The sequence below is a fragment of the Mesoplodon mirus genome, assembly GCF_964341445.2.
Source record: "Mesoplodon mirus genome assembly, chromosome: 3".
In the NCBI taxonomy this organism is placed as follows: Eukaryota; Metazoa; Chordata; class Mammalia; order Artiodactyla; family Ziphiidae; genus Mesoplodon; species Mesoplodon mirus.
This window is the reverse complement of record NC_138978.1, coordinates 25,223,009-25,358,164: the sequence shown is the minus strand read 5'-3', so window position 1 is coordinate 25,358,164 and position 135,156 is coordinate 25,223,009. Positions and strand designations below refer to the sequence as shown.

Genomic DNA, 135,156 nt, shown 5'->3' with positions numbered 1-135,156 from the left:
CTGGTTCCTTCAACATATACTTACTGAATACTGTGCCAGGCACCATGCTAGGAAGTAGGGGGTCCAGCCCTCACAGAGATTACAGTTTAGTGGGGGAAACAAAAATAAATAAGTAAACAATTAAACAGAAATACAGGGAAATAAAAGGGAGAGGGGAGAGAGGAACTGATGGGGGTGGAGAAGAGGAGACCCCTCTGAGGGCTTGGAGTAGTCAGAGAAGGTCTCTCAAAGGGAAGGACAATGGAGCTGAGGACGGAGGGATAAAAATAAAATGGCTATTGGAAGGGCTGGAACAAAGTATAAGGGCAGAGGAATCAAGTGCAAAGGCCCAGAGGTAGGAAGGGGCCTGGGGAATTCAAAGAAATGAAGGGATATCAGTGTGGCTGAAGTGTGGTAAGCAAGATGAAAGATGATAATGAACTGAGGATTTGGGATGGGCCAAAGCACACAGGTCTTATGTACAGCTCATGCTAAAGGCTGTATTCTATTCTAAGGCCATTGGGAAGCTATTAGCTCCACACTTTATTCTCCACACAACAGGGAAAGAGATGACTGGATTTACATTTTAAAATGATCATTCCAGGAAAACTGGTATAGACTCTTCAACAAGACATGGTCATGGGAAAAAAAGTGGGAATGAGGGGAGACTGGTCCAAGTTAAAAGAGGCTTAAGAGACACAGTTATCAAATGTAATGCATGAAACATGATTATATCCTGGATACAAAACACATTTTGAGGGCAAGACAGGGGGAAACTTTTGAATATGGACTAGATATTAGATGATATTAAAAATACATTATTAATTTTTTATATAATAATGATGGTACTGGGGTTATGAAGGAAAATATCCTTGTTTTTTATTTTTTAGAGATGCATACTGAAAATGTTTTGGGGTAAAATGTTATGAGATCTGAAACTGTCGTTTTTTTTTTAAATTTTTTTGGCCGCAAGGCATGTGGGAGCTTAGTTCCCCAACCAGGGGTCAAACCCGCACCCCGTGAAGTGGAAGCACGGAGTCTTAACCACTGGACCACCAGGGAAGTCCCTGAAACTGTCTTTAAAAATAGCAAAAGAAAAAAGAGAAAGCAAATATGGCAAAATGACAGAAACTGAAATCTAGATGACAGAAATGGAGTGTTCATTATATTAGTATCTAGTTTATGTTTGAATATTTTTAATACTAAAACAATTTTTAAAAAAAGACTACTAGCTGTTGTGTGAGAAGAGAAAGATGATCAAAAGTGGAAGCAATGAAAAAAAAAAGTGGAAGCAATGTAATAAGTACAGGGTTACTAACATAGTTCAGGCAAAGGATGATAAACCAGGGTGTGGTACTGCAGGTTGAGAAAAGACTTATTTAATACATATTTTGGAAGTAAAATGAATAGGATTAGAAATGGACTACATGTGGGGGTAAAGTAAAAAATGGACATTGACTCCTGAATGCATGGCTCAAGCAACTGGTGAATGACAGTGGCACTTACTGAGATGGGAAAGACTGAAGGAGGCGCAGCTTGAGGAGTGAAAATTAACAACCCTATTTTGTTCACAGTAAGTTACTAAATGGATGATCTGAATTAAAGTCTAAACTCTTGCACTAAACATTGTATGACATCCTGAAAATCATTACCCCCTCTGGGTCTTGAGTTTTCTCATCTGGGAAATTTACTTCACTTCTATTTCCTGATCTATAAAATGGAGCTAGTTAACAGTATCATAGAATTACCATATGATCCATTAATCTCACTTCTGGATATTTATCTGAGAGAATTCAAAGCAGGATCTTGAGGAGATATTTGCACATCCATGTTCACTGAGCATTATCCACGATAACCAAGAGGTGGAAGCGACCCAAATGTCTGACAGATGAATGGATAAAGAAAATGTGGTACATACATACAATGGGACATTATTCAGCCTTTAAAAGGAGATCCTGTCACATGCTACAATATGGGTTAACATCGAGGACATTATACTAAGTGAAATCAGCCAGTGATAAAACGACAAATACTGTAATGATTCCACTCATATGAGGTTATCTAAAGTAGTCAAAATTAGAAACAGAAAGTAGAAAGGTTGTTGCCAAGGGCTGCAGGGAGGGGAAAGGAGGAATTAGTGTTTAATGGGAATAGAATTTCAATTCTGAAAGATGAAAAAGTTCTAGAGATCGGCTATACAACAATGTGAAGTACTTAACACTACTGAACTGTATGCTTAAAAATGTTTAATATGGTAAATTTAATGTTATGTATTTGTGACCATAATTAAGGGTAAATTGAAAAAAAAAAAAGGTGCCAGAAATTATGCAGGCTGCCTTTGTAGAACAGCGTCTCATCTCCGCGGAAGCTGAACAGAAAACAGGAAAATAAGTTCCCTGATTCACTCACCCTGCAGCAGGTACTCCATCATGTTAATGGTGCCCCCGGTGACAGGCATCATGGTGACTGGAGGTGCCTCCATGTTACCTGTTTAAGTTGAAAACGACAGAACTGGACTCGGAGTCCCCCGTCAAGTAAAGCACAGGATACACCTGGAGAAGAGTTATACTTGTTAATACATCAGAGAGGTGGAGAGACACCAGATCTGCTTGGGTCATTGGCCTTGACATGAAAAGATTCATTCATCCATCCATTCAAAACTTTTTTGAGTAACTGCTATAGGCCAGTTTCAGGAACTGATGATACAGAAATACACAAAGGAGGCCTGATCATGGAGTTACAGCATAATCTTTTAGTCTCAAGGTCTAAAATCTCTAACCGTTTTCTGTGCAATAACTAAGTCTCTCACCCTGGAACTCAATGTCTTCCTTCTAAAACGGGGCCAACGATATTTAACCCCCAAGGCTTTGTTGCTCAGACGACAAAATGGACCTGCAATAATAGACGGATTGAAAGGTGACTTAAAGAATCTTGTCTACCCTTCAATTTATAGATTAGGATATTGAGACTTGGGGAGGAGCCCAAGGACACACAGTAGGTCGGTGGCAGAACCTAGACCAGACTAAAATCTATGCGTTCCACCTCTCTGAATCAAACGCCTTTTAAAGCTGGCCAGGCGGAAGTTCTTTTAATTGATGGTTTAGGTCCTCTTAAGCCAGCGTCAACGCGTGCCCACTTACACCAAAAACACACCTCAGCGCGCGTTCTAGCCTCTTCTCGCAAAGCGAGTAATTGTATCCACCCGAGCACCTCTGAGCTTTTTAGCGACAATTAGCCCCCAGCCCTAAACTTGAAGACCCCGGGAGAGGGCGAGACTTCCCTTTTCTCTTCCCACTTCCGGCAAAAAGCTTTCGTCGCTCAAACCTCTAACACCACCACTCCGCGACGTAAGGGTGCCGAGAGGGCATAAAAATCCCCTCTGCTGTCCGGCAAGCAGAAGCGCATGCGCAAACTGCGATGCTTCGGAGAAGCTGGCGGTTTTCTTTCGAACGTTCGTCTGGGAGTTACAGGGAGCCTTGACGTCATAGGCCGTCCTCCAGGAAAATATTTATTTTTTTCTGGTGTGACGACCTGGAGATGTCCAGGAAATCTCTTGAACTGACAGGGGGAAAAGAGAGCTTGGGGAAGAGTGCTGCAGAAAAAGAGAAGAGATTGTTGTGAAACAAAACTTCTTTTGGTTGGGTACGTGAAGATAAAAAGGAAAGACAGCTTTTACTGCTTAGCAAACTGTTCTGAACAATTGGGGGGCTCAGTAATACATTTAGTATTTGTTCACTGTTCTGTGTTTATTTTACCTCAATTTAAAAATATTGGGAGGTAAGTAAATTCAATGAATATTTATTGAACGCTGCTTATGTTCAAGCACATAAAATGCAGGCAAAGAGTGAGCTAGAGTGAGGTGATTGAGGCACTCTCCTGGAGCGAAAAAATTTAAGGGGGCACCAAAAAACTCAGTAACAAATAAAAAATTTTTAATGCAATATTTTACAAATTTAATGCAAAAAAAAATCCTTAATGAACAAAGTGTCAGAAATTTAAAGTTGATCTTCATAGCAGCCCTATGACCCGAGTATAATTACGGTAATTTTATGGATGGCGAAACTTAGGCAACAAAATGTAAAATAACACCAGAGAGAGTTGAGAGGCTGGGATACAAATTTAAGCCGCTGACTTCAGAACCCATGCTCTTAATTTCTACACTATACAGCCCCTTCTCACTCCAGTTCCCCTGCTGTAACCCACACTACCTCCCACTCATTCACATTTTTGAAAACATTCCTATAACATTTGCCCGAATTATAGCTGGCATTTGAAAAGTAGCATTAAATTAAAAGAATAATAATGGGTAATAAGTGGGCAAACAATATGGTAAAACTTGGACAAGGCTTAGGAGTTATAGGGATGGGTTTCTGTGATAAGGATGTGAGGCCTGGAGCTTAGGATGGAACTCACTTCTGTCTTTTGCCAGTACCCAGCTGTGCAACCTTGGGCAATGCACTTCCCCTCTCTGAGCCTCAGCTTCCTTTTTTATAAAATAGAGTTAAAAATAGTACTTTCTAAGAGGGAGGTTGCAAAAATAAAATGAGATATTTATGAACCACTTAGCATAGTTCCTGGCTTATTGTAGGCAATCAATAAATAGTAGCTACTATTATTCCACTTTATATTTCTCATTTGAGCAAACACATTCTATCTTATTGAATATATTTTGTGCATGTCTCACCTCCCTAGATAGATTATAAACATCTTGAAGGGAGGAATCATGTATTTTCTTTATATATATGTGTATCTTAGCTCAGGCTGCTATAACAAAATATCATAAACAAGGTGACTTATAAACAACAGAAATTTATTCTTCACAGTTCTGGAGGCTGGAAGTCTGAGGTTGGGGTGCCAACATGGTTGGGTTCTGGTGAGAGCCCTTTTTGGGGTTGCCAGGTTGCCAACTTCTTGTATCCTCACATGGTGAAAACCAGAGCAAAGCAAACTCCCTCAGGACTCTTATAAGAGCACAAATCCCATTTACGAGGGCCTTTCCCTCTTGACCTCATCTAACCCTAACCACTTCCAAAGGCCCTACCTCCTAATACTGTCACATTGGGGAGTAGGGTTTCAATGTAAGGATTTGGCAGGGGGACAAAAACATTCTATAACAATGTGTTTTACATGTAGTGGGTGTTCAGAAATTTTGTTGAACACATCACAATAACTACCAATTATTGAACAGTTAATATACACAAATTTATATGTGTGTAAATATGTCAAATACTGCTAAAAGGTAGATATTACCATCTCCACTTTACAGAGGAGGAAAAAGAGGTTCAGAGAGGTAAAGAGACTTGCCCAAAGCCAAATCGCCAGCAAATGGCAGAACTCAGATTCAAATTCAGTTCTTTCATTCAGAAACCTATCTCTTTACCATGCTACCTTCTGAATTCATGGGCTCTTTCTCCAAAGTTAAGTTCCCCAATTATTACAAATAGTGGCATCAAAGGAGGAGAGAAGTCCATACATTGTTTCCTAACCTATCACTAGGCTGGGCTCAAAGGAGTAAGACTAGCTCTTGGCCAGTCTTCATCAGAACTGCAGACCATCAACATGGTTTGGAGCGCACACTCAGCTTTCTAGAATGGCCTGATAGAAATTAAATAGATCTACCCCTGTGTTATCTGCAATGCTAGGATATCAATCTTAGTGTTACAAACTAGTGTTTCCCCAGGAATGGCTGCTTCCTATTTGCATAGCCCTTTGGAAAAGGTATAACTGTTTCTTTTCAACCTAATTGTCTCCAGCATCCTCATAAGTTCATGCTATTCCTCCATTCAGAGTAAAAACCAAAGCCCTCATTATGCCTACACGATCCGCCCTCATCACCTGTTACCTCTCTGACCATCTCCATCTGTGGCTGCCCCCGCCCCATCTACTCTGCTCTTACTAGAACATGTCAAGGATGCTCCCATCTTAATTGTTGTGCAGTCTGCCTGGAGCTCTCCTTTCCACTGAACTGCAGGATTCACTCCCTTGTTTCCTTTTGGTCTCTGTTCAAATCTTTATTAGGGGGGCCTTCCGTGATCATGTATTTCAAATTGTAATCCACTATCTGCCCTGTCTTCCCCCATACCCTGCTGTATTTTTCTTCACAACACATTTGACTAGGTGACACACCGCCTGCTTACCAGTTTACAGCCACGAGCACTTGAAATGTGGCTTGTTCAAACTGAGATAAGCTATCAGTGTAAGATACACACTGGATTTTGAAGACTTACTATGAAAAAAATGTGAAATATCTTGATAATTTTATATATTGATTACAGGTTCAAATGATATTTTGATAGCTAGGGTTTAATAAAATATTATTAAGTTATTATTCAATTTAATTTCACCTGTTTCTCATTATTTTTTAAAATGGGGCTAGTATATGAAAAATTGCATATGTGGCTCACATTACATTCTATTGAACAACACTGCTATGGGATCTAGATTTGAAGGTATGGCTTTAGAGCCAGACAGATCTAGGTTTGAATCCTGGCTACTGCTTATGTGGCCCTAGGCAAGTTATTTAAACTCTTAGGGCTTCGGCAGTGCCTGGCACATACTGTATGTTGTTGGTATGCGATGAATCAGAGTTATCATGAGGAGAATGGTTTAGGAACCGGGAAATATTTAATTTGGAAAAGACTTGGAAGTGTAGAACATAACATCTATCTTAAAGTATATAAAATTATAACAAAGCCAGGGGAAGAGGAGGGGAGAAGAGTAGTTTACATTTATTGAGCATCAGGTGCCAGATACTTTGTACATATTTATCTCATTTAAACCTCACAACAATGGTACTTGAGGGAACAGAAACTAAGTTACTTGCTAATAACTGGTAGAGTCAGGATTAAAACCCAGATTGTCTGCCTCCAGAGATTTTGCTTACAGTCCTAAGCCACTCTGCATCCTAAGAAAAATTTAACTAATTTTGTGTAGTTCCAGAGGACAGGACTAGAAATGCTGGGTAGAAGTCATAGGGAGACAGATTTCGGCTCCATGTAAGGAACAATTGGTCATTGTGATGATGTCTAGTAATGAAAAGGACTGCTTGGATGAGAAGTAAACTCCTTTCCAGTGGAAACATTGAAGCAGAGATTATGGTAGAAAGAATTCTTGCCTGGAGTGGGAGATTGAACTGTTATATCGCCTCAATTCTTGACCACTAGCCACTCTTAAGCCACAGCATTTACTTAAAAACAGAGTTCCAGGCAGTTGAGAAACACCTCTGTATACATGTACATATGTATTATAAGACAAAGCCTGATAAACATGGACACAAAGTACATCTTAGAGTTGAAAAAATATGGTAGTTGAAACTTACAATTTCATAATTCATAGAGACACCTAGCCTTAGTAATTCTTCACCTTTGGATTTTTTTCCTATTATGAAAACCCCAACACAATTATTAATAGTAACCATCATGAGCAAACACCCAATGACATATAATAAATAATACAATTCTGGCTCTTAAGGAGCTGGGTTTGCAGAGAGACATGTAAAACACCCCAGGTTATTTTGTGCCTAGTATTCTTCATTGGCTGCTGACTCAAGGGTTCACCTTCCTACCCCACCCGCATAAGACAGGCAGCATCAGCCATTTCATCCTCTTAATCTCAAGGCGGAGACCTAAGAAAGTCTGTTGCAAAAGGGTAATTGGCCTATTTACTTGCTCCTTTCCACTTAGCCCAGCCAACCCAACCCCAGCCTCTGGTTGACCAGGTGTCGAGGTGCCTCAAGGGGATAGGTTATAATAGTTAATGTATTACACATATCCATAAAAGATTAAAGATTAGCTCTATTTTAGCTGAACTGTAACTGTCTGTTTGGGTTTCTCCCCTCTCAGGTCTGTCTGGGGAAGTCAGTGTTGTTTTCTATCTGAGGATAATTAACCCACTGGGTCTCGAATTTCCTAGACAGAGGCCCTTGAACAGCTCACTTTTAGTGTGGGCTTACTGGGTACCGTACCAGGCTCTGGGGTAAGCACTTTCTGTGAATATGGATCACTCATTTACTCCTCACACCTGCCTTCTGAAGCAGGTGGTGTCCTTCCAGTCTCATAGCTGCGAGAATTGTGAGTCTGCCATGTGGTATCTTTGGAAGTAAAAGGTTTTGTTTCTGGTCCCCTAAGATTCATCATCATTAACCCCTTCTTTAGGTCAGAGGATCATATGCCATCATATACACTATCAACTCAAACCTTTCCTGGGGGAACACTCTGTGTACAGCCCAGAGGAGATAAAGAAGCCCAAGGGAGCTCCATGGAGGAGCAAAAGGGCCTGGGTAAACACACTAGTGCTTAGCATTTAAGATGGGCCTTGGCGTCAGGCTACTTGGGTTAAAATCCTATCACTGTCTAGCCATGTAAGCTTGGGCAACGTACTTTGCCTCTGTGAGGCTCATGTTCTCATTTCTCCAATGGGGAGAAACTAGTACTTCCCTTTAAGGTTGTCATGAGAATGGACTGATACACTTGGCAAATAGCAAGTATCAATAATAATTTTAACTATTCCAATTATGATTGTGGGATTCGGACTCTATTAAACATGGGTTAAAAACAAACAAACATGGGTCATATCTGGACTCAGCTGCATACTGGTGTGTGGCCTTGAGCCAGTCACTTAATTTCTCTGAGTTTGTTTCTTAATCTGTAAAACAGGGAGATGATCCACTTGACAGGATTGCTGTGAAGAGTACAGACGGCACATACAACGTGCTGAGCGTGTAATAAATATTTTCAGACAGTGCCTTCAAATAGTTTGGTTGAGGAGGCAGGGCATAAACATTAAAAAGGGGACAAATGAAAATTTTAAGGAGAATTGGCATGTCTCTATATGGACGTAGCAAGGCAAGCTGTGGCATACAATTTAGTCAATACTTATTACGGGTGTACCGCAAGCCGGGTGGGCATTGTACTGGGCTCTCAGACTATGACTCTGTGCAAGACAACCTAAATCCATACCCCGACAGAGCCTACATTTTAGTGATAGAACATTACATACCATGAAAAATGGTTACAAAAGAAATAATGTGAAAAATACTTACGTTGTCAACTAAAAAAAGGCAGTTACAAAGTCCTACGTGTGATATGATTTTAACTATATAGTCTCCAAAGCATCCGTGCACAGAGGAAAAAAACCAAAACACTCTAATGCTAAGAATAATTGGTTTTGGTTAATGAGACCAGAGATTATTTTTCCCTCCATTTGTCCCTGTTTTCCCAATTTTTGATGAGCGTGTGTTACTTAAAAAGAAAAAAAGCTTTAAACAAACCAAACGTCCATCAATAGGTAAATGGATAAACAAATTGGGATATATTCATACAACACAATAGTATTCAGCAATTAAAAAAAAAGAACAAAGTACTGATAGACAAATCTAAAAACATTCTGAGTGAAAGAAGCCAGACACAAAAGAATATATAATTCGTGATTCCATTTATAAGATATTCTGAAACAGACAAAACTAATCTATAGTGAAATAAATGAGATCTGTGCTTGCCTGGATTAAGGAACAGGAAGGATTGATTGCAAAGAGATACAAGGGAACTTTTTGGAATATGGAAATATTCTATACCTTAACTGTGGTGGCGGTTACTGAGGTGTGTATATTTGTCAAAACGCATCAGGCTGTACATTTAAATGGGTGCATTCGAATTGTATGTATATCTATCACAATAAAATTGATTAAAATAATGAACAAAATTTCGTTTTTCTTCCTGGTTACAAGAGCATTTCCTGCTTATTGTGAGAAGTTCTAATATTTTAGAAAAAAGTTCAAATATTTAGGAAAAAGTTACTTTCTCCATTTTGAGAAATTGGAAAGTCAAAGCAACTCTAACCACAGGGTTTGTACACAGTAAATATTGGTAAATCAAAAAACAGAGTAGGAGAGAGAATTAACCCCATGAGGAAGCAAAGAAGAGTGAATAGAATGTTACACCCAGTAAGAACAACAGAAATCCAGGAGAAGTCCTGCTGGAGGATGAGGCCGTCAGGGGTGACAAGACAGGTGTGTGACCCCTACGACACGCCCCCACAGGTGGGAAGGAAGTGAGAGTGGAGGCCAGAATAGGTGAACTGATAAGGAATTGTGTGTCACTGGCTTTTCTACTTGCTCTTAGGGTTCGGTCTTCCCATTCCCTTGGGGGAAAGAGTGAGACTGTGGCAATGACAAAAATCATAATGGCAGAGAAAAGCTGAGAATAAATGAAGGAGGAAGCGGGCACAGGGTCCTTGGTAATGACCAAGTCAACTAGGGAGCTAATTCCCAAGGACATTGTTGTCCTTCCTGCTTGGCCAGTATCGTTGATTGATTCCCCCATTTGTCCTTCATGAATAGACTTGCATTAGTCAGCAATTACGCACCAAGAACCCATAGAAAGTCCCACCTTGGCATTCTTTGTGGATGCAAAAATGGTGGAAGACTCAGGTCCCAGTCCCCACTAAAATGTGAAAAAGAAAACTAGTAATGACTCCTAATAGTTCACATGTGCACAGCAATGTAAAGGTCACCACATATTTTTCATTCATTTCAGTCCGGTCTCCCACCATCAGGCGTAAGAGGTAAGAGGAGGGGCAGTGTGGCAAAGGAGAAGGAGGCAGACATACCCCACCTAGGCTGAGATGCCAACTCCACTTCCTATAAGCCGATGACCTCAAGCAGTGACATCCTCTCCTGTGGCCACTATGAAGATAAAGAGACATGTATTTGACACACCTAGCACAGTGGTATGTACTGTGACTGGAGCTGGCACTATGGTCATCCCAGTTTTACGGATGTGGACATGGTTCAATGGAAGTCATGAAAAACTTGTAAGCAAGAGCTGAGACTTTTCTGAGAAACCTCCAAGTTGGAAGACTCCTTCACCACTGTTGTCTGCTCTTCCCCCAGAATGGGCTGTTCAGGAAAGAGACCATGCCCAAGGGGTGATTTAGGCAAAGCCCTGCTGACATGAAAGCATAGGATCATAGACTTAAAAGTGATCAACTCCAGGAATTCCCAGTGGTTAGGACTCCGTGCTTTCAGTGCCAGGGCCCAGGTTTGGTCCCTGGTCAGGGAACTAAGATCCTGCAAGCCGAGTGGTGCAGCCAAAACAGAAAAAGGGATCAGCTCCGTCTCCCTGACCCCACAGAATGGATGGGGAAACCGAGGCCCAGTGAGCCCAGTGAGAAGGGACTTGCCTAAACGAGTCAGCATAGAATGTCAATCCCTGAACAGTGGCCAGACTTGACTCTTGGTATTTCCTTCTGAACCCAAGCTCTCTAGTCATACAGATTTGGGGTCAATTCTTTACTTTTATTTTAAATATATATATTTTTTGATGTATATATGTCTTTTTTAAAGTCTTTATTGAATTTGTTACAGTATTGCTTCTGTTTTATGTTTTGGTTTTTTGGCTTCGAGGCATGTGGGATCTTAGCTCCTCAACCAGGGATGGAACCCGCACCCCCTGCAAGGCGAAATCTCACTGACTCGGACCACCAGGGAAGTCCCTGGGGTCTATTCTTTTCTTTTTTTTTTTTTTTTTCAGTACGCGGGCCTCTCACTGTTGTGGCCTCTCCCATTGCGGAGCACAGGCTCCGGATGCGCAGGCTCCGGACACGCAGGCTCCGGACACGCAGGCTCAGCAGCCATGGCTCACGGGCCCAGCCGTTCCGCAGCATGTGGTATCTTCCCAGACCGGGGCACGAACCCATGTCCCCTGCATCGGGAGGCAGGCTCTCAACCACTGCACCACCAGGGAAGCCCCCTGGGGTCTATTCTTGACCCTGCACTAACTAGCTGTGGGTTGTAACATCTCTGATGCTCAGTACCTGCATTTGTAAAATGAAATAATAGCATCTCACTGGTTTGCTATAAATATTAAATTTTATGGTGCATGTCGAGTGCACAATAATTTAAACGTGTACATTTCCCATTTTACAGATGAGGAACTGAGGCTTGTCGAAACTTCCCTTGGTTCAGGATTGTACCTAAGGTCAAAGAGTGAGCCTAGAAGACACTGTAGAAACATCTGGGTGAGGACTGGGGGTGCACAGGGTGAGCCAAGCTCTCCTTGCCCCTGTCAGTGGGAGCCACCCTTCTGTTCAGGAGCTCAAGAAGACACTAGCCACCCATGGTGACCTTCCCTGCCTCTGAGGCCTCGGTGCATAAACAGGTTGTGAAACAACCTGGGCAGTGACTCAGCCCGGGGCCTGTTCTGCTGGTCAGTGCAGACAGGCTGGGGCTGTTTGGTTGAGCCTTGAAAGGACATCGTGTCTGACAAACATGTTGCTTGTCAAAGCCCTGATGACGGTGTCAAGCAGACTGTGAACTCTGGTCCCTGAGACGTCACAGATGACTGAACTGGGGTGCTTGAGTTGTAGACAACATCTCCTGGCTGTTATTCTGGTCTAACAACCACCCAGGGCCAATGTCATGAAGAGAAGAATGTGTTAGAGGCTGGGGAGCCTCTATTTCTCAAAAGGCAGCTTGACATTTTGGCCAGGGTCTGAGCTTTTGGTGTCCACATTGTACAGACCTGAGTTCAGATTCTGACACCATTGCCTATTGTCTTTGTGACCTTGGACAGATGGCTTACCCTCGCTAGGTTTCAATGTCCTTATTCTATGTAATGCCCACCTCACAAAATTGTCTTTTCAAGATAAAAGGTGTAAATTTCCTGAAACATGGAAAACACTCCATAAGTTTTTATTAGGATCCTGCACCCAAATCTGCCTCTTTCTCCACTTCAAACTGAAATTGCCCCTCCGGAGCTAAGGGTTTACACTATAGTGTCACTTTTCCACTCAGCAAGAAGTGGTGAAAAAGCAATCGGTATCGCTCTCACAGATACATGGCCAAGGGCAGTTGTACCATTTCTATTTTATTGATTACTGGATTTATTTCCTACTATTAGAAGAGAAAGAGACACTTTTTTTTTTTTTTTTGCGGTACGCGGGCCTCTCACTGTTGTGGCCTCTCCCATTGCGGAGCACAGGCTCCGGACGCGCAGGCTCAGCGGCCATGGCTCACGGGCCCAGCCGCTCCGCGGCATGTGGGATCTTCCCGGACCGGGGCACGAACCCGTGTCCCCTGCATCGACAGGCGGACTCTCAACCACTGCGCCACCAGGGAAGCCCAGAAAGAGACACTTTTAACCAAGGGGTGTGGTAGGTCGAAAATTGGTCCCCAAAGACATGCAGATCCTAATCTCTGGAACCTGTGAATGTTACCACATATAGCCAAAGAGACTTTGTAGATGTGATTAAGTTAAGGATACTGAGATGGAGAGATTATCCAGGAATGCCTTAAATGTAATCACAACTATCCTTATGACAGGGAGATAGAGGAATATTTGACTGCAAAAGAGGAGTAGGCAACGTGATGACAAAAGCAGAGATTGGAGTGATGTGACAGCAAGTCAAAGAATGCAAGCTGCCCCCAGAAGATGGAAGAGGCAAGGAATGAATTTTTCCCTGGAGCCTCCAAAAGAAATCAGCTCTGCCAAACCTTGATTTTAACCCCATAAGACTCATCATTTCTGACTTCTGGCTCCCAGAACTGTAAAAGAGTACATTTCTGTTGTTTGTAAGTCACTAAATTTGTGGTCATTTGTTACAATTGCAATAGGAACCTAATCCAAGGCTGTGGTTGTCTTACTAATTATAAAAATGAATACGTGTGATATATACCCACACAATGGAATACTATTTGACAATAAAAAGGAACAAAGTATTGACACATGCTACAATGTGGATGAACCTTGAAAACATTATGCTAAGTGAAAGAAGCTGATCACAAAGGACTACATACTGTATGGTTCCATTTATATGAAATAATCAGAATAGGCACGTCTAGAGGGACAGAAATTATATCAGTGGTTGCTTAGGACTGGGAGGATGTGAGGCTTGGGGGGTGATGGCTAAGAGATGATGCAGGGTTTTTTGTGGGGGGAGTAGTGAAAATGTTCTAAAAGTTATTGTGGTGACGACTGCACAACTCTGTGAACATACTGAAAACCATTGAATTGTACACTCGTATGGTATGTGAATTGTATCTCAGTAAAATTGTTCAAAAATGATACTAAGAGCTAACATTTATTGAACTCTTGCCAGACACTGTGCTATAGTTTAAGAGCCTTCTCATTTAATACTGGAATAATAATAATATAATAACTAACCTTGGCACTGGCTACAGGCCAGGCACTATTTTAAAGCATTTTACAGAGATTAACTCCTTTAATCCCCATATCAAATCAATAATTTAGATACTATTATTACCCCAATTTAAGATAAGAAGACTGAGGTACTGAGAGGTTAAATAACTTACCCAAAGTCACACAGCGTGTAAGTGGTAGGATCAGGATTTCATCCCAAGTCAACGGACTCCTGAGCCGGAGATCTTAATGATTTTGTTTGCCTGCAGTCACGCTTGCACCATGGGACTGGCCCCTAGACTGGCTGATTGGATCTAAGGAACTTTCTATTTCCTAGCAGTCCTTTGCGCTGCTCAGCTGCACTTCCTGTATCTTCATAATTGACCCCACTTTTTAGTCTAAAGCTTAGCAGATTTCTGTTACTTACACTCAAAAGGGCCCTGATTCAGAAAAGGGCAAATTCCAACCACACCAGGGCAGAGCAGGGCCTTCCAGTGGACTTGGTGAGCCCAGAGCATGTTTTACTGACCCTGGCACCTGGGGGACCCCAGAAACCATGTGCTGGAGAAAAGACTAACCACTTCAGCCCCTCCCAGGCCAGTAGCTCAGCAGTCTTTGCTGCATGTGTTCCAATATGTAAAGGCCCAGTGAATATTGTTTTTTATTTTTATTTATTTATTTATTTAGCGTATGCAGTCCTCTCACTGTTGTGGCCTCTCCCGTTGCGGAGCACAGGCTCCAGACGTGCAGGCTCAGCGGCCATAGCTCACGGGCCCAGCCACTCCGTGGCATGTGGGATCCTCCCGGACCGGGGCACGAACCCGTGTCCCCTGCATCGGCAGGCAGACTCTTAACCACTGTGCCACCAGGGAAGCCCCGAATATTGTTTTTTAATTAAAAATAACTTGTGGGGTTTTAAAAAAAAGGTACTATTACTAAAGCTCATTTACAGGCAATAGAATATTGTAATTAAAATCCTGGCCTCTGAACTCTGGAAAACAGTTTGGCAGTTTCTTAAAAACTAAGTACACAACCACTATACAACCCAGCAACTGCAAACCTGTGCATTTATCCCAGAGAAATGAAACCTTCTGTTAAGACAGAAACCTGTACATGAATGTTTAGAGCAGCTCTATTGGTAGTAGCTAAAAACTGGAAACAACCCAGATGTCCTTAAGTAGGTGAATAGTTAAACCATGGTGTATCTATGGAATACCACTCAGCTTGGAGTACTACTCAACAGTGAAAGAAAATAAAATATTGATACACACAATGACCTGGATGGACTTCCAGAGAATTATGCTAAGCAGGAAAAGCCGAACTCAAAAAGTTACATTTGGGACTTCCCTGGCAGTCCAGTGGCTAAGACTCCACACTCCCAATGCAGGGGGCATAGGTTCGATCCCTGATTGAGGAACTAAGATCCCGCATGCCACGCGGCCAAAAAAAGGTTACACTTGGTACAATTCATTTGTATAACACTCTTGAAATGACAAAATTATAGAAATGGAGATCAGATTACTAATGCCAGGGGTTAAGGAGGGGATAGAGGCAGGAGGGAACTGTGTGTGGCTATAAAAAGGCAATATGAGGAATCCTTGTGGTGATGGAATATTCTGTGTCTTGACTGTATCAGTGTTGTGATAGTGTTCCTATAGTTTTGCAAAATGTTACTATTGGGAGAAACCAGGTAAGGGGTACATAGGATCTCTTTGTACTGTATCTTAAAACCGCATGTGAGGGAATTCCCTGGTGGTCCTCTTGGCTAAGACTCCGAGCTCCCAATGCAGGGGGCCCGGGTTCAATCCCTGGTCAGGGAACTAGATCCTGCATGCATGCCACAACTAAGAAGTCCACATGCCTGCAACTATGAGCCCGCATGCCACAACTAAAGATCCCGCATGCCACAACTAAAGATCCCGCATGCCACAACTAAGACCTGGTGCAGCCTAAATAAATAAATAAATACTAAAAAAAAAAAAATCCTCGGCCCTATATTCAATCACGTCTCCACCTTTTATCAGCTCTGTCTTAGAGTACGTTACTCTTCCTCTCTGCCCTCAGTTTTTACTCATCTTACAGATATTTTTGTGAGAAACAAATGATATTATGCATATAACATGTTAAGTACAGTACCTGCTACATTGTAAGAACTTAATAAATATTTCCACCACTCTCAACATTTGGATCAATTTCTGTTTTTAGCTCCACAGTTCCAAGCGCTGCATCCAGACATAATGTCTAGCTCCAAAAGATTGTAGTGTAACAAAGAAAGAATTCCTTTAAGTATCTTTTTCTCTCTCTCTCTCTTTTTTTTTTTTCAGTACGCGGGCCTCTCACTGTTGTGGCCTCTCCCATTGCGGAGCACAGGCTCCGGATGCGCAGGCTCCGGACACGCAGGCTCCGGACACGCAGGCTCAGCGGCCATGGCTCACGGGCCCAGCCGCTCCGCGGCATGTGGGATCTTCCCAGACCGGGGCACGAATCCGTGTCCCCTGCATCGGCAGGCGGGCTCTCAACCACTGCGCCACCAGGGAAGCCCCTCTTTCTCTCGTTTTTAAATTTTTAAATAGCAGCTTTATTGAGAGCTTTATTTTAAATTCACCCGTTTAAAATAAACAAGTCAATGGTTTTTAGTATATTCATAGATTTTTGCAACCATCACCACAATCAATTTTAGAATATTTTATCCCCACAAAAGGAAATTTAGCACCTATTAGCCATCACTCACTATTTCCCCCCCCCATATACTCCCCAGTCCCCACCCTAGGCAACAACAAATCTACTTTCTGTCCCTATAGATTTGCCTATTCTGGATGTTTCATGTAAGTGGAATCATAAAAAATGTGGTGTTTTATGACTGACTTCTTTCACTTAGTGTAATGTTTTCAAGGTTCATTCATGTAAAATTTATCAGTACTTTATTCCTTTATATTGCTGAATAATCTTCCATTATATGGATTTTCTTTATCCTTTCATCAGTTGATGGACACTTGGGTTGTTTTGGCTATTATACATAATGCTGCTGGGAACATTTGTCTATAACTTTTTGTGTAGACAGATGTTTTCATCTCTCTTGAGTATATATCAAAAAGTAGAATTGCTGGGTCATATGGTAACTCTGTGTTTTACCTTTTGAGGAATTGCCTGACTCTTTTCCAACATAGCATCATTTTACATTCCTAGCAGCTGTATATGAGGGTTCCAATTCTTCCACGTTCTCCTCTTTTCTTTCTTTCTTTCTTCTTTCTTTCTTTCCTTTCTTTCTTTCCTTCTTTCTTTCTTTTCTTTTCTTTCTTTTTTTTTTATGGTAAGAAACCATTCCCAGAAGTCCTCCAGCAGACTCTCCTTCCTGTCTTATTGGCCAGAACAAGATCAGATACATGGCTGCCCCTAAAACTATCACTAGCATTATCTTGACTGGCTTAGAGTTAAGTCTTCAGCTCAGTTCTGGATGGGGACACATTCCCTAAGAGGTGAATACCTGGACAAACTTGGAGTTCAATGAACAAAGAAGAAAGAAGAAAGAGATTTGGGGTAAGTAACAATATTCTGTTACAATGTCTTTCAGGTCTATTTCTTACAAACTTATGAAAATATTTTAAACAAAACCAAAAAAATGAGATCATATTGTACTATACATACTGTTTTGTAACTTGATTTATCACTTAATGAAACACTGAATATATCTTCTATGATCATACACATTCGTTCATAACATGATTTTAATGGCTGAATGACATTTTAAGTTCTGCAACATACCAAAGCCTTTCTAGTTTGTCTTGGCATGGTTAAAATCGGACTCATAGCAGTATTTAAGTTCTGGCTCAGAGAGAAAGCAATGGATGATGGCAAACTAATTTCTTGGATTCTCTGTCTCTTTAACTCAAGGCAAGAACTCAGGTGCCCTCTTTCCCTGAGAAGAGGGATTGGTAGGCACTCCCTCTCCTTTCCCACACTTGGAATCTCTTTACCCTCTAGGGAGCTTCCTTCAGTAATTGTTACATCGCCTTCTTTTACTTTCTTGCTGGCTGTTTTCCCCTCCCTTTCGTGTCTCTCTAGAGTCTATGTAGACCTCCTGAGAATGACATTTGAGACCTCTTATCATTGTATCAGTCAGAATTCTAGTTGCAAGGGCCAAAAAACCAGCCTCATGTAACTGAAGAGGATTAGGTGAAGACTTCAGGCATCTCTGGATCTAGAGACTCAAAAACATTCATAAAGAATTTCTCTCTCTTTCTCTCTAACTCTACTTCCGCGTCTGTCTGGCTCCCTCTTTCCTTTCCTTTCTCCTAGCCTCCCTTGTGAAACACAGCTCCTTTTTCCCCAAGAGTTCCAACAAATGTGCTGGGGAGGATTCTCATTGACCCAGCTTGGGTTATACGTCCATCTTTGTACCAGTCACAGTTGCGCTCTAATTGGCTAGACCAGACTTCATTGTGTGCCCATGTCTGGAGATATAAAGGTGGGGTTGGGCCTACCAGAACTGTATAGAATCAGAGTAGGATAAGTGAATCTCTAAAGCATAACAGGAGTGTGCAGTTTCCAAAAAGTATAAAGGAGGCTGGGTAGGTAAATGCGGACATCCTTTCCAGGATATTTAGCATGGTATTCAGTTTGTCCCCAACAGTGTGGCCATGGGGGTTGTTTACAACTCAGTATCCAGTCTGATCAGTTGATGCCATGCGCTTCCAGTTTTTAACTATTTTGAACATACCTCTGTCCATTTCCATCAAACAAGTAGTCTTGCCCCAATTTATTAATGTTCTCAGCCAGATCATCTCTTCCTGCTCCCAAAGGCACACATCCTGTGGCCCAACCCAGTAGTTATACATCTCAGGACCTCACTCCGAAGGAAGAGTCTGGCTGTCTACTTTTAAGCTTACTTATCTTCAAAGAACACCAACTCAGTTACCATTTCCTCCAAGAAGCCTTCCTGATTGCCCCCACCTGGAATTGACCTCCGCCCTGCCCTACCCCACCTGAATGCTCTTTATTAGCACTTCTCTTATCGTCTCTTTGCTTGGAATTAGACTTTTACCTGTCTTTACCTCCCTATAAGACTCTAAGCTTCTTGAAGAAAAGGACTGCATCTTATTCATCTTTCTATTTCCTAAAAGTCTGTCACAGCAATCCTCTGCCACTTACTCAGTCCTGTGACATTAGGAAAAGCCCTTCCCCTCTTTGAGTTTTGATTTATTCTTTTGTAAAATAGGGATGATGGTGGTCCTTACCTCCCAGCTTTTTGTGAGACCTGAAACACTCACGCATAACTTACTGAACATATACTATGCGCCATGATGTGCCTTACAAAGTGCAAATACCTCGTGCTAGCAGGTCTGGGACTCAAATGTGCTTTTCTACATCTGCTCTGCTCCTAACCACTATTCCAAACAGCGTCCCATACTGGAGAAAAACAGTGCCTGGCACACAGTAGGAGTACAGTGAACGTTGCTAAATGCTTGGCTGTGTTGAATTGAATCAAATTCTGTTTTGGCCCGGCTTTCCCCTGGACTGTGGTTTGCCCCTCTTCAGTTTATCCTACCTGTGTAATCAGACACGTGACACCTCCCTGGTGGGGGGTGCCCCACTTAATTCCTGCTGATCTGGAATGTGTCTTCCCAGCACTCCTGCAAACTGGGAGGAGCCCATGGGCTGTAAATTCTGGATCTGGGACATCCTAGAGGTCTTTGCACCAGCCCAGACAGCAGCTGGAACTGCAACCGAGGGAGACGCTGCCTGGTGGGGGAGGGGAAATGCGCGCGCCATCTCTTCCTTCCCCCCAGCAGAGGAGTCCAATGTCCAAGGCCTCCGGTGTCCTGTCTTGGACGTATTCCTCACCTTTTGGTTTCTGGGGAATTTGTGGAGATAAAACCACTTCATTGTGAACCTCCTCACTTCGTAGCAACTTTGTGGCTAGATATTTGGGAAAAGGACCACGGGGAATCTGGATCTGCCAAATTCATATTCCTGTTCCTGGAAACATATTTTCCCCAAAGTTATTTGTTTTTCATTTACTGAGCAGTTGATATGTGCCAAGTGTTGAATTGAACACATTATGTACATTATTTAATTAAGGATTTCTCAATCTTGGGACTATTGATTTTTTTTGGATTGGATAATTCTTTGTTGTAAAGGACTGTCCTGTGCATTGTAGGGCAGCATCCCTGGCCTCTATCCACCAGATGCTAGTAGCACCTGCCCACTTGTGACAACTGAAACATGTCTCCAGACTTTGCCAGATGTCCGGGAGGTGGCGGGGGGAGCGGCAAAATCATTCCAGGGTGAGAACCACTGATTTAATGGAACAGACTCCACAATATACTGCAGAGGGGGAAAACAGATTGTAAAACAGACTGTTTACTATGTTGCCATTTTGTTAGCATATTTCGACATAGAAGGAAGATCTAGAAGATAAATTCTACAAAAGAATAACAGTAGTACTCTCTAGGGGTGGAATTTTTAAAAATAAATTAATTTTTTTATTTATTATTTTTGGCTGAGTTGGGTCTTTGTTGCTGGGTGCGGGCTTTCTCTAGTTGTGGCAAGTGGGGGCTACTCTTCACTGTGGTGCACGGGCTTCTCATTGCAGTGCCTTCCCTTGTTGCAGAGCATGGGCTCTAGGCACGCGGGCTTCAGTAGTTGTGGCACGTGGGCTCAGTAGTTGTGTCTCGTGGGCTCTAGAGCGCAGGCTCAGTAGTTGTGGTGCACGGGCTTAGTTGCTCCGTGGCAGGTGGGATCTTCCCCAACCAGGGCTCGAACCTGTGTGCCCTGCATTGGCAGGCAGATTCTTAACCACTGTGCCACCAGGGAAGCCCCAGAAATTTCTTATAAAATTAAATATACAGGGACTTCCCTGGTGGCACAGTGGATAGGACTCCATGCTCCCAATGCAGGGGGCCCGGGTTCAATCCCTGGTCAGGGAACTAGGTCCCATGTGCATTCAGCAACCAAGAGTTTCACATGCCACAACTAAGGAGCCCGCCTGCCACAGCTAAGACATGGTGCAACCAAATAAATAAATAAATAAATAAATAAATAAATAAATAATTTTTTTAAAAAGGCACTGTTCTCTATAGTGGCTGTTACCATTAAAAATAAATGAATAAATAAATATACATTTACCACATGTCCCAATGATTTCATGCCTATGGTTTTACCTAAGAGAAATAAAAATCTATGCCCACACAAATAGAAGCTTTATTCATAATAGCCAAAACTACAAACAACTCAAATATCCATTAACTGGTGAATAGGTAAACAAATTGTGATATATTCATGCAATAATATTATATTTGGCAATGAAAAGGAATAAACTACTGATACACACAACAGCATGATGAATCTCAAAAGCATTATGCTAACTGAAAGAAGCCAGCCACAAAAGCTTACATCATGAATATTTCCTTTTATATGAAATTCTAGAAAAATCACAACTATAGTGGCAAAGCAAAACCAGTGGTTCTTAGGAGATGGGATTGGGGAAAGGGACTGATATTAAAAGAACTCAAGGAACTTTTGAGGGGGGATTAAAATATTCCATATCATGATTTTGGTGATGGTTAGGTGACTGTATACCTTGGTCAAAACTCAATGAGCTGTACATTTAAAATGGGTAAATTTTATTGTATGCAAATTCTACCTCAGTATGGCTCACTGTAAAAGTTTTGATGCTGGGCTTCTCTGGTGGTGCAGTGGTTGAGAGTCCGCCTGCCGATGCAGGGGACATGGGTTCGTGCCCTGGTCCGGGAAGATCCCACATGCCGTGGAGCGGCTGGGCCTGTGAGCCATGGCTGCTGAGCCTGTGCGTCCGGAGCCTGTGCTCCACAATGGGAGAGGCCACAGCAGTGAGAGGCCCGCGTACCGCAAAAAAAAAAAAAAAAAAAAAAGTTTTGATGCCATGACAGACCTATTAGAATGACTAAAATGAAAAAGACCAAATTATACCAAGTGTTAAAGAAGATGTGGAACAACATGTGCTCTTGAACACTGTTGGTGAGAGTGTGAAACAGTACAAACTCTTTAGAAAACAGTTGGGCAGTTTTTTGTGAAGTTAAACATACATTTGTCATACAACCCAGCAATTCCACTTCTAGGTATTTACCCAAGAGGAAGGCAAATATATGTCCACAAAAGGACTTATAACTGAATATTCATAACAGATTAATAAAGTAGCTCCAAACTGAAAATAAGCCAAATGTTCAACTGATAAACAGAGGAACGGCCTGGGGTATATTCATACAATGAAATAGCACTCAGGTATAAAAAGGAATGACCTACCAATATAGAAAACTCATGAATGAACTTTTAAAACATTAGGCTGGGCTTCCCTGGTGGCGCCTGCCGATGCAGGGGACGTGGGTTCGTGCCCCGGTCCGGGAAGATCCCACATGCCGCGGAGTGGCTAGGCCCACGAGCCTGCGCGTCCGGAGCCTGTGCTCCACAACGGGAGAGGCCACAACAGTGAGAGGCCCGCATACCGCAAAAAAAAAAAAAAAAAAAAATTGAACCTGCTGTATAAAAAAATAAATAAAATAAAATTCAAAAATTAAAAAAAACTAAAAAAAAGAGTTGCTGTATTACTAAGCCATAAAAAACAATGAAATAATGCCATTATTCAGCAACATGGATGGACCTAGAAATTATCATACTAAGTGAACACAGTCAGAGAAAGACAAATACCATATGATATCACTTATATGCGGAATCTAAAGTATGACACAAATGAACTTATCTACGAAACAGAAACAGATCCTCAGACATAGAGAACAGACTTGTGGTTGCCAAGGGGGAGGGGGGTGCGAGAGTGATGGACTGGGAGTTTGGGATTAACAGATGCAAACTATTATATATAGAATGGATAAACAACAAGGTCCTGGGACTTTTTTGGTGGCGCAGTGGTTAAGAATCCACCTGCCAATGCAAGGCACAAGGGTTGGAGCCCTGGTCCGAGAAGATCCCTCATGCCGCGGGGCAACTAAGCCCGGGCATCACAACTACTGAGCCTGCGCTCCAGAGCCTGCGAGCCACAACTACTGAGCCTGTGTGCCACGACTACTGAAGCCCGCACGCCTAGAGCCCGTGCTCTGCAACAAGAGAAGCCACAACAGTGAGAAGCCCACGTACCGCAAGGAAGCGTAGCCCCCTCTACGAGGAAGAGTAGTCCCCGCTCGCTGCAACTAGAGAAAGCCCGCGAGTAGCAACGAAGACCCAACGCAGCCAAAATAAATAAATAAATAAATAAATAAATAAATAAATAAATAAATTTATGGAAAAAGAAAACAAGGTCCTACTATATAGCACAGGGAACTATATTCAATATCCTGTGATAAACCGTAAAGGAAAAGAATATGAAAAAGAATGTATACATACATATAGGTATTTATGTATAACTGAATCACTTTGCTGTACAGCAGCAATTAACACAATGTTGTACATCAACTATACTTCAATAAAATAAATATACAAAAGTAAAAAATAACAAAAGAGTTGCTGCCAGTTATGTGGTCATCCCTCCTCTGAGCCCCAATGTTCTGGGAACACCAACTTTTACCTTTTGTTCTCCTATTTGAGAGGTTGTAACTTCTTTCTACAGTTTTTAGTCTCTGGGTTACCTCAGCATCTTTCTTTTTTCACCTTTATTCTCTTTTAGGATATAACTATGTATCTAATTCCCTGTACTAAATCTTATTTAATTTAATTTATTTATTTACCTATTTATTTATTTGGCTGTGCTGGGTGTCAGTTGCGGCATGTGGGACCTTTAGTTGTGGCATGCAGGATCATTTAGTTGTGGCATGTGGGATCTAGTTCCCCAACCAGGGATAGAACCTGGACCCCCTGCATTGGGAGCACAGAGTCTTAGCCACTGGACCACCAGGGAAGTCCCTTAAATCTTATTTTTTTTAAAAAAAGAGTTGCTGTAATTTAGCCCAATAACATGAGCCAGGTATTGTTTCATCATTAACTGTCTTAAATTTAGAGCAGACACTCCTCCTGATGATTTACTCTTTCTTTGTTTGATATAATGATTTTCTTCTTATTCAACAAGAAGAGACCCTGAAACAAAATTTATCATTTCCCTCATTTCTTCCGTTTTTAAAAATAAATTTATTTATTTATTTATTTATATTTTTGGCTGCGTTGGGTCTTTGTTGCTCCACGTGGGCTTTCTCTAGTTGCAGCGAGTGGGGGCTACTCTTCGCTGTGGTGCACGGGCTTCTCGTTGCGGTGGCTTTTCTTTTTGCAGAGTATGCGTTCCAGGCACGCGAGCTTCAGTAGTTGTGGCACTCGGGCTCAGTAGTTGTGGCTCATGGGCTTAGTTGCTCTGCGACATGTGGATCTTCCCAGACCAGGGCTCGAACCCGTGTCCCCTGAATTGGCAGGCAGATTCTTAACCACTGTACAACCAGGGAAGTCCAATTCTTTTTTTTTTTTAATGCCTTTTCTTTAAAAATACTTAAACTAAATTTAAAATATTGCCTTACATGTAAGCCATCATCTCTCAAGAAGCAATTAAGTTATCCATGTATCTCTTGTAACTTTGTAGGCATAGTTTTTAATCAATGTTCAAACTGTCTTCACTAAATGGGCAAATTACGATTATTGCTAATTCTTTTTTTTTTTGCGGTACGCAGGCCTCTCACTGCTGTGGCCTCTCTCGTTGCAGAGCACAGGTTCTGGACATGCAGGCTCAGCGGCCATGGCTCACGGGTCCAGCCGCTCCGTGGCATGTGGGATCTTCCCAGACTGGGGCACGAACCCATGTCCCCTGCATCGGCAGGCGGACTCTCAACCATTGCGCCACCAGGGAAGCCCTATTACTAATTCTTTTTTCCAGTTAGTTGTTGTCAAATTATCTAATGACTACTATATTCATTAACAAATGCCTAGAATGAAATATTGCCCTAAGCCTAGTGAAGTAATACATTTTGTTGCATTTATGTTTTTGTTCTAATTTTTGAATGCAAAACTTTGTGATTTACTAATAAAGAAATGAGTGATTAAGAACAACAATGACAGGGCTTCCCTGGTGGCGCAGTGGTTGAGAGTCTGCCTGCCGACGCAGGGGACACGGGTTCGTGCCCCGGTCTGGGAAGATCCCACATGCCGCGGAGCGGCTGGGCCCGTGAGCCATGGCCCCTGAGCCTGCGCGTCCGGAGCCTGTGCTCCGCAACGGGAGAGGCCACAACAGCGAGAGGCCCACATACCGCAAAAAAAAAAAAAAAAAAAGAACAACAACGACAAACTAACCTGTAGTGACAGAAAGCAGAGAGTAGGTGTCTGAGCGACACAAAATAGGGGATTGGGGGACTCACTGCAAAGCACCACAAGGGAATTTGATTTGGGTGGCAGTTACATAGGTGTGTACTTTTGTCAAAACTCATGGAACTGTGTGCATTTAGAAAGTCTGCATTTTATTGCATGCAACTTATACTTTAATGAGTTTTATTTGAAAGGAAAAATAAAACAGGGTAAAGAAATGCACATTAGAGGAGAACACCAACCTCGAAGGGAAGAAAGTAAAACCCAGAGAGCCTGGAGGGTCCTGCTTTTGTTGGTCTATGACTTTGGCTCTGAGCTTTGTTTCCCTCAAATCTTCCCCAAATCTTACCTATCTTTAAGACCTAGCTGAAATGCTGCCACTTCTAGGAAAGTTCCCTGGCTTCCCCAGCCCACAGTGATTTATCTTTGAAGTCAATATTGATTCTGCATATTAAAACAAAAATCCTCCGTAAACGAGTACAGTGCTTTCAGTTTAAATGCTTTCAGCCCACTATTTCAGCTGATTCTCACCTTAACCACCAGTCAGGGCAAGGATTATTCTACCCATTTTAGAGTTGGGAAGACTAAGGCTTAGGAAGGGAAGTAACTCACCTAAATATTACAGCCTCCAATTCCTAGGCCTCCAATGCTCCTTCCCCATTGGAGGGGTGGGTAGAAAGAGCACAGGTCGAAGAGTCTAGAACTCCTGCTAATTTGCTTGGCAGATTCCTGGGCAATATTAATATTGCTAGACCTCAGCTTCCACGGCTGTAAAATGGGTGAAATCCCTGCCTGCCTATGTCCCAGGTTTGTGGTTAGGATTACCGAAAACAGTCCCTGGTTGGTGAATAAGCGATCAATAAGTATTTAATGCAATCAACACACATAAATTGAGCACTTAACTCTAACACTATGGCAGACAGTGGGGGTACAACAGCGAACAAGGAGACAGGCAAGAAGCAATAAAGATTATGAAAGGTGCTGAAGAGAAAAGTGGTTGAATTAGGTTGAGAAACAGGGATCAGGTCAGAACTCTGACGAGATGATATGGAAGGTGAGGACTGAAGGTTTAGAAAGAGCTAGTCCCCACACAGGTCTGGGAGAGGAGCAGTCTAGGTAGTGGGAATTCTATATTATCTTGCATTTCACAACTCCCATTTCACATATGAGGAAATTGAGGCTATTCATCTGAAAGAATAACATTGACCCAATCCCTGTCTTCCGTTGAAGGGCGGAAGTAAATTAACTAAACAGGTACTCTATGAACATTTTCTCATTTGATCTTGACACTAATAATTTTTGATGGTAATGTTCCCATTTTATAGATGAGGAAATTAAAGAACGTTATCAAAGGTCATATAGGTACTTGGTTCTGTTTACTTACACTCTGCCTCATTCCAGATGGACTTGCACTCAGATGTGAGCCTTGTCTGACTCGTTCCAAAGTCCAAGCTCTCTCCCCGACACCAGATTGACACTGAGAGTCTGAGAGCTGGCTACAGAACTAGCCAGAGCAGAGGCTGAGTCCAAAACTTGGGGAGGCTGTTATTTCTGGAACACCGTTGCCCATATCCAGCACTAGACCAGGCCTCCTGGTGGATACGAACCTATATTTCACACCTATTTTATTTATTCAGCCCCTACCGCATACCAGGTCCTGCTCTGGGCTCTGGAGATAAAGCAGTGACATGTTAGACAAAAATCCTCTGCCTTCATGGGGCTTGTAGTCGAGTGGGGAGATGAGTGAGCCCCACAATGATTATAATATTAGACATAAAAAACGCCTTCGTAAAACAGAGGCGCTAGGTAAGCTTAGGTCAAAGGAGGAAGATGTATACTCAGGGTGGAGGTGGGGAACCAGAGAAACATTTTTGGTTGAGGGGATATTTTTCTTTTTTAATAAATTTCTTTCTTTCTTTCTTTTTGGCTGCATTGAGTCTTCATTGCTGCGTGCAGGCTTTCTCTAGTTGTGGAGAGTGGGAGCCACTCCCTGCCGCGGTGTGAGGGCCTGGCACCACGGTGGCCTCCCAGTGTGGGGTGGAGCCCTCAGCGGTGTGGCACGCGGGCTCAGTAGTTATGGCTCACAGGCTCTAGAGCGCAGGCTCACTAGCCATGGTACACAGGCCCAGCCGCTCCGCGGCACGTGGGATCCTCCCTGACCAGGGCTCCAACTGTGTTGCCTGCATTGGCAGGCAGATTCCCAACCACCGCGCCACCAGGGAAGTCCGGTTGAGGGGATTTTTGAGTCTCCATTCCATCATGTCCATCTGTAAAAGGGAGACAATACTAGGCTCTATAGGGCTGTTGTGAAGATGAAATGATGTCATGCTTGTGAATTACTTAGTGGAGGACCTGGCATGTAGGCAGTCCTAAATTAGTCTTACTACTTTCTTCACTCCTTCTTCTAATAAATGCTATCTATTGCCTTAGTTTGGGCCGCTATAACAAAAATATCTTAGACTGAGTGGCATAAACAACATTTATTTCTCACAGTTCTGGAGGCTGGGAAGTCCAAGATCAAGGTACCAGCCAGTTGGGTTCCTGATGAGAGCCCTCATCCTTGTTATGTCCTCACACAGTGGAGCGAAAGTGAGAGAGAAAACAAGCTCTCTCCTGTCTCTTCTTAAAAGGGCACTAATCCCATCCTGAGGGGTACACACTCATTACCTAATTACCTTCCAAAGGCCCCATCTTCAAATAACATCACACTGAGGATTAGGATTTCAACATATGAATTTGAGAAGGACATGAACATTCAGTCCACAACATCTGTTTTGTAATAAATAAAATCTCCTTTGAAGACTTCCCATTGCTAATAGGATAAAGTCCAGAACTCTTAATATGCCAGATCTGCCCTAGGCTTTCTTCTTACCTCACCCTTCCTCATATTCTCTCTGCTCCCTCTGCCCTGCCAGGCTGCCTTCCTGCTTCGAATTTTCTCCCATGCTGTTTCCTCTGCCAGAAATCTTTTTTGCTCTGCACCCCGTTCTCCCCTCCCATCCTTGCCCGGTCCTCTCTCATCCTTCATGTCCGAGGTATTTCTCTGGGAACAGTTCCTCTACCGCATGCTCTCATGGCTTCCTGTGCTTTTTTTCCCCCTGTCCAGGACTCATCACAAGTATTTGTATGATGTTTGTCTTTAACACTGGATTTTAAAGCCCATGAGGGGGGGCTTCCCTGATGGCGCAGTGGTTGAGAATCTGCCTGCCAATGCAGGGGACACAGGTTCGAGCCCTGGTCTGGGAAGATCCCACATGCCGCGGAGCAACTAGGCCCATGAGCCACAACTACTGAGCCTGCACGTCTGGCGCCTGTGCTCCGCAACAGGAGAGGCTGCGATAGTGAGAGGCCCGCGCACCGCGATGAAGAGTGGCCCCCGCTTGCCATGACTAGAGAAAGCCCTCGCACAGAAACGAAGACCCAACACAGCAAAAACTAAATAAATAAAATACTGAATACATAACTACTTAAAAAAAAAATCCTAGTTTTAAAAAAAAATAAATAAAGTCCACGAGGGCCAGGACTGTATCTGTCTTATTCACTGCTGAACTGCCAGCGTCCGGCAGTGTCTGTGACAAAGTAAACACTTAATAATGTTGGCATGAGCCAAGAAAAGGGGTTTCTCCCTGGAATGTGAGTTTAGAAACTCGGAATTGGGGCAGAAGCTCAAGGCTTTCCTGAACAGGAACCAACATTGCGGTCAGAGGTGATTCAGACGGGAGGGGAAAGAAATTCTTCTGCTATAACCAGCTGAGACATGGTTTTTCTCAGAACCAGGAGCATGACTTAGAGATGGTAAAGCATTCAGGCAGTGACTGTACTTAACCTTCTCCCCCGGGATGGCAAGTGACTTGCCCAAGGTCTCCAACCATGGAAGTGGGGATGGGAGTGAGGACCTTTTCAGCATTGCAGCTGTCGCCTCCAACCTAAGGAAGAGAAAGTCGTGACTGGAAGTTGTAGGACTCCGACACAGGGTGGTGACAAACTATGAAGAGGATCTGAAGGTTCAGGCTTGTGAGACCACAAGCAAGAAATTTCTCCTCTCTGGTCTTTATTTTCACCATCTGTAATGAGTGTCTTAGGATCCTTGGTGGGCAGACTCAGATGGAAATTTGCATATGGGAGGTATATTGGGGATCAGTATCATAGGACAGTGAGAAGCAGGACTGGGCAGAAGTTGGGCTGCAATGCAGCTGCAACCTTGGCCTCACCTGATCATGAAGGGAGCAGTACAGCTGGGACAATCCTTGAGTTGTTTTGAATGGAAGCAAAGGGGTCAGGTCTTTGCATACTCCTCTCCCATCAACCAGTCACTGGAGGCAGACCAGAGTGCCTGGAGGGGCATAACCGTGGGCTTGGTTGCTCCCTTCAACTGGGCAGTTCCCAGAGAGGCAGTCAGCTGAGATCCTTCAGCAACCAACACTCCCAGTGTAGTGGGGGTGTGGGAAGGAATGCGTGCCACAGTCTGGGTTGCACACGACAGAATCTGTTACAGAGGAATGTAGATGAACAGTTTTCTAACTGTTCCATGGAGGCTTCAGGTTCCAAGAAGGTGCTTCAGTGGGTGGGAAACTGCTCTTCTTCGATGTGTTTTAGTTTCTGCAGAAGTCCAACATATTTCTTTGGAAGAAAAGCCTCTGATGATGCTACATTGTAAATACTCTGACAGCACCTCACATCTCTCCTTTGAGGTGCTGATCACAATTATAATTGAAATAATTAGTTGTATAATGATCTAATGTCTGACTCCTTTACTAGATAATAAATCCCAAGAAGGCAGGAGCCTTGCCTGTCTTGTTCACTGCTCTGTATTCAGGGCATTTACATATTAGGAGCACAACATCTGGTGTTAAATGAAAGAATGACCTTGGCATCAGAACAGCAGGGAAGCTGTTAAAGCTGCACATTTCTGAGCTCTACCTCTAAACACTGGTCCTCTAGGAGATTCTAAAGCACCAAAGGTTTGTGAGCCACTTCTCCATTCCACTTGTCCTAAGGCTCTGGTGAATGTTTGAAACCTGATGGAGACTCACTCATCCAGCTCCTGTTTCTACCCACTCTCAGCAGCCCTCAATCCAAGCATGGCTTCAAAAGTCAAACCAACCAAGAATCAAGTCACCAGAAACTTCTACTAACTCCAACCTGGATAGACATGCCCAGGTCCTGGATTGCAGGTTGCAGAAGTCTAAAACAGATTCACTGGATCCAAACTGGAGCCAAGAGTTTTCAATTCCACATGCAAATCAGCTTGAACATGATTTTTAGAAATACAGAATGAGGGCATAGGGAGTTTGGGGACAAAAGTAATGCTCTGGATGGGACTTCCCTGGCAGTCCAGCCGTTAAGACTCTGTGCTTCCACTGCAGGGGGCATGGGTTCAATCCCTGGTTGGAGAACTAAGATCCCGCATCCTGTGCGGCATGGCCAAACAAAACAAAACAAAACAAAAAAAACCTCTGGAGTCAGACTAACAAGGATTCAAATTCTATCTCACTTTCATGATGTTGGGCAGATGTCTGAATACTGAATGGCTCACTAGTTCAAGGTATCTGAACTGTGCTAGGTGCTTTTCATGCATTATTTAATCCACACAACTCTCCTGCGACCCTAAGTATTAATTCTGTTGCATAGGTAAGGAAATTGAGGAGGGAGAATTGAAGTAACTTGCTTACGGTCAAACACTAAATGTCAAAGTTGGAATTTGAATCTGGGTCTGTCTGTTACGTTAGTGTTCCCAAGACTCTCACTTGAGGTTCCTTTTCCACATCTGTAAAATGGGACCACCACTCTTTTCTCACAGGGTTGCTGTGAAGATGGAGAGATTACTTTTGAAAACATCTGGCAACAGTCACTCAGTGATGCTACCTGGAAAAGAAAATGTTTTGCCCTCGTTTTTTTTTTTTTTTTTTTTTTGGCAAACTTGAGGCACAGTGAAATTAATCAACCCTCCCCCTCCCAGGGATAATAAATGACTAAGTCAGGACCAGAATCTAAGTTTTGTACTCCAAGTCTGACTTACTTTCTCTCATACCCTATCAAATGACTCCAGAAGGAAGAATGAGTGTATAGGAACATTGCAAAAATGAAGAAGGGAAAGGGTATAGGAGAGTCAATCAAGGGAGGCTTCCTGGAGGAGACCCAGTTTTCATTTTATGATGGCAGTACTTAGAGGAAGTGGGAAGCCAGCAGGAGAGGTCTTAGCTCTTAGTCATGATGTGGTTTTTCTGATAAGCTTGCTAGAGTTCCTAGTGCCCAGAGAAGCTAAGAAGCTTGACCAAGGTCACACAGCTACTAAATGGCACTGGCACAACTTGGAGTCACATCTAACTCCTTATGCCTGGATCTGTCTCCTTGGTGCTGGGGAGGGAAGGATGAGAAGCAAGTAAGAGTAATGTGATGAGGCAGGAGAAACAAAGGGTCCCCCAGAAATTCTCAAACATCCTCCCTCTGCCACAGGCCAAGGCCTCAGGATCAAGTTGATCAAGTGGAATCCTGGTTCCACCACTGACCACTGATGTGGCCTCAGCAATGTCACTTGACCTCTGAGTCTCAATTCCCTTACAGGATTTTTCTGTGGATTCAGAGAAATGACTCCAAGTAGCCAGCCCGGGGCCAGGCATAGTGAGAAAAATAAGATGGCCATTATTATTCCACAATGCCAGGCCAGCCACAGATGAGTGGCAGGGCTGGACACCCAAGGGACAAAAGTAGACTTTTAGTGCCAACCACTCCCAACCCTGTGGTCGTGGGCACAGTGCTTAACAGGGTAAGGGCTGGCAGGTCAGGTCCATGATGCAATCACAGCTCCCTGCTTATGCCAAGAGGTGAACCATGACCCTTAGGAAATGGAAAAACAGCCCATTAACAAGAAGTACAAAACAAAACCTCAGTGAACTTTTATTTCTCATCATACAGAACTGGTAGCAAAGGTGAAGATTTCTGCACTTGAACACTGAATACTCCTCCCCACCCACCCAGGGACACGTACAGTCATCTTGTCCCCTCTGGAATCCAAACCCCAATGCTGGGGCCTCTTGTCTCCTGCCCAGCTTCATTGCAGGGAGGGCTTTGAGGCCTGAAGGGGGTGCCAGTCGCTTGCCCATGCCTGCACGGGTATGAAATGTGGCACAGTGACCAGGCTCTTCTCCTGCCCCACCCCAGAAAGGAGGGTCAGAAGCAGCAGCAGCTTGGCCCTTGCCTTTCTTCAGTCACCTCCCAACTGGTCAGAGAGGAGGCACATACTGCCGGAGGAAGGGCAAGGGAAGTCATAATTCACAGCTTGTTTGCTACAGAAAGTGCCTGGGATCAGTCCTCGGCTGCTTCTGCCTCCAAGCAATCCACCTAAAATCGAGGAGAAGGGACAGAAATTGGGATGGGGGTAGGGAGGTCCTTGGTAGGTAGCCCGGAGAGACTGACTACAAGGGGAGGGGCTCCCCAGAAGCCCTCGAGATCCTGCAAGAATTGCAGTTGGCTGCTGGCTTCAGAATCTGAGTGAAGGCTCAAATATCTCAGAAACTACCCCTCAGTCTGCAACTGTGGAAATGGAGGTCACCTGGCCAGTGCCAGGACCCACAAAAGAACCCTGGGGTCTCCTGCCTCTCCCCCTGAGCCATGTGCCACCTAAACCACCTAGAAAGGCTTGCTTTTTTGGCAAATGTTTGTGGCAGAGCCATGGGAGATAGCAAAGTGGGATGCCAGCTTCTGCAGGGCAGGTGCAGCTCTGGGGAGGACAGATTTTTCCCTGTCCTCTCAGACACTGACTACGGCTCTAGGGTTGAGGCCCTGAAGAACCTCACCCATAAAAAACTGAAAACAGAGAATGTATAATATAATACTCCCTCCTCTTCTAAAGGCAAAGTGACCAACAGAGAGTCCAGACTCTCTAGAGATAATCTGCTTGTTTGATGTGCTTGGTCTCTCTCCTGGGGCCTCATACCACCAGGTGTGGGAGAAAATGGTAAAAGGGCAAACAAAGGAGGTCAAAGGAACTGAACTAGGACTGGGGCAACCAGGGAACGAGAGGCCTGCAGGCTGCCTGACAGAACAGGCTTTTGGGGAGCCAGATGCACAAACCAGCTGTGACCCTGACTTTCACATTGATGGATGAATGGCAGGTGGGAGGTAATGAAGTCTGAGAATGAGGAAGCAGGAGGAAAGGCAAAGCTGCTTGGAGTGTCAGTCCCTGGAGGTGTTTGCCCCTCTCCCCTGGGGGCCAGGCCAGGGACTTCCCAGGCCAGGAAAGCCAAAGTACTTGTGCTGCCCGGGCCCCTGCCTGCTGGCACACAAGTCTGAGCTCAGCCCATTTTCCTTCCTGTGCCCTTGGCCTCTGGGGGTAGGGGCAGGAAGAAGGGCCTTGGCGCCTGGAGATTTGCTAGTCCTCTTCCAGCTCCCAGGGGCAGAGCTGAGATCCCAGAGTCAGTGCAATGATCCTGTCCATTCCAGTGAGAAGGAGGGTGTGGCTCAGGGGCTGCACATCACACACAGGTCCACCACCAGAATAGGGTGGGTGGGCGTGGGACAGGCAGGCTTAGAGTCTGTCTCCAGACAGAGAAGTCCTTGCAGGGAGAAGGATGCACCCAGGGTCAGCTGCTCCAGGCCCAGGTCCTGCACACGAGTCAGGTCATGTAGCGGGTGATGGCGCGGAGGGCATAGAGCAGGGCGGCTTGCATGCGGGCCTCCAGAAGCAGCAAGTTCACATGGACCTGGGGCACAGAACAAGGGCTTGTTGGCAACTGATGTCACTCCTCGCCATCCCCTTCCCTCCCAGACTGCCACTATCCCTGACCACTCATCCTTCCCCACTCTTTTTTTTTTTTTTTGGGCCATGCTGTGTGGCATGCAGGATCTTAGTTCCCTGACCAGGGATTGAACCTGTGCCCCCTGCATTGGGAGCACAGAGTCTTAACCACCTGACTGTCAGGGAAGTTTCCTACAGAGATGCCTTGACCTTTCCTAAGGCTCTAAGCAACTTGGTGCAAGGACTGTGTTAGAATTTCAAGCACATTTATCCTTATCACGGCTAATCTCTTCATCCCCCAAAACTAAAAACGATAGCTACCCCTGACATCTATTTGGGATCAGAGGTTTACATTCATTTTCTTATTTTATCCTCCCAGCAACCTTGAAAGGCAGGCAGTTTTTATTCCTATTGTAAAGAAAACAAGCTTAGAGAGGCAAAATGACCTGCCCAAGGTCACATGACTACAAGGTAATAGGGTTATGATTTGAACCCAGGTCCTTCTGGCTGCCACTGAGGACCCTGTGAAGCACACTCCTACTTTACAGGTGAGTAAATGGAGTCTGAAACCACACAGTGGAGTAGGACATGAACCCAGGACAATACACCCAGGAGCCCCATCTGGCAGAACAGACTTAGTCTAGGGCACCTCACTGGGTCCCGACCCCTTGCCTCCTCCATGGGCCAGTCTGTCTGCTTCCGTCCTGCTCCTTCCCCAAGAGCCGCACCTTCTCTGAGTGGCGGAAGTGCCTCCAGAAGTGGTTGTACATTCTTCGGGTGGTCTTCTCTGGATAGCAGGCCACTGTCTTGATATAGACCTTGAGGTTCCGCTCCAGGAGCTGGTTCACCTCTCCGTAGTCATAGTCATCATATCTGGTTGGAAAGGCCCCAGTAGCATCACTTACCCTCTGATCCCACAAGTATTTCCTCTCCCCAGTCCCACCCTGCAGAAGGAGGAACAGAGAGTGGCAAGAAAAGGCAGAAGGTAGGAAGCAACTAGAAACTTCGTTCCTCTTAGAAAAATAGTTGATGTCATATATCACAGGCCACTGGACCCGTAGGGGAATGCACAGAGGGTGAGCATGCTGTATTGACCATGTGAACATGTATTCATGGCATCCTCAAAACTACTATACACTACTGTATACAAAACTATTGTATCCAATTTATTGTATTTCATCAGCCTCAATTTTATAGATGAAACTGAGGTTCAGAGAAGTGAAGTCACCTGCCCTAGGTCACACATCTGGGAATGGGATTCACACTCAGCTCTGCCTGACTCCAAGGTCATAGTCACTACTTTACAGCTGAGGCCATGCATGGAAGATGGGGCAGGAGATCAATGCAAATATTTACCCTGGAGAAGGAAGAGGGAAAGAGAAAAAGGAGCTGGTAGTCATTTTACAGATGGGCAAACTAAGGCCTGGGGAAGGCAATTAGCTTGTTCAAAGTCAACGAGCAAGTTGGTGACAAGCTTAGAAGCCACTTTGTCACTCCCTAGTCCAGTGAGCCAGTGAGTCATCACAGATCAGTGAGGATAAGGAAGACTGGTTTAATTTTTCTTTATTTTTTTTTAAGTTAAAAAAAATTTTTTTTTTGGCCACGCCACACAGCACATGGGCCCTTAGTTCCCCGACCAGGGATCGAACCTGTGCCCCCTGCAGTGGAAGCACAGTTTTAACTACTGGACCACCAGGGAAGTCCCAGAAGACCAGTTTTAGACTAGAGGACAGATTTGGTAGACAAAGGTTTAGGAGTGAGGGCCATGTTGGAGAGTGGAGGAGCCTGGACCTGGCAGCTGGGCAGGAACTAGCCTGTGCCACACACACCCTAAGATGCCCGTCCATCCTTGGCCTTCCCTGACTTAGAAACCTGCCAAGGAGGTTGGCCAGAAGGAGGCTGGCCAAGCACAGCTCAACCCACTCAGTGAAATATGATTTACAGCTAGTAACGCACAGAAATGCACATTTTTCTACAAGGAACATGTACCTTTTTAAAACTTTGGGGATTTTTTTTTTTTGGATGCTTGGAATAATAGCTAAACTAGAAAAGCAAGAAAAAAAAATCATGTGTTCTCTAAAATATGCTCTCATTTGATTAAACTGAGTAAAATAAATACAGTAGACAAGAAAGTCTTGTTTTTGTAAAATTATATATGTTTTGGTCATTTGTGCATGGAAAAAAGACAGGAAAGAAATATTTGACAATAATAAGAGCAGGTGGGATTATGGATGATTTTTATTTTCTTCTTTTTGTTATGTTTCCTAAATTTACTAAAAATCTGGCTCTTTACAAACATCAAGCATATCTTTTAAAAAATGAAATAACAATTATAATTTCAACTATACAAAAGCAACTACATAAGAAAGAAAAAAAGCAATGGAGGAAAACATCTCAGAATGTGGATGTGGTTGTGGAGTAGTAGAATTTAGGGAAATTGTTTCTTTCTTTAATTCTTTAAATTTCCCACAACATTATCAGAGTGAGGTTTTTAAAAATAAAAAAAATTGTTCTGTGTATATTTTTGACAAGTAATTTCACATCTAGGGTTTACCTACAAGGACTTAGGCATAGGGCTTCCCTGGTGGCACAGTGGTTAAGAATCCACCTGCCAATGCAGGGGACACGGGTTCAAGCCCTGGTCCGGGAAGATCCCACATGCCGCGGAGCAACTAAGCCCGTGTGTCACAACTACTGAGCCTGAGCTCTAGAGCCTGCGAGCCCCAACCACTTAGCCCACATGCCGCAACTACTGAGCCCGTGCTCCGCAACAAGAGAAGCCACCACAATGAGAAGCCAGCACATCGCAACGAAGAATAGCCCTCACTCGCCACAAGTAGAGAAAGCCCGCATGCAGCAACGAAGACCCAGCCAAAATAAATTAAACGCAGCCCAAATAAATTAAATAAATAAATTAATTAATTTAATAAAAGGACTTAGGTATAAAACTAATCATTGCACATGGTATTTGTCATAGTGAAAAACTGCAAACCACCTAAATATCCAACAATAGGGAAATGGTTGGATAATTACACTTCATCCATAACAACACTACGCAGTGGCTAAAAAGCATGAAAGATGTATTCACATCAACAAGGAAGGTGGTTCACAATAGATTATTAGGTAAAAAAAGCAAGTTGCAGAATATATCAAGTATGATTCCATCAATTAAAAAAAAAACTACTCAAAAAAGATCAGAAAATACTTAGGTAACAGAATGAAAATGTAATTCATCATATACCGCACAGAGACAACCATTATCAAATAACATCTTACGGTACAGCCTTCCACACATTTCCCATGCATGTACACACTTTTAGTTTAAAGAAAAAAAAAAAAGGAACAAAAAGAAGATTCTGGTTGGCAGCGAGCTTTCTTTCCTTTCAATACATTTTGACCATTTTCCCATGGCAATATAAATAAACCATGATTATAATTTTTAATAGCTGCATAATATTTCACTGAATGGATATGTCATTATTTAAAATCCCCTACTGTTGGCATTTCTGTTGTTTATTATGAGAAGAAATGCTACTTGGAATGAAAATACAAATATAACTCTCTCTCTCAATATATATATATATATATATATATATATATATATATATATATATACACATATATATGCACACACACACATACATATACACACACACACACATATATATAAAATCTCCCTAGTTATCTCTGGGGGTCAGATTAAAGAGTTTCAAAAGGTAAGCATGGCTATTATCTTTTATAATCAGCAAAGAAATACATTTGCTTTGAAAAACAATATAGACAGGAAGAAAGGGAAAGAAAAACAAACAGAAAAAGGAAACAATTGTGAGCTCAGATTGAGGGCTTGCAATACACTCATGTCCTGGTCTTGCACTCACCTGATGCCAAAGACGCAGTGGATGTAGTTCCAGATGGCCCTGCGGAGCATGGAGGTATCTACTCCGCTGTGCATGGCAATGGTGTTGTAGGTGAGGCTATAGGCTGCCTGGAACTTCTCATCCAGCAGCTGCCCACCCTCGGGGTAGAGCCGCTGGATCAGTGAATAGCCATGGTCCTCCCAGGTATAATCCTGAGGAATGTGGGAAGGGGTCAGTGAGGAGACTGTTTGGGGCCCAAGGCTAGCTGGAGAGATGCCATCCTCTGGAGCACACCTTGGCTCTCCATAATATGTCTCTCCACCCCCACAGATCTAACCCGCTGCTTGTTCTGGACCTGAGAAGCTGAGGAGGATGCAGCTTGGTGATGACTTCCTGCTTGTGATCAGGATCCCCTGAGCTTAGGGCACAGGTGGGTCCCTTCACATCCAGGGTCTCCCACTTCCCTCGTGGAATCCTGAGGGAGAGAAGGTGCCCAAATCTCTAACTACATAAACCACCCACCCCTGCTTGTTTGTAAAGCAATAGTAAGACCAGTGGGGAGAGCCTACCTGGGCGCGGAAGGTGGGGGGCGCCTGAGTCCCCCGCCGGGTGAAGTCCTCGTATCCGAAAGTGGGGTCTTCCACAAAGCACAGCATGTCTGAGTTTGGAGAGGGCTCCAGGATGTCCGCTGAGGACGTCAGAAAGAGGTCATGGTGAGGCCAAGGCATGGAGCACAGTGGCCTCCACTCCTGATTAATCACCATTAGGGGGCTAGGGAATGCAGAGCAGGGGGCCAGAGAAAGCCCCTCGCCACATCGAGTGGGACCAGGACTTCGGCAGGAGCCAGGCCTGGGGGGGGAGGTAAATCAGGCCTGTGGTGGCTGGGATGTGGCTGCAGAGGTGCAGTGCATGGAGGTACCTGCTTCCCAGCAGAGATGATGTAAGGAGGGGGCGGCCCCTGAACCTGGATGCCTGTGACCCTGTACCTGAGGGGGTCACCAGCAGGCTCTCTGACTTCTCCAGCTCAAAGCGGCTCTCCATCTCCTCCTGGGAGGCCCCCTCATCCCGCAGCAGGCTCTCCTGCAGCTGCCTCATGCGCTCCATCAAAGCTTCCACATCGCGGGCGGCCTCAAAGCCCTGCAGGAGAGACCTGGTGGTGGCCACCTACTCTTCCTCCCTGGGCCCCAGAAACCCCACACGTCTTTCCCACATGCCGGGCCTTCCCAAAGGATCGTAAAAGCCCTGTGCCTCCTCTGTGCCAGCCACTGCACTGGACAGCTCACATGGCCTGTGCTTCCCAAAGTGATGTTTAAGAGCAAGAGAATAGACACGGCTTCTCTGAGCATCAACTTCCCTCACAGGAGAGGGCTTTTTAAAGTATCTGTATTTTAAAAATACAAACAAATAAGCCACTTTATAGAATGAGAGGCAAACTTTGTATTTTTAAAGTTCTAAAAGTCAGTGACTTTAAGCCCACGGGGCTCCATGCCGAGGCCAGTCACATGGTTATTTCATCTCATCTTCACAACCCTTTATGAAGTGCGAGTCTTTATCCTCATTTCCCAGATGAGGAAACTGGGTTCCAAAATCAAATAACTTTTCTAAGGCCTCTCAGTGTGCGATAGGGAGGCAGCTTCAGATAGGGAGGCGCTGTCTTCTACCCAAGGACCAGGGGCCATGCCAGCTTCCTCTCCCACCAAGACTGAAGCCCGTGACTTACCCCAGTGTGGTTCAGTGGGTCCCTGCTGGGGGGTGTGCTCTGCTCACTGGGGGGTGAAGGGGCCTGGGGGCCGGGGCTGCCCTCGGGGTCCCCCTCAGGGAGGATGCCACAGCCGAACACGAAGGAGGCTAGCGAGTGGCAGTGGGTGAGGAGGACCAGGGCCTGGATGAGCTCGGCCAGGGACCAGCTGTGCTCGCCTGTCTTCAGCAAGGCCTGGAGAGAAAAGGAAAGGTCAGACCTGCTCAGTGCCTGCCCTGGGCTGCCTGCCATGCCCCAGCCCGGCCCCCGTGCTCCCTTGGGGACCTGCCTCTCCGCCCACTGCACCTGGATGTGCTCCTTGGTGATGAGCCACGGCCGATGCGCCAGCAGCTTGTTGATCTCGCTGAGCTTGCGCAGCTTCTCAGGGGCACGGTGGAGGCCAAGCAGCCACTCAGGGTCACCGCCAGTCTGCAGAAACTCAGCCATGTGGGAGCCCACCAGGTAGGAACACTGGTGGCGGGCGGCGGCCTGGAGGGGGTGGACAGAGCCCAGATCACCCTCTTCTTTCTGTGCCCTGCTTGGGTGGGTACCCCATGGAGGGAACATCACAAGCCTCACTGTTGCCTGAGAGGCAGGAAACGTAGGTTCTAACCCCAGCTTTGCCACTGGTTTGTTGTCCTCCCTTGGGCAGGTCACCTGACTCCTTCGTGCCTCAGTTTCCCAATCTGCAAAGCAGGCATTGAATATGCCTCTCTTCAAAATCTAAAATTCGATGAATGGTCAGATAAAGCCAGGGCTTTGCTTTATGCTGCCCCTCCTCCTTGTTTGTGGAATCAAGCCCCCAGCAAAGAGATCTGAGGACCGAATCCCCCAATGTGTCCACCCCTACAAAAGTCAGGCTCAGACAGGCTCACCATGATGGCGATGTAGTGGCGCCAGGAATTGGCCAAGGGCCCATCCGTGTGCAGCAGCAGGTAGTGCAGGCGCCAAAAGCTGGTAAAGTAGTCGGGGTGCAGGCCCATCACCACTGCCAGGTTGTCCACCCTCCCGGAGGACATCAGCGCCTCCAGCCCCAGGTGTTGCTCAAGGCTCTCGGCTCCCTCCCGAAGGACCTGCCAAGCAAAGGTGAGGAAGGGATGGCTTCCCCTCCTGCCCTCCCCACCAAAGAGACCGACATATTCATTGCATTCATTGGGATTTTAATAGCAAGGAACTGAAGACAACCACCATGTCCAAAAAAAGGAGAACAGGGGAGGAAAAGATATTTCATTAAATGATTAAACAAATACTTATTAGACACTTTATATAATACTAGTTGATACTTATATAATGCTCGCTAAGTGCCAAGCACTGTTCAAACACTTTACATATATTAACTCATTTAATATTCACAACTATGAAATTAGAGACCTGTTTTCTCCAATTTTAGATAGGAAGCCTCAGGCACAGAGATTAAAGTACAGCTTCTCCTGCTTTCGTAGAGCTTTTGTTCTTTTTTCTTTTTTTTTTTTTTTGGCTGTGCCGGGTAGCTTGCGGGCTCTTAGTTCCCCAACCAGGGATTGAACCCAGGCCCTCGGCAATGAAAGCGTAGGATCCTAACCACTGGACTACCAGGGAATTCCCCACAGAGCTTCTATTCTAATAGTGCAAATCCATGCAGTCATTGGAGGTGGATGCAAAATAGTTCACACTTCCTGAGTGATTTCTCCATGCCAGGTCTGAGTTTGGAGCGTTCCCTGCCTGCATTATCTCACTGATTCTTCCCAGTTACCCTGTGAGGTGAATACTATTATTTTCCCCCACTGACACATGAGGGAATCAAGACCCAGGGAGATTTCATTCTGTGCTCAAGGTTATAGATCTGGTAAATGACAGAACCAGGATTCAATTCCTGATTAACCCCAAAGCCTATTTCTTTCCTTTATTACAGAACAGGAGTGGTTACTTATAAATGAAAAAATAAAAGATAAGAACAATATTTGAGCTTAAAATTCTGGGCTACCAACATAAATAATCAGCGGGTGGTTGTGTGCTTTCCACTTACAAAGGGTGGAAGGAACTGAAGGGTTTAGACGTTTGTTAACAGCTCATTAACTGCTTGGCCTACACATTTAGGAGAGCAAGGAGGACAAGGAACCATTTGTCTTTGTTCACTGAAGGCCAAAGAAAAAGAAGGAAACTATTATTTTTTAATTTGCCTGTTCATGTGTTTTGAAGTTTCCCCCACCACCAGGCACACACTGGAGTGTCAGTTCCATGATGGCAAGGATTTTTGTCTGTCTTGTTCTCTGCTGTATCCCCAGCACCTAGAACAGTGCCTGACACACATTAATCATTCAGTAGATATCTGTTAAATAAATGAATGCATGACCTGACTCAGTAGATGAAAGGTGTCTCTGTTGTATTAAGTGAAAAAATGAAACATAACAACCAAAAAAAACCACACCCAAAACCCAAATAAACAACAACCACAAAACCATGTTATAAACTATGACCTTGGCTCTGTATGAAAAAAAGTCTGGAAAACAGTGGCAAATGGTTAACAGTGATTATCTCTGTGGGATTGGGATTGTAAGAGACTAAAGCTTTCTGAAACATTGGAAATTTAAAAATAATGAACAAAAAAAGAAAAATAAAATAAAAATAATGAACACATATTACTTTTGAAGTCGAAAAAAACTTTAATACATGTACAGTCAAGGATAAGAAGATAAACATGCATAGTTCTATCTTCTTAAGGAAATACAAGTCTTGTTCTGGGAATCACAGTTTGCTCATTACCTAGCTGTGTTATTATCACTTTATCTCTCTGAGCCTGTTTCTTCCCAGCAAGATGGGGTTGATATGCCTGCCTCACAGAGCTGTTTTGTGGATTAAATGGGTCAAGAACCTGAAGGGGTAGTTTCAAACCTGCAATTTCAAGAGACCAGCAAAGCCCCCACACACACTCAATGCCCCATGTCCTTTCTTCCCAGGGACCAACAACAATTCCTAACCCCTTCCAAGCTTACCTCCTCCACTGGAATGAAGGCGCTGGGCCCTCGAGGGCCTCGCCGAGCCCGGCTCTCCCTCTGCTCCTAGAAGGAAACACATCATGGTTAGATGGAGGTAAAAGCGAGGACTAAGAAGATAGTTCTCTCTCCAGTTTTCTCCTCTTATGCGAGGGGTCACACTAAGTTTTTTTTTTTTTTTTAGGCTGCACCATACGAAATCCAGGATCTTAGCTCCTCGATCAGGGATCGAACCCGGGCTCCCTGCATTGGGGGCACAGAGTCTTCACCACTGGACCACCAGAGAAGTCCCCCACACTGAGCTTTTAAAATCACCTTTCTGGCCCACCTTGCATGAAGCAGTCAGGTGGAGATATATACCAGTTTGGTGGGTGAAGAAAGGGTAAAGCGACCAAGAGAGCTTACCCCACAGGCTGAGTTCTTCAGGAACTGGGAAGGGACACAGGAGCCTACTATATAGCCCCAAGGGAAATATACAGCCACTGTGCTGCACATTTCCAGGAGGCCACCTTCTTGGCAGCCCTGGAGAACCTACAGAAGAAGTCCCCTTGTTCGTATCCTGAAGCCAGGTTACCAAGTCCCCTAGATTCCTATGATGCAGCTTCAGCCTCTCTGAAACCCACAGCCTCATCGATGGTCTCCCTGCGTCCACAGCCCCGCCCTCTCCTATCCATCCTCTACCAAGTTAACAGAACTAATGAATAAATAAAACATCCTCCCCCAACCCCACCTCTGGGACCAGGAGCAGATCTAGTGAGTACATGATCCTGGTGGTTTCTAAAGAGGGCAAACTTTCTGTAGCCAGAGTGAACTTTCTCGAGTGCAAATCTCATCACTGGCTTAAAATCCTGCCTCTGCCTCCTGTAGCCTCCCAGGCCATTAGTGGCTCAGGCCCACTGTGCTCACACTGGTCACACCTTTTGCAGAGCTAACTCTGTCTTCCAGGGTCTAAGAATCTTTCTTCTGATCCTCATCTGTGACCCCCCAATTCCCAACGTTTTTGCTTCTGAAAATGTTGCCTTCTAATTGTCTGAGATAGGTCTCCCTAATACCAGATCACATTCTGTGGAGAAAGGAGCCAGGTAATTCACACTAGTCTGCGAATGAAGAAAACAGAGAAAGCAGAGAGGCGTGGAGGGCAGGGCGGTACAACGCTGATGGTAGCAGCTATTCTGACGTGGCTGTATTGGAGCCTCTATGGAAACCACCAGTTTTATTTATCCATTTGTTTTGATACCTGGGAGGGGGCTCTCAGCACTGGCCTTAGAAACAGTTTATCCAAACCAGAGTCATACCCTCACTGGACAGAGACGGTGTCCTCCTAACTCTCCCCATCTCATTCAAATTTAGACTTACTGCTAATCCTCAAGTGTCCAGGGACTAAAGATTATAATTGAACCTTCCTTTTCACGTAGCCAAAAACCTCCTGAGGGAGGCAGAGCTCTGGGGCTCTGAAAGACCACAAAGGAAAGAACAAGGGTCCAAAAGTCCCAGGCATGAGTACCAATTCTGCTGCCACTAACTTGCTGTGTGACTCTGAGAAAGTAACCTAAACTCTCTGGGCCTTAATCTTGGACAAAGAAGGTAGCTGGGCTGACTGCTTAGGCCCCTTTCAGCCCATACTTCTGGGATCTACCAGGCCAGCCTGGTCCAAGTCCAGCATAGAAACCACCAGAGTCCCCAAGCACTTCCGTTTCACCTTCCCTCCTCCCTCACCAAAGAGAAAAAAAAAACCTAACAGCTCTGTCTGGGAGATAAGGATTGCTGACTCCACAAACTGGGCCTCCCCCTCAGGGGACCTAAGGACAGATAGAAAACCACAGCCAGGTGTGGTGGGGAAGGGCAGGAAGGAACTGGGGGAGTTGGGGGGGGTGGGACAGGGAGGGCCCACCAGGGTACTAGCGAGGGACAGCGAACAGCTTTGGGAATCCCTTCCCACTCTAAAATCTGCCCCAGGAGCTGTCAAGGGAAGAAACTGATGCCTGTGGGTCTTTAAATGATAAGTCTGGATCTACCAACATTATCAGCCCTGATGAAGATGATGATGATGATTGTGACGATAGAATACTGTTAAAAGATAGGGGCTCTTGACACAAACTGTCTGGGCTCAAATGACAACTCCACCACCTATTATCTGCTAGCTATGTGAGCCTCAGTTTCCTCACCAAATTACAGGGTAATAGTACCTACTGTCACTGGGTAGTCATGAGGATGTAATGAGGTACTGCCTGTATAGGCCTTAGCTCAGTACCTCTGTCACAGCAAGCACTTAACAAGTCAGAGATCATTAACCTCATTGTTATTTCAAACAAGGGCCTCTCAACCCAAGCTGCACATTTAGAATCCCTTTGAGAAGCTTTTTAAAAAATACCAATGCCAAGGCCCAGCAATTCTAATTTAATTGGGTGCGGCCCAGCATAATTTGCCAGGGAGGGAGTGCCATTGTTTCACACCATTTATTGATCACTTTCTCAATTATAAGGCACTGTGTTAAGTGCTTTCCAGGTGGAACCAGAATTAATCTGTTCACTCAACAAATATATATATATATTTTTTGCGGTACGTGGGCCTCTCACCGTTGTGGCCTCTCCCGTTGTGGAGCACAGGCTCCAGACACGCAGGCTCAGCGGCCATGGCTCACGGGCCCAGCCGCTCCGCGGCATGTGGGATCCTCCCGGACCGGGGCACGAACCCATGTGCCCTGCATCGGCAGGCGGACTCTCAACCACTGCGCCACCAGGGAAGCCCAACAAATATTTTTGATGACTACGTTGCAGGCAGCAAGAGTACAGGAGTGAAAAGACAAAATCTTAGCTTTCCCAGAATTTACGATCTAAAGGAGAAAGACAATCAAACAAATGATGAATAGGATTTCAAATCATAGACTATATAGATGGGTGGGGGAGTGTGTGCAATATGTCAGTCTTAGTAGACAGGGAAAGCCACTGAGGAGACAACCTTTAAGTTGATATCTAAATATCAAATATCTAAATGAGTTGATGGGCCTGTAAAGGGCCTATAAAGATCTAGGGAACCAGCATTCCAGTCAGAGGTAACAGAAAGTGCAAAGCCCTGAAGGCAAGACCAAGTAGATTCTAATCCAGAGCTCCAGTACCCTGAATGCTTCCCCAACCTAGACACCCAAAACTTGAGAGGAAGCAGACAGGGCAGGGGCCCACCACCAAGAGATGACACCTCCAAATCAGCCCTCCCCTACTTCCTGGGGTAGGAAGTCAATAATAATAATGGTGGGTAACAACGCTGATTACCATTGGTGAAGCATTTATTTCATGTGCACGTTAAGGGAGTTCTACTACCAGAGCTCCCATTTTACAGATGGGGAATAAGGTTCAGAGAGGTCAAGTCACTTCCGGTCACTCAGACAGGAAGGAGGTAGCAGAGTTAGGATACAAATCAGATTTCCTCAACTGCAGAAACTTCCTATTCTCTAAACTTCTCAAGGTCTCAGAAGCCCCAAGGCTTTGCCTCTGAGGTTCACCAGGAATGAGAAGCTCCTTCTCCGTCTACATTCCCAGGGGATCCACTGCCCCAGTCACAGCCCTTGTCATCCTGCCTTGTTTCTTACCTTGAGAGCACACATTGGATCTAGTTCTCTGTTGTTATCCCAGAGTTTAGCACAGTGAGTCCAATAAAACTTTCTGCTATGATGAAATATTCTTTATCTGCACTGTCCAATAAATATGGTAGCCCCTAGCCACAGTGGCTGAGCATTTGAAGTATGACTAGTGCAACTAAAAACTGAATTTTTAATTTTAAAAAATCTGATTTATCTAAATTTCAATAGCCACATGTGGCTAAGGGCTACCATATCGGACAGTGCAGGTTCAGCACACCTGATAAAGGCAAGATCCCCACCCTGACTATGCGGATAAAGAAAGGAAAACCAGAGGGGGCGGGTGACCTACCCAAGGCAACACAGCTAGGATGGGGCAGAGGGAAAACCAATGAGTTCCAACTGAGGGGACCCCACAGGGCAGCAGGAACACTGAGGTCAGACAGCCGTCTGGGTGGCCACTCAACGGAGAGGGCTTCAGGCAAGTTGTAAAGAGAGGATAATCACCTCAGAGCTCAGCGTCTGGCTCTTGATTTAAGCGCTCACTAAAAGTTACCTTTCATATCAGCTTTCATATTACCTTTCACTAGCAAACTGGTTGCATCTAATCTTCATCAGTTTGGGGGTGGGGGTGGGGGGTCTCTTCTGCACACAAGGAAAGATTAAGGTTCCAAAGGTTAAGCACCAGCTGACAAGAGGCCAACCTGAGATTTGAATTCAGCTCAGTCTGGCTTGCAAGGGTTCTGTCCACCACCCAGATCAGCCTCTTGGAGTAGCCCCAGCCTTTATTTCTTGGTATCCTATCCAGAGCCTGCAGCCTCCAGGACTCAGCTATGGAGACCTTTGAGGTCACTCTGCCAGCTGGGAAGGGGCAGAGACTCCCCTCCCCGTGGGCTGCTGAACTCAAGATACTTGCCTGGGCTTACACCGGAGAGGGAGACAGAGCCCAAGCAGCCTCTGATCTCCAGCCTCGCAGGGAGGGGTGTGTGAGTGGTGCATATAAACTCACATGCCCACCATGATCTGGCCGATTTCTCACAACCACCTGGAGGGAAATACGTCTTCTTATCCCTTCTTCAGAGACAGCTCACTGAGGTTCTTTTGGAGCTCAGATCTGACTTCAAATCTTGCACAGTTCACAAGGGTCAGCTAAGCCAACAAGGGGCAAATAGTTACGAGCACCTATTAGGTACTAAGAACAGTGCTGGGGATGGGACCTACAGAGTGTTTCTAGTCTAGCAAAGGAGACAGACAAGAAATTCCTGATTACACAACTGTTATACTGTAATTGGGATAATAGCTCCTGCAATGGAGAAGGGGAACAGGAAGCAGGTATGCAGAAGGGAATTATCTGGTGGGGAAGGAAAGACTTCCCTGAGGCAGTGATGTTTCAGGAAGTGATTCTAGACCCCAAGAGGGCTCTGAGAACATACCACCAGTACGAGAGTGAAGCGTCTGAAGGCCTTGACCCGGTGAAAGCATGTGTGGCGAAGTGATGGGAGTTGAGGGGACTGTGCATTCCTTGTTCATACTTGTCCAACTTCCCTTGGGCCTTGGGCACCCGGCTCTGTAAGTTCAGCACCCTACTGTCGTCTAAAGATTCTGCTTAAAACAGACATTTCCCCAAGGTCCTCTTTTCTTCAGAGAGAATATGTAGAAAGGGGTCAGACATCACCAGCTTCCCCCCACCCCCGCCTGCTGTTGACAGCTGGCTTCCATCTAAAGGCCACACCCTCAGAGCCTTCCCAGTCCACCTGGGGCACACTCTTCTCCCCAGATCACTTCCCAGACACTGTCCCAAAGAGGGATGGACCAATTCTCACCTCAGGCAGGAGGGGCGGGCTCGGACACCCCCTTGTGAGACATTCTGGGGAAAGGGAAATATGTGCTGTGGCCACAATCTAAAAATAGCTAGCGTGTTTGATACAGGACGTAGCTGCTATGCTCTAGGCACTGTGCGTTGGCCTTTGCATGTATTCTCAGTTAATTCTCCCAACAGTCCTTTGGAAATATGACCAAATCTCCACAGGAGGAAGTTGCTGATCATAGAAGTGATCATTTGGCCAAGGTCACACAGCAAAGCAAGTAAGTGGGAAGGCTGCCACATGGACCCGGAGCACGCCTGCTCTAGTGCCCAGGTGCCCCAATAAATAAAATTATTTCCATAAAGAAGGAAAAGACAGAATAAGGTAGCTTGGTCAAAGTCACGCAACTGAGAAGTGGCAGGAGCAGTTTTTGTCCCAGCACTTGGGGATCCTAAACCATGACAGGGAAAGGTGACAAGCTAACAGAAAACCGGGGACGCCCGGAAACCAGGCTGCTCAGAGAAGTGCAGCTGTTTTTCCCAGGGTCACAGTTCAGGACTAGCACTTGTCTGACTCCCAACCCCAGTAAGACACTTGCGCCAAGCTCCATGTCTGTAAACTCAAGAAACAAGCAAAACTCTCCGTTGTGTCAAGCACACTTGGAAATCCTAGAGACACTCGAGCCAAAGAATGAGCTATTCTGCTGGGTTAGTGAAGGAAGCCTCTCTATAGCCCCTCCTGGGCCTCAATTTTCTCATCCCGTAAATTGGGGCTACTATTAATGGTATAGCTCATATTTTGCTAGTTTAATCCTGAGGACTCAGCGAAAAGGCAAAGCCGGAGCCTGGCATCCAGTAGGTGCGTAATAAATAAGATGGCCATTGTCCGTGGCGGTGGTAATGGGGGAGGGGGTGTCAGATTGGGTCCAGCCGTATTCCCAGCCTTACTGCAAAGAGAGTCCCTCCAAAACAAACTTCTGGGACGTCAGACCACTTAGTAGGGCACAGCCAAATCGGCGCTTGGCTTCTGGTGTCGCGGCCAGGGTTTTCCCCCTCTCCCCCGTGCTTTGGCCGCGGCGTACCCGGCAGCCCGCCAAGGCCCCGAAGCGCCCACGCCCCCAGTCCAAATCGGGGGTGCAGGTGGGGGCGGGGGACGAGATCGACCTCCGTTGGCCAGCCCCAAGTGCTCCAATCCCCGAGCGGGGGCACTGCAGCGGGTACAGATCCTACCTAGAAACAGTTCCTCTAGCCCCAGCCTAGAGGAAGGGATCTGCGGAAGGGGGCGGGGAGGAGGAGTGGTCGGGCCGCTGCGCCGGGATTTGCCTGGACTTGAAGACTCCCTCGACCAGGGCCCAAACCCAAGATAACGTCGAGAAGGCTCCCCTCTCTTTGGCCAGGAGTCCAAGGGAGCCTTGGAGGGCTCTACAGCCCCGGGGGTAGGGGGAGGAGGCGGAGGGAGCCGAGGCTGCCAGTTGATGCAACCCCACTCCGGCTTGCGCGCTCCACTCCCCCTCCCCGAGCCGGGTGGGGGTTGGCTCACAGACTCAGCTCGCGACAGCCCGAAGCTCGGACGCGGCTCTGGGTTCAAGGGAAGAGTGGCGTCGCTCGACCGCTGCTTACCTCTCCGGCCCCGGGCAGGTAGCCCTTCAGCTCGGCGCGGCACTCGGAGTCCGCAACGATCATGGTGTGCGCCAGGACCCAGCCGCGGCTCGCCGACCGCCCGTGCACCCGAGGGGCTTTCGGACCGACGCGCGCAGGAAGCCGGGACTGCGGGCCGCTGGGGAGGTTCTAGAGCCCCGGGGTGTCTCTCGGGGTTCCAGAATGCTCCGAAAGCCCAGGATCCGGGAACGGCCGCCGCTGCTCTGGACTCCCCGCTCGTCTGGCTTCTGGATGGTGAATGGCCTCGGGAGCCTGGGATTGGCCGCGGCGCAGGGGTTTTCACGGCCGGGAGCGCCTCGGAAGTCCGCAGTGGCCAGGGCTGCTCGCAAACCCAGCGCTCCTCAGCATCCCCACCGCGGAACTGCCAGCGCTCTCCGGGCTCTGACACCAGCAGCTCTGCTCTGCCCGCCGCGGTCCCTGGGGAAGGGCGGGGACACAAAAGCCCCGCGCCGCAGCCAATCAGGTGCCTGTTTCCTGGGGAGGCGGGGCGACACCTCCCTCTGGAGCCTGCGGCTCAGCCAATCGGCACCGGGAAGCGCCCGGGAACTCTGGGAGCTGTAGTCCGCCCCGGACGAATGCTGCAAACTTTTGCAAGAGGGTTTAGTCAGATTGTTGGCAATACCAGACGAGAGTGACATTCCGGAGAGTCATTAAAGCTGCATGACGAAACGGGACTTCACCGGGCTGGGCCAGAGAGCCGGGTGTGAAATCCCTCCCAAGTATGTTCTTCAGCTTTTCAGTTCCTGGAGGGACTGGTTCGGGTTAGGAGAGGTAGTGCTAATTACAGAGCTGACCGCCAGATTTTGGAGATCAGAGCACACAGCCCGGTTCCTCTGGCCTCCGGGAAGGCTCCATCTTAAAATGTACCAGACACAGGGAATCCAGCTTATTTGTGGAGTCTCTGGAAAAGCCTTCATTCATTGAAATGTCCATGGCAACCTCTGGTCTAACCTCAGTCCCTATTGCTGCAGTTTCCCCTCTTCTGCTCCCTTGGGGCCTCCCACCCAGTCTTCCATCCCCCTCTTCTAAAAACTTTGTGACAAGGTATTCTACTGTTTTTTTTTTTTTTTTTCTCACCTCTCTGGCCACTCCTTCTCTGACTCCTCTTTCTCCTCCCCCCTCCTGGAAAGTGGGTGTCCCCCTAGTTACTGTTTTCATCTTTCCTCTCTCCAGGCACACTCTCCCTCCCTGATCTCATCCATTTCCTGGCCTTCAACTCTCCATTTGGAAGTAAGTCACTTCTACCAGCACCTCAGCACCTCAAAGCTGAATTCATCTTCTTCTTTTTCCTTCCCACAGCCTCTTCACAGTTTTTCTTCAGAGCTCCACTTTTTGTTTCAGTTTTAAAGTTACTGTTTACTTGGGACAGAGAATCCTGACAGGAGCGAAAGTGGACTGTATGACCTCCGACATATCCTCTGAGACTTCCTGGGTCTAGGCTTAGGATTCCAAAGACGACCCTCTGACTTGGTCTCCTGCCTCCAGTCTCTTGGGAGAAGTAAATTAATCTCACCCTCTGCTGAGCTCAGGCACTTGGGCTGGGGCTCTACTGTAACACTTATCACAGTCTACCTTGGGTTGTATTTTTCTGTGTACATGTCTTATCTGACCCTTTTGATTATAAGCTTCTTGAGGACAGGGTCCACATCTTAACATCTTTGTCTTCTGCCCTATGCCACCTAGCACAATGTCCTGCCAATAACATGTTCTTGTTGACTAAATCTTCCTTTGAATTGAATTCCCCTCGAAATCACCCCCCACCCCAATATGTCAGATTCAGCTTTTATTTTCAAAATCTACTCTGTAATGTCAATGTTTAGATCAGCTTTACTGGTATTTCATCGGCTACAGAATAAAAGTCAAACCTCTAGATTGGCATTCAACATCTGCCAAGATCTGCCTCAATTTACCTTTCTAGCCCTATCACTGGCCACCTTCATGTTCCTTGTTTGATCTTCAAGCCTTTCTCTGCAAAGCTCTGGCTACTGAACTCCAACCCAGCAATCAATGCCTTTATTGGTAACTGTGGCCTGAATGAAGGCTTCAAAATCCTACTTCCTATAGAAAGTATTGCTTCTTCAGCTCAGCTGAAAATAATCTCTCCCACTGTTCAACTCCTCAACACATTGTTTCTACCTTTTTGTACCACTGGCCTTCAAATTTGATTCAGCCTTATTATGGTGTCTGAATGTCTTACCCCTTCTCTCCAACTAACAATGGAATATGTTATTGACCACTTTTGCAAAGTGAGGAAACTCGAGTTCAGAAAAGTAAAACTTTGTGTCAATGTCATATAATGTCTTCTTTTGACTGCACCAGACTGTGTCAGAACTCCTTTAAGGGAGGAACTGTGTCTCTCTATCCCCCACTAGCATGTAGTGAGTCCTCAGGAAATACTTTTGAATTAATGAATATGAGTTGCTCTCCTTTGTAGAATGACCCTTTATAACCTTCAAGGAAGCGACTAAATCATTCCCAAGGCTTCACTTACAAAGTTAGTGAATTTGTGAAAAGCAAGAGATACTGATATTCTCAATTGGATGAGATTTTGTGACCCAAACTCCTTGGAAGGAAAGCTCAGAAGGGACACAGATACTACCATTTACTGAGCTCCAACAACAGTCCAGGATACATCTGTTATCTCATGTAACTCTCACCACAATCTCATGAAGTAGTCATTATGGCCCCATTTGACAGATGAGGTTACTGAAGCTAAAGAGGTGTGTTGACAAAGTTCAGACAGCTTAGTAATATGTTGAGTAAGGATTCAAACCTAGTCAGGGATGACTCCAAAGCAGAAACTCCACTGCACCACTGATGAGAGAAAGACCTGAATATGTAAGAAGCAGGCTGGCACAAGGAACTGATGCATAAAGCAAATTTCTAATATATTAATTGGGAGAAACATAATTGTCAAGTGGCCTATAATTGATGGGGCAGTACATCCCTCTTTATAGGACAGCCTCCATGAAAAGCCAAATTATCATCTGAAGGTGGCTAGGGCAGTTGGAATCTGAGCAAAAGGAGCCAGTGAAAAGGCGAATCCCTGAACTAACTCCACTCAGAGCAAAACTGCTGGTTAGGGCTCCGGCTTCTTCCCTCTCTCTTTCATTCACTAAATATTTATTGACCACCTAGTGTGTACCAGGCACTGTGCTGGGCTCTGGAAGTCCAGCGGTGAAGCTTTCAGCCCAGGAGGACATGGCCAGGTGACATTGCCTGGGTTTGTTCCTCCCCTCCCCCATGCCTTGTATTTTTGGTTCGGAAAGATCCACCTCCTGTTGCCATACTCTCCACTCTTGCATCAGCTGTGTTGAGGCCACTGATTGGCCAAAGCCCTTTTTATTCCTCAATCACATGCCAGTCCTGAAGATACATCTAGGTTGGACTTGAAATGTTTCTGAGGTTTCTTTAGCTTCAGACCCTCTCGCAGATTTTAACCCTAATGGGATTCTCATCTGTTCTGTATTTATTCTTCCTAAATTAATTTTCTAATCCCCAATTCTGGGATCACTTTACTATAGTAGAATAGTCTTGTACCTAGACCAGATCTGGGGTTATGATTTTTCAGTCCAGATGTAATTTTCTGAGCTCTTATTGTTTTGCCACGCGCTCCCCTCCCATCACAGATTATAATTTCTGCCTTGGGGGAATTTCAGGAAAGAAACCCAACTCCAGCTGGTTTATTTGATAAAACCAAAGCAGACTCAACCTCTGTGGCTCATTCATACATTCATTCATTTAATTACTCATTAAGCAGGCATTTGGCTAGGTGCTGAGGGAGGTTCTTCTGGCTGACAGGTCCTGAGCCGTCAAGCTATACAACCAAAATTGAAACTGTACCCAGGAGTTGTGCATTAGGGGGCACAACAGCCACAGACTCTTGAAAACAGAGCCAACTCTCTCCTAAGAGCACTGCCCAGGAGTCAGGCAACTAGGGTGCTAGGTTTTAGCTACGTGACCCAAAGTGAATTTCTTTTCATCTCTTGGAATCTGTTTCCTCATCTGGAAAACAAAGGAATTGAAATTAGCTCTAACCCTCCAGAGCCACTGTGGAAAGAACTGATGTTGGGCAATACATATAATTCAGGTTCATCGATTGTATCCTGAGGTCAGAAATCTTCAAAAAGCTTTAAAAAATTCACCCCTCTTAATAAATAAAACAAAAAACCCGACGAGCTCCAGTTTGGTTTTGTCGGCTGTGAGCCCTCAGCGCACCCTGCAGGCAGGACTCTGCTATAGCTCAGAACGGGCTGCGGAAAAAGGAAAGGTGGATTTTTCAGTTCACAGAATCGTCAGGTCCTGAAAAGAGGTCAGGCAACAGCTAGGTAAAGATTGTGTGGTTGCTGAGGATTCCCCTGCTGCCACCAGGAACCAGACTCCCCAAGGACCCCCAGCCCGAATACACATCCCCTTGTTTTGGCTTACTCTCATCTTACAGGCAGGAATCCTGGGGGTCTAGAGAGAAGGCATTTGCCCAAGGTTCCCCAGGCAGTTGGCCACAGAGCAGTATTTAGAACCTTGGGGTCCGGGCCCCCAGTCCAGGGCCACCTGCACCACAACAGACCGCGCCAGGAGCCTCACATTTCCAGAAAGAAGTGTTTTTGCTCTGGTGTTTTGCTAACCCTCTTTCCCCCTCTCCTCCAGGCCTAGAGGCTCCAGATATCCCATTCTCAGACAATCACCCTGAGGCCTGTCACTGGAGCAATGCCCCAGGGCCTTGCCACCAACCCGTTCCACCTCTTCCTACCCTCAAAAGCCTTTCGTTACTCGCCCCCCCCCAAAAAAAGTTGTACTTGGAAGCAGGATATCAGAGTTGAAGGGTCCAATTCTTATACTTTATAGCTGTGTGAACCTGGGCAAGTCACTTCACCTCTCTGAACTTGCTTCCTGTTATGTAAAATGGGGCAATAACGTTTACCTTCACAGGGACTATTGTGAGGATGAGAGTTGATACATACAAATCCCTTAAAAAGGTTTGATGCAGATTGTGTTCAGTAAACGGTAATTATCATTTAAATTGTTACTGTTCTTATTTTAAAGTACCTAGCTCAGTGACTGGTTCAAGAAAGGTGGTTACCACCATTAAATTAAAAAATTTGGATCACGAAGCCTGGCATTTAGTGGGGACTGAATAAACGATGGTTAGTAATGTTGCTTTTTTGACCCAAGGGCGCCCAGTATGTTTGCAGCCTGAAAGTCTCTCCTTGGCAAAAGCAGCGGCGCTTACTTCTTTTCGCTCAGCAACAGGCTCCTCTTATGAAAACCACGGCGGCCAATGAGCAGGAAGATGGGCGGGGTTATCTGGCAGCCAATAGCAGCCCGCAGCGGCACTCAGGCTAGGCCCAGGCTGGTTTCCAGGCTGGTTAGGGAAGCTAAACCCCCAGGCTGATTGCTGGGCGGGGGGTGTCTCCAAATTCTCCTCGTTCTGCTTATCAACCGGGCTCTGATCGGTGAGGACTGCGGCGGCCCCGCTCCCGCCCCTCCCTCCGCCCGATACCGCCCCTGTGGGAGGGGGCGCGGACTACCCCATTCGCTTTCCATTTCTTTTTTTCCTCTTTCCTTTTCTTCTTTTAATGAACTTTTGGTTTTAGTTCATGTTTTTCCCTTCCAAATTATGTGACACACATTACTGCAGAAGATTGGAAAACACAGAAAAGTATAAAGATACAAAAGAAATAACCCGAGGGCTTCCCTGGTGGCGCAGTGGTTGAGAGTCCGCCTGCCGATGCAGGGGACACGGGTTCGTGGCCCGTCCGGGAGGATCCCACATTCCGCGGAGCGGCTGAGCCCGTGAGCCATGGCCGCTGAGCCTGCGCGTCCGGAGCCTGTGCTCCGCAACGGGAGAAACCACAACCCGCGTACAGCCCGCGTACAGCAAAAAAAAAAAAAAAAAAAAAAAAAAAAAAAAAAAAAAGAAATAACCCGAAATGATATTCCTCCACCCCTCCTTTTTTTTTTTTTTGACGGTACGCTGTCGTCTCACTGTTGTGGCCTCTCCCGTTGCGGAGCAGAGGCTCCGGACGCGCAAGCTCAGCGGCCATGGCTCACGGGCCCAGCCGCTCCGCAGAATGTGGGATTCTCCCGGACCGGGGCACGAACCCATAGTCCCCTGCATCAGCAGGCGGACTCTCAACCACTGCGCCACCAAGGAAGCCTCAACCCTCCTTTTTAAAAAAATGTTTTTCAGGCTTTCTACCCTAACCTGGTATTACTCCTGTTCTTTGTTCTATTGTAAAAGTGTAAAACTGGAAGCGACCAAAATGCTCATCAAAAAGGACTGGTTAAAGTAATAAACAGATTCGTCCACACAAGGGAACATAATGCAGCAAAGAAGCAGAAGGAGACAGCTCTATGTGCTCTGTTGTAGGTGCTCTACGTGCCCTATTATGGGTGCTCTACGTGAAATGAAAAGGTGTGCTGGATTCTTTTTTTTATAAATATGCTTTAAACTTTTTTTTCTATTTCTTTAATTAATTAATTAATTAATTATTTTGGGGGGGCTGTGTTGGGTCTTTGTTGCTGCACGCGGGCTTTCTCTAGTTGCGGCAGGCGAGCGGGGGCTACTCTTCACTGCGGTGCGCGGGATTCTCATTGCGATGGCTTCTCTTGTTGTAGGAGCACGGGCTCTAGGGGCGCAGGCTTCAGTAGTTGCAGCATGCAGGCTCAGTAGTTGTGGCTTGTGGGCTCTAGAGCGCAGGCTCAGTAGCTGTGGCGCACTGGCTTAGTTGCTCTGCAGCATGTGGGGTCTTCCCGGACCAGGGCACGAACCCGTGTCTCCTGCACTGGCAGGCGGATTCTTAACCAGTGCGCCAGCAGGGAAGCCCAAGTGCGCTGGATTTAAGGTTAGGTTAAAACAAAGAAACAAAAAACCAAGTTGCACAGTGATACATTTAGAATGATATCATAGGTATATTCATGATACACAGAGGCAACAAAAGTCTGGAAGGAGGTGCAGCTTGCAACAAACTGTTAGGGTCCAGCTACCTCTGAGATAAAGGGATAATAGAGAAATTATAAGACTTCATACACTACACTTGTTTAATAATTGTTTAAAAGCCAAGATGTATTACGTTTGTAACTTAAAAAAAAAAGATCCTTTTGAAGAGCGGGGTGTGGTGGGGGAAATTCCTTCGAAATTCTAATCCTACTACCAAGACAGAATCAATGTTAACATGTTGGCTTTTATTTTTTGCGTATATTTATTTATTATATATAATATAGTATATTACTATTATATATTTATTCTTTAACCTATGCTTATATTTACAGTATATAAATTATGTATGGTTGTGTAGCCTGCTTTTTCCACTTACTACATTTTGTGATAATTTTCAAAATATTAAATATTCCTTAATTTTTTTTTTATTTTATTTTTTTGCGGTACGCGGGCCTCTCACTGTTGTGGCCTCTCCCGTTGCGGAGCACAGGTTCCGGACGCGCAGGCTCAGCGGCCATGGCTCATGGGCCTAGCCGCTCCGCGGCATGTGGGATCCTCCCAGACCGGGGCACGAACCCGTGTTCCCTGCATCGGCAGGCGGACTCTCAACCACTGCGCCACCAGGGAAGCCCAATATTCCTTAATTTTTAAAAAATTCATAATAACGTGATTTTACTGATAGGTCTTGTTGTTTTTATTAATTTTTAAAATACATTTATTTATTTACTTAGTTTTGGCTGTGTTGGGTCTTCGTTGCTGTGCGCAGGCTTTCTTTAGTTGCGGGGAGTGGGGGCTACTCTTCCTTGCGGTGCGCCGGCTTCTCATTGTGGTGGCTTCTCTTGTTGCGGAGCACCGGCTCTAGGCACGCGGGCTTCAGTAGTTGTGGCACGTGGGCTCAGTAGTTGTGGCTCACGGGCTCTAGAGCGCAGGCTCAGTAGTTGTGGCACACAGGCTTTGTTGCTCTGTGGGATGTGGGATCTTCCTGGACCAGGTCTTGAACCCGTGTCCCCTGCATTAGCAGGCAGATTCTCAACCACTGCACCACCAGGGAAGTCCCTCTTTTTTTTTTTTTTTAATTGAGGTAAAATTGGTTTATAACATTATGTTTCATGCATACAACATTATAATTTGACTTCTGCATATACCATAGCATGCTCACCACCAAAATTGTAGTTTCCATCTGTCACCATACAGTTGACCCCCTTTACCCATTTGGCCCTTCCCCCACCCTCCTTCCCCTCTGGTAACCACCAATCTGTTCTCTATGTGTTTGTTTTTGTTTTGTTTGTTCATTTATTTTTGTTTTTTAATATTCCACATGTAAATGAAATAATATGGTATTTGTCTTTCTCCGATTTATTTCACTTAGCATAATGCCCTCAGTGTCCACCCATGTTGTTGCAAATAACAAGATTTCTCCTTTTTTTAAGGTATTCCATTGTATATTTATACAACATCTTTATCCATTCATCCATTGATGGGCACTGAGGTTGTTTCCATATCTTAGCTATTGTAAACAATGCTGCAATGAACATAGAGGTGCATATATCTTTTCAAATTAGTGTCCTTAAACATTTCTCTCACGTTGATCACGTTGCGGGGCTTGAGGGATCTGTTTCCTGACCAGGAGTTGAACCTGGGCCATGGCAGTGAAAGTGAGAAGCCCTAACCACTGGACCGCCAAGGAATTCCCCTTAAACATAATTTTTAATGGTTGCAGAAAGTTCATGTGTCATATAATTTGTTCATTAATACCTATTGCTGGACATTTTTTACTACTCTATATCAAAATGAGATAAAACTCTTACATACAAAATATTGCATTATATTCCTGATTAGTTCCCCAGGTTAAATTTCTAGAAGCAAATTCATGAGTCAAAGGCTATGAACAAATACATTTCTCTTGATGCTAATTGTAAAAACTTTTAGAAGTTTATTTCTGTGAATGTTATTGATGCCTTCCTTAGGCCGGGCTGCCATAACAAAATATCAGAGACTGGGTAGCTTAAAAAACCGAAATTAACTTTGTCACAGTTCTGGAGCCTGGAAGTCCAAGATAAGGTGCCAGCATGTTCATGTACTGGGGAGAGCTCTCTTCCTGGCTTGCAAATGGCTGTCTTCTCCCTGTGTCCACAGATGGCAGAGAGTGAGCAAGCAAGCTTTCTGGTGTCTCTTCTTATAAAGGCACTAATCCCATCATGAGGGTCCCACTCTCAGGACCTCATCTAAAATCACAGAATGGGAGAAAATTTTTGCGAATTATATATCTGGTATCCAGAGTATATAAGGAATTCTGGGGGCTTCCCTGGTGGCGCAGTGGTTAAGAATCCGCCTGCCAATGCAGGGGACATGGTTTCGAGCCTTGGTCCGGGAAGATCCCACATGACACAGATCAACTAAGCCTGTGTGCCACAACTACTGCGCCTGCGCTCTAGAGCCCGTGAGCCACAAGTGCTGAAGCCCGTGTGCCACAACTACTGAAGGCTGCGTGCCTAGAGCCTGTGCTCTGCAACAAGAGAAGCCACTGCAATGAGAAGCCCTCGCACCGCAACGAAGAGTAGCCCCCGCTCACCGCAACTAGAGACAGCCCGTGCACAGCAACGGAAGACCCAACGCAGCCAATAAATAAATAAATAAGTAAAATCTATATAAAAAATAAATAAAATAAAGAATTCTGGAAACTGAACAACAAAAAGACAATCCAATTCAAAACAGGCAAAGGACTTGAATGGGTGTTTATTCAAAGAAGATATACAAACAGCCTATTGGCCAATATCATTAGTCATCAGGAAAATGCAAATCAAAACCACAATGAGCTACCACTTTACACACACTAGGATAGCTAGAGTCAAAAAGTCAGATATAAAAAGTGTTAGTGAGGATGTGGAGAAACTGGAACTCTGTACATTGCTGGTGGAGATGCAAAATGCCACTGTGGAAAAACAATTTGGCAGTTCCTCACTAAGTTAAACATAGAATTACCCTATGACCCCAGCAATTTCACTCCTAGATATGTATCCAAAAGAACTGAAAACAGGTGTCCAAACAAATACTCATACAGGAATGTTTTTAGCAGCACTATTCACAACAGCCAAAAGGTGGAAACAAGCCAAATGTCTATCAGTTGATGAATGGATAGTCAAAAGTGTGGTATATCCATACAATGGAATATTATTCTGCCATTTAAAAAATGGAGGGAAGTACTAAAAAATGCTACATGGATGAACCTTGAAAACCTTATTCTAAGTGAAAGAAGCTAGACACAAAGTGTCACATATTGTATGATTCCATTTGCATGTAACATTCAGAACAGGCAAGTCAAGTCTATGGAGACAGAAATCAGACTAGCGGTTGCCAGGGGCTGGATGGAGGGGTAAATGGAGAGTGACAGCTTAATGGGTATGGAATTTCCTTTTGGGTTGATGAAAGTGTCTCAAACTAAATAGAGGCAATGTTTGCACAACACTGTGAATATACTAAATGCCACTGAATTTTACACTTTCAATGGTTAATGATTCATTTTATGTTATGTGAATTTTACCTCAAGTTAATAAAAAGACTGATGAGCAAGGAGGTACCTGTGGCATCTGCTAATTGAGAGGTTGTGTCGGGTGGCACCAACGTGTGAAGTGTTGGCGTACATCTCCTTGTACTTCTTTGTTCCTTTGCCTGCTCTGAAGCTTTTTGTTCCTTTCCAATGTTTCCAATTCCTGAAAGTAGGGTACAAGTGGTTTAGGAGTTTTCTGCTCTAATAAAGGACTGCACCTAAAAAGAAGAGGGAAAGGAGCAAAGGAGGGACAGAGGATGGAAAGAAGGAAGGAGGGAGGAAGGACTAAGAAGTAGGAAACGGTGACTGATTCAGCTTACAAATGGCCAACTCAGCCCTGGGAAGATTCATAGAACTTACCACACTACCTCCGCCTCCCCCATTGCTCCCTCCAGGCTCCAGATAGAAAGGCTGAAGTATTGTCAACTCCCCAGGAACCAAGGGTCTCTCTCAATGCTAGGCTTCTTCGGATGCTGTCACTCAGTCTTTTTTTTTTTTTTTAATTTATTTATTTTTGGCTGCGTTGGGTCTCCGTTGCTGCGCGCGGGCTTTCTCTAGTTGCAGCGAACGGGGGCTACTCTTCGTTGCGGTGCGTGGGCTTCTCACTGCAGTGGCTTCTCTTGTTGCGGAGCACAGGCTCTAGGCACGCGGGCTTCAGTAGTTGTGGCACGCAGGCTCAGTAGTTGTGGCTCATGGGCTTAGTTGCTGTGCGGCATGTGGGATCTTCCTGGACCAGGGATTGAACCCGTGTCCCCTGCATTGGCAGGCGGATTCTTAACCGCTGAGCCACCAGGGAAGTCCCCTAAATATAATTTTTAATGAATACGTTTTAGAAATCTGAAAATGGAATACATAGGATATGCAGCAATGCATATTCAAGAATAGTGGCATAACCCAGGGTTGTCCCCAATTGTCCAGGCAAGCCCCACCACCCCCAACCTGTCCCACAGCGAGGAGGTAGCTAACAGGCAGCGGAACTGCTACACTGGAACTGCAACTCAAGACTGTGGGAGCAGGAGTCCTGAAGTAAAGTCCTTGCTCAGCACAAACCTGGTTGTGTGACCTTGAGAAAGTTATTCACTATTCCCTGCTTCTGTTACTTTGGTTATAAAATTAAGCTAATGGTATGAACCTATTTACCAGAAATATCATGAGATTTAATGAGCAAACAAAGTGCGTAGTTGTTGCTCGCGGGCTCAGTAGTTGTGGCTCACGGGCTTAGTTGCTCCGCGGCACGTGGGCTCTTCCCGGACCAGGGATTGAACCCTTGTCCCCTGCATTGGCAGGCAGATTCTTTTTTTTTTTTTTTTTTGCGGTACGTGGGCCCCTCACTGTTGTGGCTTCTCCCGTTGCGGAGCACAGGCTCCGGATGCGCAGGCTCAGCGGCCATGGCTCACGGGCCTAGCCTCCCCACAGCATGTCGGATACTCCCAGACCGGGGCACGAACCCGTGTCCCTTGCATCGGCAGGTGGACTCTCAACCACTGTGCCACCAGGAAGTCCCAGTTAAAAAATTTTTTTAAATTTAGGTTTTGCCTGGTCTTAGTTGCGGCATGCGGGATGTTCGTTGTGGCATGAGGACTCTTAGTTGCGGGATGCATATGGGATGTGTTCCCCAACCAAGGACTGATCGCAGGCCCCTGCACTGGGAGTGCAGAGTCTTACCCACTGGACCACCAGGAATTCCCATAAAGCTCAGGTAGTCTTAAATTAGGCTGCTCCAAAAATTCATTTAACCTTTTTAAGAATTCAAACTCACGATTCCTCATTTTCACTTTAAAGTTCCAACTTTTTGCTTGTTTGATTCAATCGTCATTAGACTGATTCTTATTTAAAATATAGGACAAGAGCAGATGGTACACTGCTATTGAGGAATCAACTCAGGAACATCATTCCCAATAAGGAAATTATTGATTGTAAGTCATGAAAACACTGTCATCTTCAAACTTACGAGGTTGTGTTGTTTTGTTTTGTTTTTGGCCACGTCACTTACGGGATCTTAGTTCCCCCATCAGGGATCGAACCTGGGCCCATGGCAGTGAAAGCAGGAAGTCCTAACCACTAGACTGCCAGGGAATCCCCAAACTTAAGAGATTTTGTATGCCTTTCTTTGGTCACAAAAATGCGAAATGGAAGATATTACTTGTTCCTCAACCAATTTTTAAACTTTTCAAATTTTGTAGTGTTCTAAAATTAAAAGAAAAAGGTATATGACTTAATATAATCATTTCTTGCACTTCATCTTTGAGGTCATTTTGTTGCTGGCCACTAGAATCTCAGCAGTCATACCTCAAGAGTACCATAAACTTTTCATCAGTAGCATCATGGACAAGTTTTGGAAACAGCCAGTGTCTGGTCTGCAAGGGCAGAGTCAATGACTTATCCAAGCTGTTATCACTCAGTGGCCCTAACGGCTTTTGTGTAATAGGGTCTTACAACAAAAGACTCATCAAAATTCTGGGGCAAATGATCTACTGAACTGGAGAATTGAAAATGTCTTGCCAATGGCCCATAGGTCACTTGAAGTTTTGTTTTTTGTCTGGACGAATTACACAAGTAGTTTGTACAATAATTTAGTTAAACAAGGCCTTAAAGTCTAATTTGAATCAAGAGCATACTCGGCAAAGCAAAATATAACCTAAGAAATAATTCTGATTCTGTGCTGTTAACAGATTTGATGAGGAGTCAAAACACCTGGATGCCAAGGCAACACATGATTTCTAATTCCAGCCTTCTCAACCTGCACAAGGATAATTAGAACAAGGATAACTAGTTCACATAAAGAGCTGTTTACTCCATTTTATAAATGCAAAATGGTGTGATTATTGATGGTGCCTTGAATTACACCTTTTTAAGCAATCACTCCTGTTTTCCAGGCTGCTCTTGACCTTACGCTTTGGATTGAGGTTTATTCCTTAAGAAGCTTTCTCTGAACACCTCTTGACTAGTGTCCAACAGGGAAAGGGGCCTTTCCGTTCTCCATGTCACATTGGTCGCCCCACGTTGCACAGCACTTATCACACTGTGCTTTGTCTCCAAGTTCCCTACTGCTGGTACCCTGTCTGATTCATTTTAGTGGTTCAGTAGTGTATCCCCCTACCCCTCTTCAGATAGAAGGCATTAGACACAGTTCACTGATGACAATTTATTATAATTTGTCGGAAGCACACAGATAGATATTAATTAAACCAGAACTATGTCTGGCTTAATAGAAGTGGGCAATAACAGGTAGCCATGCTATAGGGAACTGTGAACACTTAATCATCATCTTGTTTTAGTTTCTTGATCGACTGCTTGTGCCGCTCAATTTCTTTCTGCAGGTGCTCAATCTCCTTCACGTGATGAGAGATCTCATTTTCATGGTGTTTCTTCAAGGCTGCCAGCTGTTCTTTAGCACGAGCTCTACAAGGACATAGTGGCTCTTGGTTTAATCCCAATCCTTCACCCCAAAGAGACCTCTAAGCATAATCTGAAATACCTAAGGCAAAGAACAGGAGTCCCAATCCCATGGGAGTCTGGCTGGTCATCCTCTTCTACTCTCTCAAGCCCCATCTTAAGAATACTCCACCTTAAGGTGTATCATTTTTAGGAGATGACCAAAATGATTCCATTTTCCTGGTGCTAGTGCCTGAAATTCCACCACTAATGATGGATTCCTTTCAGATTCAGTAGAAAACTCCAGAGAGGTATGACTTAAGTCCCTAACTGGGGGACTTATTAGAGGAACAACCCAGAGGGGGACATTTCCCTTTTGGGGGGAAAAAGAGCAAAAGGTGGGGGTGGGATATACGAAGGGGCATAGTTAAAGGACAAGTATATGTGTCCTATCCCAGTTAATCTAGGGCTTTCTTTACCTGAGAACTGCAAGACCCACTGTAAAGGCCAAAATGAAGGGGGAAAAAAAAAAAAGCGGTCTCTTGCAGTACTTGGCAGTCCAAGTTTAGGTTTCATGAAGGGATGATTCAAATGTTGGCTCGGCCACATATGGGCCTCTGTTTTCCATAACTGTACAATGCAGGAGGCCAATTAGATGGTCTCTAAGGGCTGCACCTTGTTTCTCTGGTATGGCAGGTGCCATGGTGGTAATAAGAGTGAGCAAGAGAGGGTGGAAGAGAAAAGATAGGTCAAGGAGAAGCAGAAGCTAGATTAGTTCCACGCTGCTCTTCACTGTGGATAGAAGTCACTGTAAGATAACTCGAGGTTGGTAAAAAGGATAGGTAGGCCCAGCCCATGCCATACTCCTAAGAGCTGGGCTGGGTGGAGCAGGCCGTCTCAGAGGAGTGGGGGATGGGGTTCCAGCCATGAGCAGCTGCTACATGCTCTACGACCCACTCGCTCAGGCCAGCTGGAGAGGTGGGGTGGGGGGCGTCTAGAAATGGCTGAGAAGGTCTGAGGAGTCAGGGAATCCATCCACGCGGGGCTAGCAAAGCTGAGGCCTGGGGTGATGGGTGGGTGAGGGCCGAGGGAGTCAGGCTCAGGGGGTCTGCATGTATTGGAACCGTCGGATCTAGACACTCTGGGAGGAATCTGGGGGGCGTTTGGCAGGATGCGGGGTGAACTCCACGCGTGGGGATGGTAAGTGATTCAGGAACAGATGAGCCGTGGTTGGCGAGTTCTGAAGACCCGCAGGTGGAAACGGCTTGGGTGTGGAGGCCTTGGGATTCGGCAGCGCACGGGAAGCGCCCTATAGGTGGCGACAGTCGGGTCCTCAAGTGTTGGGTGTAATGGGTTCAGGGGCCGGGAGTTCTACTGGGGGATGGGGAGCCCCAGGACACCAGGGAGGGATGGGTGGGGCGACTGACAGTTGAAGGACTGGAAGGCCGTGAGAGATCTAGGGCTGGATTCGGAGTCCCGTGGGCCTCACCGGAAGTATCGCTCCTCTTCGGCCTGCTCTCTTTTTCCGAAGGCTCCACCGGCGTCCCGGACCGCGCCCGCACTGGAGCCGAGATTGTCTGCCTGCGGAGAGCGACGGGGGTATTGGTAAAGGTGAAGGCGGCAGAGCTGGGATCTGCGCTCAGGGCTGGGGCAACAGGCACCGCCGCCGGCGTACCGATTCCGAGCCGAAGCCCCGGCCCTGCATGGCCCAGACGCTCCACACGCCGAACCGGGTCCGCACCGCCAATGCCGTGGCTGCCATCGCTGTCAGTGCAGCACCCCTCCAGTGACCGAAGGTGCAAGCTCCTTCGCAGGAGCTAACGGCGCTGCAGGCCAGGCCGCCAATCGTTTCGCTGGAGAGGCAGGATGAACCTGGGAGTAGCGAATCACGAGAGGGAGAGGCGGGGTTCCTGTAGTTTGCAGCGAATCCTGACCGAGAGGCGGGCCTATTCTTAGCCAACCCCTAGCAAGGGCTCCAGGGTCAAGGACTGGAGAAAAATAATGGAGGAGATAGGAGAAAAGCCAGAACCGAGGGGCAGAAGCCAAGATTTCGGCTCTCGGATCTATGAGAATTAGGCGTGACGTCCATCCCCACCTCACGATTCCAATCCTAAAGTTGTTATTATTAAGCACCCAAAGGAAGCTTTCCCTTTCCTGGACTACTGGCATCAATAAGATGGGTAATATGGGGGTGGGGGTGGGCGGCTATGTCCAGGATGCCCTGACTTAGTCATTTAGGGTTGGGAAAAAAAATTTTTTTTAATGTATGTGTATATGGTCAATGTTCTTTTGTTGCACTGACATTTCACTCTCAACTCTCAGCTTAAACGTCAGCTCAGAGAAAACTTCTCTGACCTCCTTCGTCATTCTATCATAGCCCCCTGTTTTGTTCTTGCACCTTTGAGCTTATGAAGTTATTAGGACCTTGATCAATCAAGTAGGCACTGAATTAGTATTTGCAAAATGTATTGATATGTTATCAAATGGGCTTGATAACAGGACTTTTGGCAGTGTGGTGCAATGAAGTGGAAAAGAGCATAGGTAGGAGTCTAGGGACGGCTTAGCCTTGACCTTCCTTAAGCCATCTAACAAACGTGAACAAGATAATAGTAGTTTATAGCCTTTGCCTAGGTCATTTTCTCCCTCTGGGCCCATTTTTTTTCTCCTTTAGTTGAGAGGGTTGGGCCAGATCTTATTCATGATTATAAAAATATGTTCTTTGCTTTCATGAAATTGTTGAACTGCTTTTATTGATCATCTTTAGGTTGGAAGAATACCAGCCCTGGTTTGTAAGAGTTAAATGGGAGGAAATAGCTGCAGGGTATATTTTCAAATGTTCATTTTAGAAAACTTGGAAAAACACGAAAGCAGAAGGCTAGAAATAATAATCACTCATAAGCCCACTATCTAGTAATCATAATTTTTTTGTGTTTCTAGATATTTAAGTGCCATTCCCATTTCAGAAACTGTTTCTAGTTCTCAGATACTATTGTTTCTTGATTATCTCCTGGCTGGGCATCCAGTGGAGGGTCTTGCTGAGTTTGTGCAAAAGATCCATCTAGGTACTAGGATGGCTGTAGTTAAAAAAAAAAAGGAAAATAACAAGCATTGGTGAGGATGTGGAGAAATTGTAAACCTCCTACATTGCTGGTAGGAATGTAAAATTGTTCAGCCGCTGTGGAAAACAGCTTGGCAATTGCTCAAAAGGTTAAATATAGAATTACCAAATTCCTTTCTAGGAAATTGTACCCCTCAAATAGAAAACTGGTACTCAACACATGTTCATAGCAGCACCATTTCACAGTAGCCAAAAGATGGAAACAACCCAAATGTCCATCAGCTGACGAATGAATAAACAAATCGTGGTATACACATGTGATGGAATACTATTAACCCATAAAAAATAATGAAGTAATGACGTATGCTATGCCTTGAATGAACCTGGAAAACATTATGTTAAGTGAATGAAGCCAGACACAAAAGGTCACATGTTGTATGACTGCATTTATATGAAATGTCCAGAATAAGTAAGTCCGTAGGGACAATACACAGATTGGTTGTTGCCAGGGGTTGGGAAATACGCGTACGAAATGTTGATTAGGTGCCGGGTATGCTTTTGGGGCCATGCAACTGTTCTGTAACTAGATAGAGGTGATGGTTGCACAACACTGTGAATGTACTAAAGGCCACTGAATTGTTCACTTTAAAATGGTTAATTGTATGTCACGTGTATTTAACCTCAGTTTAAAGAAGAGTTTACTTAGATTGGAGGTGTCTGGCTGGGCTGCGAGCCCTTTAAGAGTCACAAGGGGGAGAGGCGGACCTGTAAGAAGACGTGAGGTAGCGCTTGCGCAGAAGAGTCACATGGTGGCTAGGCCGGGAAAATGGCGGCTCCAGGAGAGAGCGGGGCTTCGGGTGGCGGCGGCAGCACGGAGGAGGCATTTATGACCTTCTACAGTGAGGTGAACACAGAGTGAGGGATGGCGGCAACGGGGCGACCCTGCTGGGGCTACGCTTCCAGCGGGCGAAGGCAATGGTCCTTCTGGCCTGGACCGTTGGGCAGCCCCTCCTGTCTGGCCTTTGGGGCGGTGGGGGCTTCGGGAGTGTGTGTGCGTTTCTTCCTGATATTGCGGCGCGGAGATCCCCTGGACGACAGAAAGGGGCGGGGGTCCGGCGTCTGCGGGGAGGCGGCGATCGTGGCCACCGAAGTGCTTGGGCGCGCGCAGAGTTCCCCAGGTCCGCGTAGTCGGGGGCTGGCAGCGGCTGGGAGGCTGGGCCTTCCTGGGGGCGACTTAACCGGCTTGGCCCCCGTTTTTATTCTCAACGGAAGCACTCTCTACTCTTAGTTATCTGTAGTGAGTTTTCCTGGTAGTTACTTCTGCCATTAGCTAACGCTAGGCACTGTGCATTTTGCCGTGTAGGCATTATCTCCCTTTTACAGATGACAAACCTGAGGTTTAGGGAGGTGAAATAATTTGTGCTGCGTCTTAGAGCAGATGACAGCTCGGTATCATGTTGGGAGGGAGTAAGTTTGGTGTGAGCCTCGTTTACTATCACATCTCCAGCGCGTAGTACGTAGTAGCTGCTTAATAAATATTTGTTGAGTAAACGAATGAATGAATAAATGAAGAAAAGAATGGCTTTTGGAGTCAGAGGACCTCGGATTGGATTCGTGCAAGGCAGTTAACGTGACTGTGACAGAATTCTTTCAAGCCATTGATTTTGCAATCCTCAATTTCCACGTTTGTAGAACGAAAGTTAATATTAAAACAAGAGTTTTTTTTTTTTTTTGCTGTACGCGGGCCTCTCACTGCTGTGGCCTCTCCCGTTGCGGAGCACAGGCTCCGGACACACAGGCTCCGCGGCCATGGCTCGCGGGCCCAGCCGCTCCGCGGCATGTGGGATCTTCCGGGATCGGGGCACGAACCCGTGTCCCCTGCATCGGCAGGCGGACTCTCAACCACTGCGCCACCAGGGAAGCCCAAAACAAGAGTTTTAATGAGGGTTAAAGGGTTTAATGTATAAGAAAGTTTCATGAAATATAAAGCAGAAGCATCTTTGTAAGAGTTAAAACAAGGTTGAAAGTGGACCTCTTTAGGTTGGCATGGATTTGAGGAATGGAGTTGCTCCCCACCTGGCTGTGAGTTACTGAGAGTTAAGCACCATGTCACATTCATCTTTTATCTCTGGTAGTTGTAACAGTGCTTGTTACATAGTAGTTTCTCCAAAATATTAAGTTTAAAAACAAATTAGTATGTCCATTTATAGTCTGTGCTTTCAAAATGTCTAATTCACTTGAAAGTGTTAATGCACTGGTACCAGTTTACTGGCTTCTCATGAGTACTCAGCAGTTTTAGTGGAACTTGTTTTAATTACTCTTTCTTAGTTTAAAAAAAAAAGCAATCCTGGTTTGTTTAATGAGAGAAAGTGTCTAAAGAAGGACCCTTTAATCATCATTAACTAATATTTATTGAGCACCTGATATGGTCTAGTGTACTGTTTAGGTCCTGGAGAAATGGTAGTGAACAACAGAGAGAAAAATCCTGTCTTCATAGAGCTTTCATTCTATTGAGAAGGATAAACAATGAATAGATGTACAATATACTGTCAGGTAGTGATAAGTGCTATGAGGAAAAATGAGTCTGGGAAAAAGAGAGTCGGGGGAGGGGCATGCTATTTTACAAAAGAGTGAAGAGGGAAGATGCTGAAATGGATTAGCTTTTTATGTTACTGAGATCCTTTCCAAATCCATTTTGGCCATAGAAATAAAGATGGTATATATAACATGCCAGAGATTCGTTCCAACTAAAATTTCAGTTCTGACAGTGGCACCAAGGATGTTTTCCTGGGACTACCTGGTGCTTGTTCTCTTTAACACTGTGTTCAGGTCAGGGATTTTTCTAACTATTAGAATTAGAAAGGCGGAGTTATTTGCTCTCTCCCACACACTTTTTTAGTGCTGCTTTTAGTGTATATTTCAGTGTAATTGTATTTTTCCTTTCTTAAAAAGTTGTAAATTAATGTGAACATTCACAAGTACATCATTCGTCATTAGAGGGGAAGCTCTTTGAAGGCGGTGGCTGTGACTTATTTATTTTTGAATCTTCTTGCTGCCTTGCTCTGGCATCAAACTGTTGGGCCTAAAATTCTGGTTTATAAATTGGGTGATTGGGAAAAAATCTGGTTTACAGGTTGTCTGGTTACCAGTCAGTTGACCTAAATCTCAGTTTTCTTATCTGCAAAATGGGGATAATAGTGGTACCTACCATGTAGGATTGTTGAGAGGAATAAACACCTGTAAAGTTTTTACATTATATTAAAATTCAGTAAATGGTAGCTGTTGTAATTATTTCTCAAAGTGTTTAGCAAAATACCTTGAATGTGTGGACACGCAAATAAATGTTTACTGAACATGTCTGTGAGTAACTTGTTAAGATGATAATTCAGAGTTCATTACTGAGCTTTACTAATGAGGTTTTTATCCCCTTTATTTTAGGTGAAACAAATAGAGAAGAGAGATTCAGTTCTAACGTCCAAAAATCAGATCGAAAGATTGACTCGTCCTGGTTCCTCCTACTTCAATTTGAACCCATTTGAGGTGAGGTATCTGATGTTGCTGTGACCCTTGATAGGGAGCTTTACGTAGCTGCGGCCAGACTTGCCTCGGAACACACACCTAATTTGTACTATGCATAGTTGGAGTTGAACGTGGGTGGTTTATTGTGAGCAGAGCTTGCTCTCATCTTTTAGTCACCCAAATATATATGGATTTATTTTCAAATGTGAAGGAATAGCTAGCCTTGGTAAATTTAGGGTCTTAGATTTAATTTGTTTGTTAAAACTTTTCTGTTTCACCACAATAAAAAAAACCTAACAACCCAAAAATGTTCACAAGATTATAGACAAGCAAGTACACTTTTTAGCTTCCTTAGTTTTATAACTTTAAGTGTTTCCTGATTATAAAAGTAAATCATATTTCTAATAAAAATTAGAAATATAGAAAAAGCAAGGAAAAAAATCATGTATAATTGTACCTAAGAAAACACCTGTTTATGCTCCAACTGTTTTTAGTATTATTTAGAAACAAAGAGGGTCGTGCAGTTCATGCTGCTTTCTTTTCTTTTATTTTTTAAAAGTTTTAAAAAATATATAAATTATTTATTTATTTAAAAATTTGACTGTGTTGGGTCTTCATTGCTGCGCGTGGGCTTTCTCTAGTTGCAGCGAGTTGGGGCTACTCTTTGTTGGGTGCGCTCTAGATGTGCAGGCTTCAGTAGTTGTGGCACACGGGCTTAGTTGCTCCGAGGCATGTGGGATCTTCCCAGACCAGGGCTCGAACCCGTGTTCCCTGAATTCGCAGGCGGATTCTAAACCACTGCGCCACCTGGGAAGCCCCATGCTATTTTATTTTATTTATTTATTTTTTTGAATTTTATTTTATTTATTTATTTTTATACAGCAGGTTCTTATTAGTTATCTATTCCCATGCTATTTTTTTTTATTTTATTTTATTTATTTATTTATTTATTTATTTATGGCTGTGTTGGGTCTTCGTTTCTGTGCGAGGGCTTTCTCCAGTTGCAGCAAGTGGGGGCCCCTCTTCATCGCGGTGCGCGGGGCCTCTCACTATCGTGGCCTCTCTCGTTGCGGAGCACAGGCTCCAGACGCGCAGGCTCAGTAATTGTGGTGCACGGGCCCAGTCGCTCCGCGGCATGTGGGATCTTCCCAGACCAGGGCTCGAACCCGTGTCCCCTGCATTGGCAGGCAGATTCCCAACGACTGCGCCACCAGGGAAGCCCCCCATGCTATTTTAAATGCTGTATTGTTACATAAACTATTTTTATACACTTTTAAAGTCTCAATTATTATTTCAACAATTCCTTTATTGTACAATAATTAAACTAGTTTCTAATTGTCACAACTATAAGTAACTTTGAAACGAATGTTGTTACGTCTTATAAAAAACACTTATTGAGCACTTATTAAAAAAAACCTTTTCCCCACTTCATTTTATTGCGGTAAAGTATACATAACGTAAAATTAACCATTTGAACCATTTTTAGGCATACAGTTAAGTAAGTACATTCACAGTGTTGTGCAATCATCATCCCTCTCCATTTCTAGAAATTTTTCATCATTCCAAACTGAAACTTCAAACCCATAAAATAATAACTCTCCAGTCCTCCTAACCCCAACCCCTGGTATGCTCTATTCTGCTTTTTGTCTATGAATGCCTTTTCCAGGTGCCTCATAAAATGTTTGTCTGTTTATGTCTGGCTTATTTAACTTAGTAAAGTATTTTCAAGATTCACCAATTGGGAGCTTCCCTGGTGGTACAGTGGTTGAGAGTCCGCCTGCCGATGCAGGGGACACGGGTTCGTGCCCCGGTCCGGGAAGATCCCACATGCCGCGGAGTGGCCAGGCCCATGAGCCATGGCCGCTGAGCCTACGCATCCGGGGCCTGTGCTCTGCAACGGGAGAGGCCACAACAGTGAGAGGCCCACGTACCACAAAAAAAAAAAGAAAAAAAGATTCACCAATTGTTTCTGTTTTTTTGAAGAATAATTTTTGAAGAATATTTTTCATTTTAAAACAATCTCACATTTGCAGAGAGGTTGCAAGTAAGTTGTCAATATGACACCCCATCTCCCTGAAATACTTTAGTGTATTTTCCAACGAACAGCATTCTCCTACTGAACCACAATATAACAATCAAAACCAGGAAATAAAGGTTTTTTGTTTTTGTTTTTTTTAGGAAATAAATGTTGATGATTTATTTTACTATGTGATCCTCAGACCCCATTCAAACTAGCTAATTGTTTCAGTGATGTCCTTTATAGCAAAAGGATCCAGTCTGGAATCTCTGTTACATTTAGTTGTCATGTCTCATTAGTCTCCCTCAGTCTGGAACAGTTCCTCAGTCTTTCCTTGACTTTCATGACCTTGGCATTTCTGAAGATTACAGGCCAGTAATTTTGTAGCATCTTTCTCAACTTGAGTTTGTTTGATGTTTCTTCACATTAGATTCAGTTTATGCAATGTTGACAGGAATAGCATAGAAGTGGTACTGCATTTTTCTCCTTGTAACCTGTAAAGTGGTACGTGATTTTGATTTATCCTGTTATTAATGATATTACTTGATCACTTAAAGAGGTGCCTACTAGGCTTCTTCATGAAGTTAACTTTTTTCCCCCTTTGTAATTGATAAGTATTTCATGAGGAGGTACTTTGAGTATGTGTGAATATACTGTCCTTATCAAAGTTTCAATTTATTCATTTGTCAGTATAGACTTGGGGTTTCCTATTTTATTCAGTGGGTTATAATTTGATATTACTTATTTCAATGCTCAAACGTCCCAAATTTGACCAGTAGGTTACTTTTAAGCCTTTCCTGTCTTTTTGATATGTCTTCATCATTCTTTGATTACTAGGCACTCTTGTACTTTTCCTGACCCAGCCTGGAATTAACCATTTCTTTGAGGAGTTCTGATTCCTTTTAATGAAGAATGATATTTAGAAATCAAGATTTGGATGCTAGGTATACCCATTGCCATTGGGATGTCACTACTCCCAGACCCTATTGGTAGACAGAGCTAAGGAGTGTGTGTGTGTGTGTGTGTGTGTACATACACATACACGTATTACATAAAAGTTCAATCCAACATCACAGGGTTTATTCTAGGGTTTTTTTTCTTTCCATGTTCATAGTTCCCTTCTCTGAGAAATATGGCTCCCACTGTCTTTAATATATATATTTACTTAATTGATCCTCCTGTATGAATCTGATCTCGATCTCCTATTGCCATTCCTTCCCTCATGTGAATGACCTCCTCACCCTGCTTCACTCTGACACCAACACCAGGTTGCCTCACTGTGCAAAAACCCTTCTCCCCACACCTGAACTCTAAACTCCAATGCCAGGTCACCCTTCAGTGTGGGTATGTTTCTCACCTGGCTCTGCCTCCCTGTGCCTGCCCTCCACCCCCAAGGGCTCTCTTCATCCCTCTTGGGCTCCAGCATCCTCCCCACCAAGTAGGCATGCTTCCTTCCTACCCTGCTGTGGTTTTGACACCCTGTGTCAGGCTACCTCCCTCTGGGAACACCCTCCTCATCTTTACTGGGTTCTGACTCCACACTCCAGGTCCCCCCACACTCCAGGTCCCCCCCTGCAGGGAGGTCCTCTTCACTCTGCTCATGTTCCAACTCTCAGTGCCAGTTGTACTTGGGCTCCTACACCTCAAGTTGAGCTGCCCTGTTACATTGGATGCTCTCCTACATGGGCACCCACCTCACCAGGCACAGGCTTCCACACCCCATGCTAGGCTTGGGCTTTGTGGAGATGTCCTTGCTTGGGCTCCTGCACCCTGTGCCCTCCCATATTGACAATCTCACTCTGCTTAGGTTCTGACACCCTATGGCAGGCCACCTGTCCATAGAGGTGCCCTCCTCAACCCACTCTGGCACTTTATGTCAAGTTACCCTTCTGTGGATGCTCTTCTCACCCTGTTGGGGCTCCAGCACCACATGACTAGCCGACACTCCTCGTGTGGTTACTGTCTTCTTTGTCCCAGATGGGCTCTGACACTCCGCTCTGGGCCATCTTGACTCCTCACCCAAAGTAGATGTCTACTTCGCCTGGCCCCACTTAACATATTTGAAAGGGAAGAGGAAGATGAAAAGCTTAAAGAGTATTTAGATATGATTTTGGGGAGGGCGTAGGGGGAGATAATATGTTTGAAAGAACTTGATGGTATGTCCTTTCTGTTTAGTCATATATATATTTTTTTAATATTTATTTGGTTGCACTGGGTCTGTAGTTGAGGCAAGCGGGCTCCTTAGTTGTGGCATGCAAACTCTTAGTTGCAGCATGCATATGGGATCTAGCTCCCAGACCAGGGATCGAACCCTGGCCCCCTGCATTGGGAGCATGGAGTCTTATCCACTGCACCACCAGGGAAGTCCCTAGTCATATTTTTAAATTGAGATAGTATGTACTGTGAAAAGGGGACACATGATCATATAACTTAACTGTTTATTTAAGATAATTAGTGTTTCCTGTGGAGATCTGTTGATGAGGAGTAACAGATTGTTGGGACCAGTATGAATGCTAGGATTTTACTGTCCTACCAGTTAATGTGATCTGGAAGTGGAACTCACTGCCCCATAGCTCCTGTCCTGATTATAGGAAGTGTGTTTGTTTTTTAATTTTATTTATTTTTTTCACTGCATGGCATGTGGGGTCTTAGTTCCCTGACCAGCCATTGAACCCGGGCGGTTGGCAGTGAGAGCTCAGAGTCCTAACCACTGGACCACCAGGGAATTCCCGGGAAGTGTGTTTGAATGTGTAAAGAATATGGTAAGGTTGACAAACTTGGGGAGGTGCCAGATTGTGTTTGAGTGAGCAGGACTCCATGACTGTCCATTAGAACTTTTGTCTTTTCTCTTTCATACAAATATGCTGGCCACTTTATAGGATGGGTGTCATTGTCTTTTTTTAAATTGAAGTATAGTTGGTATACAATGTTGTGCTAGTTTCAGGTGTACAGCAAAGTGATTCAGTTATACTATATATATGTGTGTGTGTGTATTCTTTTTCAGATTCTTTTCCATTATAGGTTATTACAAGATATTGAATATAGTTCCCTGTGCCATATAGTAGGTGCTTGTTGTTTATCTGTTTTATATATGGTAGTGTGTGTCTGTTAATCCCAAACTCCTAATTTAGCCCCAAGCCCCCGCCAGTTGTCTTCTTACAAAGTTGGTTTTTGACCCTAAGTCAGGAATAGGTGTTGCTAGCAATTTAGGAAATCAGTAACTTCTGTTTTTTCATGCAACAACTACTGAGACATCTAAATGAATCAGACTTTTCTCCAGAGGTAAGCAGACTGGTTTCTTCCTAGTAAGGAGAAGTGATGCAGTAATAGCTGTCCTCTTGGCTATAAATTGAAATGCAAGTAGTTGTTCTATATACCATCTTCCTGAGCAGCAGGTAGAAAAGGGACTCTGATGGGTCTTATTACAGGAATCCTAATCCAGGGGGCACTCCCCCCCCCCCCCCCCCCCCCCCGCTTCCTGCCATCACTGCACTATTTGGATGCATTTCTAACCTTCAGCCATTTTCTAAACATCTTTCTTATGCATTCTACAATTGTTCCTAGGTTAAGGACCCTCCCCTACTTCCTTCCATAAGCTTAGATGAACCTGTGCGCCTGCTCAGCCCTGCCTTTTTCATGTTCCTTTTTTCTGTTTAACTTTATTTTTTATAAAGATTTTATTATTTATTTATTTATTTATTTATTTTATTTATTTTTGCAGCAGGCGGGATGCGGCGTGAGGGCTTCTCTCTAGTTGTGGAGTGCAGGTTTTCTCTCTCTAGTTGTGGTGCGCAGGCTCCAGGGCATGTGGGCTCTGTAGTTTGTGGCACGTGGGCTCTAGTTGAGGTGCGCGGGCTCAGTAGTTGTGGCGTGCAGGCTTAGTTGCCCTGCAGCATGTGGGATCTTAGTTCCCTGACCAGGGATCGAACCTGTGTCCCCTGCATTGTAAGGTGGATTCTTTACCACTGGACCACCAGGGAAGTCCTTCTATTTAACTTTAAAGCCCCAGAAGGCAGCACCACAGGCGTCGTTTTCTGTTTATCTTGTTCAGCACGTTGGAAAGAAAGGTATTTATCTCACAGGATTCTGGAACTTGCACATTATTAACAGCTCAGAGAGTTCAGATGTGACCTAAGACTGGATTCCTCTTTCAAGCAGAAGATCCTAAAGGAGACTGTGGCGGTTTATTTGAGTTCAGGAACTTATATAAATGCCACAGTCAAGCATTTTTGTTTCTGTGTGATGATTTATTAACTCTCTGAGGTCCAAGACTGTGGATTTTTCTTTGCAGTATCCCCAAAGCCTGAGACACAGTGGGAGTTCAGAAAAATCTTCCAAGAATCTGAACAGACCTGTGTGCTTCCTTAGAGCCATATTGGTTATATGGTATTTATCATTTTGGTAAGAATTATTTGTGACTTGTCTGTTCCTTCCCTCGTGGACCTTAAATTCTATGAGAACAGTAGTGAGCACAGGATCTAGCAATCCCAGGTGCTCCATAAGTTTGTACTGAATGTATAAAACTGGCTTCAAAGGGGTTTGGGCCGTAGTTATAAGCCCATTGTCTTCACTGTGTTTCATGGCCACATATGGCACCTCCAACTCTTAATGGTAGAAGAGGAGTCAGATTAGCTAGCTTTGAAGGCACTCAGTGAATATATGTTGCTAGTGATCAGTACACATATGACCCTTGGAAAAATAACTTTTGTTGTGTGTGTGTTTGTGTATATTTATACATACCTTCTTCATTTTTGCCAAATCATCTGAAAGTAAGCTGCAGACATTGATGCTTCATGCCTAAGTACTTTCGCATGCATCTCCTCAAAACAAGAACACATTTCCTGTTGTAGTGTTCCTTCTGGTAAACAGGAGGTTGGCAACAAATAGAAACACCTCTCCTCACACTCCACCAGCTCATAGGCGGGTCAGATGAAACTGCCAGCCTGTTGGTATCTGTGTACTAAGAGAATCTGGTACCTTGGAGGGCTCTGGTTTGGTACAAGGGAGACTCCCTGTTGACAGGATAAGCACTTGCCACATGAAATTCAGGCTCACAAAAACTCTCCTGTGTTATCTTGTGCTATCTCTGACCCAAATTTTAGCACCAATTTTTTTCACTTTCTAGGATTCAAACACAAAGGAACCAGTGTCCAGAGGCAAGTGACATAGGCCTTAAACTTGCGGCCATCCTTAATTTCCTCGTTCATAAAAGTTCCTTAGAAAATCCAAATCCCCATTCCTCTTTTTAAACAGATTCCTGCCTTCAGCCCCAATGGCCAATAGCAGACATCTATTTCCCAATGGACGAGAGACATTCCTTCATCTTCTTGGTCATGGTTGGGGTGAGGTTCATGTGGTCATCCACACACTTTCTCACGCAACTCTCCAGCTGCTGCTTCACCTGAAGCTGTTTACTCCCTGCATCTATTGAATCTTTGGCTTTGTCGTTGCAATGCATAGTGCACCGGGCCAGGCCGTCCTGGAACTTCTCCAACTCGGTGGTCACCAGGGCCTGGGCTTGAGCCAGAGGTGCATGGCAGCACGCAATGCACTGGTGCACTTGCTGCATGGACGCCTGGCTGTCCTCACAACAGACGGCGCTGCAGCGGGACATGAGGCCCTGCATCTTTCCCAGATGTTCTGTCTCTCCAGACTCTTCACCATAGAGTCCGCCGCCTCCTGCACCAGGAGCTGCTGCAGCTCCGCCATGGCGACCCGGCGCTGCTCCCTGCCGGCCGGCGCCCACATGGACTCCCGCTCAAGAGCCCGCCCCCTCGCGCCCTCGCCCCCTCGCCGCCGCTTCCTGGGTCACTGCGGCCCGCCCTTTCAGATAATTCTTTTCTTATACAACTTTTCATTTTCCTAAGCATAATTGCCTTGCTTTTTTCATTTGCTCAGTTTTTAAAGTTCTAATCACTATTAAATCATTCCCAGACTCAGCTAGGACCTAAAACTCTGCTTCATTCGTTCAAATCCAGTAGATAAGTTATCAGTCCTTTCTTTCCCCCTTAGAGATCTACCTTGTATACTCCATTTTTAAAATGATACATAGCATTAAATCTTAAGACTGTAAAAAAAAAAAAAAAGAACACATTTCCACATAACCACAACACCATTACCACACCTAGGAAAAACTTTTTCCTAGGAAAAACCACATTACTGCAGTTCAGCAACATCATCTGGCATAAAGTCCACACTCCCTGGCATTGCTCTCAGATTTCCACTCTGGGCTGAGAACTGTTGAGCCATGTAAATTATAACATGGAGCCAAGTGGACATTTCTTGATTGAGATGAAAATCAGCTGTGGGGGGGCTTTATTTGAAGATCTACAGTTCTCCCTCATTAAAAAAAAAAAAAAAATCAGGTAGCCAGCCTAATTATTTCCATGTTGAGTTGCTGTACTTTCTCCATATTTGCAAAGGTAAGTAGAGGGTGGGTACTTTTCTTAATGAATGAAGGAGAAAGGCAACATTTTTCTCATGGCCTGTAAACATGTCCCTGGGTGTAGGGTAATTTATTATTTTTCTGATGGAGTGAAAGAAACCACTGAATTAATTTGAGAACCCTGAAACACTATAGCTATTATTCTGTTATTGGTTTACTCATTTATATTTCTTGAACATTTTTTAGAACTGTATGCCAGGTACTGTTATAGAATGTTGAGTACTGTTCTAGATGCTGATTATAAAATGTATAATTATTGAGCATCTCTTAAATCTATAAATTCTTTTAATCTCTTTTACAGTTTTGATTTTGATTCTTCCAGGTTCTTCAGATAGATCCTGAAGTGACAGATGAAGAAATAAAAAAGAGGTTTCGGCAGGTATGATACTATATTCCTGTAATAGGTGGAGTTTGAACCTTTTAAAAATGTATTGAGCACATGATTCTCTTAGGACTTGAGGGTTATTATCAGGGCATTCTATTATGACTTTTGGGCCAAAATTTAATCTTTTTTTTTTTTTTTAAGGCTATGTAACTCTGAAAAAAAACTTACAGTGACATACAAATCTTAAATAATTTAATGACCATAGCTTACCTGTGAATAGGATGAATTTTACATCCAAATAGAATCTCTCCAATTCCTTAATTAAGAGAGAGAAGTACAAGGTAGAGTAGTAGAGCTTACATGGAGTCATACTTATCAAATCCTCTGGCTTCTAGGAGATTATAACAGTTTTATTTTTAAGTTCATTTAACAGTGTTAAATGATTTTATTTTTAAAGTTCTATTCCTCCGTAATTTTATCTTTTACAAACTTATATGAATACTCAAAAGATACCTGGTTTAATATAGAGTGCTTTCAGAAAGTTCTCTAGGAAAGGGGATCCTCCACCTCTGATTCTTGCCCATTCTAATATTTAATAACTCAAGCTGCAGAGTTTTATAGTAGCCTGTTAAAACACCTTTCCAGTTTTGACAGCTGAGTAACCCCCCCAGCCTTTTCTTCTATGAGTTGAATAATCATACTCCCTGTAATGTCTTTGCAAATTGGATTTTCTGTATATTTCATGTCTTTTTTTTCAACTTTCCTCAACTTATATTTTTTATATACTTCATATTTTAATAGGGCCTGACCAGTGCTGAATATAATTCTCAGCTCCTGCATGACAGACTTGTTAATATCCAGTGTTATGCTTGCTTTTTCAATACAGTCATTGCCTCCACATTGCTGACTCATAATCGTCTTCTGATGTACTATTAAGCCAAGGTGTTTTTATCTTTGCCTACTCAGTCATTTCCCATTATATAACTTTATAGCTTTTTTGCTTCCTGATTTCTTCTCTGCGCTTATATTCAGCTTTTTCCCCTTCTTCTAAAATTTCAAGTTTTCTAATGTAATGCATTAGAAATCTTTCCCAATTTAATAAGCAGTCATTCAAATTCATAGTCAAAACTTTTAGACTATTTATGTAGCTATATGAAGAACTCAATAAGAGTTCTTATTTAGTCATTAATAGAGCCTAATAGTTAAGAATGTGGGTGCTGGAGCTGTATGGCTTGAGTTTCTGTCTTGGCTGTACCTCTGACAAGCAGTGTGAGCTCTGGCTAGTTACTTTCAACCTTCCTGTGCCCTGTTAGCTCATTTGTAAAATGCATGTAATGATGTTGGCTGCCCCTGGGGTTTTTATAAGGATTTGAATGAGGCAACACACCTAAAGCACTTAGAATAGGTCTTGGCCTATGGTATGTCCTCTTCATGTGCTAGCTGTTGCCTTTGTGTGTTAGTATGCTAAGTTCTTTACTCATTATCTCATTTCATCCTTACAACACAGTGAGATATAGGTATACAGTATTGTCCCACTTAGAGAGGAGGAAACTGAGACGGAGATAGATCAAGTGAATTGCTCAAGGTCTCACAGCTAGCAGGTGATTGAAGTTGAAATTGAAACCCAGGATTTTGGCTCCAGTAATGCTGGATTTAGCAGTAGATCCCTACTTGATGTCATCCCCGAGCACAGTCGCTCTGTTCAAACTGTTTCTGTCTGATGGTGATAGTAGGTCAGTGGTTCTTAACCCTGGCTGTCTGAAAGGATCACCTATGGAGGTTTTTGCTTTTTAACTTTTTGTTATAAGAAATTTTCATTATATTTTAAAAAGAAAGAATAAAGAGGGGCTTCCCTGGTGGCGCAGTGGTTGAGAGTCCACCTGCCGATGCAGGGGGACACGGGTTTGTGCCCCGGTCCGGGAAGATCCCACATGCCGCGGAGCGGCTGGGCCCGTGAGCCATGGCCGCTGAGCCTGCGCGTCCGGAGCCTGTGCTCCTCAACAGGAGAGACCACAACAGTGAGAGGCCTGCGAACCGCAAAAAAAAAAAAAAAAAAAGAAAGAAAGAATAAAGCAATGAAAGCCCATATATTCACCATCTATATGCAACAGTTCCCTTCATTAACTATATATGTATTTTTGGCAGAACTGTAATTTACAGACACTATGATACTTCACCACTAAGTACTTAAGCAGTTATCCCGCAAAAGTAAAAAAAGGACATTTTCTTGCATAACTACTTGTCACACCTAACAAATTAACACTAATTCCTTACTATCATCTGATACCCAGTCTAGTGGAGGTTTAAAAAGTACAGATGCCAGAGACTGATTCAGAAGGTCTCAGGCTGGAAAGTAGACCTCTGTATTCCTAAAAATCTGCACAGGGTTGGAACGCAGCCAGAGCTGAAAGCCACTGCTCTATATTAGAAGTTCTTTTAGGAAAGAGATGATATCTTAGACCTGTTTAATCCTCTCTAGTGCTCCATATAAGAAACATAAAAGGAACTTGGTACTTTCTGTGTTTTCCTTCCCCCTCCCAAATTATCACAACATCTTCATAATGCTAGGCTTACATTTGTGCTCAAGTAAATGTTTTCCATCTGTGCAATTACCTGTTTGGCACTTGAATTTTATTAAGGACTAACACTTCTGGGCATTTTATGATATTTATTAATTTTTAAAAAATGCTTCTGGCTGGCAGTTTTTGCCCTAATAAGAGCTTTTGGTTGTAAAGAGGCACAGTGCAGATGCAGCGTTACTAAATGTTCCTCTTACTGACAAAGCTATCTCTTCTCTTATTATAGTTATCCATATTGGTGCATCCTGACAAAAATCAAGATGATGCTGACAGAGCACAAAAGGCTTTTGAAGGTATTTGTATATTTACCTGCTTCTGAGTAACATATTGTCAGTGCTCGGGACTAACTGTTCCTAGTCCTGGATCAAGAAAAGAATGTTACAGTTTTGTCTTCTGGTCATGGAGAAGCTGTGGTTTTCAGTAGAATGGTTGTCATTCAAAGCAGAATGTTGCTGTTTAGAAGTAGACCTTAACTTTGGTTTGTTAAAACTTTTATGTGCCAACAAAGATTGTTACTGCATAAGATCATTTTTTTCCTTTGAACATAAAAAATAATTGGAAGAATTTGATCACTGAGTTAAATCTAGATGTGGTGTATTTAACCTTGAACATATATTTAATTTTTTTCCAAGGCTCTCAAGGGAAATCATTGCTGTAGTTGTATGTTTTTAAATTAGCTTAACAACAGTAAATAATTTAACAAAGTAGGGAATGCTTTTAGACGGCACAAGTCCATTTACACTGCCTGAGTATAGTTCAGACTTTGAGAGGGTGTTTGCAGAAACAGTTAATTTCAATGTTTTGCATTAGCTGTGGACAAAGCTTACAAGTTGCTACTGGATCAGGAACAAAAGAAGAGGGCCCTGGATGTAATTCAGGCAGGAAAAGAATACGTGGAACACACCGTAAGTATTTATAGTGCTGCTGTGTTTACAGGAAGTATTAGTAAGCCTTGGGTGCCTTGCCTTGTAGGAGGGTAAATGTTAACATTAACATAGCAATGCCTGACTGGCCTGACTGGCCTGACTGCTCCTGTGGCCTCCACCACTTTGCTGCGGTGGTCATGAACAGTGCGTGTCTGAATCTGGCATTCACTCCTAGAGCTCAGGATGAGTGGCCAGGACGCTGCTCCTGCCTCTTTCCCTAGCAGGTCCCTTGTCGTGGAAAGAGGGTTTTTCTTGCTCTCTCATCGCAGTACCCCATTCTGAAAGTGGAACAGTGGAGCAGCCATGGTGCTGCTTGACCCTGGACTTTTATTCTTGTCTCTGTGAAAGGGTTGAAACAAGGGCTTGAGAAAGGCTGGCAAGGGGATATGAGTAAATATTTAAAAAAAAAAAAAGGACGAGATACATGTCTGTATTAATAGTAGGGTTGGGAAGGACTCAATTGAAATAAATTCAGTTCTAGCTGTCTTTATTTTTTTCCATTACCTAAATCTCCCGAGTGGTGGGAAATGTTAAGACAGCTTCCTTGAGGTAAGAAAGGTCTTTGTTTTAAGTTTTTACTTGCTAGGGTAAGAATCTTGAGGCTGTTTTATAAGAGCAGTTTCAATTGGGAGTGACTATGGATGTGACCTTTTCTTTGAAGAGCTTTGGAATCTGTAACAACTATATAACCAATAATAGTAATGAGGCCAATTTAGATGAGGGACATGAGTAAAAAGAAGAGACAGACTGCCATAACTGTGTCTTGCTGGTCATGTGTTGGAATTTGAGGGCCACATTCTGGTAGAAACCAGAAAAGAACCTGACAATTTGTCCCTGAATTATTGTGATAGTTACCCTTCCTCTGTATTTTGCCTGTAAAGACGCCACCATCAGGCTTTCTGACCACAGGGGGGCAGTAGGGCCTTTTTGAGCTTGGAAGGCACTTGGCTTTTTGCCGGACTGAATGGTAATTTAACGGAGTAATGTCATTCTTTTATGAATGGATAGATTTATTTTGGGGGAGAATCTCAATGGTGGCCAAAGTGATGAAAACATCAGTTAATGTGTTGTGAAGATCGTTGGTTTAAGGAAGTTTCACAGTGAAAATTATCCAGAATGCCGTTGCAGAAATGCCAGAGAACAATCATATTTGATGCTGCAAATTCTGTAGCTTCTTTAAAACTTGACAAATATACTTTTTTTTTTTGCTATAAACACATAACCACAAGCCATGAAAGATAAATGCATAATCTGTTCAATGTATCAAAGGCTCTTTGGATCTGGCCTAGGATCTGATAAGTTGGGGACAACTCCCCAGCTGGTCCCCTTGTGTTGGATCTTAGATGAGGTTAGAGAAAGGACCCCTGGTTCCTAGTTTTCTTTGATTGCGTTGCTGTTTTGGAGGGGAGGGGAGTGGCTCATCTTTTTTAAATGCAAACTTTTTGTTATACCTGTAGAAAAATGCACATATTCTATGTGTGCAGCTTAATGGATGTTCTCAAAGTATGAGTGCTCATTTTTTGATGGAAAAAAATTTCTTTTTAGGTGAAAGAGCGAAAAAAGCAATTAAAGAAGGAAGGAAAGCCTACAAATGTGGAGGAGGATGATCCTGAGCTGGTAAGTTAAATATGAGAAAAACCACTTCATCTTGTGTGAATGGGTTCACTGATCGGTGGGTTAAAGAGAGGGAAGCTTGGGGCTTCCCTGGTGGCACAGTGGTTGAGAGTCCGCCTGCTGATGCAGGGGACACGGGTTCGTGCCCCGGTCCGGGAAGATCCCATGTGCTGCGGAGCGGCTGGGCCCGTAACACATGGCTGCTGGGCCTGCGTGTCCAGAGCCTGTGCTCCTCAACGGGAGAGGCCACAACAGTGAGAGGCCCGCGTACTGCAAAAAAAAAAAAAAAAAAAGGGAAGCTTAAGGTATGTTGCATACATGCTAGAAACATTTTCACTTAAAATATTAAAATGTATATTCATTCTCCTTTTTGAAAAATCCACCTTTTTTTGGACATAGGGCTATGGCCTTTCCTTTGAGGGTTTGTCTGCTCATTGGAGTTTGCAGTAGACTTTATTTTATAAAACACACAGAGCATTATCCATAGTTTCTGCTTTTAATTTCTTTTGAAGAACATTGAAAACTTAGGTACCTGTGAAGCAAAGCAAGAGCAGAATCCTAGATTGTTTTTTCAGTCTTTTCCAGATGTCTCACCTGTACCTAATTCAACAGTGGTTATTTTTAGGGACTTGTGTTTGACTCTTTCTAAAGCAACCAACAAACATTTATTTTTATAACCTCACTCATCAATTTCTGTGATGTTTAAATCACATAAGTACAGTAGTAATTGCAACTGGGATAGACAGCTTGGGAGCAACCACGAATGACTCTTGGTAAACAGCTGTCTACAGCCACGGGTACCCATTGTGCTGCAGGTAATAATGTGCTTCCAGGGAAATGGCAAGCATCTTTTTTTTTTTTTTTTTTTTAGTTTTTATTTGGTTGCGCCAGGTCTTAGTTGCGGCTTGCGGCCCCCTTAGTTGTGGCATGCATGTGGGATCTAGTTCCCTGACCAGGGATTGAACCTGGGCCCCCTGCATTGGGAGTGCAGATTTTAACCACTGCACCACCAGGGAAGTCCCCGAGCATCTGTTAATCCCACGGGTTCTTCAGTGGAGATTGGTTAAGAGAGAGGTTCTACTTATATATTTGTGTCTGATTGCCTCACTAGCCTGAAAATTTTTTTTTTTTTTTTTTTTTTTTTTTTTTGCGGTACGCGGGCCTCTCACTGTTGTGGCCTCTCCCGTTGCGGAGCACAGGCTCAGCGGCCATGGCTCATGGGCCCAGCCGCTCCGCGGCATGTGGGATCCTACCGGACCGGGGCACAAACTCGTGTCCCCTGCATCAGCAGGTGGACTCCCAACCACTGCGCCACCAGGGAAGCCCCGCCTGAAAAATTTTAAGTCATCTTAATCTTGCCTCAAGTTAGGTCAATAAATAACTTAATCCACATGCTTATTTTAAAAGATTTATAGAGGAGCAGCTGTCTTATTAGGGAAACTTCCGATCAACTTCTTCCATCAGTGATCTTACTAACAGCAACTGGTCCCCTCTTCTGTTTGGTAACACTGCTTGAGAACTGTTAGGCCATCTTTTCCACTAGCCACTTGTTTGGGGTTTACTCCATTCCAGTATTTTAGTTTTTTTTCTCCTCAGCCCTACTTTCCCTTCCCTTTAATTATCCTTTTTAGTCTTTTCTGAAGACCCTCTTACAAATATTCCTTGCTCCTCCTAAGTTGTTAAGAACCTTAACTTTTTTTAGTTGTCTTTTTTTCCTGCTTATAAAGGAACCCATGCTAATGATAGAAAATTTGGAAAAAGCAGACAAATATAAAAAATTAAAATCACCAGAAACTGTTCATCCAGGAGCTTTTAAAAATATTGAAATATTCATTACAGATTCCTTCACCTCTTTGATGTTTGTCCTTATTAGGGGCTGGAGTTTGTCAGCATTGCTTTCATTGAGCAGTGCCTGGCAGGTAACAGTATTAAAGAGAAGTGACAGTAATTTGAGGATTCCTTTACCTCTCCTTTTTTCCATATGTCACTCTTGCTCCAGTGTCTCTGATTTTAGGATATAAATCGTATGGAATCTGCATGATGGGTTATTTTTTATATTTCTTTGTATATTTAAAATACTTTATATTTTGGGGAAAAAGTTTTAAAGATAAGAGTTTTGTTTTCTATCTAATGCTGTGTTACCTGTTTCTGCCAATGTAAGAGTCAGAATATAAGCTCAGCTGCATACAGCTGAGACCCCAAATGACAGTGGTTTGAACAAGTCAGTGACTTTTTTCTCTCCTGTGTAGTAGTCTTTGGGAAGATGGTTGCTGGACTGCCTGTCACTCAAGGACTCAGTGTCCTCCTTTCTGTGGCTCTGCCAACAGTGTGTTGCCTCCATTCTCACAGTCCAGGATGTGTCATCACCTAACCCATGTACAGACAGCAGGATAGAGGAATAGGGCAGGAGGGATAAGTGTGCTCCCTCTAAGAACACTCCAGAAAGTTGCTACATCACTTTTCCTTATAGCTCATTGGCTAAAACAAGTTACATGGCCACGCCTAGCTACAGAGAAGCCTGGGAAATACAGGCTTTTGCACTGGGTGGCCATGTGCTTTAAGATAAGGGAGTGTACAAGAAGGTAGAACACATCATGGGGCGAGGATAGGGGACAACTAGTATCTCTGCCACAGTTGGGAGACTCCTGAGACTTGTCTGATAGCACCTGCATATCTCCAGTACCTCTCTTGGTGCCTAGCTCAGAGTAATTATAAAATATGCATGAAAAGAAAGAATGAAAGTTATTTTTGGAAGTTCTTTGGAAGAAAGGGCCCTCCAAAATTTCAATGGTTGTGATAAGTGGGAAATTTTTTTTTTCTCTTATTGGTGCTTTTTACCAGAGCAAGCTCCTCTGTATCATCTGAATGGTGAAAGTGGAAAGAGCTCATAGGAGGATGTGTTATTATCTCCCAGGAGAGAGCCAGCATCCTGAAGTGGTTCTCTCTGGAGAGTCTTTTTTCCTTGCTGGTCTAATCTGCTTTTGTCCTGGGCTCCATCTAAAAATATTTGATTCAAATTGCTGGTAAAATATTTACTTTGCTTTTCTTCTTAATTTTTTTGTAGTTCAAACAAGCAGTATACAAACAGACCATGAAACTCTTTGCTGAGCTGGAAATTAAAAGAAAAGAGAGAGAAGCCAAAGAGATGCATGAAAGGTATTATATTAGTATATCCGTTTAAGCCATGTCTGTCTGAATACCTAGATTAACCAAGATGGTCTTCGGAGATTTTCTTGGTGAAGGAATTATGTTACAGTACATCGTTTAAGAGACTGTCTAAAATAGTTATCTGAAACAGCCAAACTTTTGAATCACTAGGGTAAGGAATTCTCTCTGACTTTTGGGAAATATTGAATAGGCCTGTCCTTAGGGAGTTTATAATCAAGATTGCTGTGTGTTTTCTTCCTGATTTCCTGGAGTGAAGTAGGCAGTTATTCAGGCCAGAGCCTTTTGTGTGACTAGTGGCTGCAGCTTTGGTGAGTATGTAGTGTTGTACAGTGTAATCACTTACAATATATTTATTGCCGGAAAGTATGATTTCCTTTGCTCATCAGAAATCTTGAGGTTAATTTAGTTTATTATGTGTTTTGTATTGTTGATTGGTGTTTAGCAATAACTAGGTTTTGCTGGTTGGGGTTGTGTGAAATGGCCTTGTTTTAGGATAGGGTTTTGTCCAGTGATCCCCTTGAACAAGAACCTCTGCTATTGTAATGGTCACTCTACTGAAGTAAGGTGGCCTGGGTTCTTGAGATGGCAGGGACTGGGCCTGGAACCTCCGATTAGTGTTGGCTGGGCTTTGACGACCTTGTCTGTCTCTCTCTGTGACAGGGGTATCTGTATCTTGCCCCACAGTCTCATCTGCATGTTTTAGAATGACATTTGTGCAGTGCTTTGAGCCCTTTCCAGACAGCCGTCTTTGGAGAACTCTAGGGAATTGGTTTACTTTATATGCTTGCTTCTGTGGGGAAATGCCTAATTTGTCTGGTTAAAACAGTCTCCAGGTATCATATAAATCCTATGGCCTGGTTTTCCTCCTAGGAAGCGACAAAGGGAAGAAGAGATTGAAGCTCAAGAAAAAGCCAAACGAGAAAGGGAGTGGCAGAAAAATTTTGAGGTAAGTTTCCAAGGTGGCCAGGGACTCTTATTCCAGAGTAAGAAAACTTCCCAGCATAGAAGCTTGATTCCTGGGCATTGCCAGGACTGACTGGAGTGGACGGTCGGGGAAATGGCTTATGTGGGGAAGAGCGGGGGCTTTGGGGACTGAGTCCTGGCTCAGCCACCTCTGCGCTCTGTAGCTTGGCAAGGGCATGATAGGCACAGCTGCCAAGTGGGCTCAGGAACAATGGTTTACACCTCTAATTTAGGGGGTAAACGTGGAGTAGCGCCCTATTTAGAGGTCTGTTAGTAGAAACCAAGGTTCTTGTAACCCCGGTGTCCTGCCTGCAGAGAGACTTATGGCTTGATTCCTCTTTGACATCCTGGTTATATCCATCAGGGGCTCAGCCAGTTTCCTGAATTGAGCAACATTTGGTCTTATCTTCTGTAAGATTTAGGACTCAGGGTAGGGATTGGCTAACCAGCGATGATGGCTTTGTTTCTGTCCCACTGAGTGAATGCACAGAGAGAAAATGAGTAGGCCCCTCGGTAAGGGGCAGGGATCCCAGTGGCCCTCCCAGCACAGCTGGCCAGGCATTGTGCTGGCTTCACGCCTCCGTCCAGGTTTTAAGGGGTAGGAGGAAGGTGCGGGGGAAGGAGCGGCTGTACTGCTGTCAAGCCAGATGGCTTTGAGAACAGGATGCAGCCTCTGAGCCCTGGTGTCTTCGTTTGTGAAATACCAGTGGCACGACACACCGCAGCTTTTGGTGATGGTTAGAAATAGCGTGCAGTAAGTGTCTAGCCCAGAGGTTCTCAGCAAACGATGGCTTTGTTGTGATGAGTATTATTCGTCTCATCCTTTCCAGCCTGTGGCTTATCCTGCCTTCCAGGGGTGGTATGACCCTTTCCTGGGCCCATGGAAGGGGCAGAAAAGCTCTTGCTCTGTTGTAGGATTATTCCAGAGGGCTGGGCCGGGCCGAGCTGGGCTACGAGGGGGATGGCAGAGCAGGCCCTTCCTTTCCCTAACTGGTTTCCTCACCTCAAACCTCTTCTGTGCTTAGGAAAGTCGAGATGGTCGTGTGGACAGCTGGCGAAACTTCCAAGCAAATACAAAAGGAAAGAAAGAGAAGAAGAACAGGACCTTCCTGAGACCACCAAAAGTAAAAATGGAGCAGCGTGAGTGACCCCCTGGGGTCACAGCCACAGAACCTTCCCTCACCTGTCTCCCCCCCTGCTTTGAAGGACTCATTCTTTCCTCCCATTTTCACCCCGACATAGGGTAGTATTTGCTTTTGAGTCCATTTTGTTTTCAATACACTTTAATATCACTCAGAGTAATTCTTTTGTACATTGAAATGAGGGGCTCGGTTTAAACAGAAACCTTCCCCAACCCGCAGACCAACCGGGATCTGGAAGGTGCCACCACTGGTGCCGCCTTCTCTTCCCACAGCCTCTAACTTAATGTTTTGTACTTCACTGAACTGTGATGGTTAGAAACTTCGTGTATAGTTTGTGGAAATCATCCAATTAAACATATTGCTTAAAATGGTGTCGCCATGACTTCAGAGACAAGCCTGGGCCACCTTAGGAAGCCCCTTTCCTTCAGTTGCTTGCTTCTGAGTGTGGCATCCTTCGAAGCCCCAGATCAGGTGGGAAGGCATTGGACACACAGAGCAGTCACTCGATGCCCTGATGTCCCGTGGTGTTTGGCATGTGCTTTCCCGTCTGACTGGCCAATCCGTGTGGCATGAGGCTCCAAGCCACCCAAACCTATTCACTTTCCAAAGAGCTAGCCATCCTCCCTCCAGTACCACTGTGTCCTAGCCTGTCTGCGTTTGTTAGTGGTAATATTCTGTATGTGTAATAAATTTTTATACCCGAACCACTGGTGTACTGTTGCTCAGGTAGTTTTCCGTGGGTGAGTCTCTTGTCGGGCTTGGCCCATCTGCAAAATGCTTTAGAGTTGCATGGACCTGGCTTCTGACCCCTTACTTGCCGAACCTTAATTTCTTCATCTGCAAGTGGGACTATAGATCGCTGGCAGCTTTCAGAGAGGCTTAGGTATGGCATATGTAAGGTAACTACCATAGTGCCCAGTGCGTGTTGCCAGGATTATTTCTGTGCAAAATGAAAATACTGATTATTTTGAGGATTAAATGAAATAATGTATGGAAGCATCCTGCTTACGGTATATACTCCAGTGTCATGCTGGCTGTGAGAGACAGGACCAGCCCTTGGGAGGGACATAAGGTGAAAAATAGAAAGGTGACACCTAAAATGTGAAGACAGGAGAACCTGGGTGACTTGAAGCCAGACTTTTGCATTGTTTTGTAGATGAGTACAGATGTCCAGTAATCACAGAGGTACAATGTCTTGTATCAAGAGATCCTGCAACTTTGACTTGCTTCTCTATGGGAGGGGACAGAAGCTTGGGTGTCTTACTGTCCTTCCCTGTGCAGCTAAGCGAGTCCAAACTGCAGATGATTAGACCACAGGGGGTGGGGGGGAGGGGTTCTAGCTAAAACCTGACCGAGGCAGAGAGAGGGAACTGTTTAGTCACCCGCGGAATGACACCTGTCGTGAGGGAATGCTGATCGTCCTGAGCAGGGAGGTGCCGCCCACCTCACTCCAGGGTGTGTGTGCACACACCCACCCCTTCCTTAGAGCTCTGCAAGCTCGGGAGGGCCAGGCCCTGTCTTTGTCCTCCAGGAGGCTGTACCAGTGATCAGCTACTGGTATGCTTAGGCGCTCAACAAATACGCTGGCTTTGGGATAAAGTGGTGAACACCACGGGTCCCTGCTGCCGACCGCGTCCTACTGGGGCGTGTGGATGGTGAACCGGTGCAAAGATCATGAGAGGCACGATGCGTCCACCGCTCCGAGGAGGGGGCCTTTGATCCTGTTCTTAGCAGCCAGGGAGTGTTTGCTGGAGGAAGTGACCTTTTCAAAGTCGGATGTTTTCAGCTGCAGGGAATAAGTAGTGTAAACAAATGGGCCTATTTTCTCACATAAGTCTGGCGGCAGGCAGTTTCAGGTGTTGTTCATGACCTCAGCGGTGCCACTGAGGAACCAGGCTCTTACTCGGCTTCTCCTCCCTCCTCTCAGGAGGGCTTGTCGTCTTCCAGGTGTAGACTCTCAGAAGGTGGTGACTGCACCACACCCCATATCAATTGCCAAACGAAAGAAGTCATTCATGAAGCAAAACTTCCCCCAAAGGTGTCATTGGCCCCAAAATGCGTGACGTGGCCACCTCTAACTGTAAATTTGGGAAAACAGCAAAGGAGAATGGGCAGGCCCTAGACCAGGACTTGCCCCTTGGGACTGGACACCAACTGTTTCCAGTAAAGTCTTGTTGGCAAGGAAGGAAGAAAGGGAGATTGCCCAGCATAGGTGAGGTAGGACTTGAGGGGAAGATGTTTCCATCAGAGGGAACAGTGTGTGCAAAGACCTGGAAGTAAGAGCACAGCACATTCTTGGAACTGAACACCCTTTGTCACGCCTGGAGCAGAGAAGTGGGGTGAGGTGAGACCAGGAAGATGAGAAAGTCATAATAAGGAATTTGGGTTTCAGCCGTGACATCACCTTTTCCCAGACGGCCTAACGCCTTCCCGTTTCCTTTCTAGCACACGATAGCCACAGACCCACTTACAAAGTCAGCAGTGGTCCCAGCCCATTCCCATAACCCTGCTCAGAGCCATCTTTTCAGCGATGACCTGGCCCGCGAGAGAGGTGTGCGTTGGGCAATGTACATTGGGCATTGAACCAGCTGCGTTGCTCAAGATGCCTCCAGGGTGTCTCTGTGGCAGCTGGTTCATCCCCTTCAAGGTTGAGGGGCTCCTTGGGCAGGGAAGGCTGGCTGGAGGAGTGCCAGGGCCCAGAAAGAGTGGAAGGCTGGATGAGCCACTTTACTCCTCTTCCTGTGGTTTGCTGTGAATAATGGGGCCGATCCCAGCACTCTCACACCTCCCAGAGGGCTGCTCATTGCTGCCTGTGGGCTACCATGGGCTGAGCCAGATGGGTAGGGGTAGCAGCCGGGCATTTAGGCCTCAGCTTCCTCACGTGTCAAGTGGGAATTGTTCCTTTAAAACGAGGTGTAACCACCTAAAAAAAGCATCAGTCCAGACATCCCACCCCCAGCCCCTCAACATCCCACCCCCGTGGCTGGCCTCTCAGTGTCAGTCTGGGCCCCCCCCTTCCAGCCCCTCTCACAGGCCCCGGGGTGGGGGGGGTTGGAGTGCGAGTGTGTGTGTGTGTGTGTGTGTGTGTGTGTGGTGGCGGGGGCGTGGTTGGTTGAGTCTGGGCCTGCACTGACTGGAACCTCAGGGAAGCAGGGTTCGCCCTCTCCATTTCCTTCTCCCTTTCTGCAGCCCCGCATTCATCCTAGCACATCTGTTTCATCTGTCCCCTTGCTGGAGGTCATCCACGCTCCTCATTATTTAGGAATAGTGGGGACGTCCAGCGGCCCTGAGGAAAGAGCTCAGAGGGCCTCGGAGTCACCTTGCGAAGCGCCTGCTCTGCCCCCGACTGGCTTTGTAATCCTGGCCAGTCATTTTGCCTCTCTGGGCTTTAGCTTCCTCTTCTTTAGTAAAATGAGGGTAAACATAGCTCCTCTGTCCCTGTTCCGTGAACTCAAGTAAGATTCTGTTTATTGTAGAAAGAACAAACCTTGAAAGTGGAGGCGACAGGCCTGTGTTTGGTGTCAGGCAGACTGGAGTCTTGAAACTTCTCTGAGCCTCAGCTTCCATCATCTCTTAAATCTGTTGCCCTGAGGGTTCAGGAGATCAGGGAACCCTCTGCCCAGCACAGCGGGGTACACAGTGGGTACTCCTCTCCGTCCCCTCCTCCGGCAGGGTGGTCCCTGCTCCAAGATTGGGTGGAAGAGCAGAAAATGGAGAATGCCTGGGAAACTTGTTAAAAAACATTCTCGGGACTTCCCTGGTGGTCCAGTGGGGAAGACTCCGCGATCCCAGTGCAGGGGGCCTGGGTTTGATCCCTGGTCAGAGAACTAGATCCCACATGCATGCCGCAACTAAGAAGCCATGCCGCAACTAAGACCCGGCACAGCCAAAATAAATAAATAAAATAAATAATAAATATTTTTTAAAAACCCACAAAAAAAATTCTCTGGTCTCCCTGAAGATTCTGATTCAGGATTCAGGCCGGAGGAGACAGCTGGATCTTTAATGAGCTCCCGGGTTAACCCCACCAGCACTGGAACGTCAGGCAGGGACAGCCAGTCCGCCGGGAGGTAGGGGGTGGGGAGAGCTTGGGTTCTGCTACAGATGCCAAAATCCTCGCCCTACACCTGTGGCTCAGAGCAGGTAAGCATGGCTAGAAAGAGCTCTTAGGTAATGGGCTCTCCTTGCCTAGTCCCTGGCTCCCTCCAAGCCTGCTCTGCAACATGGACTTCCTACCGTGGAATCACCTGGGTGCTTGTTAAAAATTCATTTCCTTGGCCCCATGACTAGCACTGCTGATTCAGAATCTCTCTTGAAGTAGAATCTGAGAACCTGCTTTTGTTTTAAACCTTCATTTTTAACAAGTTCTCCGACTGAGTCCGATGTGGAGAAAGGATTTGACTTCTAGTTCTGGGACACCAGGCAGGAACTTGGGTAAATAAAGTGATTTTCACTTACCGAGTTCCTATTATGTGCCCAGGTGTCATGCCAGGTCTAACAGAGGGAGTATGTGTGGCTGTTACTGACCCAGGACGCTGAGGCTCCGAGCGGGCTCCAGCTGAAGACCAGAGGCTGCAGTCAAAGCCCGGTCTCGTAGATTCTTAGAGTTGGTATTTGAGAATGTCCACCTATGCCAGGGCCCAGTTTGCTTCTCTCTGTGGCCTGACACCTCTGCTTCCTGCTAAGCCCAATCTGATTTTTCGGGGAGGTGGGGTGGGAGATGGAGGTGGAGATAACTCGCAGTGCAGAATGCGCAGTCGGAGCCCGGGCACAGTCCTAGGCTTTGACAGAACTCTGGTGCTTTACCATGGTCAGACTAGGTACTCCTCAGAGCAAGGATCTATCTTCCCTCTCAGACTGGGGGTCAGGAGAGCCGGGATGCTGCATCTCCCCTCACACGGGGCTGGTTTCAGGAGGCAGAATTTTCTCTTTCCTTACAGACTGGGCATCCCTGAGGGCAGGCTGTCTCCTCCTTGGCTGGGGGCACTTGTGGGCAGGTTGTCACACCCACTGGACCGTGGCTTCCTGTGGGCAAGACTGGCTGTGCGTCCTCTCAGACAGGGTTATCTTCTGAAAGCAGCTTTGGTCATTTTCTAGCACCATGGGGCTCGCTGGATTGGGGCGGCACCCACAGAAGCTCGGGCTCCTGAAACAGGGCTGAGCCCTCCCTAGGTCAGGGCCCATCTCCCCCTCAGACCAGGAACCCAGTTCCTCCTTCTCTACCAGCCCAGGCCCGGCCCTTCCTCCCAGAGGGGCTCTGCGTTAGATGGACCAGCCCTGTGTTGCTGGCTGAGCTGATTAGCAGAGAGAGAGAGAGAGAGAGAGCGCGCGCGCGTTCGGGCTGGGTGTGAGTATTCTTGGTGACCTTGGAGTTGGGGCCCCACCCAAGGAGCTGGCTTCCCGGGCTTCCCTGATCCTTCATCCGCCACTGCTAACCGGGGATTGCAGCTGTAAAGTGAGTCACACACCTGGGACTGGGCCCGCCTTCTGCCTCCTTCCTGTTCCTTGCTCGCTTCCTGAGCTCCCTGAGAAGCCGGCAGGAAACATGTTCTCGGCGGTCCCAACCTCCCCCTCGGCCTCTTGTCGCCTCCTAGACCACTGTCCCTGCACTTTCTCAGGTAAGAGGCTGGTGGCCTAGGTGAGAGGGTCAGGTTTGGCTGCTTTGTCTGGCTGCTCTGCACAATCCTTGAGGCGGGTCAGGCTCCGGAGGGGTCCGCAGAGCTGGGTTATGTCAGACTTCCCCCCTGTCAGCACCCCTCATGGACACACAACGCCCTTTATCACTCACAGACACAGCACACATTCTTTCACCCCTCATAGACGTTTAACACACACAATCACCAACAGACATGGCATTCCCTCACACACTTCACAGAAAACACACCCTCATCACCCGCAGACACCGTTCATGGCCCCTCACAGATACACGTCATACAACAGACCCTTGACATCTGCTGACCCCACCCACTACACGCAGTACACACGCTGTCACAATTGGCACAATAGTCCCTTGTAGGATGTATATTGTAACTCACAGGATGAAATACACATCCTTATAGACATACAACATGTACGATAGCACTGACGCACAGAACACATGAACACTTGCAGGACACAAGAAGCCCAGACTTGAAAGACCCTCCACTCACTCACGGCAAACAAACCTCTCCACACGCACACGCACACACACACACACACATCGATGCAGTCACACATACAATCATAGAAACTCCTCACACCCCGAAACAGGTCCCCAAGATCCTTGGGTGGTACTGCTCAGCTGGGGCAGGGGGTGGGGCGCAGTCAGCAACATTATCCCCACTTCTCACCTCCCCACCGTTGGACCCTGTTTGTGTACTGGGGGGCAGCCAGGAGCAGAGCTGGGGGTCTGGGTCACATCATGGAGCATGATGCAAGGGGCTGCCTTTCCCAGCTATCTGAGTGCAGCTTCCTGATGGCCCTGGGACTCCACACAAGCTGCTGATAAAAAAAACTAGCTAGCATTTATCACATGCCTACTGTGAGTCAGACATACCGCTCACTGATTTTGCAAGTATTATCTGATTTAATTATGTGATACCTTTATGAAGTAGATAGATACCATTATCCTCATTTTGCAGCTGTGTTTCGATACAGGCTCAGAGAGGTTAAGAAACTTCCCCGATATGCCACAGCTACGAGGCAGCAGCGGGATTTAGACATAAGTAAGTCTGACCTCAGACTCCACTTCTTTTATTCTTTTTAAATTAATTAATTATTGCTGCATTGGGTCGTTGTTGCTGCATGCGGACTTTCTCTAGTTATGGCCAGTGGGGGCTACTCTTTGTTGGGGTGTGTGGGCTTCTCATTGTGGGGCTTCTCTTGTTGCAGCACACGGGCTCTAGGCACACGGACTTCAGTAGTTGTGGCACATGGGCTCAGTAGTTGTGGCTCACAGGCTCTAGAGCATAGGCTCAGTAGTTGTGGTGCACGGGCTTAGTTGCTCCGCGGCATGTGGGATCTTCCCAGACCAGGGCTCGAATCCATGTCCCCCGCACTGGCAGGCAGATTCTTTTTTTTTTCCCCCATTTGTTTATTTTTGTTTTTATTTCCTTTACTCTAGGAGGTAGATCAAAAAAGATCTTGCTGTGATTTATGTCAAAGAGTGTTCTTTCTATGTTTTCCTCTAAGAGTTTTATAGTGTCCGGTCTTACATTTAGGTCTCTAATCCATTTTGAGTTTATTTTTGTGTATGGTGTTAGGGAGTGTTCTAATTTCATTCTTTTACATGTAGCTGTCCAGTTTTCCCAGCACCACTTATTGAAGACAATGTCTTTTCTCCATTGTATATCCTTGCCTCCTTCATCATAGATTAGTTGACCATAGGTCCGTGGGTTTATCTCTGGGCTTTCTATCCTGTTCCATTGATCTATATTTCTGTTTTTGTGCCAGTACCATGTTGTCTTGATGACTGTAGCTTTGTATATAGTCTGAAGCCAGGGAGTCTGATTCCTCCAGCTCCGTTTTTTTCCCTCAAGACTGCTTTGGCTATTCGGGGTCTTTTGTGTCTCCATACAGATTTTAAGATTTTTTTGTTCTAGTTCTGTAAAATATGTAATTGGTAACTTGATAGGGATTGCACTGAATCTGTAGATTGCTTTGGGTAGTATAGTCATTTTCACAATATTGATTCTTCCAATCCAAGAACATGGTGTGTCTCTCCATCTGTTTGTATCATCTTTAATTTCTTTCATCAGTGTCTTATAGTTTTCTGCGTACAGGTCTTTTGTCTCCCTAGGTAGGTTTATTCCTAGGTATTTTATTTTATTTTATTTTTTGCTGTGGGTTTGTCGTATATGGCCTTTATTATGTTGAAGTAGGTTCCCCCTATGCCCACTTTCTGGAGAGTTTTTATCATAAATCAGTGTTGAATTTTGTCAAAAGCTTTTTCTGCATCTAGTGAGATGATCATATGGTTTTTATTCTTCAATTTGTTAATATGGTGTATCACATTGATTGATTTGCATATATTGAAGAATCCTTGCATCTCTGGGATAAATCCCACTTGGTTATGGTGTATGATCCTTTTAATATGTTGTTGGATTCTGTTTGCTAGTATTTTGTTGAGGATTTTTGCATCTATATTCATCAGTGATATTGGTCTGTAATTTTCTTCTTTTGTAGTATCTTTGGTTTTCCTTCCTTGTCTCTTGTAACATTCTTTATTTTAAAGTCTATTTTATCTGATATGAGTATTGCTACTCCAGCTTTCTTTTGATTTCCATTTGCATGGAATATCTTTTTCCATCCCCTCACTTTCAGTCTGTAAGTGTCCCTAGGTCTGTAGTCGGTCTCTTGTAGACATACCCATACCTATATATGGGTCCTGTTTTTGTATCCATTCAGCAAGCCCATGTCTTTTGGTTAAGTATTTAATCCATTCACATTTAAGGTATTATTGATATGTATGTTCCTATTATCATTTTCTTAATTGTTTTGGGTTTGTTTTTGTAGATCCTTTTCTTCTCTTGTGTTTCCCACTTAGAGACGTTCCTTTAGCATTTGTTGTAGAGCTGGTTTGGTGGTGCTGAATTCTCTTAGCTTTTGCTTATCTGTAAAGCTTTTGATTTCTCTGTTGAATCTGAATGAGATCCTTGCTGGGTAGAGTAATCTTGGTTGTAGGTTCTTCCCTTTCATCACTTTAAATATATCATGCCACTCCCTTTTGGCTTGTAGCGATTCTGCTGAGAAATCAGCTGTTAACCTTATGGGAGTCCCCTGTATGTTAGTTGTCATTTTTCCCTTGCTGTTTTCAATAATTTTTTTTGTCTTTACTTTTTGCCAGTTTGATTACTATGTGTCTCGGCGTGTCTCTCTTTGGGTTTATCCTGCCTGGGACTCTCAGCACTTCCTGGACTTGGGTGGCTATTTCCTTTCCCATGTTAGGGAAGTTTTCGACTATAATCTCGTCAAATATTTTCTCGGGTCCTTTCTCTCTCTCTTCTCCTTCTGGGACCCCTATAATGTGAATATTGTTGCGTTTAATGTTGTCCCAAAAGTCTCTTAGTCTGTCTTCATTTCTTTTCATTCTTTTTTCTTTATTCTGTTCCGCGGCAGTGAATTCCACGATTCTGTCTTCCAGGTCCCTTATCCGTTCTTCTGCCTCAGTTATTCTGCTATTGATTCCTTCTAGTGTATTTTTCATTTCAGTTATTGTATTGTTCATCTCTATTTGTTTGTTCTTTAGTTCTTCTAGGTCTTTGTTAAACGTTTCTTGCATCTTCTCGATCTTTGCCTCCATTCTTTTTCCGAGGTCCTGTATCATCTTCACTATCATTATTCTGAATTTTTTTCCTGGAAGGTTGCCTATCTCCACTTCATTTAGTTGTTTTTCTGGGGTTTTATCTTGTTCCTTCATCTGGTACATAGCCCTCTGCCTTTTCATCTTGTCTATCTTTCTGTGAATGTGGTTTTTGTTTCACAGGCTGCAGGATTGTAGTTCTTCTTGCTTCTGCTGTCTTCCCTCTGGGGCAGGCAGATTCTTAACCACTGCACCACCAGGGAAGTCCCTCCACTTCTTTTTTATTTATTAAAAATAAAAAAAAATTTTTTTAAAGAGGTAACAAATGAGCAAGTTAAAAGTTCAGTAGATATAAATGGACACACAGTGAAAAGACTCCCTCTGATCCTTGTTCTCAAAACACCCAATTTTGCTGTCTGGAGGAAACCCCCCGAGTTACCCCTTGGAGACCTCTCTTATTTTTGGCTGCCCTTGTGACTTGTGGGATGTTTTTTCCCCAACCAGGGATTGTACACAGGTTTCTGGGGCCCCGGCCCTGAAAGTGTGGAGTCCTAACCACTGGACTGCCAGGGAATTCCTGACCTCTCTTTTAACAACAGTCACAGGGCAGTCTAGCTGTAAGAGTTCCAAGTGCAGTGCCCAGACTCTGGGGGCTTCCCATGTCCTCCCCCTCCTCTATCTGCCCGGGTGAGGAGTGGGGCCGGAAGGTCTAAGGCTCCTTCCAACCTAAGACCTAAGTCCACTTCTGCCCTAAATCCTCAGGGAGACCCTTGCCCTTGATTCCGCTGGACCTGGATCTTCTCCCCCTTATCTCACCCCTGGGGGCCCCGCCACACCCCAAGTCTTCCTTTCAGGATCCAGTGCAGGATGAGGTGACCCCTCTTACAAGCTGGTGGAGGGGAGCAGTTCTTACTGCTGTCAAAGGTGTGCCAAGGCTGAAGAGGGGGAGCAGGTGGGACTCAGCCCTGACCAGAGGAGGGAGAGGATGAGGGAGAAGAAGAGGGAGAGGAGGGAGGAGAATGAGGACTAGCTGCCCAGCACTGTCCTTTACAGACGTAATGCCATGATGAGGTCGGCAGTGTCATTCCTGCTTTACAAATGAAGAATCTGAGGCCCAGGGGGCCCAGTTGGTAAGAGGCAGAGTTGGAGGGAAGATGAGTAAATGAGAAAGAGAGAGAGAGAGAGAGAAAGAGTCAGAGAGAGAAACTGAGTTTATGACGAGGAGGAGTAAGAGGATTCAGGGCTGCCAAACATCAGGGCTGGCCATCCCCGAGAGGGCTCTCATAGTGAACCTGCTGCCCAAGTGACTTATGGGTTCTGAGGCCTCTGGTTTTGTAGTAATCCCCCTCCTCCAGTGATTCTTTCTCTATTCTCTTCGTTTGCACTATTTGTCTTTCTTTGTGCTTTTTTTCTCTCCGTGAGTGCATGGCTGACTTGCAGAATCTTAGTTCCCTGAGCAGGGATTGAACCTGGGCCCTCCGTAGTGAAAGTGCAGACTCCTAACCACCGGATCGCCAGGGAATTCCCCATCCTATCTTAATTACTTTAACTTTATAGTAAATCTTGATATACAATGTGGCATTTTCTTGACTTATTCTACAAATTATCTAGGCAAATCTCAGACTTAGGTTATAGGTTATATATATAAATACGTATTACAAATTCCTGTGCACCTACTGCTGAGTTAACTAGAATATTACAGATATAATAGGAATCTCCTGTGTATCCTCACTAAACCTCCTCCCTCCCTTTCTCCCCAGAGGTAATCATAACCTGAATTTGTCTTTATATGTTGATGCATATGTAGTGTGTCCACTAATAATAATAATGTTTAAAGTCTTAGGAAATAGTATCATGCTGTATGCATCCTTCTGCAACTTGCTTTTCTAGTTTAACATTATGTTTATTGTCCAGGTTATTACATGTAGCTCTGTTCATTTTTACATATGTATAGGATTACATTGAGAAACATACAAATATTAATATTTCCAGTATGTAACTAGGAATAATGTGCATTTTCAACTTTATTATGAAATTAATTTCCAAAATGGTGGTGCCATTTGTAGTTTCTTTTTATCAGTGTAATGAGGGTTTCGATTTTTTTTTCTTTTTTTTTGCGGTACGCGGGCCTCCCACAGTTCTGGCCTCTCCCGTCGCAGAGCACAGCCTCTGGACGCGCAGGCTCAGTGGCCATGGCTCACGGGCCCAGCTGCTCCGTGGCATGTGGGATCTTCCTGGACTGGGGCACGAACCTGTGTCCCCTGCATCGTCAGGCGGACTCTCAACCACTGCGCCACCAGGGAAGCCCAGGGTTTCTATTTTTTTTACATCCTTCCCAATACTTGGAATTGGCAGACTTTCATTTTTTCCAATCTGGTGGTTGGTTGTTTTAATTTGAATTCCTGATTTTCTGTAATGTTGACCATATTTTTATGGTTTCTTAGCCTTTAGTCTTTTTCTTCTGTAAATTGCCTACTTCTTCTTTTACCCATTTTTCTATTGGGCTTGTCTTGTTTTTGATTTTTAAAAATTTATATTATATTATGCCTGAAAATTCTTTGATATATATGATACAAATATCTTCTCCTGGTCTGTGACTTGTCTCTTTATTATTTTTATAGTATCCTTTGATATACACAGTTTTAAACTTTATATGGTCATATTTATCAAAGTTGTCTTTGTTATTTATAATTTCTATGTCTTAATTTAAGAAAATTTCCCAGACCCTTAGCTCATAAAGATACTGTCCCCTATTTTCTCCCAAAGCTTTTTATATTTTGCTTTTCATAGTTAGGTCTTTATGTCAGTTGGAATTTAATTCTGGATATGGTGCGAGGTAGGAATCTAATTTTATTATTTTTTTTCCCCTAATGGATAGCCAATGATTTGCACCAATATCTACTCTTCTTTTATTGATCTGTAATGGCAACTCTGTCATATGTATCAAGTTTCCATATGTGTGATCTCTATTTGTGATCTCTCTTTCTGGGATCTCTATTCTATTCCTTTGGTCTATCTGCTTGTCCCTTTGTTAATACTCAATACTACCCTGTCTTACTACTATAACTTTATAATAAGACTCGATACATCATAGGAGGAATTCTATCATGTGTCCTTATGGTTTGTATGTTCTCATTGTACTTCAGAAATTTCTTGGCTCTTTGCTTTTTCATTTGGAATTTTAGGATCAGCTTGTAAAGTTCCTTGCAGAACTCTATTGGGATTTTTTTTTTGAGTGCTTTACATATGCTATTTTTTCCCCAGCTTTACTGAGGTATAATTGACAAATGCAATTGTAAGATATTTAAGGTGTACATCATAGTAAACCCTAACCCTAACCCTAACATTGTAAAAGGATTCCCACCATCTAGTTAATTAACATCTATCAGGATTTTGATTGAACTGGCACTGAATTTATTGATTAAATTGGGAAGAACTTCCATCTTTATTATACTGACAGTCCCATGCATGAATATTTTACATCTATCCGTTCATCTAGTTCTTAGTTGTTTTTCAATAATTTTATAATTTCCTCCATCAAGACCTTACTTGTATCTTCGGCCAAGATAGTTTTCTTGGTATCATAAATTGTGTCTTGAAAGTGACATTTTCTGTTTATTGCTTGTTTATAGGAACATGATTGATTTCATTTGTTTGTTTGTTTGGCTGTGCCGTGAAGCTTGTGGAATTGAACCTGGGCTATGGCAGTGAAAACACCGAGTCCTAACCACTGGACCGCTAGGGAATTCCTGGAACATGATTGATTTTTATTATTGATTTTATATCCAGAAATCTTGCTGAAGTCTTTTGTTGATTCTAATAATTTGTCCATGGAATTGCTTTAATTTTTCTGTAAATCATATTGCATGTGAAAATGACAGTTTTGCTTTTCCTTTCCAACCTTTATAACTTAAAAAAAAAATCAATTAATTCTTTTGGCTGTGTCGGGTCAGTTGCGGCAAGCGGCTCATTGTGGCACGAGGACTCTTTCTGTTGGGGCGCTCGGGCTCTTCGTTGCGGCGCTTGGGCTTCTCTCTAGTTGTGGCATGCGGGCTCCAGGGCACGTGGGCTCTGTAGTTTGCTGCACATGGGTTCTCTAGTTGAGGCGTGAGAGCTCAGTAGTTGTGACACACGGGCTAAGTTGCCCTGCGGCATGCGGGATCTTAGTTCCCCGACCAGGGATTGAACCAGTGTCCCCTGCATTGGAAGGTGGATTCTTTACCACTGGACCACCAGAGAAGTCCCAAGGCCACTCTTTAAATGAGCAATCCCTTATTTTCCTGATGATAAGATCCCCAAAATATATTTTTTTGGCTGCATGTCTTGTGGGATTTTAGTTCCCCGACCAGGGACTGAATCCGGGTCCTCGGCAGTGAGAACTTGGAGTCCTAACCACTGGCCTGCAGGGAATTCCCTCAAAAGGTTTTTTTAGGCCTACTTGAATATGTAAACTCTTTAGAATGTAGATGATATAATCCTGAGTTTCTCAACCTCAGCACTATTAACATGTTGAGCCAAATAAATTTTTGTTGTAGGGACTGTTCTGTACATTGTAGGTTGGTTGGCAGCCTTGCTGGTCTCTACCCACTAGATGTCAGCAGCACCCCAGTCCCCTCCTCCCCTGCCACTTGTGACAACCAAAAATGTGTCCAGACATTGACACATGTCCTTGGAGGACAAAGTAACCCCTGGTGAGAATGACTGCTAGAGTCAAATGCCTGCTTATAATATTTAATTCATTCTTTTAAAATATTATTTTATTTTTTAAATTGAAGTATAGTTGATTTACAATGTTGTGTTAGTTTCAGGTGTGCAGCAAAGTGATTCAGTTTAATTTATTCTTTTGGTTACTGACATAATCATTTCGGACAATAATTTATTATTTTATAAATTTGAGAGTGCTTCTTTACACTCTCAAGTTTCATGAGACTAATTTATTCACACTCAGTTTGTACATCATTGACATCAGCATCTTTATTGTTATTCTTTTCTTTCATTTAACAGAATTTTCCAGGTTACAACGTTTTTACTTCCATTTACATTGTATGAGATACAGCACCTAACATTCTAATAAGACACTATCATAAGAAAAGTCCATCCCAAGACACAATTATTCATTATATAGCATTGAGACAATTTTCTTTTTCACTGTTGTTCTCACCTCTAAAATCTAAACAAGTGTTGAATTACTTTAAAGAACAAACAACAAAAAAACCCTTTTCTTATAAAAAATTACAAATACATACAAGAGTGCACTTAATGGTATAATGGATCCCCATGTACCATCAGCCAACTTCAACAATTATCAACCCATTTTTTTCAGTTGAGGTATGTCCCATTTTATTTTGAAGCAAATCCCAAATACATAATTTCACCTGTAAATATTTCATATGTTTCTCTAAAGGATAAGAATTCCTTTTAACATAACCGTGAAGTCATTAACCTAACCATCAACATTAATTCCTTAATATAATTGAATATCTGATGTGTTCAAATTTCTGATTGTCTCATAAGTTTCTCTTTCTTTGCTTCTCTCTCTCTCTCTCTCTCTCACTCTCTGTCTAGTTTGTTTGAATCAGAATCCCAAAAAGGCTCACACATAGCAATTTGGTTGCTATACCTCTTAATTCTCATAATCTATAGGTTCTTCCATCATCTTTTTTCTCCCTTATAATTTATTTGTTGAAGAAACCAGTTGCTTGTTCTGTGCGTTCACTGCTGTCTGAATTTGCTGAGGGTACCCTATGATCTGTTCCTCTTCTCTATTTCCTGTAAACTGGTAGATGAACTTGCTGATTCTGTTTCCTTGGCAAGACTATTTCATAGGTAGTGTTGTGAATTGAGCACGCTCAAACACAACTTTATTAGAAAAGTTTCCAAACACACAAGAAGAGAGGGAAGAGTATAATAAATCCCTGTGCACCTGTATTAATTTCCTACAGCTGCTGTAACAAATGATCATAAGCTTGGCAGCTTAAAACAACACACATTTATTCTCTTACAATTCTGGAGGCCAAAATTCCAAAATCAGTTTCTTTTTTTTTTCTTTTTGGCGTTCTCTCCAGAGGCTCTAGGGCGGAGGCCATTCCTTGTCTCTTCCAGCTTCTGGTGGCTGCTGGTATTCCTGGCTAGTGGCCATGTCACTCCGCCTCTATGGCCACATTGCCTTCTCTTCTGTCTGTATCAAGTTTTCCTCTCTTACTCAGGTGCTGGTGATTGCATTAAGGCTCAGTTGGATAATCCTGGATAATCTCCTCATTTCAAGAGCAGTAATTCAATTGTACATGCAAAATCTTTGCCACATAAGGTAACATGTACAGGTTCCAGAGATTAGGACCTGATATTTCTGAGGACCATTATTCAGCCTACAAATTACCCATTCTCTAGATTCAATATTTTGCCTCTCTCTCTTTTTCTTTCCTTCATTCCTTTCATCCTTCCCTTCCCTCCCCTCCTCTCTCTCTCTCCCCTTATTTTACTGTAATATTTTAAACCATTTCCCTGTAATTTCACCCCTAAATATTTCCATATATATGAACATTTTCTTATATAACCACACCACCATTATGCTCTAATAAAATTTTTGAAATCCCTTAGAACCATCTAAAATCCTGCCCATATGAAATTCTCCCTGATTTTCTCAAATGTGTCTGTCCTGGATATCTTCTGTTTTCCCCTCCAGATCCACTTTCCACTCTTTTCCACCCAACTCTGTGCCCCCAGAGGCTGATCTGTATGGACAACATTATCCATCTCCCTTGCTTCTGGTTGGGCTCAGCCAATGAGAGGCACTGGTAAGAAACCAGAGGGTGGAAGAAGAGAGAGATTCGGGTATTTATGTCCTGGTTCCCTCTCTGCCTGGTCATTGATGACCAGCTACAACTGCCTACGCAAGGTCACAACTCTTGTCAGGCAGCCTTTTCCAAATAGCTACCCTCTTTGTGTTCCAGTAACTGCCCCCTCTCCTCAGCCCTTCAGATGAAAAGGGTACCCCACTCTTGGCAGCCTTGGACGACTACACTATTCCTTTTGGTTCTGTAGACCTGCCCGTGTCTCTTTAAGTAATCCCTTCCTCCTCAGATTGCCCATGTTGAGTGTGCCATCTCTTTCCAGGACCCTAACTGATACATGTATCTTTTTACAGTTGACTTGAGTGATCCAGGTTCCAAACAAGACCCACAGGTTGCATTTGATTTTTTTTTTTTTTTGTCTGCACTGCACGGCATGCAGGATCTTAGTTCCCTGACCAGGGATGCAACCCGTGTCTCCTGCGGTGGAAGCATGGAGTCTTAACCACTGGACTGCCAGGGAAGTCCCTGCATTTGATTTTTATATCTCTTAAGTCTCTTTTAATCTAGAGATTCCTAGATTAAAAGTCCCCTCCCCATTCCTCCCCCCCCCCCCCCGCCGCCCCGCTGTGGTTGATCTGTCGAAGGAACCGGATCAGTTCTCCTGTAGATTGTCCTGGTCTCACATTCTGGATTTGGCTGATTGCTTCTCTGAAATGCCCTTTAATTTGTTCCTCTGTTGCCTGTATTTCCTACAAACTGAAGTTTGGATCTAAAGGTTTTATTAGATTCAGATTTGGATATATTTTATAGTAGAACTGACAGAATTGGTAACAGAATGAGGTGGGTGTGAGAGAGAGGAGTCAACCTCAGTTTCCTCATCTGTAAAATGTGGATAATAACCTCTGCCTACCTGCCCTGATTATTGATAATCTCAAAGAGTGCTGAACTGCGATTGCTCCGTGCACATACATGAGGGACTATTGAAAACCAGGCGTGAGCCTGGAGTTGAGCCAGGTGTCCTTCAGTCTGTGGTCAAGGTTGATCCTGGAGGTCCCTCTGTGCCTCTGGAACATGGTGGCTGGGGGATGGCTGAGAAGGTGAAGCCAGTTTGGGGGAAGAGGATCTGGGTTGGGGAGCAGAGCTAGGGCCTCAGCTCTAGTGGATAGTTTGTGTGAAGGTTAAACATGATGAACAGACCACCACGTTCTCTCCTGTCTCAGGTGCTCAAGGCTCAAAATGCCTCCAAGGGAGACGAGAAGCGATGACCAAACTGCACCTTTTCAAAGTCCCTCCCAGGAGGCCTGGGCCACATCTTAGGATGTGAGGAGAGTGTGTGAATGAGCACGAGGAAGGAGGTGACGCTGGGCAGTTGTGAGTGAGAGGATGACAGATGTGACACCTGAGCTTGTGAGTGTGCAGGTGAGTGCGGAGATGTAATTATGACTGGGTATCTCTGCATGATGGTGTATACTGAGTGTACATGAGTGTGCAAGGATTGTGTGCTTAGGTGGTTTGAGTGTGTCCACCTGTGTGTGATGGGGTGCAGCTGGGGGAGGGGGCAGATTTTGGCTCTAGTTCTTCAGGGCTGAGGCACATGTTAAAGGTGGTTTGTCCTTTGAGGTCCATTTTTGGCTTTGATGAGGAACAGCAGTGGGGTCCCAAAGAGCAGGAGGGGGCCAGTCCAGACACCCAGGGCAGAGCTGAGGCCGGACCCTGCATGGGGCGTCAGGAGCCAGTACTACCACCTCTGCTTTGCACCTGCCCGGCTGTGGGACCCCTGTCCTCTCTAGACTTGTTTCCCGCCCTGTGTAGGGGGCTTCTGGGTTGGCTCTCAGCTGAGAGGCTTGCTTCCTTAGACAGTGTCCTCTGCAGTGCCCGGTGCCTGCGGGGCTCAGTAAATGTTTATTGGTTAAATGAATGAGTGGATAAATAGACTGGAAACTGAGGCAGGGGGCTCAGGCCCATCTCTCACCTCTGTTCACACAAAAAGCCTCCACCACCGGACTTTCACACACACGCACACACACACACACACACACACACACTGGCGCTCTTACTGTCTCGTCTTTTTCTCTGTAACTCCCTTGGTTTTTGTCCTCAAATCTCCTCATTCCTCTCATGCTCTCTCTCTCTGTGTTTACATTTGTCTGTCTCTGTGTGTGTGCCTGTCTCCCTCCATCTCTCATTTCCCCTGACTCTCTCTTATTCTGTTTTCCCACTCACGTCTCCTCTCCCTTCTCCCTCACACTTGTGCTGTCTCGAATGCATGCTCTTGCCCCTCTTGTCCTCTCCCTGTCTGCTTCTTCTCTTCCTCTTCCGCAGCTCCCGGCTCGGTGGCCGCTGCCCACACCCCACCCTGCCCCTTTCTCTGCGAGAAACCTCCGAGCAGCGCCCAGGGCCTGGGTGGCCCAACTCTGAGGTTTCTGTGGAGGGGCCCTGGGGTCATGACGTTTCCTTCTGGGGGTGACTTGGCATGAATGTGCTCTGTTTCCTCACTTCTGCAATTCCAGACAGCACAGAGGCCAGGGCTGCAGACAGATACTCAGACCTGACAGAGGCAGCCGCTGCCCCGGGACAGGTAAGAGGCGTCCCAGCCCTGGCCGGGCCAGGAGGAGGTGTGTGACAATGTCCTCGGGAGACCAAGGTCATGACGCCTAGACTGCGCCTAAGCAAACAAGTGCTTCTGTTTTTGGGTTTATTTTTAATTTTTAAAAATAATTAATTTATTTATTTTGGGCTGCGTTGGGTCTTCCTTACTGCTCAAGGCTTTCTCTAGTTGCGGCGAGCGGGGGCTACTCTTTGTTGCAGCCCACAGGCTTCTCACTGCGGTGGCTTCTCCTGTTGCGGAGCTTGGGCTCTAGGCGTGTGGGTTTCAGTAGTTGTGGCACGCAGGCTCAGTAGCTGTGTCTCGCAGGCTCAGTAGTTGTGGCGCTCGGGCTTAGTTGCTCCGCGGCAAGTGGGATCTTCCCAGACCAGGGCTTGAACCCTTGTCCTCTGCATTGACAGGCAGATTCTTAGCCACTGCACCACTAGGAAAGTCCCAGTGTTCCTGGTTTTAAGGGAATGTTTTGGCATCTTCTTCAGGCCCAGAGGCTCTTGCTTAAAAGGAATTCCGCGTGACCAAACTTTCCCAGGGAATCTGCTCCCCTCTTTGGTTCTCTAAGGCCAAGGCAGTGCTGAAGTGACCTCAGAGACCTCACTGGGAGGTGGCGATGGTGATGAGAGGGGGCTACCTAGATCTCAGGGGCTGGAAGCCATCTGATTTACTTGCTGTGTGGCCTTGACCGTGTCACATCCCCACTCTGTGCCTCCGTTTCCCAAATTGTCAAATTAGGATAATACCGTCTCCCCAGAATGAAGGTCAGCAAAGGTAAAGGGTCTGGTATAGCGCTGCGCACTTAGGAATTCACTAGATGCTGGGTTTTTCCAGGGGGATGATGAAGAGGATAACCAGGTTGCTGGTACAAAGTGCCTGGCTCACAACCTGCTTCCCCGGCAGGTCCCAGGCGGTAGGGACAGAGCACAGGCTGGTAACCCCTGTCCTTCACTGGCAGGTCCAGATGTGGGCATAGTGAATGGAGGCTGCTGCCCAGATACTTGCTCACCTGTAGAGAATGAGGGGACCAGCAGAGTCTCTCCCCAGGCATTCAGGAAGCTCTGATTTAGCTCTTGACTGAATACACAGCTGTGTTCCAGGTGCTTAAGTGTGTGTGTGTGTGTGTGTGTGTGTGTGTGTGTGAGTGAATGAGATGGTGGTGGTGGAGACTATGTGGGGGGAAGACCACCACTCGGCAGCCCCTCCCCCCCTTCTTAATTCTACAGGAGGGGACCTTCAGGTCTAAGTTTGGAGCTGAGCTCAGCTGGCTGGTGGGAGCAGCATGTCGAAAATTTCTGCTATCTCTTCACAGTTTATAAAGTCCGTTTCAGTTCCCCAAATGCCTTACTGTTTACCAAACCCTTTATCACGCCCAACCAACCATCTTCCTTTTCACAATAGTGTTTGAGGTTTGGTGGGGGAGGGGTGTGTGCAGATGAAGATCCCAAGGCTTAGAACTGGGGAGAGACTCACTCTAGGTGGTGGGTGGCTTGGCTGAGATCAGAGCCCAGATCCTCTGATCGTAATTCCTGATCGTAATTCGTAGTTCTCTTCAGCCACCCTTGGTCGCTGCTTCCAAAGGAGGAGATATGTGGCTGCTTTGGTACATTGCTGATTTATTTGCTCATTCATTCATTCATTCAACAAACATTTTCTGAGGGGGAGGGAGGAGCTCACAGTTATTGATCAATAACCTCGTGCATCAGTTGCTTCATTTTGCACTTATAACTTACCCTGTGAGGAAGGTTCTATTATCACCATTTTGCAAATGAAGAAAGAGAGGCTTCAAGGGCTGAAGATCAGCTAGGAAAGAGCAGAGCCAGGTGTAGATCTGAGTCTATGTGACCGCAGGGCCTGTGTCCTGTAACCTACGCTTTCCCTTGGGCCAGCCCCTGAAGATGTCAGAATGATTCCTGGTATAACAGAGGTGTGCCCTTGCTGGGGAAGCCCAGAGGAAGAAGCACCTCCTTGGGTGCTTCCTCTTCCCTGCCCTGGCTGACTTCCAGGAGGCAAGAAGTGGGGGAGGGTGACTCACAGACAGATACTACCTGGGTATCTTGGACCCAGAAAGAGAGACTCAGGCCAGGCTCAGGGTCCGCCAACTCCACAGGGATGTCCTAGGTCAGATGAGCAGAGACTGAGTCTCATCAATATAATATATAGGGCTTCCCTGGTGGCGTAGTGGTTGAGAGTCCGCCTGCCGATGCAGAGGAGACGGGTTCATGCCCCGGTCTGGGAAGATCCCACATGCCGTGGAGCGGCTGGGCCCGTGAGCCATGGCCGCTGAGCCTGCACGTCCGGAACCTGTGCTCCGCAACGGGAGAGGTCACAACAGTGAGAGGACCGCGTACCGCCAAAAAAAATAAAAATAAAAAATAAACCTGGGATCAGGTGGGCCCCAAGTGAGAAAGAAAGTTGGGAAACTCTGATGCCCAGGCCACCCCCCATCTCTGGGGCCCTAGACCCTGTCCCTGACCTCTTCCCAGACAATGAGCTCCATTCATCCACCAATAAACGTACCTAGCGTGGTGCTAGCCTCCTTGTACTGGAAACCATGTAGAGCCTAGTGCAGAATTCCCCAGAGGTCAGGAAACTTGCTCCCTTTATTTGCCCCTCAAATCCTTCTGCTTCCTGGTCAAATGGTAATGAAACCACTCCATGAGGGGAATTTTTAGAGGATATGACCAGAAGCACAGAGGCATGGCCAAGCCAGGGCACAAATGTCAAGCATCAGGGGAGGCCAGAATAGGAGGTAACTCATTTATTGAGCATGTTAGAAGTTTAACTGCTTTCAACCTCAAAGCTACACTGTGAGGTCAATGCTGATATCATTTCCGTTTTATTGATGTGAAAACTAGGACTCACAGAAGGGAAATGATTAAACTATGGTGTTTTAAACCTTTATTTTATTTATTTATTTATTTATTTATTTATTTATGTGTTCTGGCCGCGCTGCATGGCATGCGGGATCCTAGTTCCCTGGTTGAACCCGTGCCCCCTGCAGTGGAAGCGCGGAGTCCCAACCACTGGACCGTCAGGGAAGTCCCTGAACTTTGGTGTATTATTGGTCCCAGGGAATCTAAGGGCTAGGAGTGGCTGAGGCTGGTGTGAGAGGTTTGGAAGTGAAGGATGAGGGACAATGCGACTCTGTGTGTGTGTGTGTGTGTGTGTGTGATGCCTGAGGGAGGACCTGTACCCAGGGAGTTCCCAGCCCAGAAGGGAAAGAGAAATCAACATCCATTATAATGCAGTGTGATGTGTTATGGGAACCAAAGGTGGCACCTCTAACCCTTTCTGGGGTAGAGAAGTAAGACTAACAGTAGCCGGCATTCACTGAGCTCTTATCATAGATCAGGCATTTTCCATTTAATCCTTACAAAAATGCTATGATGTAGTGTTAGGATTCGTTTTTTTTTTTTTTTGCGGTACGCGGGCCTCTCACTGTTGTGGCCTCTCCCGCTGCGGAGCACAGGCTCCGGACGTGCAGGCGTAGCGGCCATGGCTCACGGGCCCAGCCGCTCCACAGCATGTGGGATCTTCCCAGACTGGGGCACGAACCTGTGTCCCGTGCATCGGCAGGTGGACTCTCAACCACTGCGCCACCAGGGAAGCCCTTTTTTTTTTTTTTTTTAAATAGATGAATGAACAGAGGCTTATGGAGGTGAAATTGTCTTGGGCAAGAATTGGCTGATAGCATTTTGCCAACTGTCTCTAGCTGCCATAAAAAGATGTGACTGTTTCCCAGAAGTTTTCAGGGTTAATGATATATCTGGAAGCTTGATACAGGTGGCTTCAAATTGGGGTAAACTTGGGATGAGCTAGATGTGAACGGTTGCAATGACAGTGGTGCTATTTTGAGAAACATTTGATCTAATCAGCTGATTGTCTGGATTTCCTGTAGATACAGCTTTTTAGAGCTGTTGATCATGAATACCTGAAATTGTGCTACATTATTCATTGAATCTTCACACCATGCTGGGAGCTATGTGCTTGAAATATTATCAGCTCCATTTACAGGGGAAGGACCTGAGGCTCAGAGAATGATAAGCTTGACCATGGTCGTGAAGCCAGGACAGAGACAGGATTTGAACGGAGGTTTGTCTGACGCCAGAGTCTGTGGTCTTAACCACTGTCCTTTCCCAAATACTTTATATCCTTTATCTCGCTGGGTGCTCACGGAAAGCTCTATAGGGTAGATGTGTTATTGTCCTCATTTTATAGATGAGGCCCAAAGAGGGGAAGCAGTTTTACCAAATGTCACACAACCATTAAATAAAAAAGCTGAGCCATATGATTCCAAGTTAAAATTATACAATGTATTTTCAAATCTGCCATCTCTGAGACCCATTAAAATTTGTTTTTATTGTGGTAGAAAAGATGGAAGAGGGATTTACCCTCTTAACAATTTTTAAGTATTGTTAACTATATGCACATGTTATACCACAGATCTCTGGAACGTTTTCATCTTGCATGACTGAATCTCTACACATTGAACATCAACTCCCTGTTTCTCCCTCCCTCCAGCCCCTGGCAACCACCGTTCTATTTTCTGTTTCTGTGAGTTTGATTACTTTAGAAACCTCATATAAGTAGAATCATTCAGTATTTGTCTTTTTGTGATTGGTTTATTTCACTTATTAATATCCTCAAGTTTCATCCATGTTGTAGCATAGGACAGGATTTCCTTCCTTTTTAAGGCTGCATAGTATTCCACTATACATATATACCACATTTTGTTTATCCATTCATCTGTCGATGGACATTTAGGTTGCTTCTATCTCCTGGCTATTGTAACTAGTGCTGCTGTGAACCTGGGTATACAAATACTTCTTCAAGATCCTGTTTTCAACCTTTTTTTGGAAATATACCCAGAAGTGAGATTTCTAGATCATTTGGGAGTTCTATTTTTAATTTTTTGTGGAACCTCCATACTGTTTTCCATAGTGGCTGCATCATTTTATATTCCCACTGACAGTGAGTGCCTAAGTGTTCCAATTTCTCCACATCCTCACTAACACATGTTATTTTCTGCTTTTATGATTGAGGCCATCCTAATGGGTGATATCTCATTGAGGTTTTGATTTGCATTTCCCTGATGATTAGTGATGTTGAGCATCTTTTCATATACTTTTTTTCCCCCTGCCTCTTGGCAATTTAAAAAAAATTTAGTTTATTGAAATATAGTTGATTTATAATGTTGTGTTGATTTCTGCTCTACAGCACAGTGATTTAGTTATACATATATATGTATATATATATATATACATTCTTTTCCATATTATTTTCCATTATAGTTTATCACAGGATATTGAATATAGTTCCCTGTGCTATATAGTAGGACCTTGTTGTTTATCCATTCTATATATAATAGTTTGCATCTGCTAATCCCAAACTCTCAATCCATCCCTCCCCATCTTTTCATATACTTGTTGGCCGTTTGTATATCTTTGGTGAAATGTTTCTTCAAGGCCTTTGCCCATTTTTAATTTTTTTTGTTGTTATTGAGTTGTAAGAGTTCTTTATATATTCTGAATATTAATCCCTTATATTATTTGCAAGTATTTTCTACAGTTTGGTAGGTTGGCTTTTACTCTGTTGATTGTTTCCTTTGCTACACAGAAGTTTTTAAGTTTGATGTAGTTCCAAATGTCTATTTTTCCTTTTGTTACCTGTGCTTTTGGTATCATACCCAAGTAATCATTGCCAATTCCAATGTCATGATGATTTCCCTTTAGGTTTTCCTCTAGGAATCTTATAGTTTCCAGTCTTTTTTTTTTTTTTTTTTTTTTGCGGTATGCGGACCTCTCACTGTTGTGGCCTCTCCCGTTGTGGATCACAGGCTCCGGATGCGCAGGCTCAGCGGCCATGGCTCACGGGCCCAGCCGCTCCGCGGCACATGGGATCCTCCCGGACCGGGGCACGAACCCGTATCCCCTGCATCGGCAGGCGGACTCTCAACCACTGCGCCACCAGGGAGGCCCCTAGTTTCCAGTCTTATGTTTAGGTCTTTAATCCATTTTGAGTTAATTTTTGTATGTGGTTTAAGATAAGGGTCCATCTTCACGCTTTTGCATGTGGATATCCAGTTTTCCAAATACCATTTGTTGAAGAGACTATCCTTTTCTCATTGTGTAGTCTTGGCACCTTTGTCAAAGATCATTTGACCATATATGTAGGGATTCATTTCTGGGCTCTCTATTCTGTTCCGTTGGTCTTTATGTCTGTCTTTATGTCAATACCACACTCTTTTGATTATTGTACTTTGTAATATGTTTTGAAATCATTAAGTGTGAGGCCTCCAGCTTTGTTCTTCTTTCTCAAGATTGTTTTGACTCCTGGGGGTGCTTTGAGATTCCTTATGAATTTTAGGATTATTTTTTCTATTTCTACAAAAAATGCCATTGGGATTTTAATAGGGCATTGAATCTGTAGATCAATTTGGGTAGTATGGACATTTTAGCAATATTAAGTCTTCCAATCCATGGCCGCAGGATGTCTTTCCATTTATTTGCGTCTTCTTTAATTCCTTTCAGCAATATTTTGTAGTTTTCAGTGTACAAGTTTTTTGCCTCCTTGGTTAAGTTTATTCCTAAGTATTTTATTCTTTTTGATGGTATTGTAAATGGGATTACTTTCTTAATTTCCTTTTCTCTTAGGCCCATTTTTAAATCCTCATTTTACCAGTGAAGAGACAGAGAGGCAGAGTCATGGGGTGAGTTTAGCGTTTGAACCAGGATTTGATTCCAGCTTCAACGCTGCCTGGCAGGAGTTAGATGAACGCAGAGCAGTCCCTCCCCTGCCTTTGCCCTGTTCAGTTCCCCACTTTGGGGAGCAAAGGTAAAAGCAGGGCCCCAGGTCGAAGGCAACTCTTCCCGGGGCCTTGCAGCCTCTGAAGCACCTGTTCTCAGGTAATAGGACAGGTCTGTGAGTGGATGAGTTGGTCAAGGAGTGGTTTGCTTCCACCAGGGGCCACAGCTTGGCCTGGGAGAGACAGGATGGGCCTTGGAGTTCAAAATCTCACTGGCCACTTCCCAGCTATGTGACTGTGGACAAGTCTGTTTCCCTCTCTGACCTCACTTTTTTTGCTGGAAAAATGGGCATTTTGTAAAACTCACCTTGCAAGGCTGATTTGAGGAGGAAATATGATCATGGGTAAGAGGTGTCTGTTCATTTAATCAGTGAATGATGCCCAGTGCCCTGAGCTTAGGTGGGCTGGCTCTGGCTCCCCTCCAGTCATGCCCTCCCCCACAGAGCACGGAGTCCTTGGATCTCGAAGGGAGTGCCCACTTGGATCCAGTGCCCCTCCCATGCTCCCAGACTTGCCAGGCTGCGAGGAGCTGCTGATTCATGGAATGTGCATGAACTTAGATATGACTGATTTATAGCTTATAAATATTTAGACATTTTTACTCTTGACCCCAAATGGCCCCACAAATGTTAGGGGCCAGTCTGACTGGTAAACCCAATGTCCCAACCCACAGTCCACACACTGGGGAAGTAATCAGCACATAATTCCTTCTGCCCAGATCTCAGTGGTCCCTCTGACTGTCCAGCTGAGGATGGGAACCCTTTCTCTAGGTGCCCTAGGGGCTGGGATTGTTTGCAGACAGTATGGGAATGGCAGCCAGTGGGGATTGGGACTGAATACTCTGCAGGGCAGGGGGTGGGAGATACAGATGGTAGAATTCTTCTTGTCTCCATAAATATTTATGGCCCCCTAGCCCACCCCCCAGCTAAATGCTGGGCCTGGGCCTGCTGCCCGGCCTTGATCCATCAGGGAGTCCTGCCCACGTGTTAAGTTGAGTGGTCTGAGTAGCCTCTTCCTTCTCCCTCCGGATGCTCCTTCCCTTCCTGAGGCGTTGAAAGCTTTTTTGGCATTAGCCCAACACCCTGTCCGGAGCTGGCAGGAAAGCCAGTATGTGGGTTAGGGTCCCTGGGGTCACTGGTGATCCGCAGTCCCCTCCCCTGGCTCCAAGTGACTGGGCCAATAGTGAGAGGAAGGCCTGGCCATTTGTGGCTACATTGCATGCTTATCTTTGGAAACATTGTTTGGCTTATAAAATTTTGCAGATGAAGAAACTGAGGCTCAGAGAGGTGAAGTCACTCGCCCAAGGTCACACAGCAAGTAAATGGCAGAGCCAGTTAAGAACCGAGGTCTTTCTGACTCCAGAGGCCTTTTCCCTACCCTGCCTTTTCCCCCCAGAGAGACTGGACACCTTTCCTTCATACTAATTTCCTCTGAATAATTGTCAGGGCTTGGTCATTCATTCATTCAGTCTTTAATGTCTGACACTGAAGATAAAGAGACAAAAATGATCTAGTCTCTGCCCTCAAGAAGCGCTCAGCCTGGCGAGGAAACATCCACAGAAATCAATATTTACAACATACAGTGTCAGATGCTATGCTGAGGAATGTGCCCAGTACCATGGCAACCCAGAGAAGGAGGCAACTCATTCTGCCTGGGGCAAACAGAGAAGGCGTCCCAGAGGAAGTACTCTTTAGATTAGGTCTTCAAAGATGAGTAAGATTTTGCTAGATAAAGCAATAGGCAAAAGGCATTCTCAGTAGGGGCCACAGCATGTGCAAAGGCACAGAGGTTTGAGGAGAAATAGTTTTTAGAGAAGCAGCAAGAAGTTCATTGTGGCTGGAGTAGAGGGTGAGTGGTAGTAGAGGCTGGTGGGAGATGAGATGGGGAAGGAGCTTGCACTTGGTGCTGGGCAATGGGGAGCCATGGAAGGTGTTAGAACAGGCAAGTATGTGGCTGACAGTGTGTGGAGGCACAGCACTGCTCAGAGTTCAGTGTGCGCGTGAATCACCGGGGACTCTTGTAAAAGTACAGATGCTGAAACAGCAGGTCTGAGGTAGAGTCAGGTTCTACATTTCTAACAAGCTCACAGCTGATGTCGATGCTGCTGGTGCCAGGACCACGCTTTGAGTAATGAGGTTGTAGAGGGCTCACTCCGCCTTGTCTGGAGGCTGCTCTGGGGAGCAGGCAGCCACTGGTGCTCTTTTGTTACTGGAGAGATCAGGCCTCTACCATCTTCTTGGGTCAGCCCTCTTGCAGCCCTCACAAAAGAGTCAATCTTGTTAGTTGCTAGATATTTGTTCACTAGACAAATATTTGTTAAGCTCCTACTCTGGCCAAGCCTGTGTTGGGTGCTGGGGATGGAGAGAGGAATTGGAAATGCTGCTTTCTGGTCCACGTCACCACCATCTCTTGCCTCTGACATAGTCTCTCTGCTTCCACTCTTGTCCCCTACCATCTATTCCCTGCTCAGCAGCTGGAGAGAGTCAGATCCTGCTGCTCATGTGCTTGACGTAGTCCAGCGGCCCTCTGATGTTTATAGAATAAAACCCAAACTCCTTACCATGGCATAGGAGTGATTTGGGGTCTGTTGCCCTCAGATCTCATCTTACTCTTCCCATTCCTCTGGGGACACTGACCCTTCAGTTCCTTGAACGTGACACATTTATTTTTAGGTCAGAATATGATGAACTTATTCCCACTGCAGGCCCTTTGCACGTGATACCCTTTGTCTGGAACATGCTTCTTCTAGATTTTCTCTTGACTTGTTCCTTCTCACTTTTTAGATTTTAGCCAGGGGAAGACACAGGTTTTGTAGGACTCTGAAGCTTATACAATATGTGGGCCCCTCTTTAAGAGATACCAAATTATAAATATACAATTAGAAACAAGGCCTAGGAAGGGGTCTTAAAGCTTAATTCCTTGGCTTCATGGTAGATCTGCCTCTAGTTTCATTTATATGTCACCTCCTCTGAGAAGCCTTCCCTGGTCACTCTATTTTAAGTAGCCCTCTATCCAGTCTTCATCATGTCACTATTTTTATTTCTTTTATTGAATTCATCACAATTTGAAATTACCTTGTTCATTTATCTCTGTACTTATTTTTGTCTGTTTTCCATGACTAGAGTATAAGCTCCTCAAGGGCCAGAATCTTGCCTGTTTTATTCCCACAGTGTCCCCAACACAGTGCCGGGCACTCAGCAGGATGTCAGGTGAATGAATGGACATGGTCTCATTCCTCAAGAAGCTAAGGCCTAGTGGCAGGAGGACACACACAGGCAATTTCAGTGAGCTTTGGGAGCCCAGGGGATGGGCACTTAACTGGGTCTTGGGGGAGAGGCAGGATGTGAAAGAGTTGGAGAGGCTTAGGAAAAACTACCTGGAGGAAAGGAGGCCTGAACAGCCTTAAAGGATGATCAGTAGTCAGCCGGGCAGAGAGAGGGAGGGGAGCATGAATGAAAGCGTGGATGTATGAGCCCCCAGACCCAGAGGAGACTAGGCTGGTTACATTTTGGGTGATTTCAAGGGTTCTATTGATGTAAAGGGGCATCTGGGCATTATGTTTGGGATGAGGGCCAAGGGAGTGGGAGTCACCTGGGGACCTGTGACTGAAGAGAAGGCAGCAGAAGTAGGAAGGGCCTGGGTGGTGGGTATTGGAGGCGCCAAGGATGAGGCTACTGGCAAAGGCAGGGGTTCCGCCCAAGGCGTCCACACTGATTCTGGTCCTGTATCTGGAAGGAAGAGACCTACCTCTGCTGGGCCTCCTGTGAGGGCCGTGTGGACTGGGGAGGCTCTGGATTCGGAAGGACCTGAGTACACATTGTCGCAGGTTGGGTTCCTGGGAAGATGCTTCTCACTTGAGATTAGCACACCGGCATGTTTTTCCTGGAATGTTTTAAAGCAAAACTGAGATATTGTGTAATCCTGCCTATAAATTCTTCAGTATGTGTGTATAATAGATAAGGAATTAAAAATCTAAAAGTATATAACCAATATATCATGATCACAGCCTCACAAAATTAGCATCAATTTCTTTTCTTTTTTTTTCTGGCTGTGCCTTGCAGCTTGCAGGATCTTTGTTCCCCGACAAGTGCTGAGCCCTAACCACTGGACTGCCAGGGAATTCCCAGCATCGATTTCTTAATTCCATCTAATACTTTGTGTTTGAGTTCTCCCAGTTGTCGAACATATGTGTGTGTGTGTATATATATATATATATATATATATATATATATATATATATATATATATTTTACAGTTAGTTTGTTTAAATCAAGATACACACAAGGTCCACACACAGCCTTTATTTGCTTAACTCAACTTCTTGAACGAGAATTTGACATTCCACTTCCTTGTCTCTCATTCACTCCTGAACGCATGCTTAGGAAACTACTGTCCATTTGATCAGGGAGATAGATTTCTGAGTGGCCCTGTGCAATGTTTGCTTTCCTGTCTTCATTGTGCTGGATCTCGCTGAGGCTTTTCACACCATTGGCCACTTGCTGCCACACTCTTGAAACTTTCTTCTGTTGGGTCTTGCGTGGTGGTCCCCTGGTCCTCCTCCTACATCTTGACCATCCTGTTCCTACCTGCAATGAACATTGTGGTACATGACTCTTTTTGAATTATGGTTTTCTCAGGGTATATGTCCAGTAGTGGGATTGCTGGGTCGTATGGTAGTTCTATTTTTAGATTTTTAAGGAACCTCCATACTGTTCTCCATAGTGGCTGTATCAATTTACATTCCCACCAACAGTGCAAGAGGGTTCCCTTTTCTCCACACCCTCTCTAGCATTTATTGTTTGTAAATTTTTTGATGATGGCCATTCTGACTGGTGTGAGGTGATACCTCATTGTGTTTTGGTTTGCATTTCTCTAATGATTAATGATGTTGAGCATTCTTTCATGTGTTTGCTGGCAATCTGTATATCTTCTTTGGAGAAATGTCTATTTAAGTCTTCTGCCCATTTTTGGATTGGGTTGTTTGTTTTTTTGATATTGAGCTGCATGGGCTGCCTGTAAATTTTGGAGATTAATCCATTGTCAGTTGCTTCATTGGCAAATATTTTCTCCCATTCTGAGGGCTGTCTTTTCATCTTGCTTATGGTTTCCTTTGCTGTGCAAAAGCTTTGAAGTTTCATTAGGTCCCATGTGTTTATTTTTGTTTTTATTTCCATGTCTCTAGGAGGTGGGTCAAAAAGGATCTTGCTGTGATTTATGTCATAGAGTGTTCTGCCTATGTTTTCCTCTAAGAGGTTTATAGTGTCTGGCCTTACATTTAGGTCTTTAATCCATTTTGAGTTTATTTTTGTGTATGGTGTTAGGGAGTGTTCTAATTTCACTTTTACATGAAGCAGTCCAGTTTTCCCAGCACCACTTATTGAAGAGGCTGTCTTTTCTCCATTGTATATTCTTGCCTCCTTTATCAAAAATAAGGTGACCATATGTGTGTGGGCTTACCTCTGGGCTTTCTATCCTGTTCCATTGATCTATATTTCTGTTTTTGTGCCAGTATCATATTGTCTTGATTACTGTAGCTTTGTGGTATAGTCTGAAGTCAGGGAGCCTGATTCCTCCAGCTCCGTTTTTCTTTCTCAAGATTGTTTTGGCTATTTGGGGTCTTTTGTGTTTCCATACAAATTGTGAAATTTTTTGTTCTAGTTCTGTGAAAAATGCCATTGGTAGTTTGTTAGGAATTGCATTGAATCTGTAGATTGCTTTGGGTAGTATAGTCATTTTCACAATGTTGATTCTTCCAATCCAAGAACATGGTATATCTCTCCATCTGTTTGTATCATCTTTAATTTCTTTCATCAGTGTCTTATAGTTTTCTGCATACAGGTCTTTTGTCTCCTTAGGTAGGTTTATTCCTAGATATTTTATTCTTTTTGTTGCAGTGGTAAATGGAAGTGTTTCCTTAATTTCTCTTTCAGATTCCTCATCATTAGTGTATAGGAATGCAAGAGATTTCTGTGCATTAATTCTGTATCCTGCTACTTTAACAAATTCATTGATAAGCTCTAGTGGTTTTCTGCTGGCATCTTTAGGAGTCTCTATGTACAGTGTCATGTCATCTGCAAACAGTGACAGTTTTACTTCTTCTTTTCTGATTTGGATTCCTTTTATTTCTTCTTCTTCTCTGATTGCCATGGCTTGGGCTTCCGAAACTATGTTGAATAATAGTGGTGAGAGAGAACAACCTTGTCTTCTTCCTGATCTTAGAGGAAATGGTTTCAGTTTTTCACCATTGAGAACGATGTTGGCTGCGGGTTTGTCATATTTGGCCTTTATTATGTTGAGGTAGGTTCCCTCTATGCCTACTTTCTGGAGGGTTTTTATCATAAATGGGTGTTGAATTTTGTCGAAAGGGAAGTGCAGAGTCTTAAGAATTGGACTGCCAGGCAAGTCCATTCTCTTTTCATGTTGGGCTCTTCAGGGTTTAACCCTGGATCCTCCTGGGTGTTTCTCAGGCACTCCACCTGGGATATGGCCCCCACGAAGTTCATCCTCTATGCCCCACACTCTTCCTCCTCAGTGTCATCTTCGTGAAGACAGACACCACCCAGCTCCAGTCATCTGGGCCAGAAAACCTGGCCATCCTTGTCTCCTCCCTTTCTCTCAACCACTATCCCGTGCATCTCTAAGTTCCGTCCATTCCATCTCCCAAATCATTCTCACAGCCATCCATTTCCATCCACTCTGCCATGTTCCAAGCTTCCCTTTGGTGCTCTGGACAGTTGCAGTTATCTCTTTGTTATCTCCCTGCCTCTGACCTGAGGCCCCTCCAATTCATTCTGTACACAACAGTCAAAGCCATATTCCATAAACCTGAAACCCCACATCCTTCAATGACTCCCCATTTCCAGCAGAATCAAATACAAACTCCTTTAGCCTAGTATGCAAGACACTACTTCAGTTGACTGATGCTTGCTTTGGAGGTCCTGTCTCTCCTCACCACCAACCCACCCACCTTTTAAGTTTTAGCCAAACCAAACTTCTCAAGTTCCCTGAGAACAAGGCACATCCTCTCCTGTTCTTCCAGACGTCTTCCTCTCTCCCAGCTGCATCTGGCGAACTCCTTGTCTTCCTTCAGGATAAGCAGGAGTCGTTCCTGACCGTCAAGTCTGGGTCACGGGCACCACTCAGAATGACCCTGACATCTAGAACCTCCACCATCCTAACACTTAGCACCTATGTATTTCTGAATCTCTCTCTTGAGAAATGGCCTGTGAGCCACTGAAGGACAAAGACGAGGTCTGTTCTCAGAGGCCTCCGGACTCTGCCCAGGCTGGCAGCAGTGAGCTTGTCCAGTGAAGGCATGAATGAGTGACTGAATGGGCGAGCTGGGCTATTCTGTGTGTGCCCCATTCACATGGTGAGACTATTTTTTTAAAAAAAATCAATTAATACCAAAAAAACCCCCAAACCCCCCAAAATCCATGATGAACAAAATACCAAAAGTTTAAATGAAGACAGGATCATAATACAGGCAGGGCTGTATTAGAGCCTGGGGCAAAAGGAAGCATCAGTAATACTGATTCTTTTTTTTTTTTTTTTTTTTCGGTACGCAGACCTCTCTCACTGTTGTGGCCTCTCCCGTCGCGGAGCACAGGCTGCAGACGCGCAGGCTCAGCGGCCATGGCTCACGGGCCCAGCCGCTCTGCAGCATGTGGGATCCTCCCGGGCCGGGATGCGAACTCATGTCCCCTGCATCGGCAGGCGGACTCTCAACCACTGCACCACCAGGGAAGCCCAGTAATACTGATTTTGATTCTTCAAATGATTGCATCCAAATATTATTTATCTTGATTACTGAGGTTTTTGGTGCTCCCTTAAATTTTGCACCCAGATGAGCACCTCATGAGCCTTATTCAAATCCTGATCCTCATGGGAAGACTTTCTCAATATGCCTAGGCAGGGGTGGCATAAGCAGCAGGGCCCAGGAGGATGTCCTGAGTGTAGTCTTTTGCCTGGAGAAGGATAGTTTCTGGAGGACAGTTGTCCCTACTCCACTGTGCTGGAGCCTAAACCCAAGAAGAGGACAGGACTTACTTAGGGGTGGGAATAAGGTGTTGGGGGTGAATGGGATGTGACTTCCTCAAAGACCCAGAGTGAGCACCACACACCTCCCAGCTGTGGGCTGCTCCCCGCCCCCCGCCTCTCAGGCCCCAGGAACAGGGTCCCCTAAGGCACAAGGGTCCAGCAGGAAAAAGAAACAAGGCTAGTCCCAGATGAATGCACGTCTTAGTCTCAAAGGAAATGGGGGGACGGGGCGGGGTGGTGAACTGAGATTGTGGAGCATTGATTTTCAAATTTTCTGGTCTCGGGATCTCTTTATATTCTTAAAAATTATTGAGGGCCTCAGAGAACTTTTGTTTACATGGGTATACCTACCAATATTTACCCTCTTCAAAATTAAAACTAAGACATTCTAAAAATTTTTGTTTTTAAATGTAAAAACCAATAATAAACTCATTTCATGTTAACATAAATAATGTTTTTAGTGGAAAATAACTAAAGTTTTCAAAACATAAACAATTTAGGGAGAAGAGTAACATTGATTTACATTTTTTTCCCCAGTCTCTTTAATGTTGGGTTTAATAGAAGACAGCTGGATTCTCATATTCACTTCCACACTCAGTCTATTGTGATATGTTGTTTTGGTTAAAGTATATGAAGAAAATCTGCCCTCACACAGATGTATGTGCATTTGTAAAGGGAGGAATATTTTAATGGCTTTTTCAGATAATTGGTGATATTCTTCTTTGATTCTACCTCAGAACTCCGAAATGGTGGTTTCTTAAAAGTTAGTTGCAATGTATACTGAATCATATCAACAAACTTTTTGTCATCTGTGAACAAGGCAATGTATTGGTCTATCTTGCCCTTTGAATCTTTTACCTCTATTTAATTTTGAAACATCATGCTTTCCTCATTTGGAAAATATTGGTTCACTGAGATATACAGGTCTTCCAGATATTGACCTTTCAGTATAAGATGTCAAAAAATTGTATTAATTAATATCACTACCAATCTCATCAGAAAATTCTTTGGATATTGGAAAGCTGTCAAGCTCATGCTGACAGATACAGATCTTCCAAATATTTTAATCTTTTCTTGAAAGTTAAAATTTTAATCATGGCAGCAAAAACCCATCATTGGTTTTCCTTGAAGTGACAGGATCACTTTATTTATATAGTGACTTTTTGAGAAAAAGTCTGACAGATACCCAAGTCTCTGAAAAGCCATAGTTTGCCAGTCATTTTTTCAAGTGATAATGATGATCCAAAAAACAGCTCAGCTCACAACTCAAACAATGGCATTGGTTCTTTTTCTGAAGACAACCACTCTACTCCAGTTTGCAGTAGAGATGTTTCATGTGTATTTCCCATTCCGATACACAGATTATTAAACAGATGTGTACTGGGCTTCCCTGGTGGCGCAGTGGTTAAGAATCCACCTGCCAATGCAGGGAACACGGGTTCGAGCCCTGGTCCGGGAAGAGCCCTCGAGCCGCAACTACTGAGCCCATGTGCTACAACTACTGAAGCCTGCGTGCCTAGAGCCCGTGCTCCACAACAAGAGAAGCCACCGCCATGAGAAGCCCGCTCACTGCAACAAAGAGTAGCCCCCACCTGCCACAACTAGAGAAAGCCTGTGTCCAGCAACAAAGACCTAATGCAGCCAAAAATAAATAAGAATTTAAAAATTTGTAAAAAATAATAATAAAAAAATAAAGTGAGATTGGCTTTTTTTTTTTTTTTTTTTTTATGCTGAATGCATAGCTGTGAAGGATATGACTCCTATGATAGTTTGGTGTCCCTGCCTTGACTGGTGCTAAGGAGCCAGCAGTTTTGCTCACCCTTTTGTACCGTCAGCGCAAATGTCAGTCAACTCAGTGAAAAAGACAAATAATGTCTTGGTATTATTATGATGATCATTTTGACCTCATGGATTCCCTGAAAGTTTTCAGAGATAGACCTCCTCTCTCAGCCCTCGTTTACATGGACCACCCTTTGAGAGTTGTTGTCTTACACCTTTGGGATCAGATGGCAGGGTCACCTTTAGGAGGGAAAAGATCCCAGCTGAGTAGAAGCTAGCAATTTGCTGCTGAGGAAGCAGAATAAAAGTATGTAATTCACAATGTGACTTGAGGGTGAGTTTTTTGTTTTTAAAGGAATCGCAATGATTTCTTGGAATAATGGAACCTACATTTATTTAATTAACATAGACAAACCACTACCATATACTAAATAGAACAAAGAACAAAATTTTTCTCAATCAAGAGAAAAATTCTAATTACAGCCACTGGTTTCTTTAAACTCACCTGTAAGTATCTATAGACTTCTTCAACTGTTTCCACTGCTCTGGGGCTCCCTAAGGGGTGGGTGTAATTAACAAGGCTTATTACCCATTCCTTTTATTTATTGATTCATGGTCTGGGAATAGTGTTGATTAGGCAGACAAGGTCCTTGATCTGCCGGTGCTCACAGTCAAGTGGGAGAGTGTGAAACAATCATACAAACATGAATATGATTACAATTGTGCTAAGATTTAAGAAGAAGTACAGGGAGCTTTGAGATGGGACCTGACCTGACCTGGAGGTCATTGAAGACCTCCCTGAAGAAGTGAAATTCAGCTAAGGTCTGAAACATGAGTTGGAGTTGGCCAGGTGGCAGTGGGGTGTGGATAGGGAAGCATGTTCAAGGCAGTGTCATGGCTATGTGTGCAGGCTGAAGCAGGAGAGTTCTGGGTGGGTTTGAAGACCCACCTGGGAAGTCCATTTTGGCTGGAGCCTGGTGAGAAGGTGGCATGAGATGAGGGTGGAGTGGCAGCCAGAGGTCAGGGCAAGGGCCATCAGGTGGCCTTTTTTCCAGTTCCTGGAACCTACCAATCTCTTTCCTGCCGCAGTGCTAGACTCACGCAGATTCCTCTGCCTGGAACTCTCTTCCTAGGCTCTTCTTTCAGGCCTCAATGGAAATGTCACCTCCTTTCAAAGTAGATATCTTGGGGCTTCCCTGGTGGTGCAGTTGTTAAGAATCCGCCTGCCAATGCAGGGTACACGGTTTTGATCCCTGGTCAGGGAAGATCCCACATGCCACAGAGCAACTAAGCCCATGCACCACAACTACTGAGCCTGCGCTCCAGAGCCCGTGAGCCGCAATTACCGAGCCCATGTGCTGCAACTACTGAAGCCCACGTGCCTAGAGCCCATGCTCCGCAACAAGAGAAGCCACCGCAATGAGAAGCCCACTCACTGCAAAGAAGAGTAGACCCCGCTCGCCACAACTAGAGAAAGCCCGTGTGCAGCAACAAAGACCCAATGCAGCCAAAAATAAATAAATAATAAATAAATAAATAAATAAATTTATATTAAAAAAAGTAGACCTCTGTTTTCTTCTCCATGTCAGCACCTTATTTTCTTCATATAGCAGTTATGTTTGTTTACACTGCTTTTGTCTATCGCCCCCATGGGACTCTTAAGTTCCCTGAGAGCAGGGTCCTGTTGGTCACGTTCACCTGCCTCTCCTGTGTTTGGCAGTGAGCCTGACACACAGTTGCTGCTCAGAAATATTTTTGGTTGAATGTATGAAGGAACAAATGAAGACAAAGCTAGATTTGAGATCCTGGCTCCATCCCTTAATGCTGTGTGACCTTGGACAAGTCACATAACCACCCTATACTTTGTTTCCTATTCTGTAAAATGGGGATCTTACTTCCTATCTCAAAGGGCTTTTGCGAGACTCAAAGGAGGTAGTGCGTGTGGAAGCACTGAGCAGGGTGCCTGGCTCCAAACGATGTGCTCTTAAGTGTTAACTGTCTTCCTTGCTTCTCACTGCCTATTCCCTGCTCTTTTCACTCTACTATGATATATGATGAGCCTTGGGCCTTACTTAATCGCGAGTCTCTTGCCATCCCATCCCCCTCAGCTGCAACACAAACATAAGAGGGGCTTCCAGGCTCACGTGATGGCAACATAGTGGGAGGGACAAGAGGGGAGGGAGGAACTGGTTTTTCTGGACAGTGGATGGGGGCAAAGAACTGTTGAAAATGAACCAGACTTTGGGTAGTACGATTATGGCTACTTTTAATCTTCTTTCATATGTAGTTGAATCTTGAACAACACAGGAATTAGGGGCGCCACACTCCCCGCAGTTGAAAATCTTCTTATAACTTTACAGTTGGCTCTCCTTCTGTGGGGTTCCGAATCTGTGGATTCATCCAACCATGGGTCATGTAGTATTGTATTTTTGTATTGTATTGTATTAATCAAAAAAAAAATCCATGTGTAAGTGGACCCACACAGTTCAAACCTGTGTTGCTCAAGGGTCAACCGTACTTAAAACAAACAAACACCTTTTTGTTTTGAAATAATTTTAGGCCTTCAAAAAAGTTGCAAAATAGTACAAAGAGTTCATTATATGCCCTTCACCCAACATTCTCAATTTATAAAACCATAGTACAATGATCAAAACCAGGAAATGAACATGGTTACAGTATTATCTAAATTATAGACCTTATTTGAACTTCACCAGTTTTCCCCTAACAATATTTCTGTTCCCGGGTACGATCCAGGATCCCACTTTGCACTTAGTTGTCCTATGTCTCCTTTATATCCTCTGATCTATGATAGTTCCTCAGTCTTTCCTTGTCTTTCGTGACCTTGACACTATTGGTCAGTCATTTTGTAGAATGTTGCACAATTTGGCTTTGTCTGATGTTTTCTCATGGCTAAATTGAGATTATGCATTTTTGGCAAGAATACCACAGAAGTGGTGTTGTGTTATTGTCAGTACATCATACCAGGGGTACATGATGTTGACATGTCTTACTAATGATGGCGCTACTCTTTTTTACTTGGTTAAAATATTGTTTATTGGGCTTCTCCACTGTATACTTTTCTTTTAAAATTATACTTAAAATTTTTTAATTACTAAAGCAATGCACACTCCTAAAAAGTTTAAACAAACAAAAAAACTGTGAAGTAATTATACTTCCCACCAAGCCCACCTCACCTTCCCAGAGGTTTCACCACTGTCATCGCTTTGAGGGGTATCCTTCTAGATCATTTTCTATATCATATACAAGTATATAATGGGGTCATACCAACTTTTGTTTTGTTTTGTTTTACTTAACAATATTATCCAGGGACAACTTTACATGGCAGTACAATCAGATCTAACTCATTCATTCTAATATATAGCTACTATTTCATTCTCTGGGTGACTCTAATATACATCTGTGTATTTTCTAGATTTTGTATGGGCACGTGAATTATTTTTTAACATAAGACATTTTACCATCAAAATTTTTATCTCAAATTTCATCAATAGAAAAATATTCAAATTTTGTCAGATATTAAAAACCGTAGAATTTAAAATTTTTTAAAAATTTAAATTTCCATCTGTTTCATCACCAGGAATAGATTATCTAAAACTCTAAGTCAAAACGAGCTAAAGAAGAAAAAAGTATATTTTTAAATGGAACAAGAGAAAAGAAACTGAACTGCCACTGATTTTATTGAATGTCAGAGGCCATTCATTTAAAAAACACACGATTATATTATGTAGGAAGAAAAAAAACCAATTAATTGGAAAATGCCATCAATTTTAGAGTGTTTAAAATGTGCAAAATGGGAGTCTTGGAACTGAGTAAATAAGATAGTCCCTTGTTAGCCCTTCATTAACCAGAATTTCTGTGTGGTCTTCCAGGCATAGGTAGGATCCTATGACCAGCTGCCCATTCCAGCCCACAGTGATGGAGGCAAATGATTCCTCTCGTGTGGATTCTGAGTTCCGATACACCCTCTTCCCAATTTTTTATAGCATCATCTTTGTGTTAGGGGTCCTCGCCAACAGCTATGTGCTTTGGGTCTTTGCCCGCCTGTACCCTTCCAAGAAATTCAATGAGATAAAGATCTTCATGGTGAACCTCACCGTGGCTGACCTGCTCTTCCTGGTCACCCTGCCCCTGTGGATCATCTACTACTACAACGAGGGCAACTGGATTCTTCCTGAATTCCTGTGCAACCTGGCTGGCTGCTTCTTCTTCATTAACACCTACTGCTCAGTGGCCTTTTTGGCCGTCATCACTTATAACCGCTTCCAGGCTGTAACACGGCCCATCAAGACCCTTCAGGTCACCACCCGCAAGCGTGGCATCCTTTTGTCCCTGATCATCTGGGTGGCCATTGTGGCCGCTGCATCCTACTACCTCATCCTGGACTCCACCAACACAGTGCCCAGCAAGACTGGCTCAGGCAACATCACACGCTGCTTTGAGCACTACGAGAAAGGCAGAATCCCAGTCCTCATCATCCACATCTTCCTCGTGTTCAGCTTCTTCCTTGTCTTCCTCATCATCCTCGTTTGCAACCTGGTCATCATCGTCACGCTGCTCACACAGCCGGTGCAGATGCAGCGCAATGCAGAGGTCAAGTGCCGGGCACTCTGGATGGTCTGCACGGTCCTGGCTGTGTTCATCATCTGCTTTGTGCCCCACCACATTGTACAGCTGCCCTGGACCCTGGCTGAGCTGGACTTCCAGAACAGCAACTCCCACCAGGCTATTAATGATGCACATCAGGTCACTCTCTGCCTTCTTAGTACCAACTGTGTCTTAGACCCCATCATCTACTGTTTCCTCACCAAGAAGTTCCGTAAGCACCTCATGGAGAAGTTCTACAGTATGCGCAGCAGCCGGAAATGCTCCCGGACCACCATGGAGACAGGCAATGACACGGTCATGCCGCTCAAACAGGTCCCTGTCAATTGCCTCAAAGATTAGTCCCGGATTGTTGGAGCTCAGAGGCTTATCCTCCATGGGCATCATGGAGTGACCTGGGGGAGGAAGGGGTGTCTGATATGGCCCTGGCATCTCCTCCCTGGGCACTGGTGGCCCATTAGATATGGAGGCTACCTCACCAAAGTGTCGATGCTGGCAGAGCCAGACTGCTGGGAAATCCAGAACTTGAATGAGCCCTTTCAGCCACCTTTGGGCACACGCCATAATAACCTTGGTTGGTAACCTCATCCCGAGCGCCTGAGTCTGATAGCTCTGGAAGGAATGTCAGGGCCAGGGGCAGTCCTTGGGGGTTGACACTGAGCCACCCAGTTCACCCTACCAGGACAGCAGTCCCGAATGAGTAAGTCCTAAAGTTTTGGGCAACCACTCCCTTTATCACTAAAACGTCAGAGAAGGGGTTTTGGAAAAGGGATGCTCCCCTCGCTGTGTGGCACCATCTCTGGGATAGACTTTTGAGCTAGGATGGTGCCACCCAGTCTCCACCTAAAGGCACAAGGTCTTTGTGACACTTCTCACGGGAAGTGGCTTGGTGGAACCTTCTCCCGAGTCATGCAACAACCTGTACTGAGTGATGACCAGAGAAGATAAAACATGCATAGACCGAAAGCTAGGATGGGGAGCCTGTCTCCTGGGGCAGATGTGTGTTTCCGCACAGGCCTCACCTCAGGCCTGGGGCAGCTCTGGGGCAGCGGGAGAGACACAACACCCACATCCACTTTCTGTCTCAACAAGGGACCCTGATGAAGTAACACCTGCAGGACAGCCACCCACTGTGGGTGGGCAAAGTCTCCTCAAAGCCAAATTGGGGCCCTCCAGGCCACTGCGATGCCCAGAGGCTTCCGTGGGAAAGAACAGTTAGGCTGAGAAGTGCCTGCAGGAAGGCCTTCAGAGTGGAAGGAGCCTGTAGCTCCCTTCCCCACCTCACCTTCCGGGAGGCCCCTCTGACTTAGCTGCCACGAGCTGAGAAGAGCAACTAGAATCCCAAGGGCAGGCAGACACTTTGAGTTCTGGGTGCAGAAGAGAGGTTCTAGATGCCTGAGCCTCCTCTCACACCCTGAGCACCTGCAGTGTGAACCTGACAGCCTCAGACCTAGGGGCTTGGAGGAGCCTTCCCTGGTTTCCAGAAATCGTCTTCCCTTCCAGCCAGTGACCCCACAAAGCTGGGATCCTCGTTTCCCGCATACTGGGCTGATTTTGATAAATGCCTCCCAATGGGCCAGAGACCTGCTTGGGTCTGGGATGGCAGTTGTGGGCTGGACTTAGCAGGTGGTGACTAGGTGGATAGTGCAGTGGACTTGAACTTCGGTGTCACACAGACCCAGGTTCAAGCTGTGGCTTTGTCACTTCCTGCCCAGGGCCTGTGAACTGAATTTCCTACCTCATAGAGTTATGAGGAGTGGATACCTCTTGGTCAGGCTGACTGCTCATCCCAGATTCTCCCGTCTTCTGAGAATTTGTTCCCCCTAAACCTCCGATAGGAGCTGAAGGGATGCGAGGTGAGCGTCTGTCTCTAGTGGGGCCAGTCAGGTTCTCGCTTGGGAATAAGCAGCAAGATTCAGGGATGCTCTTTCAGGCTCTGCAGGCCACTTACTGGAACACATTTAAACTCTGGAGCTGTGTGTGTGTGTCTGTGTGTGTGTGTGCATGTGTGTGAGGTGTGTGTGTCTGCATGTCTGTGTGTGAGGTGTGTGTGTGCATGTGTGTGTACGAGGTGTGTGTGTCTGCGTGTGTATGTGTGTGAGCTGTGTGTGTGAGGTGTGTGTGTGTCTGCGTGTACGTGTGTGTGTGAGGTGTGTGTCTGCATGTCTGTGTGAGGTGTGTGTGTGCGTGTGTATGTGTGTGAGGTGTGTGTGCGTGTATGTGTGAGTGTGTGTGTGTCTGCATGTCTCTGTGTGAGGTGTGTGTGCGCACGTGTGTATGTGTGCGAGGTGTGTGTGTCTGCGTGTATGTGTGAGTGTGTGTGTGAGGTGTGTGTCTGCATGTCTCTGTGTGAGGTGTGTGTGCGCACGTGTGTATGTGTGCGAGGTGTGTGCACGTGTGTGTGAGGTGTGTGCGCATCTGTGTGTGCGCGTGTGTGAGGTGTGTGCGTGTGTGTGAGGTGTGTGTGTATGTGTGAGTGTGTGTGTGTGTGTGTGTGTGTGTGTGTGCAGCCAGCAGGCCAGGGTTGAGGGAGGCACCTGCATGAATGTAGTAGAGAAAACGGCTCTGCTCAGAGAGAAGACAGAGATGTGCAGAGCAAGGCAGAGACTAGGGGGACCGCAGGGGCCTGGAGAGAGGAGGGGCAGTGCTTCCAGGGGCCTGCTGGCTGCCTTCCTCCAGGCCCAGCCCTTCTCGAAGCTTAACATCTGCGCTGCTTCCTTTGGGTCCTTGTGAGATTCCCTTTTAGGATACATTCTCCTATTTTGCTTAAGCTGATTTGAGTGATTATCTATTACTTGCAACCAAAAGAGTTCTGAATGAGATAAATGCTTGTATGCTAAAGCACAGTGTTTCTTGAATTTCAGCCGTTTGTGTACTCCCCTCGTAAATTTTGCAATATCCATGTACCGTCTGTATGTTTTTCTCAATAAATATATTTCTCTAAATCGAGTCATTTTTTAAACTTTCACCTGTTTAAAAGGATGCTTTAGAACTAAATTGTAAATGAAAACAAAAACCACCTGCCACACATAGAAGGTAAAAATAAACACAAAACACAAATATTAAAATCAAGAGACTTCCCTGGTGGCGCAGTGGTTAAGAATCCACCTGCCAATGCAGGCGACACGGGTTCAAGCCCTGGTCCAGGAAGATCTCACATGCCGCAGAGCAACTAAGCCCATGCGTCACAACTACTGAGCCTGCGCTCTAGAGCCCGCGTGCCACAACTACTGAGCCCGCAAGCCACAATTACCGAAGCTCACGCACCTAGGGCCCATGCTGTGCAACAAGAGAAGCCACTGCAATGAGAAGCCCGTGCACTGCAACAGAGTAACCTCCACTCGCCGAAAGTAGAGAAAGCCCGCGTGCAGCAACGAAGACCCAATGCAGCCAAAAATAAATAAATAAAATAAAATAAATAAATCTATTTTAAAAAAAAGGAAAAAACGAAAATCAAAATGTTCTTGGTGTCCTGTCTACAGGCACCTAATATGACCCACAAGTTGCACAGAACACTTTAGGAAACATGGCTATGTATATAAAGTGCACAGGGTCTGCATTCAGTAAGCGCTCAATAAAGAGACAGGCAGTTCCGAGATGGTATCTTGTGATTGCCCCCTTGCTTCTCTCAGAATGCTGCTCCAACACACAAGCCAGGGTCTCACTCCCATCCAGGCCCAGGGGAGGTGGTGGACTATTTTAGGTTGTAGCTCATGCTACGGCTCTAATGATTGCCTCACCACTCTGAATACAACCACCTTTACTTCCCCTGTGACCTCTGCCTGGTTGTGACCTTCTCAGATGTTTTCTCTTCTTTTTGACCTAGCCCAGAACACCTCTTGGAGGCAGCCTTCCTGAATTCCTCTAGACAGGTTAATTGACCTTGCAGCATTTTAGGTCTGGGAGGGGGCAACTTTTTTATACCTTAATAACTATTGAAGTTTATCCATTTCAATGTATTCTTTCCTACCCTGGGGGCAGGAACTGAATCTTTCTTTGTTTTAATCGAAGTAAAGTTGGAGGAACTGAATGATAATCAGTGTATCCACATTTCTCATGTGATGCCTAGAAATGAGCTGTCTATCTCTAAAGCTTCCTGCTTCCCCAGGGTGTAGCATAAGCACACATTGACGTATACATGCACTTATTGTGAAAGGGTTTAAGAAGACTCTCTACAGACAGACAAGGAAGGAATTTAATATATATTTTTCCGGAGTTCTACATCTATATTTAAAAAAAGATGTCAGGGAAACAAAAAACAAAAAAAAAAACTGAAAGGGCTTCCCTGGTGGCGCAGTGGTTGAGAGTCCGCCTGCCGATGCAGGGGACACGGGTTCAAGCCCTGGTCTGGGAAGATCCCACATGCCACGGAGCGGCTGGGCCCGTGAGCCATGGCCGCTGAGCCTGCGCGTCCGGAGCCTGTGCTCCGCAACGGGAGAGGCCACAACAGTGAGAGGCCTGCGTACTGCAAAAAAAAAAAAAAGAAACAAAACAAACAAACAAAAAAGATGTCAGGTATTTTCAGAGGATCAGAACATTTTGAAGCTGGTGGGGTCCAATTCCTTCATCTTACTAAGAGGAATATGGGGCTCAGAGGGGCCATGTGATTGCAGAAGTTACATAGCGTGGAATGCACTTGTGTCTCTCTCTTCTTGCAACGGTGACAGGATTACCAGAAAAGCTGAGTTATAGTTCTTTTAATGAAACATCACCAATCAGGATTTCCAACCCATGTTGGACATTACGAAGTCCTCACCCTGCATTTTCCCCTGATCTCAGCCTTGACCCCAGGGAACGACCAGTAATCTCACTTAGAGAACATTGGCTCAGGCAAGACCTGGCCCCTTACCTCATCCAGATGAATCGTAGACACAAGAGTGGTAAGTGTAGGTCACAGCTGACTAGAACTGGGCACATTTATGCCTATTTTTACTCATCTATGCTATATCTGTGCTTAAGACCTGAGGCCACAAACAGATATAATAAAACCCTCTTGTTAAAACACTTGGTTTTTGTGCAGACTTGGTATTTCTGTAATACAAATCATGTTTTCCCTATCAGCAAGCCATCCTCCCACCTACCCAGTCACCTATCCATCCATCCATCCATCCATCCATCCATCCATCCATCCACCTGTCCATCTAGGTATCCAACAAGTCCCTATGGAGTACCTGTTTTGGTCCAGTAACTATGCTAACCACAGTTTTTGTCTACTGCCTCACTGGAACCTCACACCCTCCTTGAAAGTTAGGTGATTCAATCCCCACAGAAATGAATAAAATAAATAAGGACCTGAGCTGACTGAATAAGGCAGTGGATGCCTCCCAGGTACTTGGTACAGAGGAAAGGGCCTACTTTTTGGTGAGCCCCAGATATTTGCTTGCCACTTTCACAAATCTTATCTCACTGAGTCCTCACAACTACTGTACAGAAATTATATTTTTCATGCTCATTTTACAGATGGGGGAATGGAGGCTTAGAGGGCTTCAGTGATTTGTAAGCATATATGAGCCAGTAAGCAGCAGAATAATATTCAAACCCAGATCTGCCTCAGTAAATATGGGTCCCTTCCTTTCTTTCCTCTCCCTGTTTGACTGTACCCTCACTCAAGCCCCTCTAGGTACTGTCCTAGCTTTGATGTGTGCTGGGGTAGGGGTCTCTTGAGGGGAATAGCAGTTGGTGAAGGCTCCACCTTGCTGTCTGAGGGCTCTTGTGCTCCCCATGCAGACCGAAGCCCCAGCAGCAATGACTTTTTTCCGGGCTGAGGCTCCTGTGGTCAGTTAGAGAGGGCACTCCTGCAGCGGATGGTATATGTGAACGCAGTGTTACAAAGAGCTTCTGAAGCCAGAGTGTCATTGTCACTGAAGCTAGAAGGCCACCTGGATCCTGACATTTCTGCAA

The 135,156-nt window shown here is 44.9% G+C and overlaps 5 protein-coding genes and 1 pseudogene across 10 annotated transcripts in view; 2 read left to right on the top strand and 4 right to left on the bottom strand.

Annotated features, from left to right (window-relative positions):
• Nucleotides 1-3,334, bottom strand: part of MED18 (mediator complex subunit 18) — a 6,634-nt gene extending 3,300 nt beyond the window's left edge. Inside the window, exons 1-3 of one of the 4 annotated variants that reach the window (XM_082614551.1) lie at nucleotides 3,133-3,334; nucleotides 2,789-2,871; nucleotides 2,389-2,531 (exon numbers count right to left, since the gene is read on the bottom strand). In XM_082614551.1, the coding sequence (XP_082470677.1) occupies nucleotides 2,389-2,461 (73 nt within the window). In that variant the 5' untranslated portion in view covers nucleotides 2,462-2,531; nucleotides 2,789-2,871; nucleotides 3,133-3,334. Of the gene's footprint in view, nucleotides 1-2,388; nucleotides 2,532-2,788 lie in introns of all 4 variants that reach the window. The other 3 variants (XM_082614548.1, XM_082614550.1, XM_082614549.1) reach the window with 3 other exon arrangements.
• A 28,917-nt stretch (nucleotides 3,335-32,251) lies between these two features.
• SESN2 (sestrin 2) lies at nucleotides 32,252-50,159 on the bottom strand. The gene is made up of 10 exons (XM_082614522.1): nucleotides 49,682-50,159; nucleotides 42,684-42,749; nucleotides 40,587-40,784; nucleotides 40,018-40,200; nucleotides 39,694-39,906; nucleotides 38,960-39,110; nucleotides 38,543-38,661; nucleotides 37,995-38,185; nucleotides 34,845-34,989; nucleotides 32,252-34,081 (listed from the first exon to the last, which is right to left on the bottom strand). The coding sequence occupies exons 1-10, from the start codon at nucleotides 49,742-49,744 to the stop codon at nucleotides 33,995-33,997; spliced, it is 1,416 nt and encodes a 471-aa protein (XP_082470648.1). The 5' UTR covers nucleotides 49,745-50,159; the 3' UTR covers nucleotides 32,252-33,994.
• Nucleotides 50,160-63,337: 13,178 nt separating this feature from the next.
• Nucleotides 63,338-65,417, bottom strand: ATP5IF1 (ATP synthase inhibitory factor subunit 1). The gene is made up of 3 exons (XM_082613867.1): nucleotides 65,258-65,417; nucleotides 65,072-65,163; nucleotides 63,338-63,609 (listed from the first exon to the last, which is right to left on the bottom strand). The coding sequence occupies exons 1-3, from the start codon at nucleotides 65,342-65,344 to the stop codon at nucleotides 63,465-63,467; spliced, it is 324 nt and encodes a 107-aa protein (XP_082469993.1). The 5' UTR covers nucleotides 65,345-65,417; the 3' UTR covers nucleotides 63,338-63,464.
• Nucleotides 65,418-67,424: 2,007 nt separating this feature from the next.
• Nucleotides 67,425-90,042, top strand: DNAJC8 (DnaJ heat shock protein family (Hsp40) member C8). Its single transcript, XM_082613927.1, has 9 exons — nucleotides 67,425-67,544; nucleotides 70,079-70,180; nucleotides 78,944-79,000; nucleotides 81,752-81,818; nucleotides 82,336-82,430; nucleotides 83,997-84,068; nucleotides 87,130-87,221; nucleotides 88,104-88,179; nucleotides 89,222-90,042. The coding sequence occupies exons 1-9, from the start codon at nucleotides 67,467-67,469 to the stop codon at nucleotides 89,342-89,344; spliced, it is 762 nt and encodes a 253-aa protein (XP_082470053.1). The 5' UTR covers nucleotides 67,425-67,466; the 3' UTR covers nucleotides 89,345-90,042.
• LOC309800049 (protein FAM136A-like) lies at nucleotides 77,111-77,988 on the bottom strand (annotated as a pseudogene). Its single transcript has one exon. The product of its transcript is annotated as a protein FAM136A-like (transcript).
• Nucleotides 90,043-107,942: 17,900 nt separating the features above from the next.
• On the top strand, nucleotides 107,943-129,785 carry PTAFR (platelet activating factor receptor). 2 transcript variants are annotated; one of them, XM_082614544.1, is made up of 2 exons: nucleotides 107,943-107,987; nucleotides 128,523-129,785. In XM_082614544.1, the coding sequence occupies exon 2, from the start codon at nucleotides 128,539-128,541 to the stop codon at nucleotides 129,595-129,597; it is 1,059 nt and encodes a 352-aa protein (XP_082470670.1). In that variant the 5' UTR covers nucleotides 107,943-107,987; nucleotides 128,523-128,538; the 3' UTR covers nucleotides 129,598-129,785. The 2 variants fall into 2 exon arrangements, 1 of the variants encoding a protein (XP_082470670.1); XR_014293459.1 differs by lacking the exon at nucleotides 128,523-129,785 and adding an exon at nucleotides 124,215-124,588 and having other exon boundaries at nucleotides 107,968-107,987.
• Nucleotides 129,786-135,156: the final 5,371 nt, after the last annotated feature.

Coding starts and splice junctions, on each gene's coding strand:
- SESN2 (XM_082614522.1), bottom strand. CDS start 49,744: ATGATCGTTGCGGACTCCGAGTGCCGCGCCGAGCTGAAGGGCTACCTG. Junction 40,201..40,586: donor GCCACTACATCGCCATCATG/GTGAGCCTGTCT, acceptor CACCCCCTCCAG/GCCGCCGCCCGCCACCAGTG. Junction 34,990..37,994: donor CACTGCGTCTTTGGCATCAG/GTGAGTGCAAGA, acceptor CTTTCCAACCAG/ATATGATGACTATGACTACG.
- PTAFR (XM_082614544.1), top strand. CDS start 128,539: ATGACCAGCTGCCCATTCCAGCCCACAGTGATGGAGGCAAATGATTCC.
- ATP5IF1 (XM_082613867.1), bottom strand. CDS start 65,344: ATGGCAGCCACGGCATTGGCGGTGCGGACCCGGTTCGGCGTGTGGAGC. Junction 65,164..65,257: donor GGGGCTTCGGCTCGGAATCG/GTACGCCGGCGG, acceptor CGCTCTCCGCAG/GCAGACAATCTCGGCTCCAG. Junction 63,610..65,071: donor GAAGAGGAGCGATACTTCCG/GTGAGGCCCACG, acceptor ATGTCCTTGTAG/AGCTCGTGCTAAAGAACAGC.
- DNAJC8 (XM_082613927.1), top strand. CDS start 67,467: ATGGCGGCTCCAGGAGAGAGCGGGGCTTCGGGTGGCGGCGGCAGCACG. Junction 81,819..82,335: donor AGCACAAAAGGCTTTTGAAG/GTATTTGTATAT, acceptor GTTTTGCATTAG/CTGTGGACAAAGCTTACAAG. Junction 84,069..87,129: donor AGGAGGATGATCCTGAGCTG/GTAAGTTAAATA, acceptor ATTTTTTTGTAG/TTCAAACAAGCAGTATACAA.